We start from the raw sequence: 144,179 nt of genomic DNA, 5'->3' as shown, positions 1-144,179 counted from the left end.
TTTTAGTGTCATTTTCTGTGTTATTCTGTTACTGTTACCATTATATAAAGATTTTTTGAGAGAGAGAATATCTCAAGAAATAAAACAAATTATGCAACAGATGGGACCAAAGACCTAAGATGCTTGATGATTATGCAGGTCACAACAAACAATATCATTTCAAGTTGTTAGTGGTGGTGAGTTATTTACTATCATTGAACAGTTAAACACCCAATGCCAAATGCTTGAATATGTAGCAACCAAGTTGTCCGCTCCCAGCTGCTCCCAACTCAAGCTGCCAGCTGCATTGTCTCATTTTTAAGACCTGCCAAGGAGTATTAATGTGCCACATTAGGCATATAATATTGTTAGTGAGATTAGATGAAGCCTTATTATGGTATTAATCAGGGTGTCGGCTCTTATTTCAGTATTTTGCATGTCACTATTGTCATCTTTAAATTCTAATAAGCTTGAAAAATGAAGGTAGGGGATATTACCAGACTTCCAAGGACTTCATAGCTTTTGGGATTCTTATGTCATTAAAAATTATACTTAGGAACGACGATGCTTGCAATTTCTTTTGCTATGTGCAATACTGTGCTTAAACCACAGCCTTCTCACACTGTTCCCTTGTACTCACAGATCAGCAATAAAAAACTCAAGTTTTACTCACAGTAACCAAATGAATTGGAATTGTTCCCAAAATGTGCCACCAGCAGTGCCAATCCAAACACTCTTCTAAATCCATTGACTGGCCTAGAAGGATGTAACTCTACTTCAGATGGCACTGTCAATGACTCTTTAAAAAAAAAAGGGGTGGGGAGAAAAAAAGAAAACCCCTGTATGTAAGATAAAACGACTAAACTGAGGCTATTGTTACTTTGGTCACATTCTGAAAAGACAAGAGTCACAGGAAAAGACAGTCATGGTAGGAAACATTGAAGGCAGCAGGAAAAGAGGAAGACCTGACATGAGATGGATTGACTCAATAAAGGAAGCCTTCAACATTATACCACACAGACACACACGCACGCACAGTAACAGCTTCTCAACCTGCCTTTTTTTTTAAAAAAATGATCAGATTATTGTGAAAACACCTGAAATCTCCAAAGTTCCCTGTTTCATAGGAAACTGACCTTGAAAAGGCTGTCTTTAACTTCCCACTGTTCAGGGAACAGAGTGCATGAAGCAATGTTTTTCTATTTCTAATGAAAAACATGGGTTTAAATTTATATTGCGAGGGAAAGCAGATGATTGACGTCTTTTTGGAAGGAAAGAAGATGACATGCTGCGTTTAACGCGCCCATTCCTAATAAAATTATAACATTGATTCCACAGAAAAGAAGCAGGAATAATGAAATTTTGTTTCCTCTATCAAAACTGAAACCAACTGGACTTTCCACATGTGACAAATGAACAAATCAGTATGTTCATAATTTATCAGAATAAAACAGGAGTTCAGTGGCACCTTAAAGACTAATGTGTATTCCAGCATGAGCCTTTATGAGTCAGGCTTCGCATCTTCAGATGCTATGGAGAGGAAATCATTTTCCACATTTTTATAAGGAAGATTATAGAAGGGAAGGGGAGAAAGGAGAGGCTTGGGGTTAATCCAATCATAAATCTTTCAGGTATGATTCTCTGTGTGAGAGACTAGAACGAATTAGGTAGTTAAACATAATGAATGATGAGAGAGGTCAGAGGGTCCGGCCTCGCTCTCTCTCTCTCTTGCAGATAACCAAAAGTGTAATTAAGTAAGATAAATAAAAACTCCCTGAGCAAGAAGCAGCATAAGAAAATTAACTGCTATCAGTAAAGGATTATAGTATGATACCGCATGTTATGAACAGCCAATTAAAGTTTCCAAAAAGTGGGCCCTAATAATAATTTAACAGGGCTATTTGAGAGATGCAAAATGTATGCGTGATCCACAACTGATGTCAATGATAGAAAAATTGAACAGGCTCAACAAAATGTAATTAAAGCCAATTGCTGCCTAAGGAGGAACATGCAGACATTCTAAAAATAGCTTATTCTTTTAACTATGGGCGTGATGTAGAAGTTTTTCCCCCTGACAACAGCTGAGAAAGAACAAATGCCTACCTATAAATTATAGAATATCGGGTAGACTGTACATATTGGCCATATGAAAAAATACAGGTGTTTCCGTTCTGTAGACAGCTGGCAAGGAAAACAGCTGCATTACAGGGAATGAAATCCAAACTGGGATCTTATTCCTTTTACCATTATTTTGCTAAGCACTCTATCTTGGAACTTCAGTCTAGATCTTTACTCTCAGTGTGGTAAGAATTGCAGACCTAAAGAGCAAAATCACACAAATCAGGCCTATTCTCCTTGGTCCTTCACCATCCTTTGCTACTTCAGAAAATAGAGCAAGGGCGGGGGTTACTGGAGCTCTGCTTTGCCATTACTAACTCCCCTCAGTCATAGGGTTGTCAACCTCCAGGTACTAGCTAGAGATTTCCTGATATTATAACTGATCTCCAGCTAGGGATGCCAACCTCCAAGTAGTAGCTGGAGATCGCCTGCTATTACAAATGATCACCAGCCGATAAAGATGAGTTCATCTGGAGAAAATGCCGCTTTGGCAATTGGACTCTATGGCATTGAAGTTCCTCCCCTCCCCAAAACCTGCCCTTCTCAGGTTCAACCCCGAAAATCTCCTGCCGGTGGCTAAGAGGGACCTGGCAACCCTATCTCTAGCTGATAGAGATCAGTTCACCTGGAGAAAATGGCTGCAATTGGACTCTTTGGCATTGAAGTCCCTCCCCTCCCCAAACCCCACCCTCCTCAGGCTCCGCCAAAAAAACCTCCTGCCGATGGCAAAGAGGAACCTGGCAACCTCAATCAGCACAAGCTCTTTTGCCACCTAAAGTGTGTGTGGTGTGGACTGTGAAGATCAGGCACACACCCATACTGTTTCTCAAACCATTACTCTCAAGGCATAAGAACATAAGAAAAGTCCTGCTGGATCAGACCCAGGCCCATCAAGTCCAGCAGTCTGTTCACACAGTGGCCAACCAGGTGCCTCTAGGAAGCCCCCAAACAAGACGACCGCAGCAGCAGCATCCTGCCTGTGTTAACAGCACCTAATATAATAGGCATGCTCCTCTGATCCTAGAGAACAGGTATGCAGCATAACTAGTATCCATTTTAACTAGTAGCCATGAATACCCCTTTTCTCCATGAACATGTCCACTCCCCTCTTAAAGCCTTCCAGGTTGGCAGCCATCACCACATTTTGGGGCAGGGAGTTCCACAATTTAACTATGCGTTGTGTGAAAAAATATGACATGTATGTATATAGTTAGGCGATATGCAGGGGGAACTTAGGAGCTTGAGTCCTGAACGAAGGATCCTAAGTCCTGCATGCGCCATTGGCCCAAACCGGCCCGCGCCATTGGCCCTAAGCCGGCACGCGCCATTGGTGACCCGGGGTTGTCTCCCCCCTATCACGGATCGGGGGGAAGTGGCCGCGGGGCATATAAGCAGGGCCGTTGCACTGTGTTCTTTAGTTCTGTTCCTGTTCACAATAAACGCGGTTGCTGTTTGAACTCCGTCTCCGACCTCGTGTGTCCTCCCCACGCGGACTTAACAGTATACTTCCTTTTATCAGTTTTGATTCTCTCACCCTGCAGCTTCAGCAGATGACCCCGTGTTCTAGTATTATGGGAGAGGGAGAAAAGCTTCTCCCTGTCCACTCTCTCCAAACCATGCATACTTTTATAGACCTCTATCATGTCTCCCCTCAGCCGCCTTCTTTCCAACCTAAACAGCCCTAAGCATTTTAACCACTCCTCATAGGAGGAGTGAAGTGGAACCTCTGGTAACTGAATGGGGTGGTAGTCTTATTGGGTGGACCGTTCCTTAATTAATTTGGTTCTGAGCAAGAAGTGTATGTTAGTTTGAAGAAGGCTGTGAAGGTTGCCTTGCTTGCAATTATGTTGCAGTGGTAATGTTCTGCTCTAAATAAAGAGAATATTTTTCACAAGGCAACCTGAGTGCTACCCTAAGAGCAGGAACCATTGCGGCTTGGGAGTCTGAGTGAGTCCCCGCCTCCACCCCTCTAAACCACAAAGGGAAAACGCTACAGTTATGGAGTGAGCACTGGCATGGCTGGATATAGGGGGGCCAAGGGGGGCGCCTGCCCTGAGCAGCCCACAGAGGGGGGCAGTGGCATCAGCAGATTATATAAAGAAAAATGTGTATATAATATATGGTGGGTGTCAATTTGTTCTCCTGCCCCCCTTAAAAAATGTAGAGCTGGCCCTGAGCACTGCTTCTAACACTCCTACCAAAGATTCACTCAATATCTCATTTAGAGAGAATGACCTGATGACCAGTTCACCGAATCTAAACCCTCCATGTATAATGGCCCAATAAATGCACCATGTGGCGGAAGTAACATGAGCCAGCATGACCATCTTGACAGGAACATCCCAGTGGCCATTCTTGTTAGCATGGCAACTGAAAATGCTGACAGAAGAGATGTGATTAGATCACTGGGTCCCAACCAGGGGTCCGCGGACCCTCAGGGGTCCGCGAGAACTAAATTAAGGTCCGCGAAACAAAGTTATAAACCCATAATAAATTAATATTTTCAATTAAAAGTTCTCTATTATAAAAATATATATTCAAATATTATTCTAAGCTTAATGTTTAACTAACAGTTATGATTAAAGTTTATTTTCAAATTCTCGGAATTTTTATTTTGAACCTTGGGGTACCTGCCCCGAACAAAAAAGTCCTAGTGGTCCCTGGTCAAAAAAAGGTTGGGAACCACTGGATTAGATGAATAAAACTTTGTATTATCTTGCCTATTTTCTGTTTATTCATTGGTGATCCATTCATATTTCAAGAAAAATCCAAACTTCTACACTCCTTCCCTCTTCTCCCTTCCCTGCTCTTGTTAAACAGCATGATGAAATGGAAGACAGAAGCGTTCAGCCTAGCTACATGTCCAAATGAAGCTAACTGACGTTTGCTTCTATCCCAGTAGCTGGGATGCTTAACTAGGATTAAAATTCCCTCCTCAATCTCTATGTGCTATGAGAAAGGAGGAGCTAGGAAATGGCAGAGGGAAGGAACGAGCGAAGCTGGCAATTAACAGGTTTGTGTCCATCACGCTTGCGACTGGAACATCTTAGAAGCCGAGAAGCTCATAGAAGCATCAGAGTGACAGTGTGACCACTCTTGCCCTACAAAATAGATTTCACAGGGAAAGAAAAAAAAACTCCCTTCATTATAACATTTTACTAAGCTAGGAGGATCAGGCACAGAATTATTCTCATCAATTAAACATTTTGGCATGTGTCAGAGTAAGTCTAAGGAATAAAAAAAAATGTTTGTTTTCAAAGTTGAAACGTTTAATTGCAGCCAAGAGAATGACATTTGTTGAAAAGCCTCAGTTAAAAACTGTTATGTTATTTCCCCCCCCCCCCCTGTCTTAAGCTCTTGGGTAACATTTCACGTCCCTTATGTGTTTCCTATTATCAAAACTGGTAAATTACTTTTATGCAAGGCTATTTTGGAGTTAAACACAACATATTGTTTTTACAATCTAGCAATTTACAAGCTTTTAAGTGAATGAATTAATGGTGTTTAAGATTAACTCATTACAACTTGAATTGGTTAACAGTGCTTTTGTTCTATGGTGCTGCTAATCATGGCATAAGACATTAAACCAAAATTACTTTCATTTGACTCTGGTAGGTGTCCAAATAATACTTACACAACTTATAGCACTCTTGCAAATGGCAAAAAATGATAAACCGCCCTCTATAGATGAAAGTTTATTCTTTGGTGCTGACATTCGAGGGTGTAGGTACTGCTAAGCACATAATGGTTGTTCTGTTTGCAGACACAGACACAGCTCTGCTGTTTTCTAATTCATGCTCTGCAAAGTATAAATAGCAAAAATCTTGCTCCTTATACCCAAATCGCAGCCTTGCATATTGTGGAAATCTGCAGAAGTTAAGCCAAAATATGGGAAGAACATGTTTTATAATTTTAAAAGGTTTATTTTAAGCCTGGAAACAAGTGTATGTAAAAAAAGTATCTTATCATGTGATGCCACTGAGCATAAATACTTATTTGGAGGAGTTTAAATCTCACTTCACGTGTTCTGGGAATGTGGGAAGTGAAGGATCAATATTGTAAACAGTGTTGCCACTGACTTCACTTTAGGTCAGATTAGGGTTGCCAGGTCCCTCTTCACCACTGGTGGGTTTTTTTGGGGGGTGGAGCCTGAGGAGGGTGGGGTTTGGGGAGGGACTTCAATGCCATAGAGTCCAATTGCCAGAGCAGCATTTTCTCCAGGGAGATCTCCAGCTAGTACCTGGAGGTTGGCAACCCTAGGTCAGATACAGCCCCCTACACGGAGGATTCTCACTGCATGATTGAAAAGTCTGGTTTTTCTATGCACATGGAACTGTACATACATAAAGCAACATAGTAAGAGTGAGAACAACACACACAGTCCTACTTCCCTCCCCCCCATTCACTGAATGTGTGAAAGTGACAATTTCAAAAAAAACCATGTGTATTATTTTGATGTACAGACACTAACACTAACTAATTGCTTAGAGGAGGATATTTGAATGTATGGCATTTTTTATGATCATCAGTTCTGCTCTTTAATTTAATTTAATGATTAATTTAATTGTAGCCATTGATATATATGTAAATATAGCTTGAGTTCTACAGGTATAATTTTGTTCCTGGCTGCCCCAAATTTGAAGATTATAAAAGCACACAAAGGGGAAGTCCCTTCTTGCACATATGGCTTGTCCCATGTGCAGTTCTAGCTTCCTCTGGTAAGCCACACTCTCCTGCTCCTGTTTCAAGTATGTGAAGGCGGCATTCCCCAGTCCAACCTGGGATTGCTCTTTTCTGACATATTAGCAGCTGTTAGGACACTCTTCACATTCCAGGTTCCAAAGTTAAAGGTAAAAAATGTCCTATTTTCAGATTTTTCGAGCATTCATGGTATATTAAAATATGGGTGTACAGAGTACCATATTTCAGTTTTCTGTCTTTTTGGCAATGTTGATATCCTATTAGCAAATTCAGTCAATGAGGCACAAGAATCTTCATATAGATAGAGGACCTTAGATTCCCACTGCTCATACACATATGCTTAATTAATTGGTTGGCAACAAGGCCATTCTCTTAGAAATATTTCAGAAACATACAAAATACAAAGACCTAAAGCTAGTATGGAATTTATAGGAAGGTAAGACTGCCTTTTTTCGACATACCTTCACATGATGTCTGGACTTCATGTAGTTCTTAACATACACCTCCAAAATAACAACCCCGTAGTTATGAGATCATTTGTGTATCTTCAATTAAAAGCAAGTATGTCAAACAGCACTTTCAAAGGCACTTCCTACATCTTGTCCCCAAGGACCTAATCACAGCAATTAGGCAATTCCATCAATCCCTTGGGTAAGGTGGAAATGAAAAAGGTTTGTTTGTCCTTGGCTTGATTAAATTTGTATCTATTTTTTTTTAATCTTGCCCGTGTTCATTTCCTCAGGCAAAAGTACATAAAACTCATTTGATTTATACATAGAGAAAAATCTCCCAGGGTACATTAAAACCCCCACATCCATCTTACCACAATGAGAAGCCTGAGTATGTTCATATCTTGCAATGTATATGAACCCTCTGTAGGCATTCAGAATACTAGACTGGAAACTCCTAGCCTCCTACACTGAAAAGATGCTGGTGGTGAAGGACTCTTTCCTCCCTGATGTAAAAAGTGTATTTCCTCCCTATATAAAAATCAGAAGAAAAAGAGACTGTAGGAGCTTCCACGCTAAGTTAGACCAATCGGCCCTAGAGCACCTGGCTCAACATTTTGTCCCCAGAAGGTCACAAACAAAGGGGGCAACAGCATGGTTGTTTCTAGCATTCTATGTGCCCCAGGATTGCCAACTATGGCTAGGGAAATACCTGGAGATTTGGGGGTGGAGCCTGGGTAGGGTGGAGTTTTGGAAGGGGAAGGACCTCAGTATGGTATAATGCCATGCAATCTACCCTTTAAAGGAGCCATTTTCCCTAGGGGAACTGCTCTCTGTAGTTTGATGATCAGCTGTAGTTCCCAGAGATCTCCAGGGACCACCTGAGGTTGGCAACATTGTTGCTCTTAGAATCCCACATCACCCTCTTAGTGGGAAGAAAGTTGCCTTCCAGCCACTCCTTACCCACATTAATTATCTACTCAACAAAAAAGAAAGTGCTATCTTGAGTATAGAGTGGATGTTGGTGTACGAATAGCCCCAGCGAAAGGGTCAGCCATGCCATCCTGTTTAACAAAATTCAGCACTCCCAGAGGACAGTTTGGGCTTGGAGTTGGTCTTCAGTTGGAAGATGGTGAATCACAGCTGAGAACTGCATTTTTTGGGCTTTTTCTAAGAGGAAAGGATAAAGTCAAAAGGAGAGGGGATGTATATTAGTAAAATTAATGAGTACAGGTTACAGTTAAAGGTGGATCCCTAGCTAGAAAGGTCAGAAGCTATTGATTTAGGGGAAAGGATGCAAAGCAAGTAACACATTCTTCTATTTATACGGGGTAATAACATTTTATTAGGAGCGATGTTTTATAGGATGGTGACGATGGGATGCGATTCATTTGGGACTTGCTCAGCAAAGACACATTTCAAATAAATGGAAGTTAGCCAGAGCACAGTTGCGTTCTTTCATGTTAAGGAGACATATGCCAGAAAAGTCCCTGGTGTGGCATGCCCACAACCTGTATCATCATTTACTGTTCAGGCTGCTTGCAACATCACCACAAACAAAGAAATTCTAGAACATAAGTCTTTAATGAGCAAAGCAGGTGTTCTGAAATTCCATACCATTATATTATGAAACCTTTTCTGGGAACCTATACTTTATGATCTGTAAAACAAGTACACACTAAGTACTGGAAGTGAATGTTGTGAGCAGTCTGTGGATATCAAATCTGTGTCTGCTGTGCACAAATGACTTTACCGTAATTGTAAAGGAGTGAATTTGGTGGACAAAGATGTTTATGTTTTTCCTTGCTCTTGTTAACTGGTTCTGATCCAGCTATAGTGTGGCGCAATATGATTTCCGATCCAATGGATTCACTACACCAAGCTATGTGGCTGCTGTGCCAGCACTAATGCTGTCATATTGGAAATTGCATCCTATGCGCTCATTAAAGCAAAGGAGGAAGTACTACAATAGCCATAGAAACAAAGCCTAACATAGCAACACTGACAGACACCCTCACAGCATCTCACAGCTCTGACACCAATCATAATGTCACTCAGAAACAATGCCCCCGCATTAGTCATGCATGGAAGTCAAGAATCAACACACTGTGGTGGACAAATGAATCCAAGATATCACCACTATGGAACATATATTCCTTTCAGATTCAGGGCTGGCTAACCGAGAGTTCCCTAGATGATAGAAATTTGCCAATAGTTTGGGGGGAAGGATGGAAAGGTGAATGAGGCATGAAATTACACTGCCACCAGCAGTGAAAACTGCCCTCTCAATTTTGCAATGCTGGAAGAAACATACAGGCAATGTTTTCCCCAAGGGGGCAAATAGCAGCTGGGAAGCATATGGGGTTGGGAACTGGCCCAGGGGAAAGGTTACAGTTAAGCAAATCACTCCTGTTGTTACAGCTATTCTGCCTCCATTTTGTGGCCTCAGTCTCTACTTTGGGGTTTGTGACCAGCCCACCTGTCCTCTCGTCTTGGAGAAAGGTTGCCTGTCCTCGTCCAAAGAATTGTTTTCTAGAAAATTTAGGGGCGCGTCAGTGAGATGGTGAGTGCATGTGAGATATATGAAGTTAGACTGGCCAGGAGACAGGAAGGAGCAGACCCCGTTTGCATGACCGAATTTCAGTCTCGGAGTATAATGGCCAGCTAGCTCAAAGCAACAAGCCAGAGACTTGAATCAGTCAGGCACAGTTAGCTCTTAGGTATTATTCTAGGATGTTCTGATTCAGTCAGGACACCATGCCCGGATTGCTCAGTCTTAGTCGAGCCTAACAGAAGAGAACCCCCAGAGATCACAAGACCTGCAATGAAAGGAGGCTTGTAGTGGTGATGCCCTAGGTGTTTTCCACATGGGGAGGGGCTTGTGTGGTTTCTCCTTTGCTGGTGCAGCACAGGGGCAATGGGGCTTTCACGTGGCAGGTTTCCCTACCGTTTCCCTACCCCAATCCCCCCAGCAGTGCTTTCACCTCTTTCCAACCCATGAAAATTAAATTTTGTTGCTATTCTTCCCGTTTAACAAGAGCTGCCTTTGTCATTCTGAGTCATGTTCAGTCTGGGCTCAGCTTTGGAATTGCATCTTCCTACTCTGAGCGTTGACTCACTTGTCATTCCCCGTCTCACTCCATATGCTTAACCTTCTGGACACTTTTCTGGATTGTTACATGAATCGCTGCCTGAATTCTTGTACAACACCCTTTCCAAGTGGCTCCTCCTGGAAATTCTGACCTTTGGATTGGTGTATTTCCTTTCCATTCCTTTCCTTTTCAACTTTTCATTGTCCATCTATCTGTCCACACCCACACCCCCCCACACGTATACTATTGTTATTCAATCCTATACTGCATTCATACAGATTGATCTATTTATCAATGTGGTGCTGAGATTAACGGGAAGATTACAGACTAGGAATGATACTGTCACGTATCAATGCAACATGGTGGAAAAGAAAGTGGTGAGTATAAGAAAAATGTAAGAATATAATTTCCATAAACTTGCATGGATGTATTGTCGAAGGCTTTCACTGTCAGAGTTCATTGGTTCTTGTGGGTTATCCGGGCTGTGTAACTGTGGTCTTGGTATTTTCTTTCCTGATGTTTTGCCAGCAGCTGTGGCAGGCATCTTCAGAGACACTGTCCTTCAGTGTTACTCCTCTGAAGATGCCTGCCACAGCTGTTGGCAAAACGTCAGGAAAGAAAATACCAAGACCACGGTTACACAGCCCAGATAACCCACAAGAGCCATTGCATGGATGTATTTTTACAAACAAGCCTTTCAAGCAATTGTCTCTTTCATGGAGCCTTCTCTTTATTTAATGTTTATATTAGACGTGACATTGACTATTACCTCCTAAAATCTAGGTGGATGTGGCTAAAAATAAAATGGAGGAAATGACTAGCATCTTAAATGCTTCAACTGCTGAATACCTTACTGTCCATTTGGGTAAACCAGGGGAATATGGTTAGGATGTTGATTTACGCAATACTTTAGTGGCAACGTGAGAAGAGACTTAGGCACACAGGCCAAACAATGGCTTGGATTCTTGGCAGCAACAGACCAAGAAAGGGATCTTGGGGTGGTGGTGGATAGCTCAATGAAAATGTCAACCCAGTGTGCGGCTGCTGTAAAAAAGGCAAATTCTATGCTATCCATAATTAGACGAGGAATAGAGAATAAAACTGCTGATATCATATTGCCCTTGTACAAATCTATGGTGAGACCACACTTGGAATACTGTGTACAGTTCTGGTCACCACACCTAAAAAAGGATATTACAGAGCTTGAGAAGGTGCAGAAAAGAGCAACCAAAATGATTAGGGGGCTAGAGCAACTGTCCTATGGAGAGCGGTTAAGATGCTTAGGGCTGTTTAGTTGGAAAGAAGGCAGCTGAGGGGAGACATGATAGAGGTCTATAAAATTATGCATGGTTTGGAGTGGACAGGGAGATGTTTTTCTCCCTCTCCCATAATACTAGAACACGGGGTCATCTGCTAAAGCTGGAGGGTGAGAGATTCAAAACAGATAAAAGGAAGTATTTTTTCACACAACGCATAGTTAAATTGTGGAACTCCCTGCCCCAGGATGTGGTGATGGCTGCCAGCTTGGAGGGCTTTAAGAGGGGAGTGGACATGTTCATGGAGGAGAGGGGTATTCATGGCTGTTAGTTAGAATGGATATTGGTCATGCTGCATACCTATTCTCTCCAGGATCAGAGGAGCATGCCTATTATTTTGGGTGCGGTGAAACACAGGCAGGATGGTGCTGCTGTCTTGTTGTGGCTTCCTAGAGGCACCTGGTTGGCCACTATGTGAACAGACTGCTGGACTTGATGGGCCTTGGTCTGATCCAGCAGGGCCTTTCTTATGTTCTTATCCTATGAGGCATGAGCTACATCAATCGTGACATTCCTGCCTCCCTGTTCTTGCTGCAATCCTCTGTCCCCTCAAAAAAACTCCTTAAATGCTTTAGTACCTCATGATTTAAAGAGACACCCAGAGGAAACTGAAGAGATGGCTTGTCTTTACTGCATTGGTTCCAGCCTTTCAGGAACTTGCAGGACCTCGGTCCATAGGTCATATATATGCACTTAGCTGGATCACCGAGGGGTGGGGGGAAGAGTTTTTAAAGCTCCATCCACCTGTGGCTTGCCCAGGGCTTTCAGCCAAACAGCTACTGGAAAATCAGAAAACCACATGGGAGATGGATCTCTGCAAGGCTGCCTAGATTTTACACCACCAACCAGAAATCTCCTTACCACCAGAGGGTCATCCTCACATGGCCATGGGCATGCAGAGAGCCAGGAAAAACTGCAGGTGGTCACAGAACCTGCAAAAGAGGAAAAAACAGAAATCCCCCTTCCCTGGCTGGAGCACAGTCTGTGTTGGTGAGATCCCACTTCTGACACAAAAACGATGTGTCACTGAAACAAAAATGAAAGTTAGGAAGTTTATTCTAGAAAACAGAACAGAGTGAAACAGAACTGTGGCCAAAGAAAGACCCTTTAGAAGAGGAACTTGTCTTGGCACAGAAATCAGCAATTTGAATAAACCCACATCAAAGGGAGTCAAATACACAGGCATAAAGCATCTAAAGAGTAACATCTAAAGGGTGTAAATTAACAAAAGTATGCCTTGTTTATTGCTCCAGAAGATGACAAGATAAGAGTTGTTTAAAGCCAATTCCCTGGGGTCAGGGTGTCCTACAGGGTGTAAAATGTACAAGGTTTTCTTGGCACCTTTGGGTCTTATCTGCTTTCCTCCCTTCACACCCTTTGACTCTTGTCAATGTACTTTCAGTACATGACCAGTGCGTCCAGAGTTATGGAAACCGTTTATCCTCCTCTAGCTCACAGACTCCATTTATGGATCATTTCAATCCAGTTACCATAATGGACATCAATAGGACCTTGGGATCTGTAAAGGCTACGCTTATACTCTGGACTCTTGTCCATCCTGGTTGCTGAAATCATGGAAGGATCACATTAAAGCATCCCAGTTGTTCATCATAAATCAGTCAATGACTCTCTGGGTGCCTTTCCTTGGTCACTCAAACAAGCTTTCATCCATTCATTACTTTAAAACCAGTGCTAGAGAAGAATTTGTTTGTTTATTTATTTATGAGATTTATATCCCACTTTTCAACCCAATCAGGGCCACCATGATGCAGCTAGTTATTGCCTATTCGCCACTTCTGGGCAAGACAGTAGAGAGAGCAGTTGCAGAACAACTCCAAATCATCTGGGTTTACTCATCTGTTGTAGATCCCTTTCAGTCTGGCTTCAGGCCAGGCTATAGGATGGAGATGGCCCTGGTGGCTTTAGTTGATGATCTCTGTTTGAATATAGATTGTCGACCATGCCATCTTATTGCGGCATTTGGAGGTAGAAGTAGGGGTTAAAGGATACGTTTTGGATTGCTTTAAATCATTCTTTCTGGACTGGACTCCGAGGGTTACTGTTAGAGACCAGTTGTAATCAATGTAGGATTTGTCTGTGGGATTCCTTATCCCCATGCTACTCACTGTGTAAAGCCCTTAGGACAAACCATCCATGACTTTGGAGTAGGTTGTCATCAATTTGCTGATGACACTAAGCTCTATAGTTCGTTGTCCAAATCCCCTGCTGATGATGTGGAAGTCCTGAGCCACTGCTTGATTGCTGTGGTTACATGGCTGAAAATAAACAAGCTAAAACAATCCCAACCAGACAGAGGTGATGTTGGCTGGGAAAGCTGAGGTCTTGAAGAACAAAGCACTTCCTACATTTGACCGGATTCAACTGACACTTCCAGACTCCATTGAAAGCCTAAGGGTTTTACCTGACCCAGCTTTATGACTGGAGAAGCAAGTTTATCCAAGCTGCAAAAAATGCTTTCTTGTTTTATGCTGATGATGCAGGTTTTTTGTCCCGTACAAGAGTTGGATTGCAAAGATCATTGCAATTTTTTTCTGAGTATAGTTTTAGGAAAGGTCTTCCAGTAAATAACCATAAATAAAAGATTATGATCTTTTCTAAGAAGAGGAAACTGCCCTCTTTCCATTGGGTATTAGATGGCATTGATGTTGATCAGGTTAAGGAGTTTGCTTATCTTGGTTTTCTCTTTTCTTATAATCTGAACTGGAACTCCCATCAAAAGGCTGAGAATAAAATCAAACCTAAGGTTGGGGCAATTGTTAATTATTTTTATACCAAAGGTAGAAAATATATCTCTGGAGCTATTCATGTTTTTAATCTAAAAATTATTCCAGTTGTTCTTTTTGGTGCTGCTATTTGGATAAATGCTGTTAATGAGTCTATAGATTGTCCTCTGCTCCAGTTTTTATGGAGGCTGTTAAATGCTCCTTGGTGCATCACTGGTATTGCCCTTCGTTCTGAGTTTGGCCAAATGTCTCTTGAAGTGAGTGCATGGCTGTTTAAGCTACAATTTAGGCTGTTTTTTTTTAGCATTGAGGGATACCTAGTTCTTTGAAACATGACTCGAATAGATCCTCATGGCAAAATTTTTTGATAGAAATGGTCATTGATGGGCATATCATGGAATATGATTAGAGATCTTGGGAAATCAGAGGCTTTCTCTGAAATAAAAACACAAATTAAAGAGATCGATTATGTTAGCACATAGACTCTTGCTCGTCACGTTTGCTCATCTCAGTTCTTTGGAATTCCTCCCCCACGTTGCTTGACTGCTTCTACCTATTTCTTGACAACTCCTTGTTTTTAAGAGCTCCCCCACCCCTTGCTACACTAAAAACTAACCTTTCTATGGTTATGCAAGGTAGATACATGAACTTGCCATATTCAGAAAGGAACTGCCCGTGTTCTTCTGGTTCTATTGATTCTGTAGCACACGTGCTCCTGGAATGTCATTTTTATGAGGATCTAAGATCAAGTTATATTATTCCTCTTCTAACAGATTGGACTAGTATCTCAGTCCTTATATCCCTTAAACAATAGATTTAGAATTATGCTGTTCAAGGTTTATGAATCAAGGAGCTTCTAAGGGAGAAAGGAAAGGAAAGCTTTCTTCCATCTTCATTTAGCCTGGAAGATGGCTCCCTCCCTTGACTCAGCTGGTGTGGCCATATGCATGCATGCCACTGTAACCTCAAGGCCAGAATATTATAATGCAGTCTATATGAGTCTGTTCTTAAAGTAAACTAAGAAACTCCAGTTGGTACAGAACACCACAGCTTGGTTACTACTGGGAGCTGGGCAAAGCATGTGCCTCACACTTATTGAACAATCAGTTAATTAGTTACCAGTCATCAGGTTAAATTCAAGGTACTGTTCATCACCTACAACGCCATTAAAGAGCCACATGCCTCTTCTACTATGCGTCTCAGTGTGAGCTTTGCTTATCTGACCAAAGCCTTCTGAGCCTTCTTTCCCCTGCAAATGGGTAAAATCAGCAATGGTCCATACATTTGCATTCTCTGTTGCAGCTCCCACCTTGTGGAGAGGCTTCTCTAAGGTGTTTTATGCATGGTCGCTTTAACCTCCTTTATTCCCCGTTTCAGCCAGGATCAAATTTTTCAGTATGCACAATATCTCATTCCTTGGAAGCTCAATGCTGTTTCGACGCAAAATGAACCCGGCTTTTCCCATTGCTCTTCTGGCCCGAATTAAACCATCCTGGCTCATTCTGAAGTCACAGAGCATGCATACTGAGCCTTTTAAACTACAGGTTATAATATATTAAGGCATGAAAAGTGGTTCTTCTTAAGCCAAACTATTGTTTAATAAAAATTCTCACCACAGTCCTATGAGGAAAGGTTGAAGGAGCTGGGAATGTTTAGCCTGAAGAGGAGAAGACTGAGAGGGGATATGATACCCATCTTCATGTACCTGAAGGGCTGTCATACAGAGGATGGTGCCAAGTTGTTTTCTGCTGCTCCAGAAGGTCAGACCAGAACCAATGGGTTGAAATTAAATCAAAAGAGTTTCCACCTAGACATTAGGAAGAATTTTCTAATAGTTAGAGTGGTTCCTCGGTGGAACAGGCTTCCTCGGGAGGTGGTAAGCGCTCCTTCCCTGGAGGTTTGTAAGAAGAGGCTAGATGGCCATCTATCAGCAATGCTGATTCTATGACCTTAAGCAGATCATGAGAGGGAGGGCACCTTGGCCATCTTCTGGCATGGAGTATGGGTCACTGGGTGTGTGTGTGGGAGGTAGTTCGATATTTCCTGAATTGTGCAGTGGATTGGACTAGATGACCCTGGTGGTCCCTTCCAACTCTATGATTCTATGATTCATCTGGCTCTCATAGAGATATTTGTAGCTGCAAAGTGGCAGAGATATTTTTCTCAACCTATCATTGCTGGTGTAGGAGTATTCCTTTCACATATTGTATTTCAGTAAGCTTTTATACCAGCTTTGTATTAAAGTACAGAAATTGCATGTACCCCATTTCCTGCATGATTTCTTTGCTAAGAGCTTCATATTGCTGTCGTGTCCAAGTGATTAAAAAAAAAAGCCAGAAGAACAAGGTATAAAATTTTTCATAACGACTTACATGCAACAGGGTTCATTGCATTGCTGGGGCAGGCTCTACCCCAATGTCATGTTTAAATCTTAATATGAAATCCACATTGGCTTCATGCCAGCTAAGCAAAGAGAAAATCCTTTCTGCAAATGACATTCTTGGATCAGCATTTGAATTAGAGAGCGAAAAATACCAGCTTCAATTGCAATAGAAAATGGAAAAGGCATGTGTGATGTAATAGATTTGCTCTGTGGCCTCCCACCCCCAGAAGAGAATCTCATAGCAGGAGAAAGCAGATCATTACAAGTTAGTAGCCAGTCTCTCGCTGGGTACATCTTATGGGAGATAGAATGCTTAGAATTAGGATTGCCAGCCATTGGCATGACATCACTTCCATCAAATACCCATAAAACAATTGTTTTGTACAAATCCTAGAGCATGGTATTGATGTCACTTGAGCTATGTGACATTACTTCTGGGTATTTGCCAGTGGTGCAATGCTACTTTTTAAAAAATTCTCCCTGCTGACCCTAAGCAGGCCAGAGAGCAACAGAGAGTAAGACCTGGTCCCCCCACTTGGAGTAGCAACACAGCTTAATACAGGTTGTGACAGCATCATATAATTTCAGGGGAGTTTAGTTATGTTATTACAGACTTTCTCCCTCTCCTTCCAAGGTAGAATTCTATGGCAGTGGTTTCCCACTTTTTTGATATGGTGACCTACATGTCCAAATTTACTTGATGTTGTGATCCAGTTACAAGAACAGGGGATGAACAACTTAGTAAAACTCACTACTTTGGGTTCAAGAGTTGGGACCCACAGGTTGGAAAAGGCTGCACTGTGGCAGTATAGGTAAGCCTTTATTTTGATGGCCATAGAGAAGCGGGTTCCCTATTGTAGGATAAGGCTCATTTGTCTTTCAAGACACCAAGTCTCTTGAGGCTGGATTTTTAAAAGAACAATCATATTTTATTTATCATCTCAGAACTGTTCAGATGCTTAAGTAGACACAGGCAAGGTAAGCAGGTGACAAAACACATTAATATTATAGCCTGTGCTGAGGCAAATATTTTTTTTCTTGGGTTACAGAGTCAGAAAGCTTTATATACAATTTAACTCACCAGGTCACAGAAACCTTAAGTGAGAGTTCACCACTGAATTATAACTTTTCAGTCAGGAAACATTGGACACAATTTCCGTAAGACTCCCACAGCCTTGACAAACAGTTTCCCGATTTCCTATTTCTGAAGGGTTGACTTGAACCGGATTTGACTCACTTATTCACAGAGGTTCTAGTCAACCCAGGTTGTTCAACCCTCAAGACAACCTTTTTATTTTTTATTTTTTTGCTCTCCGTTGCCTTCCTCTGCAGAATCTTCCTTGGTGGTCTCTCCTCCAAGTACCGACCCTGCTTATCTTCCAAGATCTGATGAGAATGAGCTATGCCATTTTTTTGCTCTCCTCTCCAGAAACCAATGTAACACATCTGCTCAATCCCACAGACAGACCTCAATTGTCAACTGGCTGTACTTCTCCCAACATTGCATCAAATCTCTCAAAGCTGATTTAATGCTGCTGCAGCCTTCAAATCAGCTCAGGCATTCACATGAGATTGGTTATTTGACATCTAGGGGCCAAACACACAGGCCTACACAATTTGTAACCTAACACATTGAATGGAGCCCACTGGCTATTTATCATAGCCTGCCGTGAGCTTGACAATCTTTGGTAATTTGAGCTGAGCGCTAGATTTTGATTTATGGACAATGATACCTAGGAAGAAAAAAACCCAGCTGGTTGTGTTAGCCCCAAATAACAACCAATTGTGTGTTAGCTCCTCCTTCTTTCTCTGTTGCTGATATCACCAGTCCATTTACTAAAGAAATATTGTGTGTGCAAATTACTGTCAAGTTGCAGCCAACTTAGGCCGATCCCAGCAAGGGGCTTTCAAGGCAAGTGAGAAGCAGAGGTGGTTTGCCGTTGCCTTCCTCTGCAGAATCTTCCTTGGTGGTCTCTCCTCCAAGTACCGACCCTGCTTAGCTTCCAAGATCTGATGAGAATGAGCTATGCCATGCCGCCTTCCCTCCCAAAGAAACATTACTTGTATGGAAATCTTGGTTTAAAAAAATCACCCCCACCCATTTCCCCAGTTACTGCCATTTTGGATCATATTTTACATTGTGATGTTGATGATATTACCACTTAAAACGTTCACAAGGTTTATTTCCAAGGTCTTAGAAAGAGTGGCCGGCCACTCTCAGAGTTTGGTCCCAATTCTAAAATACTCCAAGCTATTAGCTTCAAATACATGACATTTTGCACTCTACCATTAATCATAATATCTTGAAACACCCTCATCACTAACACTAAAGATGGCCCCCAAAATATGTTGTCTCCCTTTTTGATTCTGTATATCATGGGTGTTATGGCCTTAGATTCTTTCAAACTGGCCTGCGCATAGCAGCTGTGATGTATCATTCCAGATAGTTAACGGTGATCACTTCTATACAAATAATCCCATAAGCATAAAGTATGAAGCATTCAAAGCACTAAAACAAATCAAAACCCTTGAGAATTTCTAGTACAGAACTGTTGAACAAAGAAAGGTCATCATTTCCTGTCACTCTGAGCCAATTAGGCTGTCAGCTCCGGGAACTACCCGGGCTGGAGTCTGAGGAGGGTGGAGTTTGGAGAGGGGAGTGACTTCAATGTCATAGAGTCCAATTGCCAAGTAGCCATTTTCTCCAGGGAATCTGGTTTCAATCTCTTGGAGATCAGTTGTAATAGCGGGAGATCTCCAGCCACTACCTGAAGGTTGGCAACCCTAGTGACAATCTAAACAATTTCTTCTATATAAAATCAATGAATCATAGAGTTGGAAGGTACCACCAGGGTCATCAAGTCCAACCCCCTGCACAATGCAGTAAATTCACAACTACCTCCCCCCCCCCAGTGACCAGAAGATGGCCAAGATGCCCTGCCTCTCATCATATGCCTAAGGTCACAAAATCAGCATTGCTGACAGATGGCCATCTAACCTCTTCTTAAAAACCTCCAGGGAAGAGAGCTTACCACCTCCTGAGGAGGCCTGTTCCACTGAGGAACCGCTCTAACTATTAGAAAATACTTCCTAATGTCTAGATGGAAACTCTTTTGATTTAATTTCAACCCGTTGGTTCTGGTCTGACCTTCTTGGGCAACAGAAAACAACTCATATCCTCTATGTGACAGCCCCTCAAATACTTGAACATGGTTATCATATCCCCTCTCAGTCTTCTCCTCTTCAGGCTAAACATACCCAGCTCCTTCAACCTTTCCTCATAGGACTTGGTCTCCAGACCCCTCACCATCTTTGTCGCCCTCCTCTGGACACATTCCAGCTTGTCTACATCTTTCTTAAATTGTGGTGTCCAAAACTGAACACAGTACTCTAGGTGAGGTCTAACCAAAGCAGAGTAAAGCGATACCATCACTTGGTGTGATCTGGACACTATACTTCTGTTGATGCAGCCCAAGATCCCATTTGCCTTTTTAGCTACCGCATCACACTGCTTACTCATGTTTAGTGTTCGGTCTACTAAGACCCCAAGATCCTTTTCACATACACTACTGCTCAGACAAGTCTCCCCCATCCTATAATTATTCATTTGATTTTTCCTACCTAAATGCAGAACTTTACATTTGTCTTCGTTGAAGTGCATTTTATTAGTTCTAGCCCACTTCTCCAGCCTGTCAAGATCATCCTGCATCTTGGCTCTGTCTTCTACTGTATTTGCTACCACTCCCAATTTAGTATAATCTACAAATTTAATAAGTATCCCCTCTATTTCTTCATCCAAATAATTTATAAAGATGTTGAACAACACAGGGCCCAGCACAGATCCCCGAGGAACTCCACTAGTCACTTCTCTCCAAGTGGATGAGGAACCATTAACTAGCACTCTTTGGGTACGATCTGTCAACCAGTTGCAGATCCACTAACAATAATAGGATCTAGACCACATTTTCCCAATTTGTCAACTAGAATACTATGTGGAACCTTATCAAAAGCCTTACTGAAATCTAGATAAACTATGTCTACAGAATTCCCCTGATCCAGCAAGGTAGTAACTTTCTCAAAAAAGGAGATAAGATTAGTCTGACATGACTTATTCTTGAGAAACCTGTGCTGGCTCTTAGTGATCAGATCCATCCTTTCTAAATGCTCAAGGAATGACTGGCTGTTACCGCACTAGGAATTCCAAGCAATGTATCAAGAGTTTGGAAATGTTATAAAAAAACATTGCTTTAAAAGGGTTTTTGGATACTACGGCTAAAAAATGGTTGGAAGACGTCTTCACAGCTAAAGGGGCCAAACAAAGTGTGAACAGTATTTTTTATAACAGTTTCAGACCCTTAATACATCGCTGGAAATACATAGAAAGTGCGAACAGTATTTTTTATAACATTTTCAAACTCTTAATACATCGCTGGGAATACCTAGTGCGGTAACAGCCACTGTTTGATGATTTGTTCAAAAACCTTTCCTGGTATAGAAGTCAAGCTGATGGGTCGGTAGTTACCTGGATCCTCCTTTTTCCCCTTCTTGAAGATGGGGACATCATTTGCCCGCCTCCAATCTTCTAGCACCTCACTGGTTTGCAAAGACTTTTCAAAAATAATGGACAGAGGTTCAGAAATTACATCCGCAAGTTCTTTGAGTACCCTTGGGTGCAATTCATCTGGCCCAGAGGACTTTGTTTCATTTAAAGAAACCAGGTGTTTGTGCACTACCCCAATGCCAATTCTAGGCTGCAAATCCCTTCCCTCATCACATGTTCTGTTTATGCCATGTTGAGCACCACTTCCCTCACGAGAAAAGACTGAGGAAAAGTAGGAATTGAGGAGTTCTGCCCTCTCTTCATCTCCTGTTACAATTTCACTTTCCGGTCCACGCAATGGGCTTATCTTGTTCGTATTCTTACTCTTACTCTGTACATAGGAAAAGAACCCTTTTTTGTGTGTTTAGCATCCCTCGCTAGCCTAAGCTCATACTGAGCTTTACCTTTCCTAACACTCTCCCTACAAACACTAGTTATTTGTCTATATTCCTCTTTGGTTAGAAGGCCCTCCTTCCACTTCCTAAATGAGTCTTTTTTGTCGAAGGCTTTCATGGTCAGAGTTCATTGGTTCTTGTAGGTTATCCGGGCTGTGTAACCGTGGTCTTGGTCTTTTCTTTCCTGACGTTTCGCCCGCAGCTGTGGCCGGCATCTTCAGAGGAGTAACACTGAAGGACAGTGTCTCTCAGTGTCAAGTGTGTAGGAAGAGTAATATATAGTCAGAAAGGGGGGGGGTTTGAGGTGAATCATTGTCCTGCAAAAAGTATCAAAGGTAATGTGCTAATCAATTATTAGCACATTACCTTTGATACTTTTTGCAGGACAATAGTTTAAATAGTTAAACTAGTTATGTATAACATCACACATTATGATGAATTGGATCAAGAGGTAATGACTTTAAGGATGGTAGGTTAAACCTTTACCCATTGGAACGTATTGAGTAGTTAAAACAGGTATTTAAAATCGGGAAAAGCCAACATAACAAATTTTTCTATGATTGAAAACCATGTTTCTAAGAAAAGTGACTCGTGGTTGGGGTTTTCCATTTGCTGTACTTTTTCTGATATTTTTTCCATAATCAGGAAGTCTTTAATACGATTCAGCCACATAGCAACTGTGGGAGGATGTTTTCTACATAGCTCGACGCCCCCCCCCCCCATATCTCACATTGTTAATGTTCCTTCCAACAATTTTCACTCCAACTTCATCTAAATCTAATCCTGCTTTCCTTAAAATATATTCTGCATATAGATTGAGCAGACAGGGGGAAAAAATACATTCTTTTCTGACACCTTTGCCAATTGGAAACCATTCTGTTTCTCCATATTCTGTCCTAACAGTAGCCTGTTGTCTCGAGTACAAGTTTTGCATCAAAACAATATGTTGTGTCATACCCATTTCTTTAAAAACCATCCATAGCTTTTCATGAGCCACATGGTCAAAAGCTGTCCTGTAATCTATGAAACGCAAACTGATTTTCTTCTGAAATTCTCTCGTATGCTTGAGTAGCCAACATAAATTTGCAATATGATCTCTAGTGCCTCTTCCTTTTCTGAATCCAGCTTGAACATTTGGCATTTCTTGTTCCATATATATGGTAATAGTCTTTCAGCATCACTTTACTTGTGTGAGAAATTAATGCAATGGTCTGATAGTTACAGCAGTCTTTGACGTCTCCTTTTTTGGGAATTGGAATGTAGGTTGAGCATTCCGGTCTGTGAGCCATTCTTTGTTTTTCATATTTGTTGGCATATACTCGCTAAGATTTTGGTGGACTTTTTTTTTTGCTGTCAAGTCACAGCTGACTTATGGTGACCATTCAGAGGTGGTTTACCATTGCCTGCCTCCACTTCACAATCTAAATGCTAGTCAGGGCCAAACCTGCTTAGCTTCTGAGATCTGATGAAATCAGGCTAGCTCGGGCCTATCCAGGTCTGGTTGATGGACCTACCACACTCTAAAATGTAATACATGAGTTTTCTACCAGTTGCCCTAATTTATTGCAAACTCTATACTTTAAAATCAAATAAAGCAGTCATGAAATCACAACAAAGAAAATACATACAGATTACATATTCAGCCAAAGTCCTGTGCCATTTCCAAGAAGAACCTCTTCCCTCAACATCTGCATGTGTGTTTCGAAGCCATTAGCAATGACATCTTGCTTATAATCTCATGTGCCTGCCCACCCTGAGCCGGGGGATAGGCTGAGTTTCAAACAATATCTGTATATTGAATATAAGCAGGGGCTGGACAGGTCACTGGAGAATGCCACATCAGAATAACATTGCAGTGAATGTTCAAGACACAGAAAGCTTCAGACCAATTTCCTTCATGTCCCATTCTCTGATCTTTGTCCTTCTTTGATGAGGAAAATGACAATATCTTTGCTTTTAACCATCAACCCACCATTGCTCTGTCATTCCTGGTGTTTCATCTGTTTTCATGATTGAGTAAACAAGAAAGAAAATTCTGCACAAAAAACTACATCTTGCAAAAGCATTTGTATTTATTTACTGTCTTGAATGTGAGTCATTCCAAAAGGGCTTGTCCCCATGTACTTAAGCATATACATATACATGTTTACAGGATCATGACCAAGGAGATATCCATATTCCCATTTTAGTTTGCATCTGGTGTCAAGAAATTTGTAGGCCTTTACAGCAGCGTGCTCTGGAAACTCTCCAAGTTCTAAACATATTGTGATGTTAATTACATTTAAAAGCTATTGGTTTTGCAGACTTTTTGGTTGGCTGCCAAGCTGTGTTTCCTGCTGAGCTGTTCAGTGTTCTGTTTTATATCAGTGTATTGGTATTGTCAGCCTTTCTGTCCCAAGTCACAGAATCCCAGGTGTATATCTACCTTGTCTGCAGCCTGCTCAGGGTTACACAAACATTTGAAAGGTTTTAGACGTCCAGTATTACAGACCAGAAGGCCTGGCTATACTCATCTGCATGTACACTGTCCCAGAAGAGTATGTTTCAGTGTTTTAATAGCAGTGGGTTTGGAGCCATGAAGAGCTCACATCAGAATTTTCATCTGTGCCTGAAGAAGTTTATTTGGTAATTTGGCATACTGGAGAATGACATGCATTACCGATGGGTCTCCTATATAACCCTATCAAACCACGCTGGTGCTCCAAGATCGTTGTGCTCAACATCTGTTATTTTAACATGCTTTAAATATGTTTAGTTGATGCCACAGTTTACCAGTGTTATTTTGAATATCAGAGCCCAGAATTTTAAATTCTAATCGAGTGCCTCAGCTCTATTCATGTGCAGAATGTATTCTCATCACTGCTAAGTAAATTTATCTCCTTTTCCTTCATGGTGCCAAAACTCTGAAACTCCCTCCCCAGGGAGATTCTTCTGTCTCCCGCAACTGGTGTCTTCCACCTGTGGGTGTAGACTTTTTTTGTTCTGTTTTCCAACCCCCCTATAACTGTTATTGGCCCTGGACCCTGGTTATGGTGTTACTTGTGTTTATACATTTTAATTGAATAGTTTTATTGAATTATTGTTTCATTGAATTATTATGTTGTTGTTTTTATTAAACTATTGTATATATACACTTTATGTTAAATGTTTTTATTATTGAAATGTTTTAATGTTTGATGTCTGCTGGATCCTATTTGGGTAGAAAGGTAGCATAGAAATGTTTTAAGTAAATAAAATAAATATTCTTCCCTATACAGCTTGAATTACTTAAGGGTCAGGCTTCCCAGATCTAAGGCTATGGATTCTAAGAAGCATTTTAATCGATAAATTGTCATTACTAATGTATCATAAGAATGATTTTAATCCTATCTTCGCCAGCTGTTCGGTGTGTTTTATTACTTCAAGATGCCAATAAAGGTATTGTATTGTATTGTTGATTCAAAAAAGCACTATTAATTTTAGAAAATAACTACTATCTAGACAAAGACTTCTGTCCTGGTGATAGAGCATCTCATATGCACTGTATTTAGTCTTGTGACTATACAGCACACTCGATATATGCTTCCTGGCCTAGGGAAACTTTCTCATCTTTGAACATCTTCCTTCTGTTCTAATAGATGAGAAACTATTTCACATTTTATAGGACCCCTTAACGTAGCTATTAGTAGACCTTTGGACCTGGTTGACTCTTGTTGTCCAATACAGCCAGCATGGTGTGGTGGTTAGAACGCTGGACTAGGATCTGGGAGAGCTGGGTTTGAAACCCCACTCTGCCATGGAAGTTTGCAGAGCAACCTTTGGGTAGTCACATACTCTCAGCCTAATCTAACGGACAGGATCGTTGCTGTGAAGAGAAAATGAAGAAGAATTCTGCAGTAAGCCATTTTGGGTACCCATTGGGGAGAAAAGCAGAGTATAAACGTCTAAATAAATTATCCATGAAATTATGCTCCTGTTGAATCTTGCCTGGTAACACCAATTCAAGTAGTCTGATTCTATGTTTGTTGCAGAGTCCTGTCAGTTGATGCTGGCATCTGCAGCTCCTATGGGTCTCAGACGTCCATGGATGGAAACATACAACATGCACAGCCAATACACATCGCTGTAATTGTAACAGAGGCCCAATCCTAGAATATAGGATCAGGCTGTTTGGAGGTTCAAACAAATATTTCCTCTTCTCCAAAAGACTCATTGGGCTAAAATTCATTAATACATTAGCACTTTCAGAGTGAATCTACCTAGAGTTCCTTCCCTCTCCTTCCCTGTTCTATTTCCAACTTGGCAAATTTCTCCTAACAACACAGTACCTAGCATAGGGTTGCCAGCCTGGCAACCAGTGGGAGACTGGGTAGGGTGGGGAGATGAGGATGGCAGCCATCAGCGATTTTGTGATGAGTTCTCTCTAGGAATCGCCGGTGTTTCCTAGATATAACTGATGTAACTTCCGGGAAAATTGACATTTTAAAAAGTCTTTCTCCTGTCAGCTGCTGGAGTGCCAGTGAGCACAGGGCAACCCCAACCTGGTATTTTAAACAACTATAACAACAACAAAGGTTTGGGCTGGCAAAATTGTTTATGAAGATAAAGGTCTCTGCTGTTCTTAAGCCTACTATTTTCAGCTACAACCTGATGAGAAAGAAAGAAGCTATAGTTCACATATGCCTCCTATCACATTCCCACCCCGGGTCTGTGTATTCTCACATGTGAGTTGCATGTTTGCCTGCATGTAAAATTATTTTTCCTCCTCTTGCCACCGCCCCAAGATGTAAAACCCAGTAACCAGAGCCTTGGGGTACCCTGGTAAGGCTGCCTCTGAGCAAGTACAAAAGGCAGAGCTTCCAATTACTTTAGCTCCCCCATGGGTGCATAACCTTAGCGTGCATGAACAGTCTCAGCTTGTAGGTGGGATTTCAGGCACAGTCTGCTTTCTTAAAAAGAAAAGAAGCTTTATTACTAAAGATTACTACTAGAGCACATACATGGAAATAGCCAGCATAATAGAAGAATACAGAATCTAAGGAAATGAAAAGAAACATATATCTAACTGAGTTACATCATGCCAGTTACCTTCAGATGGAGCAAACACATTCCCCGGTCACGGCATCTGGGCGAAGTGTTTGAACCAAAAACAAAGGAAGATTTCCCCCTTTAACATTTCTGCCTTTTTAGGTGAACTCCCTTCCCATCTAGAGATAGGAAATCCTGCCCCTCATGGGTGCTGCTGTGGTCTCTGCCACTGGGATCTCAGGGCAGGTAGCCTTCATATCTCTCTCCTCATCACATTTTATGATGCCCACCATCAGATCACAGGTGGCCCCAAATGACTGGACCAAAGTTCCTGTTTTTCTGCCTCTCCCCCCATGGGAAAGTAAACAGTTTTCCATGGGTTCAGGAACCTCAATCATAACACCCTCCCCCAGCTTTGTACAGATGGTTCACAGACTAGCTTGCTAAGACTGAGACCATCTTAAAAGCTTCACTCTGCTGACCCATTAAATTAACAACCTCAACATTTAAAACATTTCAATTCCTAAAACACATTTCTACACCATAGAGTATATACTGTAAAGAATATAAACAGTTTGCCATGGGTTCAGGAACCCTGATCATAACACCTCCTACATCATACCACCTCAATTAGTCTTTAGAAATGACCACTAGAGACCTCATCTGGCTTCCACAGCAGCACCTTCTAGCAAGAAATGGGTAGCGGCATTGAGGGGTTTCTTCAATACTCATAACCCAAAACATATACAGTCTACTTAAAACGTGGAGGATATGCTATCTCAGAATAAAACACTTTGCATTGTGTATTTGGATAAGCCTAAGAGAATGTAAAGTTTTTGTGGCTGACAGGAAGCCGTCAGGCTAGGAGGGAGTCCTCCTGTGTATTTGGTTGCTTTTTGAGAATTGATAATTTAGGAATAGCACTGCCTTGGTGTGCTACTTCCATCCTGTAAACTTGTAGAGAAATACAAATAACCACAGTAATCTCATCTCCTAAATAAGATGACACAATAACACAGCCCTGGAACTGCTCCAGGTTAAAGAAGTGGGGAGTACAAAAAAGTTAACTTTATAAAGTGTGCATAAAAAAGGTTCCCAAGTACATTCTGATGTAAACATTTTAAGTCAAGTAATGGTGATTTATGGTCTTACGGAAGCTTTAAAGCCCTGAAATAGTCAATTTGTACCACTAAAAGAAGACAGTAATGAATTTAATCTTGATTTAATGTCCACAGAAGGGACTTAAAAAACTATTACAGGACAGAGAAATCAGGATTCAGTTTTGGGTTTTTTTGGAGACTTTAAAATCCATATATATATATATATATATATATATATATATATATATATATATATATATATATATATATATATATATATATATATATATAATCCATATATATATATAAATAATCCATATATATATATTAAAATCCATATATATAGAGAGAGACTTCCCAACCTCTCGCTGCAAACTCCAGGAATCCCTCTTTCACAAGCTGGCCTTTCTCATGCCTTCCAAAGCAGTCGAGGAGACAAGGGAGAGGGGCTGGTGTGCTTGTCTTGTCCAATCTGAATCTGTGAACAATGCAACATTTCTGTTACATGTTCAGCTGTGAATACTTCTGTTCACATGAGGGGATCAGGGCGGCAATTGTAGAAATGGTGATGGCACAATTGCCCCACACCTACGACCATGATCTAAAGGGTCTGGAATGTGGATTGTGTTCTCAGTAGCAAATATTCCTAATTAGTACAGCAGCCCTGAATTCCATTGCTTTGGTAACCAGTCTTTGGGCTGATTTGACACACCTCACCTCTATGATTTCATTCATCCAGATTTTCAAGCATGGATGTCCTAATGTGAACAAAATCCCCCTATGCCCAAAAGCTGAAATCAAGTTTATTTAATTTGCCCTGTGAAAGATGAGATTGGTTCACACTGCTCCAGGTTTCCTAGTTAATTTAGTATCTTATTTCCTGGTCTAGTATCATCATTGGCTTTGCAAGGGCCTTCTGATTCTTATAACCATGAGCTGGTTGCCAGAGTAATTTTATTATCTGAGGCTGCGTTCACACTAGGCAGGCATAAAAATGCATTGTTTGTATCTGCTGGCAGACAGGCATGGCAGATGGGATGAATACAGGGAAATAGGATATGGCTCTACCTCCCATCTGCAAAGTAGGTGGACAAATACAGTTTTTTTTACATACCATAGTAATTTGTGAAAGCCCCCAGGACTCAGCCATAGGGGTTTTTCATTGAGCATTTTCCATAGTGTTCTGTGGGAAGGAAGTAGAAGCATGTTGATGACATTTGCAGATGACACGGCCATGAGGCATTGTTAATAAAGAAAAGGATTGAGAAGTTAAGTAAGAGGAACTGAATGACCTCATGAAAGACTGAAAAGAAATGTAATAGTACTAAGCATATGTTACACATCTGGACATCATGTTTTATCAGCTAGAGACTTAACAGCTGAAAATCTCATAAGAGGAATGAGATGTTGGGATAGTGGCTGACCACAGGATGCCTATAAGCAAGGCTGTGTGTGTTTTTTTTTAAAGAGTTAAATCCAATTTTGCAAGAAAAGAATGAGGAAGTTTGGGGGGATTCTATAGCTACATAGCTACATTCAAATTGTGGGACAATACAGTTCTGCAAAACTAACAGATGTTATGCAACCAACTTGAGATCTTCCCCCAAAAAGTTAATTTCTTAAAAATATGTGTAGATGAGCTGTGAGATGAGAAATTCAAATTAATTTATACAATATAAACAGAGAAGATACTTATTTGTATTGTATAGTGAACTATATTAAATTGTTTAATGCTGTTAAGATTTTTGTGGGGGTGAGATAATACTGTTATTATCATCGTCATTATTATTGTTGTCATAATGTTATTTCTCTGTTTGAAGCATGTTTTTTTCCTAAAAGCCAAATCAATTTTTAAATTAAAAGCAACTAAATGTGTAAAATTATGCTGTAGAGGAACAGTTTTAATGGTCCATAAATGAGAGGATGCTTTCTCCCTAGATTTCCCCTGCTGGCTCACAGCCCTGTCAGGAAGTTGGGGCAGAAAGCCGCTTCTTGTCTTCCCTCTCTTGCCTCCAGCATTAAGCCACCACCTCAGGGTTTGTAACTCTACCCCTCTTCCTTAGGTCGATTTTTCACGGAGCTTTGCTGCGGTTTGACATCTGATTTGCGTCGGTGCAAATTTTAGATTATTCATGGCAGCTCCAAATTTTTCCGGATTGAGCAATAAAAGCCGTGTTATAACCGCGGCAAGTCAAACCACTTTTGCACCGTTCTTTCCTGTTGCTGCGCAGTTTTTGGCTCGGAGCTCCATGAAAAATTGTTTGCTTCGGTTCATTTGCCCCTGCCCCTGATGTCTCCTTTCCCCTCCCACAAGAACGGCGATTGGCTGGGGGAGTTTCGTGCTTGGTTGAAAACATCGCCCCTTTTGCTGTGATTTGTGCGGCGGCCAGCAGGTGTCGCTTCCTTGCTCAGTCTTCTGACTGCGCTCCAAGGCTTAGGGATTGGTCAGCCTTGAGTTACTATTTTTATTTATTTCCTTTGTTTCAAAAGTCCCGCTTGATTGCTGGCAGATTCAAGCCAATCACATAAAGCCCAGGTCACATGCCCCCAGTTGGTCAATGGCAGATGGGTTTTGCGGCTCTCAGCCATGAATGTGGTTCGTGTTGGAAGAGGCGGACCCATTCATTTTATTACCTCGTAGGCCAGCAGGCTCAGCTTACCTGAATAAACTGTGTTTTTTAGCGATGGAGCCAAAAATCGATGTGTGGAACCCGGCCAGGAAAATGCTGCCGTTCTGGAGGAGGCATTGCAAATTGGGGGTGGGAGGGCAGTTGCAAATTGCATAGGGGGGCATTGCAAATTGCATGGGGGAGGCGTTGCAAGTTGCAATGGGGGGCATTGCAAATTGCAATGGGGGGAGGTGGGGACAGCGGGCCGCCGGGCGTGCTTACTCGGAAGTTAGCCCTACAGGGTGTGACGGGGGCTGGGCTCCACCGCCCTTGGCTGGCTGGTGCAACCAGGGCAAGTTCGGTGCAGGCCAGGGAAGTGTGTGGGCGCGCGGGGCTGGCTGCTTATGGGCGTGTTTTACTCACAGGGAAGTCTATGGGGAGGGTGTCTTGGAGCTGGGGTGGGGGGCAGGCTGGGTAGGCAAAGTTGGGAGCTGAGGCCGGATGAGGCGTTAGGGCAGCGCGGAAGGAGAAAGGAACTTTTTGCGAAGTGGGTGGGGACTCGGCGGCAGGGAGCCGGAGCGTGGCAGCGGGCGGAGGTGAGCTGGAAGGGCCGCATGGAGCCGCTGTGGATTTCCCCACTGGGGGGAGGTGAGGTTTTTTGGGGTTGGGGGGGCACCAGGCATGCGATGCTGGAGTGATGGAGGTCAATGCAAAAGGGGGATGTCTGCAAAGGGGGGTTTTGAGGGGTGTTTTTTGTCCGGTGGGGTCCAGGAGAAGTTGAGGAGGAGTTGAGGAGGAGCTGAGGTGGCATGCGAAGGGAGATCTTCCAGCGCAATCTTGCGCAGTGCCATCCTGAACTCAGTGCAAAAGTGGGGGGGATTTGGCAGTTTGGAGGGGTGACTATTTGGCCGGGGGGTCCAGGAGGGTCGCCGCCGCCCCCCATGGGGAGTTGAGGAGCCGTGCGAAGGGAGATCTTCCAAGGCAACCCTGTGCAATGCCATCCTGAACTCAGTGCAAAAGGGGGGATTTGGGGGGCGTCTTTTATGCTGAGGGGGGTCCAGGAGGGTCACCACCACCCCCGGGGAGTTGAGGAAGCACGCAAAAGGGAGATCTTCCGGTGTAATCCCATGCAGTGCCATCCTGAGGTAGCTTTCCTGGGGAGTAAGCACCACTGACCAGACTGGAGCAGGATTCCGAGGAGACCTGTGTAGGATCGCATTGCTACTCCTGTCTAAGGCTCAGTGGGCTAAGGATGAGGGTGACTCTAGATAGCATTGTGCTATTTGGGTGCAAGGAGAAGTTGTAGGGGAGCTTCTGTGTGAGGAAGGTTGGGTGAGGGGCGATTTGAAGTGCCAGAGGGATCCAGGGGTGCTTGGAAGGCAAAACCATTTTGGATCGCCAGAGCCAGATCCCTCCTCATGAGATGCAAAGGAGGCGCCGATCCAGAGAAGAATCCTTTTATACTGAGAAGTTGGAAGCCGTGGCTCAGTTTGTAGAGCATCTGCTTGGCATGCAGAAGGTCCCAGGGTCAATCCCCAGCATCCCCAGTTAAAGGGACCAGGCAAGTAGGTGATGTGAAAGACCTTCTCTGCCTGAGACCCTGGAGGGCTGCTGCTGGTCTGAGTAGACAATACTGACTTTGATGGACCGAGGGTATGACTCAGTATAAGGCAGCTTCGTGTGTGGAATGGGGTGGGGGGTGGGGAGAGCAGAAAAGGACGGCTTAAGCTGCGTGGGAAGGAGATCGCGGGACGGGAGGCTCGAGGGGTGGCGCCGATCCAAGCTGGGCAAAGTTTGGAGGGCTTTGCAAAGAGTTCCCCCCCCACCCGGGAAAGGGAAACTGCTTACCTCTGTCCCCTTGTCCTTCCCCTTCCATTCCGCTCGTGACTCACAGCCCCAACTCCGCCCAACTCCGCCCACTTTGCCCATGATGCTGCTTCGCTCCATCTGGCCTCTAGATGTAGCTCCCTCACTGGTGATGTGACAACACTCTCCCGGAAGTGCACGGGCACTGACTTGAAAATTGTCGCTTCCCCACCCCCCAATTGCCTACTTTGGCATGGTCATTCTGTTGGTAATAGCAGTCAGTGGGTGCACGTTTACAGGTGGTTGTATGTTGCTGCCACCCACAACGTCCACTTACTCCATTAGGGGTGATTCCAATGGTGCAGCCTTGCCAGCCTCTCTCCTCTTGCTGTACAAATTGTAAGCAAAAAGGAAAACAGCAGTGCAGAACTACAATTAAAAACTCAGTTTTATTGATATTTGTGTGTGTTTGGGGTGGTAGTGGATAGCAGAATGAAGATGACAAACCACTGTGCGGCTGCTGTAGAAAAGGCAAAATCAAAGCTGGCCAAAATTAGACAAGGAGAACAGATTGAAACTGCTGGATTCTTACTGCCACTGTACATATGTATGGTGAGACCACACTTGGAATACTGTGTGCAGTTCTGGTCTCCACACCTTAAAAAGGGGATTACAGGGCTTGAGAAGGTGCAGAAAAAAGCAGTCAAAATAATTAGAGGACCAGAGCAACTGTCCAAGGTGGAGCGTTTAGTACGCTGAGGTCTGTGTAGCTTTGAAAGAAGGAGGCTAAGGGGAGATATGACAGAGGACTGGATATTTCTGTATTGCGTACAGAGAGTAGGCTGGGAGTAGTTGTTCTCCCTCTCACATAACAGTACAACACGGGGTCATCTGCTAAAGCTGGAGACAGAGAGATTCTAAACAGATAAAAGGAAATATGTTTTCACACAACACATAGTTAAATTGTGGAACACCCTGCCCCAGGATGTAGTGAAGACTGCAAGCTTGGAGGGGTTGAAGAGCGGGACTGGAAATATTCATGGAGGACATGGGGTATTCATGGTTGTTAGTTAGAATGACTGGTAGTCATGCTGCATACCTACCCTCTCTGGTATCAGAGGAGCATGCCTATTATTTTGGGTGCGGTGGAACATAGGCAGGATGGTGCTGCTGCACTCGTCTTGTTTGTGGCTTCCTAGAGGCACCTGTTTGCCCACTGTGGAAGCCGAATGCTGGACATGATGGGCCTTGGTCTGATCCAGCGGTGGCTTTATTATGTTGATATTGAATGCCCCAATTTGCATTATCTGTGCAATTTTGGAATGCAAACACACAATTTTCACTGGCTCATCCCCGTCCATATGCTTACCCCCCCCCCCATGAACTGCTTACGCTGACTCATGGATATTGTAGTTCAAAAATTACTGCCCAGAGAAAGATAAGAAAGATACCTGACTGTAATAGAATGGGAATGTGTACCTATTTTCTGGGGCCTGACCAAGCTGGGACCTTATTGATCATGCCCCTCTTTGTTGATTGGATAAGGCAAGACTTTGATTTTACGATTGTACACAATAAATGGAGAGACAAAACAGTTGCTGATCACCTCTCCCGCCTGTATGTGGTTTCTGATGTTAACAGAGGTTTGGATGTCTAACCTAATTTTGTTTTCTGTCTCTGACTGTCTATTTGTGTATGAAGCCATGAATGTAACTGCAGCCACAACACCAAACCAAATCATATGTGTTTAAGAGAACTGTTTTATATCCAAATTCAGAGTTGTTTGAGGGTACTTGACTATGATAGATTAGCCCTTTCTTAGGATGATACACAGCTCACATCTGTAGTTTAATATTCACCGAGGTGACAGACGTAAATGAAAAACAACCTTGGTTTCCTTTTGCTACCAAAGATTTGTTCAGGCTGCAGCCTAACAAACATAGGGCTCAATACAGAAAACAAGCCCCCTAGCAAGCTCACTTTGGTGTAATGTTACCTTGTGTTTGCAGCATGTGGGAACTAGGACGGAAGCTCAGTCACAGCTGCCTTCCAGGCAACATCCTTTTCCCTAATTGGGGGCCATAAACACCCATTTGTTTCCAAGGTGACAAATCTGCGGAGGCGCCATCATGACTTGCTTTTGCATTTGATGCAGAGATGCAAAATCATCCCTGGGGGAAAAAAAGGGCCCTTCATGGAGACTTACCCTCGCGCACTAAAGTGGGTCTGCCGGCTGCTTCCCAGACCTCATTCAGGAAAACATAATGGGGCAGCCTCCGCGCTCCACGGACGGCACCCCCCTTGTGAATTGCCACTGTATACATGTTTGACTGCAGTTGGCATTCTGCACCCCCACCCTAGTGCCCATGGTCGCTTGGTCCAATGCAGCGAAATTACTCTGAAATTTATTAAGTTTGACCAGACCCAAGAAGGAATAATTTCTGTGAACAGCGAGGGAAGTGTTCGTATAGACCTCCTATGGCAATGATGGCCAACCTTTTAGAGACCGAGTGCCCAAACTGCAACCCAAAACCCACTTATTTATCGCCAAGTGCCAATACGGCTATTTAACCTGAATACTGAGAATTTTCACATATTTTGCGTTAAAAGAAAAACACAATAACAGAGCTTTCAATGATACAGGCAACTTTTTATTGAAAGGTAAAAGTTTGCATTTGGCATGCATCTCTCCAGGCATATAAAAACCAACTCTTCTTCTTCTGTAACTAGCCACTTTAGCACTCAATGCAAGAATATAAAACTGCACCCCCCTACGGTGTTGTGGTGTGGCCCATTAGCTTCACAAAAGGCATCCTTCCTCCTGTAGGATCTAAATTCTGCATCAGGCAAAACTGAACCCTGGGAAATGGAATCCCACTGATTAGAAATATGATTCTCTCTTCCACCTGCCCCAACCTAGGTTTCTAGGTTCTCTGTCAAGGCACAAGGCAGTATAACAAGATGTGATAATGAGTGATGTTAAATTACTCCTAACAACATTTTCTTTCAGCATTATTTTGTTTGTGCCACCCATCTTCCCAGGAACTTAAAACAACTCACACAGGGTTCCCATGAGGAATCCCATTGAAACTCTACTAAAAACCAGACGCCCTGAGCTTCAGCAGCTGAACAGCATAATGTGACCATTTTAGCTTAATCTGCCCTGATCTTCACTGTTTCCTGTTAAACCAGAAAATACAAGTCCTCCAGGCATTGGTCAGGACTGCCTCTGTGCATTATTGTGATCTCCCTAATAACAAGGATAATATGATCTGTATGCCTTGGGGAGATGGGAGAAGGGATGTGTTATGAAGTTTGCACAATAAAACATTGTGTGCATGGCAAGGGGGCCCCTCTAGCTATTTCTACATTACAAAAATCCCTGAATGCTCAGCAGTTACATTAGGTATTCTGCAGGTTCACGTTCACTCAACATAACTGTAGAAATTATAAAACACCAACATTATTGACTAAGGGCTGAAACTACAAGGGAGGTAACAGAACAAACCGTACAGTCAGACGTTAGTGTGGCCTGTAGGGTCATGCAAAAAAAAAAAATCAGTAAATTTCAGGTTCGGGTTTATTGGGCCCGCTTTTTTCCAGTAAACCCAGAATAAGCTGAATATCCATACCGGTAAAGGTATTTCAGCTTTATTTCTGGGTTTACCAAAAAATTTGGGTTCATTATAGTCTGTGGGGATTTTTTCGAAGCATTTTGTGGGGGCATTTTTGGAGTTAGAGTAATTAAATTTGCAACATAGCTGCAAGGGACTCTCCTTAGATGGATACCAAAGTTTGGTGAACATTGGGACAGGGGGTCCAATTTTATGGGCCTGCAAAGGGGTCACCCCCATCCTCCAGGCATTTGCAAGCCAACGGTTTTCAGGTTCAGAAGTTCAGCGTTGCCAAGAACTGACGGAAAGAGCCTATTGGCAGGCTGGCGCCCCAAAGTCTGGGGGCTGCCTTAGTTTCTGGGGTGCATAGCATGATGTTCATGCAAATTAGCTTCCAAACAGAGGGAAAAAGCTTAAATACAAGACAAATAAGGCATGGAAAACATTTATTTTGGTGGCAAATGACATCCTGTGAACAGTCTTTTATTACAGTCATCAAAAATCTGAATTCAAGAGATGGTTACGGTGTAGGGAAGCGAAGCCACTATTCGGGCGACCTTCTTTTTGAAAGCAGGTTTTTATTGGGGGGTGGATATCAGAGCAAGCCGAAGTCTCACCTATGGGGGGCTGTTCTGAAGGAGACTACTCATCCACATGGGTGAGGAAGTCTCCTTTGGAAGCCTGGTGGTGTGAGCAGCTGTCGAAGCCGGTGCTTTTTAGTTGGAGCGTACATCCCTCCAGATAGGATTGGGTGAGTCCCATCTTTTAAATGACCCTTATGCAGACTAATCTTAATCCAGATTAACCCACTGAATGGTGATGGTTGGTCAGACCAAGTTGGCTCTGATTACATCTCCTACCTCAAAAGGGCCCAAACTATGGGGCCCTAACAAAACCAGTCAAAGATAGAAAAATGGGGGAAAGCCCAGAGCTGTGCATCTGAGCAAAGGTGAATAGTCGAAACCCGAAAAAGCCAAATATCTTCTCGGCTTTTTCAGGAATCACTTATTCGGCTTTGGGCAGATTCCCAGTTTTGGTATTCAGTCTACCTGTATGTCCAACAGATAAAGCAATATTGCTTCCAAATGTGCCACAAATAAGACAATGGTTAAGAAGAGTATTTTCATAAACCATTGCTCACTGCAGAATTTATCCTAGCCTAGCCACTGGGCTAGGAGCCCCGTGGTTCAGAGTGGTAAAGCTGCAGTACTGCAGTCGAAGCTCTGCTCACGACCTGATTTTGATCCCAGCGGAAGTTGGTTTCAGGTAGCCGGCTCAAGGTTGACTCAGCCTTCCGTCCTTCCGAGGTCGGTGAAATGAGTACCCAGCTTGCTGGGGGTAAAGGGAAGATGACTGGGGAAGGCACTGGCAAACCACCCCGCAAAAACAAAGTCTGCCTAGAAAACGTCGGGATGTGACGTCGCCCCATGGGTCAGGAATGACCCGGTGCTTGCACAGGGGACCTTTACCTTTACCTTTTAGCCACTGGGCTAGTTGTTCACTTACAGAGCTTTTCTTTAAAAAAAATGTGGGGGAACTTTAAAAATGTGATTTATACCCTGATTTTTGTAACGGTCCATCCCTTGAGGACTCTATTATCCTGTTTCCTTCTCAGTTTACTGATTATGAAGACAAGGCCTAAGGCACAGATTATGAGATGTTCCTGCATACAGGGTCTGCCCCCCCCCCATGTGTATTTCAGTAATATCCACCTGCCCTCCACTTTCTTGTGCTTTCATTGTCTGATAAATCATGCATGGGGACTACAGCAGATCGACCTTTGGGTAGGAGCCATACTGATTATCCTTTGAAGTTATACCATACTACATACTATGAATTTGCTCTTGACTTTTTGGCTTCCAAATTAACCAATGGAAGGTCATTTATGACTGATGAAGATTCATACATTGAAACAGGAACTTAGCTGGCATCCAGTCTGTTGTGCTTTCTCCAGCTTGTTAACCTTTTTATAGAATTGCTGCATTGAAGCTATATTTGAGATCTGTAATCAAATTGTTATTTGCTATATTAGGCTTGCAAATCCGTTTGATACTATTTCTAATTGTTGACATTTTGACTTGTGCACATATTATGGCATAATCTTGTACTTTTGTAATCACAATAACCATTTTCTATAATTTCTATTATATTTTGTAATTTTGAATTATATATATACCTTCTTATATTTCTGATGTTTTTATAATTATTTTTTAGGCATCTGGTACTTTGTATCGCCTTGTTTTTGTGAATGGATGAGAGGCGCCATCCCAGAAACAAGCCAGTGTAATGCAGAGGTCAGAGTATCAAACTTACATCTGGGAGACCAAGGTTTGAGTCTCCACTCTGCCATGGAAGCTTGCTGGGCAACTGTTCAGTAGCGACGCACAGTCTAGCCTACCTATTTTCTGGTCTATGACTGTGACGGGGAATTTATTGAAGGTCCCAAGGAGGATTGCCCAATGATGCACTCCAAACAAAACAGAGCCATTAAAGTAATCCTTTATTAAAAGCTCGAGCTGAGAAGTTCACCTGCTCACTTTACCCTTCTTTATTCCCCGTTTCAGCCAGGATCAAAGCAACTTGGGTTGGGGAAAACTGTATGCATTGGCTTGAATGATCAGGGAATAAACTGAGTGCAAATCGGGGGCATGAATACAGGAAAGCAGTCTCCCAAGTTCAAATCAAGTCCCACCCCTTTAATTGCTGGCCTGTGATTGGCTCACCTCGCGAGAGAACATTTCCTTCCCCCCAGACCCAACTGCTGCATAAAAAAGCATTTTAAGAACAAAAACCAAAAAATGGAGCCATTTGAAAGAAGGGGGGGGGCGAAATCCAAGCCTTATTTTAAATAAGCCTTTCTTTCTCTCAGAAAGAGCTCCAGGGAAGCAGGAAGCAATTGAATCCCTGACTCTTCGTGATTGGCTGTGAGAGATGCCAATCTTCACTGCTTCCCCTGTATAGCTATCAGCAAACAGAACAGAAGAGGGGTTTGGGAAGGGGGCGGGAAAGCTCAATGCGAGGCAAGCGTTCTGCACGCTCTTTGGATCGGGTTCCAGCCAGGAAAGACCGTTCGACTCCAACAAGAAGAGGAATGGGAAAAGCCGAGTTCGTTTAAGGTTGAAACGGGGTTGAGCTGAAAAGGAATGAGGCAACGGGCATTTTCAAAAACTTGATCCTGGCTGAAACAGGGAATGAAGGAGGCTAAACCGACCATGCATAAGTGACCATAAGCAAGAATTGACGCATTCAGGCAGCTTAGAAATTGTATCCAGCTTCATGTAGCTTCAGGGAGGGTAACTCAAAATTCTCCTCTGTACCATCTTATCAACGCCTAAGGATGGAGGCCTTGTTTTCTTTGACACTAGCCCTTTTAGAATAGCAAAGCCAGAACAAAAACTTCTCAGGGTACAAAGGCCCATTTTCAACCAGAGAAACCTAGCAGACAATAAAGATGGCTCCGCTCATGCCAAGTTAAAAATCACCCACAACTACAATAAATTTATTAGTATTATGAGCCTACCTCACAGCTCTGCTTTTGGGAAAATCGAACAGAGGAGACAATGATGCTGTAAGCCACTTTGGAGTGTGTCTAATTAAAAAAAAATGATATTAGATAGATATAAGGTAACAAAGTTAATATATTAGGTAGATATAAGGTAACAAATGTGAGACCACACTTGGAATACTGTGTACAGTTCTGGTCACCACACCTAAAAAAGGATATTACAGAGCTTGAGAAGGTGCAGAAAAGAGCAACCAAGATGATTAGGGGACTAGAGCAACTGTCCTATGGGGAGCGGTTAGGACGCTTAGGGCTATTTAGCTTGGAAAGAAGGCGGCTAAGAGGAGACATGATAGAGGTCTATAAAATTATGCATGGTTTGGAGAGAGTGGACAGGGAGACGTTTTTCTCCCTCTCCCATAATACTAGAACATGGGGTCATCTGCTAAAGCTGGAGGGCGAGAGATTCAAAACAGATAAAAGGAAGTATTTTTTCACACAACGCATAGTTAAATTGTGGAACTCCCTGCCCCAGGATGTGGAGATGGCTGCCAGCTTGGAGGGGAGTGGACATATTCATTTAAGAGGGGAGTGGACATATTCATGGAGGAGAGGGGTATTCATGGCTGTTAGTTAGAATGGATACTAGTCATGCTGCATACCTACCCTCTCTGGTATCAGAGGAGCATGCATATTATTTTGGATGCGGTGGAACACAGGCAGGATGGTGCTGCTGCACTCGTCTTGTTAGTGGCTTCCTAGAAGCACCTGGTTGGCCACTGTGTGAACAGATTGCTGGACTTGATGGACCTTGGTCTGATCCAGCAGGGCCTTTCTTATGTTCTTATGTTCTTAAAGTTATTGCAATAAGGGTTTGAGTCTGCTGTCAATGCTCAAGATGCTTGCTCTGAATCAGCCACCTCAGTCTAGATTGACGAGTGGGTGGAATTGTTACTACAACGGCAGTCCTTATTTCTCAGTATCTCAGGCCATTCAAGGGTCATTGTGTGTTTGAAAGGGAATTCTTCTCAGCCATGCATACCAGAGATAACAATTATGCTCTGCTATGCATATGTGATCTTGCAGGAAAGGGTTTGCTAGGGGATCTTTCCCTTTTCTCTCTCACACATACACTTTCAGCTCACTCCAGCATTTAGATTACTTCTGTGTAAATAAAAATTTGAAGTGTGTTGGGAAGGTTTTCTTTTTAAGTCCCAATGACAGATTGGGGACCAAACCCCTGTAAGTCCCACCACTTGCCTATTGAAGTGATTTAGAAAAAAAAGAAAGAGAGAGCCAGCGTGGTATAGTGGTTAAGAGCTGCGGACTCTAATCTGAAGAACTGGGTTCAATTCCCCACTTCTCCACATGAAGCCTGCTGCGTGACCTTGGGCCCGTCACATTTCTTTCAGAGTCCTCTCAGCCCACGCAGAGGCAGGCTATGGCAAATTATCTCTGAACGTCTCTTGCCTTGAAAATCCTACAGGGTCACCATAAGTCAGCTGTGACTTGACGACACACACACACACAAAGTGTAATACAAGGGTAAATTATTTTTCAGATGAAATTGAAGATGCATCCACCCCATCATTAACCACTGCTGCAGGCAAAGGCAGTATGCGCTCCTTGGGTTCCCCCCTCTGTTAATTCCTCCCCGTCTTTCCTGTGTCCAATAATATATATTGCCAGGGAGGACAACTAGGGATCTCAGCACTCCTTAACAGTTATGAGTCAGGGATAGCTCTGTATAGCTATCCCAGGTGTGTTTGTAGGGGAAAAACTACAGTCACCTGGCATGCAACTGCCAGCGTGGTGTAGTGGTTAAGAGTGGTGGTTTGGAGCAGTGGAACCGGGTTTGATTCCCCTCTCCTCCACATGAGCGGCAGAGGCTAATCTGGTGAACTGGATTTGTTTCCCCACTCCTACACTCAAAGCCAGCTGGGTGACCTTGAGCAAGTCACATTCTCTCAGCCCCACCCACCTCACAGGGTGTCTGTTGTGGGGAGGGGAAGGGAAGGTGATTGATTGTAAGCCGGTTTGAGTCTCCCTTAAGTGGTAGAGAAAGTCAGCATATAAAAACCAACTCTTCTTCTTCTAGTTATATACAGTAGCAGCAATTTGGCATTTCTGCAGCAAATTCAGCACTCCTAGGAGGTTCATGTATGTCTGGATGTGAACCCCCACCCAGATTCAGCTGCAACTTCCAACTGACCCCACCAACCTTAACTGGCCCAGAGCCACTGATGTGGGACCCAGGACCAGCCCCAACAGGCATCTTGAGCCCGGACTCAGCCGCTTTGACACTGCTGGGAGGAACTGCTCCAGGCCCAGAGCCGCTGCTGCCCTGCAAACCCAGGCTGGCCACACTGTGCCTAACACCGCCAGCATCTCCAGCTACTGAGCTGCCACTGCCTTTGAAGCTGGGGCTGAGCTAGGGCCCCACGCCATTGCAGGATCCAGCACCACCAAAGTCAGCGAGGAATGACCTGAGAGGGAGCTGGAGAGCCCAGCCAAGCCTCTGAGCCCCAGCAACAGTGTTGGGCTTCCCTGGCCAGCTGATGATGTCACCAGCTGGCTCCAAGGAGATCATATCAGCCTCTACAAGTAAAACTAAAGAATCCCCATGGGCCCTGCCAGGCTCCCCAGTGGCTGCAAATCTTGAGCAACTGGCCCCAGGACTGGGGAGAGGGAAAGGGCCCACCCAGGATGTGCCAGGCCAAGACTTAAAGGAGGACAGGTGGGATCAGGACTACTAATGGGAACTGGGGCAGGCACACTGATGGGACCAATGATTGGTCCAGGTAGGCCCAAGAGGGGGATGTCCAGGGATTTGGGGGAGGGAATAAAAGGAAGGCACTGCTGCACTTCTCAGCTAGCAGGATCTATAGGATGCAATGGGGTTCCTGCCCCATTTATATGTTCTAGCCCCATACACTTCCCACTGATTGCAGAGTGCTGACCTGGCAACCCTATTTTGTGGGCCCTGGGTGGCAGAGTATAACTGGGATACCTCCCCCTTTGGTACAGTCACTTTCTCCTATAACCACACCCTTCCATTTGCACCCTCCCCTGTGCTTGATCTTTTCTTAACCACACCCTTTCCCATTTTAATTTGATTACTCTGGTAAAGAGGAGAAAATAAAAGGGCCGCATGAGTCACTAAGAGATTAAGAAAACAAGGCCAAGGCTGATGGTGCAAAATAAAGTAAAAATATGTTTTATTACTCAGTTAAAATTCCGAAAAAGAGTGCTAGATCAGTAGCCCTTCTTCAGGGGAATCTTTTAGTCTTGCAGTGATTCTTCAAAAGGAGTACTTTTGAAGTATCACTGCAAGACTAACAAATCCCCCTGAAGAAGCCTATTGGTGAAACACATAGGAAATTTTAGAATTAATTGAGTAATGAAATATATTTTAACTTTATTTTGCACCATTGGCCTTGGCCTTTATTTTATGTCCAGTAAAGCTAAATCATACAAAATTTTGCTTTCTTGGTCACATGAAAGCAACATTAAAAATCATGGCCCTGTGGATGCAGCTATACTGTAAGTGCTTGGCTTTCAGTGGGAAAGTGTTTCAGCATATTATACTGTGCAAAAAGAGCTCATGTTGTTTCCTAGGTCAGTTGGGTCCCACAGTCTGCGAAACGCAGTATGTTTAAAATTCCACTGAAACAATCCAAGACCCTTAAAAAAGAGCCTTTTGTTCCCTCATCACTCCCCTTTTGATTCGTAACTTAGATTCATAAGACATTTACAACTGAGAAATACTTTCCAGTTCTCTTTATGAAAAAGTTGGCTATTACTTTCCATTGTAATCACTCCTGCTATTCCAACCCATTAGGCTTTACATTACTGTTCCCAGCTGTACCAGCAGCAAAACCTTACATCCCTGTATCGTTCTGGGAAATCTTCTGGGGAAGAAGGCGGGAGGAATCAAGGCTTGGTGTGAATTGTTGCTATGGAGCTTAATTGGTTTATTACCTCTTGTTTTATGGCCTCTGGTCTGCAGCAATCTGAAACCTGAATCTCTGCCCTTTACTTTGTTTGCGCAGTATTCCCCATTACTATGTATGAGTGTGAAAGTTAGGCAACGAAGAAAGCTGACAGGAGGAAAGTTGATTCCCTTGAAATGTGGTGTAGGAGGAGAGTTTTACGGATACCATGGACCACCCATAAGACAAATCAGTGGGTTCTAGATCAAATCAAACCTGAAAAGCGAAAATGGCTAAACTGAGGCTATCGTACTTTGTTCACATTATGAGAGGCCAAAAATCACTGGAAAAGACAATAATGTTAAGAAAAAATTAAAGCAGGAACAAAAAAAGAGAGAAGAACCCAACATGAGATAGATTGATGCAGTCAAAAGAAGCCTTGGCCCTCCGTTTGCAGGACCCGAGCAAGGCTGTTAACGATAGGATGTTTTGGAGGTAATTAATTCATAGGGTCATCATACGTTGGAATCAACTTGACACACAAACAAGGTGTCTCTGGACTTTTATTTGATAAAAGAAACACAATTATTTCATAGCTGGTGGCCCCTGGGATGCCCTCAGACTTTGGAATCTGCTCCACCTTGCCCACTGTGATGCTGATTCTGATCTAACCATGCTCCGAGTATTTGCCTTCCTCCAGCCTGGGGCACCTTCCTCCAGTGGAAGAGACACGGGTCAATTTGGAGGGAGGCTCCTTAGATGGAAGGAAGGCTTCAAACTATAGCCCAAAAGAAAGGTGGGGGAGAAACTTTTAAACAAACAAGCAAACAAGCTTTGGTCAGTGGAGTTGTAGGATAGGTGTAGGATCCACTCCACTATTCAAACGTTTACTGCGATGTTTTATTATAGTTACAGGGTACTCGAATCTAGAGTAGTTCCAGACTAGGTTTTACCTATGGCTCTGGATAAAATGGATCTAGGCAAGCTGCTATGAGGGCTCTGTGTTTCTTTCATTGTTTCATATTGTTTATTCTGAATAAAGTTATACTCTGTTTACTTAAGGAGACTTTCCACATATTCTTGAGTGACTGCACCATATACAGGGCATGTTGATTCATATGATTATATGATTTTTAAAAATATGAAGAAGCCACCATATAATTAGAGGGACATTTTGGGATGAACATTATTGCAAATGCCTTGGTGTACACTGAGATTTTGATACCCTATTTCCTGACAGCCAGGAATTGCTGAGCAAGACAGTTACACTACCTCCATCAACTATGTCACAGTCTACTGACAATAATAAAATGGCTTGATGTCTCTACAGAATATGTGTGGAAAATGTTTATGTGAGTCAGACTAAGGTTTGTGTGCTATAGAGAATGGAAGAGATGCATAACAGTACCGTCGTGGAATGGGCTCAGGAAATAGTCAGGTGAGATCTGCACTTGAACATCCTTTTCTCCACCATCAGTGATGGCTACAGAGGAGGACAACTGGAAGTACTGCAGATGAATGTGGATTATACATACTTAAGTATACAAGTAGTGATTTTGTACAGTTTTGGGTTGATGAACTGACCTCTGCATGTTCTCTGTAATTGAGCCCTGACATCACAGCAATCATTTGACAATGCCAGTGACAAAATATGAAGTACTTTATTATCTTGCAACTCTATAAAAAAAAAAGGTAAAGGTCCCCTGTGCAAGCACCGGGTCATTCCTGACCCATGGGGTGACGTCACATCCCGACGTTTACTAGGCAGACTTTGTTTACGGGGTGGTTTGCCAGTGCTTTCCCCAGTCATTTTCCCTTTACCCCCAGCAAGCTGGGTACTCATTTTACCGACCTTGGAAGGATGGAAGACTGAGTCAACCTTGAGCCGGCTACCTGAACCCGACTTCCGTCGGGATCAAACTCAGGTTGTGAGCAGAGCTTGGACTGCAGTACTGCAGCTTACCACTCTGCGCCACTGGTGCCACAAATTGAGGTGGCAAGGAAATTTTCTCAACTGCTTTCCCAATATTGCCACATCATGTATATTACATGAAGGTGTGGAATATCTGAATAAAGGACCCTCCTGACACACAAGCATGTCAGGCTGGTCTGAGAGTTTGCCATTTTGTGGCAAAGTTTATTTAAACTTCAACTAATATCCGTATTCTAACGTCCACTCCAATAATAAATATACAATAATCAGATCTATGTTATGTAACTTTTCAACTCTTATTTGAATCTGGCATAATCCCTCATTTCGTAAACATATTTTATCATACATATCTATCAATTGAAGGCAATAGGCTTAGAATAGTGTAACTGTATTTAGGATTGCTCTGTAAGTTGTATATGAATCGTGTGGTTACATTTTTCCTTGGTTTACTTCTTGAGGTGTTAGAGAATATAAATACACAACTCAGTTCGGAGGGGACTGACTTCATTAGTACATAAATTCGGAGAATTGTTGGGGCAGAATGGTCCACAAATTTTGTCCTAGTTTACTAGGCAGACATTAAGTTTCCACCAGTCTTTCCTCTTGCCTTAATGGCATCTGCAGAGTCCTCAGGGGAGAACTGGAAATCTTGTCTCATTTTCACTGGGGCTTGAAGAAGTAAGAGTCCCAGCCAAACAGGATGAGAGATCCCTGGGGTTTCTTTATCTCGGTGCAAATCCTAGCGCGAAGTGAGAGAAGAATGCTCCAATTTGCTAAGAACTTCAGGATGAGGAGGAGATTTTTGTGCTGGACATGGCAGGAGGTGCAGTTGCCATTGGAAATCGGGATATTTCTGAAGCCCTATAATGGAAAGTTAATTAAAGGCTCCTATTGTGCCTTCTTTTCATGATCTGAGGACCTCTTTGGCCAGTGCTTTCTCAGTTGTGGCTCCTATTTTATGGAATGGACTGCTTGAAAAGGTCCACAGAGCACCATATGATTTTTTGCAAGTTATATAAAGCAGCCCTTATCCAGAGGGCAATGAGAGACTGATGTTTGTATATTGTCTGAGCTGCTTTTTCTTTGGTTAGGCAGTTGAAAGTAGAAGTAGTAGTAGTAGTAGTAGTAGTAGTAGTAGTAGTAGTAGTAGTAATAATAATAATAATAATAATAATAATTTATTAATACGGTCACTGACCAGCAAAAACAAACAAGCAGTTGAAAGTTGTTTATGATTATAGAATTGCTCTTATTGGTATATTTTAGGCAGCATGGCATCCGTAACTGGTTATTGTAATTGATTGTATTTTAATTGATTTTGTAAACTGCTTTGAAGGATTAGATAAAACATTTAAAAACAAGCAAAACAATTCCAAAGTGTGATGGCCATGGATTTGCTACATGTTCTCTGTCCTGAAAACAAATGCCTTCCTTTCCTTTTATCCCTTAGAAGCTCCTTGATCAATTGATCTTGAGCAGCATATATCTAGTGTTGGAGGGATATAAGGACTGAAACAAATCTTGCCACTGACAATGTAGCCTTGGGGTCTCTATCGCTTAGTAAAAAAGGCATTATGTCAGTCACAGAGGCATTGGATTTGTATATTAAAAGGGGGGAAATATAGTGCGATCGAAGTTCCTTGTAAAAGCGGCATGAAAACAAATGCTATGAATGTAGCAAAGGTGTGTTCAGAGCACTTCTACCATTTAGGCGGCCTGTCTGTCAGAATGGAACGAGCTGTACTGAGGCACTGATCCTTATTGAGCTACATCTCTAAGGGCTGTTACAGACCATGGATTCTGTGACCCTGAGTCAGACCACATATTCAGGGTGGAGAAGGGGGCTAATGTGGGAATGTCTACCATTTCACTTGGACATGGAACGTAGCTGAAAACCTTCAGTACAGGAAGAACCACTTCAGTTAGCTCTTTTCTGCATATTGTTGCTCCTATTAATAGGCTGACCATTCACACTGACAGATGAAATTACTCTCAGCAACAGCCATATTTAAATGCATTCGCACTGACCCAGCAGTTCATGCCAGTGAACACAGTAAGTCTTTTGGTGCTCTGAAGTGCCTGTTGCCATCTGAGAGTACATTATTGTGTGTGTGTGTGTGTGGGGGGAAGCCACTGATTCTCACAAGTCTCGCTTTCCTAAATGGTACTGGGGCTGTCCACCCTATGGATTGGGATGTCGCTGTCGGATAATATTTGTATAATTTGACGGTTTTCTGTTGTTGTGTGTGTGTTCACATAGTAAGTCATTTTGAGTCCACACTGAGTGAGGAAAAGTGGATTACAGCATGCAAATAAACACATACGTATCAGAGAAGTTTCACACATCCCGTTACATCATCTCAGCCTTTTCCCATTCAGCAACAGGTGACCTGGGTCAGCATACAGTCAGGATGTATTAAAATGGATTGTTGAGATGGGGATCATAGTCTTGCAAGTCTGCCCTGACACAGCACATCACACCATGTACCACAGAAGGCAGGAGTCCTGCTCAGCTGCTAATGAACTAGATTGTATGCACCCAGAGCTGACTAATCAAAGAATGGTGATGGTGATAGTGCCACTGGTGGGGTCCCTTGGCCCCTGCATGTATTGGCCCTAGATCACCCTCTCTGTGTTGGGAACTATGGATCTGGTCATCCCTGCTGCTGTGTCTCAAGCTACAGAACAACCAGGCAGCCATGTGCCACAACATATGAACCTGGTGAGCAGGCATGTACCTGGGTCAACATCTTCCTGTTCAAGTGCCAGAGATGCTGTAGCAGCAGGGAATGTTGAGTCACCAGCTGTCCAGGAATGCAATATATTGATACAAAGCCAATATGTTGATACGAAGATCAAAAACGTATAGTCTTCTGAGGCACCCAGCATCACTCCATCAGCTCCAATGAATGATTTACAGCCTTTCAATGGCATTCAACACTGTGTGGCCTGGCAGGGAAGGGTGTAGTGTTTGGGGCTTGCTAGCTTGCCATACTAGGAAATGCTTAGGGATGCCAGGTCCCTCTTCACCACCAGCAGGAGGTTTTTGGGGCAGAGCCTGAGAAGGGCAGGGTTTGGGGAGGGACTTCAATGTCATAGAGTCCAATTGCCAAAGCGGCCATTTTCTCCAGGTGAACTCATCTCTATTGGCTGGAGATCAGTTGTAATAGCAGATCTCCTGCTAGTACCTGGAAGTTAGTTTATATAAGCTACTGAAGTGAAAACATGTACAATATTGTACTCAACAAGGTAACCACACAACAAACTAACAATCAATATGTACAATATATACAGCAAGGAGCCACAATAATTTTCCAAGAGTCTCAACAGAGTAACAGTAGCAATCCAGTTTCTGTGTACAAATTTCATAAGAAGCCACAGTCTTCCATAGGATACGGCCGTTTCAGATTCACAACAATATGGAATCCTTCTTCAGTCCTTCAAATGTTGCTTCCAAAAAGTGTGCTGTCATACACAAACTTGATACCATCCCACGTAGGGTAAGCATAAATCAGGTTACAGAAAGATGTCAGCAAAGTACATCACATAATGCTGCATTCAATATTGGATTCCATATTGTTGTGAATCTGAAACGGCCGTATCCTATGGAAGACTGGCTTCTTATGAAATTTTGTACACAGAAACTGGATTGCTACTGTTACTCTGTTGAGACTCTTGGAAAATTATTGTGGCTCCTTGCTGTATATATTGTACATATTGATTGTTAGTTTGTTGTGTGGTTACCTTGTTGAGTACAATATTGTACATGTTTTCACTTCAGTAGCTTATATAAATTGCACCTTTTTGTACATGACTGTTGCCCCTGTACTGTTTTCCTAACCTAATTGGTATTAGTATAGAGGTGCTTTTTTCTTCTCCAGTACCTGGAAGTTGGCAGCCCTAGAATCCAAGGGGGACTGTTATATAGATTAAAGGAGGATAATTACAGAGGGACGTGGGGAAGATATATAGATCGCAAACTGGTACTGCTTGATCTCCCACCATTAGTTTTTAACAACTTAAACTTTGCTGAAGCACTTAAACTAGTAAGGTCAAGGGTGAGAAACCTTGAGTGTGTTAGCACCACATTTCATGCTAGGCGTGTATGTTCTACTCTTGCACTGGGGATTCCCCCGCCTGAGACCATGCCCTCCTATGTGAGCCTGCTGACAATCCCAGGCCATAGACGTGCCTTTATGCTTGCCAGACTAAATGCTTATCCAACTGCAGAATTTTCAGGTCGTTTTGCGAAAATTCCCTATTTTGACCGAGTTTGTGAATGTAAATCTGGAGATAGTGGGACTCTACACCATCTTTTATTGTTTTGTCAACACTGGTCAGCTCCTAGGTTGCATTGGATTACTCCGATATTGTCTAAATATAAACTTCCTTTAGAGTCCTGGACGATATCCCACATAATGGGAGATATTCACCCTGACATAACTAGTTCTGTTGCAAGATTTTTGGCAGAGGTGATGTCGCTTAAACGTCAAAATAAAATAAGCTCATAGGCTGCAAGATGAATGTTGGATATCCCAGTTCTATGAGGCTGGTTCAGGGGGAATGCATTGATTGTTATGGTATTAGTGATGATATGTTTAGTAATTACATTTACTGTGTTTTAACTTTAACTATATGTTGGGTATTGTAAATTTATTATTTGGTGTTGTTCTATTTATGTATTATGTACTATTGTTATGGTTAAGCTCAAGAGCTTTGGTCAAAGGAGCTAGTAAATAAATGGAAAATGGGCAGCCCTAGAAATGCTGGAGTTCAGCATCTCAACAAGAGCAGTTTCACTTTCCAGTTCAATTCTGTTTCAGCTCTTGCTAGTAGCTAGTTCAGTTAAAGTTTCCTCCTAATGTTTCTTTGTGGTTAAAATAAAATTCCTATTAGTAATGTACTTTCTGTGTGGCCTCCTCTTTATGATACTTAACACACAACTCCAATTGGATTGGTGCAATTTATTTCAATATGCTTAAGTATGCCTCACTATTGCAGCTAAAGGCCACCAATAAATTCCAAGGTTTATTCCAGACAATCAAATCTGGAAGATCATTTTTTCTGGACCCTATATTATATTGTTCCATTCCTTTAGTATGCCATCAATTGAAAATTCTCAAGAGATTTTTCCCCATTTCCAGCTGTAATATTCTTTGATAATGCCTGGGAGAAAGGGAAGATAAGTTGCTCCCACTCTAAAGATTACAGGAAACCAGATGATGAGTGTGAGAGACTGAATAGCTTGGTTGCTAGGTTATGGATTGTTCTATTATGACAACAATGAACATGAATACTGGTGCTGTGCATTAATACAGCAGCTTAGCGCAATCTGAAAAAAATTGTATTTCTACCATTTCATAGAATCTATTTTAGGATAATCCATCAAATATGGACTTATCAGTTCTAGTAAAGATTTTCAATAGCCAACAATAGTCATGCTATGCAAAAATACATAGGAACAACTTCAATTTCTGTTCATTTCCCACTGACAAGAACATGAGCACATAAGAAGAACCCTGCTGGATCAGCTCAGTGGTCCATTGAGTCCAGCATCATATCTCACACAGTGGCCAACCAGCTATTCCATGGGCTGCCAAGCCCCCCCTTTTTCCACTGCCACTCAGAATGGCAGTGGGAGAAAAATCAACAACAAAAAATGGCCATTAGCCTGACAGCCTGACATCACTTTGGAGAACCCAGAAGTGGTACCAGTCCTCTCTAGGTATCACCTGAACCTCTATGGTTTAGAGTTTCCAGCAATTCCTAGAGAGAACTAACGTCACTTCTGGGTTTTCCCTGGAAGTGACATAACAACATCACCCCAGGTGACTCCCATGTCCCTCCATCTCTCTCTGGTTTCCAGATCATGCTTGGCAACCGTAGCTACTCTGGAGGACCATCAACAGAGTGTAGAGGCTGAGGGCTTGCCCTGATTTTGCCTCCTGGCATTGGTATCCAGGGGTTTATTGCCTCTGAATGTGGAGGTGCCCTTTAGTCACCATGGGCAGACCTATTCTCCACACATTTGTCTAACCTTTGAAAGCTATCTATGTCTGTGGCTGAGAGCCAGTGTGGTGTAGTGGTTAAAGTGTCAGCCCAGTGTTACTCCTCTGAAGATGCCAGCCACAGCTGCTGGCGAAACGTCAGGAAAGAAAATACCAAGACCACGGTCACACAGCCCGGATAACCTACAAGAACCAATGAACTCTGACCGTGAAAGCCTTCGACAATATTTTGCCAGCCTAGGATTTAGGAAATCCAGGTTTGAATTCCTACTCTATCATGGAAACTTACTGGGTGACCTTGGGCCAGTCACACACTCTCAGCCTTGACCCTGGCAAGTATTTGTATGGGACACCTCCAAGGAATACCAGGAGCATGACGACAAGGCAGGCAATGACAAACATCTCTGAACATTTCTTGCCTTGAAAACCCTATGAGGTTGCCATATGTCAGCTGTGACTTGATGGCAATAAAAAAAATGCCTGTGGCCATCACTACATCCTATGGCCATAAAATCTACATTTGAATTACTCAAGTAAAAAAGTATTTACTTTTAACTGTCCTAAGTCTGCTGCCTATCAGGTTCATTGGATGCCCCTGAATGCTATCATTTGAATCTAACTAAGGAGAAATAACAACAATAAGCTGGAACAGTAAGAAGACAGAGGTATCTGCTGCTAATGAAAGGGGTGAGGGTAAAAAAAACACAACCCAAAGCAAGCGGCAAATACACAGAACAACGTCACCCCAGGTGACCCCCATGTCCCTCCATCTCTCTCTGGTTGCCAGATCATGCTTGGCAACCCTAGCTACTCTGGAGGACCATCAACACAGTGTAGAGGCTGAGGCCTTGCCCTGATTTTGCCTCAGATGTGACAGATAACCAATGTTGCATCTCAAGGCCATTTCTTATTAGAATAGAAGCTCTATTAAATCCCACAGCATGCAGCTGAGGAGTAGCCATGGGCTGAAAAATATTCTGCAATTCTACATTCTAATGCATAGGGATATATGAAGGGGGGGAAACCCATCTGGCATATCTCTTTCTCTGAATTTTCCATGTGCCTTGTCCATATCTGCAAATCCCACATAGTACTATGATAAAATGGCAGGAAAAGGAACATGTCCTAAACTTGACAATAAAACAGCAACACTGCATGACAGAATGTGTACATCAGATTCCTGTATTTCCACATTTGGGTCCCATCCAGATTGCAAGCAAGCTAACTTTTCTATAAATATAACTTAAGAGACAACAATTCCTGCTGTCCCGGCATGTTGCTATGTAAACCACTAAGGAATGGCCTCCAGCACAGTAGCTTGCTCTAAATATTGTCTGCTTCTTTGGGAAGCTTTTCAAAACCCTCAGAGCTTCTTGTGATTGATGCTTCGAGCAAATTTCCTGTGCTCCATTGTTACTCTCCTTTCTACCCACATATTTTTCGAAGCGTGATAGCTGTGGCAGATTCAGTGAAGAGAAGACAAATTCTTTTAATGTCACTTGCTTACTTGGAGGAGGAAAAACAGAAATTCAGTGCTTTGCAGAGAAATAAAGGTATGATACACTTTCTTGCTTCTCATGCCTATTTTTGTGACTTGTCTTCCTCTTGTTTTACAGTCATGGTCATAAGATTCAAAGCTAGTAGGTTAGGCTGAGGAAGAGTGACTGGACACGCACAGAGCTCCATGAAGTACTGGCTCTCATACATGCTAACTCAAGTTTATTTTATGCATATTTACTCAGAAATGGATCCCACTGAGTTCATTTTAGTCTACTCACAACTTAATAGGCACAGTAATTGGCTGATCTCTTCTGTGGAAACAAGTTGGCAAGCAAACCACAGATGTGTGAATATCATACAGCCATTAGAAAGCCCAAATTACCATGTGTAATAACTTAATAAAGAGTCAAACAATTACTGAACACATGAACCAGCCATATACTGAATGGTCCCTTGGTCCATCAAAGTCAGTATTGTCTCCTCAGACCAGCACCAGCTCTCCAGGGTCTCCGGCAGAGGTCTTTCACATCACTTACTTGCCTAGTCCCTTTAACTGGAGATGCCGGGGATTGAAGCTGGGACCTTCTGCATGCCAAGCAGATGCTCTACTGAGCCATGGCCCTTCCCCTTATTATTCCTTAACATTGCATATAACTTATATTATAAAAGTGAAGTCGGCCAAATCTGAGGATACTTAAAACCAGTGACTGGAGCAGTGAACAGGCAAGACGGATCATTCTACAAAAACTAAAAAGAGAACCAGGGTTTGCAGGAAAAAATGTGAAATCTAAAAAATATACATGGTTTTTAAAAAAAAAAAAACACCAAAATGACAAAAAGAGCACCTGTAGCTTTAAACAAAGGATTCCCTCAGTAGCTGTTGCTAGGCAACCACAGCATCCCAGGCTTCAGTTTCTGTGAGTAAAAGGCAGGGGAAGGGAGCAGGGCCCTTTCCAGGTCCATTTTGGCCCTTGAGCAAGGACTTATTGGGGCCAGGCCTAGGGTTGCCAGCTCCAGGTTGGGAAATTCCTGGATATGTTGTAGTAAAGTCTAAGGAGGGCAGGGTTTGGGAAGAGGTCTCAATAGGGTATAATGCCACCCTTCAAAGTTGCTCTTCATCCCCCACCTCCCCTGCTAGGCAGCATCCCCCACCTCCCATAGCAACCACTGAGATAACCTTGGAAGATGGAGCTCAACAGGTGGGCATTTGGCCCCTCTGGGAGCAAGAAGCATATGAGATAGGATATGGCAGCTGCAATGGTGAGGGAGCACTTTGCTGAGCCCTGTGAGATGGATGGGGGCACCCCCTTGGGGGCCCATAGAATTGGAACCCCTGACCCAATCTTCTTGAAACTTGGGGGTTCTTCTGTGGACAGGCACTTGCAGCTCTGCTGCAAATTTGGTGCCTCTAGCTTAAAAAAATATGTTCCCCCAGACCCCCAGATAACTTCCCATAGGGTATAATGGAGCCAAATACCGTCAGATTCCTGGCTAAAACCCAAATCTGAATACCATACCCATATTGGAATTCGGGAACATTGGCAATACCAATATTTTTTGGCTCCAATGTACCCAAGTACAAAAAAATACTGATTTTTAAAATGTACATCCCTAAACCCCCGTGGCGCAGAGTGGTAAGCTGCAGTACTGCAGTCAAAAGCTCTGCTCACAACCTGAGTTCGATCCCGACAGAAGTCGGTTTCAGGTATCCGGCTCAAGGTTGACTCAGCCTTCCATCCTTCCGAGGTCGGTAAAATGAGTACCCAGCTTGCTGGGGGTAAAGGGAAGATGACTGGGGAAGGCACTGGCAAACCACCCCGTAAATAAAGTCTGCCTAGTAAACGTCAGGATGTGACGTCACCCCATGGGTCAGGAATGACGCAGTGCTTGCACAGTAAATACCTTTACAGTAAATACTGACGTAATATTTTGATATTCTTTTCTTTTCCTGGGTCTTTGCTAGTATTTTCTATTGAGTGTATTTTTCACCTTTCACCAGATCAGGGCCTGTATTGGTTAGGAAGAAATACTTTTGAGCTGTAACATATGGAAATAAAGATCAACAGAATGAACAGAGGATGATTTCCTAACTGCCTAACAGAAAAAGAACACAAAAGCTGCAAACCTAAGAACACTTTTCTGGGAGTAGGTCCCACTGAATAAAATGAGACGTCTGAGTAGTTTATCTTAGGATTGCTCCCAAAGACACTGTTTAAAATGTTTGTGGTAGGAAAAGTCAAAATCTCTCATTGGCTATTTTAACTATTTTGCCACTTCATCACAAGTCAAAATCTGGATAAAGAATGTTGAAATCCAAAATGATCTGGACTGATTTTCCCCATGTCTAGATGTTTTCCAGATGGTCAAGAAAACTATTTGTTGGATCTGAGAGGTGTCTATACTTTTAGGAGCTTTTCGGGCTCTCAGATTTCAGTCAAAACCCCCGCCATGAGGCTGGAAATGCATCTGCAGCTCTATAGAAATTAAGGACCCTTCTTATATTTGATGGAATGCAATTTTAAAAATTCAGTTAAAGAAGAGTTATTGACCCCTCTGCTTAATGGAACTCCATTCTTGGTAGTTATACAAGTTGTTTCCTGCTATGGGCTAACACTAAACTTACTAAGAGGAAGGTGGCACTTTTGTGCTTTTGAAAGCAAAGTACTCAAGTTCTTTCGGGAAAGTAATTGAGGCTGCCAGCCTCCAGGTGGTGGCTGGAGATCTCCTGGGATTGCAACTAATCCCCAGGCAACAGAGATCCGTTCTCCTGAGGAAAATGGCAGCTTTGGAAGGTGGAGTCTATGGCATTATAGTCTGCTGAAGTCCCTCCCCTCCCCGAACCCCATCCTCTCTGGAATCCACCCCCAAAATCTCCAGGAATTTCCCAACCCGGAGCTGGCAACCCTAGAAGTAATGGTGTTCTTTGTGCAGACAATACATTATAATGGTTACTATAAAAGGTGGCCGGCATGGTCAAAGTTTTAGCTTTGTAAAGTTACTGAAACAATAAAATCTTTAGGCTTGACTCCTATGAACAAGTTCCACATGAGCTAATCTCTGCCGTGGACCACATGTTCTCCTGCACCGACACTTCAACTTGCACATGATCAGTGGTTTTCATTGAGCCCTTGCGCAAACAGAAGTGTGAGCACAAGAGGGGGTGCGCTCTGCGGCAGAGACTATCTAGTGCACACCCAACTTGTTCATAGGAACGAAGCCTAGATATTTACAAGTCTTTGTGCTGTATCAAATGCATTGCGTTACCACCTCTGGATTTGCGACAGATGGAAAATGTAGCACAACAAAGATTAGTGCTTTGTATCCACTTTCTTGTTACACCCAATGTTCATGCAAACATGTTCAGATTAAAAGTTTGTATTAAACATGAAGGTGAATGGTGTTTGTTCACTTCCTTGCTGCTAAATAGTATTTATCCGCATTTCCCACCAGAGGTCTATAAACCACCATTATTAATGATGGTAGCATGTAACCAGATGTAAAGCGTATCTTCTTTTAGCCTTCAGTAGGGTGGAACCAGTCACACACCTGCAGACTTCAAGTGCTTGCATGTTTTTTAAAAATAACCTTCCAGAATTATAATTTTACAGCAAAAAATGAATGGTACATATAAATAGTTCTGGAATCAGATTGATGGTATGAGTAATAGTGTACAGCCTAGTATTCAAGTTAATAAAACCGATTTGAGTTCACTACAGGTGTAAGAAAGCTCAGATTCCACAGGGTTCTGTGCCTCTTACCGGACAAGCTGCCCCACTGTGATCAGAAGTATTATATGCTGAGAAATGCAACGTAAAGCTCGCACAGCCAGTTCCCATCATTCTACATCACTTTGTCATGACCCTTGAGCTGTCATGTTCAGAACGTGTCCAAGAAACAGATGGCAGAGGCAACTGGTCTGGTCTTTGACCTCCCGTCCTCAGCAAAGAACTTTGATTTGAAAGGAAGCAGGAAAGGGAACTGGTTTAGGAAGGGAGTGGGAAGCAGGCAACATGTGAAGAGCGGCAGGCACTGAAACAAGGAAGGAACAGAACGATCACGTGTTAGGCTTAGAAAAATGGCATAGGCTTTTAAAGCCCCGAATAGGGGCAGTTTGGCTAGAATCAGTGTAGCACCCTTTCTAAAAACATGGATATAATTTAGGGATCTTGGTTTTCTTTTTGAGCCTCACCAAAAACACACACAATCCAAAAGTGCTAAAAGCCGGGCAATCAAGGGCTGGCTGGGTGTCAGCTTGCACGCCCACTGATCTTGCATTTCAAATGTCCCCTGCGCCACAGAACAATTGGCACATGCAGATTTTATTCTCCCAGGGCCCAATCAAGATGGGCACTCGACCATGGTGAGTGGGCGATTTATATCACACCAGTGAAGTGGCAGCTTGAGGCGGCGAACTGGTTGTGTGAAATGGCTCCCTGGGAGGTTCTGGCAATTTGGACAGCAAGCACCACGAGCCGGCTCCCCACCCTACATCAATTGGCGGTGGTATCAATGGCCTGAACCACATCGGAGGCGATAGCACACAGATGGCTTGCTATGCAGTCAGAGTTTTACGTGGCTGTGTACATGGCAGGTTGCCTGAGCAAATTGGGCTAGCAGTTCCCTTAATATAGAGCAGAAAGAGGGGCTGGAGACATATGTTTGCCTTTGGGAGAAGGTTCTTTATATAAACTGTTTATAAAAAGAACCATTAATTTTGTTTCAGTTAGTCTGGCATGGGCTAGAGAAGGAGGGCTGATGTATAGGCTCTTGAGAAATATATAAGGAGTAGTGCAGCAGCCCTTAGAAAATAGCTGGTACAGGAAGGCGAATATATTACTACACTTACCTATGTAATATTTGCATTTGATAATAAAAAAGTAAGATCCGCAATGACCGTTTCTTTATGATACTTACATATATTTATGTGGTCAAAAAAATACAGCTCTTTTGTGCTTTCCTCAATGTTTCATTGCCCCTCCCCCCCAAACAAAAACCTGCGTTGATAGTTCAAATTAAGCATGCCATCATTTCATTGAAACAAGGTATTTTTGATTTACATTTTTGATCCATCAAACTGCAGTGTTTGAAACAGTTAAGTTTAAAATGCAATTTGGATGGTTCAAGGATGGTAGGGGCTGCTAGAATGAAAAAGTTACCAAAATTACCCAGTGGCTGGACCGCTGGGCTTTCAGAGCACGGAATCGCTAGATGGGGGCCTTTTTTAGTGGCGTCTGGCACTTCCTTATGAGGGTCAAGGCAAATTCAGCAGAGAAATCTCAAGCCTCTAAAAACTGGCTGATGGCTAAGAATCTTAGCCATCCCATTATTTTTATTTTACATTTTGCATTAACACAGGAAAAAATAAAGCATATAATTCAATATTATCCCAAATTACCATTCCAGTGTGCTATAAATTAAATCATTTATTTTTAAAAAACACAAGTTTTTACTCTCCCACTGTGTTGGTCTAGCTAGCAACATCACCGTCTAGACACATTTAAACCAGACTTTTACCAACAGTGCTGTTTCTAATCCTATTTTATATTGCTGCTAAACTTGCCTTGATGCCTGGAAGGCTAAAAATATGATTCTGACAAGTGGTCTTTCTTTCTTTCTTTTTTTCTTTCTAGTAAGGAATTTGAAACCTCTCCGAACTTGTAGGTCCATGCCAATGTGGATGTTCATTTGACTCAAGCATGATACAGAGTCCAAGCAGCACAGCCTGCTCCCTTAAAGGCCTGCCACTCAGCAGATGAACTTATGTCTCAACTGTACGAAGTCAGACTACAAGTAAGGGCTTTTATGATGAAACATTCTCCCTCCCCCCAAAGAAAATTCCTAGTTATAGAAAACTAGCATGATAAGTCTAGGCTAGCATCCTTCTCTCTGGATGGAGGAACATTTAATTATGTGAGTTCCCACTTGCAATATGAAGTGGTACAGTCCAGACATAGCATTATCGCTTCATCTGGTATTTATGTGAACTCTGGTGACAGAATCTGCAGATTTGGGTATTATTGCCAATTACACATGCTAGTTATGGAAATGCAAATGTACATAAACCGAAACATTACATTTGATGCTGGTACTGGCCAAAAGCTCCACCAACTTTGAAGCAAGTGTTCTCATGCCAGTTTCTAATATATCATTACAGCTACTGGATGGGGTTGCTCCCATCTTGGATATGCTCATACAGTGGGGCATGTGGCCCACTGATTTCCAAAGATTTCAAGATGGCTGTAGCTAAAGAGCTGCTGATGCTCTTGCCATGCTCCACTTTCTTCCATTGCTAGTCTTGAAGAAATATTTAGAGGTGAGCTAAGATTTGGTCTGTGTTTTCTGAACAAAAGCATCACAGTGGAAAAAACTGTCATATCATGGCCTTTCCTAATGAAGGCATCAAATGATTTAAAAAGCATAATTTTATATCAAGAATCGAATGAAATAATTTTTCTTAATGCTGCATTAACATCTACTTATTATGTATGCTAACAAAAAAGGAAGTCATGTGTCGTTAGTGATAATCATCCACTGTGCCAGACTAATGTTAATAAATCTCAATGACAGAAGCCATGTGCCAGCAGAGTAGAGATAAACCATAGAACAAGCTTTGGTTAAAACCCTGAAAAGTCATAGCAAATGATTTGCACAAAAAAAGCCTATTTTATTATTCATATACTTCTTTTACTATGAAATAGAAAGAGCCGCAGAGTACATAACATGTTTTCCTTCTGCGAAAGATAATCTTCACAGTTTGTAGCACTACCGAATTTTTGATACCAACTGCATTAATGAACCTGCCATTTGCAAATGGCACTGGAGCTTGCAGATGTGTCCATCTGATAGCTCCTCTTAATGCACTGTAGTTTCTCAGCAACACTTTCAAGTATGTCCAATGGCTAAAACAGAGGTTATACACTTTCCCCAAAGACAGTTCCACAGAAATGGTTCAACCATACAAATAAGAGATGATCAAGTTTTTGTTGTTGTTGTTGTTGTCTTTACAGTGTAGCATCTAGAAATCTGGACTATTGTTTTAAGTACCCATGGCTAGTTTTAGGATGAGAAGAGTGTGAGCACAGATTTCTTTATAGCCAAACAGGTTTTGAGATGATAATGTTGTCTCGTTACAGAAATATTTCTTATCAAATGAACATTTTATTTAGAGAAAATATAGATTGTTAGGTAGCTGCCTTTATTATCAGTGTATTGTTCTGAATGTCTATCTTTCATGCTTTTATGTTTCTTCTTCATCCTGGACATGAATTAGGAAAACATGTCTGCCTGAGAAACGTAAATAAACTCATGGTCCTTTCTTATTATTCCTCTCTTTGAGTAATGTGATCAGTGCCCGTGTAACTGAAGCAGAGAAGATAACTATTCAACAATAAGTCCATCTGTCATGGTTTTGGAAACCAAAGGACCACATTAAGAAATTCTATTTTCAGTGTTCAAGTTGATCTTTTAGGCAGAACGTCCTTTTGTTGGCAAGTGCGTAAGCAAAAGACTGTTGGCAAAATGTGTAAGATTACAGCAAAAAAGGATGTACATAGAAAGATCAGAGAGGTCTTTAAAACCCAGTAAGTCTTCACATTCAAACAGTTGTCCTTCCCTCACGTTTCAAAGGCCCGCTGAAATATGTGGCTCTGTGACTTTTTAAACTGAATGTGATAAGAATATACAGAGAGAACCTCCTGATTCCAAGCTTTAACGACTTTTATGGAAAAAGCAAGCCTCAGAAATCAGTGCTACTTAGCATTAGGCTTTTGGAATGGTTACTTCAACACTGGCCATTTATGGGGTCCATTATGTTGAATGAAATTTGTGTTGGGCTCATTTGCTGCAACTGAGGCATTCTTGCTTCCAAAGTTTTCTCAGTGGGTGATCCTACTGACTGGTTCCTTTTCCGCATCATCTGTCCAATACCCATCATTGGGAATCGGCCTCTGCTTTTCACACAGTTAGGGCTCCCCAGGGGATTAGAGGTGTTATTTAGTTGGGTTGGAGACACAGCTTCCTCTCTAAAAGAACTGGTCTTTTCATCATATGTGAAAGATAGTTGAGTGGGGTGAACTGGACTTTTAGTAGGACTGGGAGAAGTGCCTCCAGGCTGGAAGAGTGGAGACAATGTCCTTTCACTGGAGCTTCTGCGACCAAAATTTACTGGTGAGCTTAGCATCCGATACTGGTGAGTGGGAGACAGTTGGTCTATCTGGTCCTCTCTCTCACCAGTTTCAAAAGAATGTACAATGTTCAGAATTAAAGGAGAATCCAAATTCTGATTCCCAGGGCTTGAAGGCTCTTGTTGAGGGGAATCTTGTCGCTTTGAGAGCCTTGGAGTTCTTGGGATAGGCTGTTGAATTTCCAAGTATTCCAAAGAATAAGAGGTGACACAACCTGTCTTGGCTGTTGCTGATTCATGGAAAGGGCTCAGACCACCCGGGGAATCTACAAAACAGTACAAAAAACAAATCAGAGAAAACCTTATGTGAGATAATTTAAGTGTTTTAGATGCAAGGTTAAAACATAGCTAATTAAACAATTGAAAGCTTTCCTGTGCTAAGAAACCATGCAATGGTTTCAGGCTTTGGGACAGTAAAAGCCAAACCCTAACAAACAGGAATATTTCTTCAATTTGTTAAACGTAGGATTAATTCCAAATGTGTCTTTGCCCATCTGTGCCTACATCCTCACTGGATATATTATATGAAACACAAATCTATTATTTCCTATAATCATTACTAAAGTTTATTTTTCTGTCCAAGTTGTCATATACTTTCCCTAAATCTCTTAATCCGCCTTTGAGCCACATGAAGCAGGTTTATACTGATTCATATCTTTGGTCCAACCAGATCAGTTCTGCACTCAGACCTATGGCAGTTCTCCAGGGTCTTTCAAATCACCTACTACCTGATTCCTTTAGCTGGAGATGGTGGGGTCTGAACCTGGGATCTTCTGCATATGTTCTGCATACGTCGACCTATTCTTCCTGCTAATCTTCTGATATTTTTATTTATTCTTATTTAATTGATTATTAAAATTATAACGTACCTTTCCCCACCAAACTCATGCACAGGGTTCCTAGGAAGTCTCTCATCCAAGTATTAACCCGAACCATGCCTGCTCAGCTTCAGCAAACTTGTTGGCTCATGTGCTTGCTACCCATGCCCTGGATCTAAGATTCAAATCTTGTGTCCATTTTTCCACACATAGGAAAAATGAATGACTATTAAATCAATTTAAATCTGTGAGATGTCCTATATTGTGTAATGGTCTTTGTTCTATAACATTCAAGCAAATATATACCACATTAACTGAACAGAGATTACTCCTTCACATACCTTTTTCTGGAGCACTGCCCTGGGAAGCTCTGCGATCACTCAACAGAGCCTTGGCATTTTGTATCTGTGCCATAAGGCTAGATGAAGGCTCTTTGTAGGAAGAAGGGTTTTTGTCAGATTTCTTCAGGAATGGGTGAAGATGCTCTTCTTTTGTTTCTTGCTCTTTGACCTTTTTGTCCTTCAAATTACAACACACATACAAAGAAAAAAGTGGGTTTTATTAGAAGCGCTTTCAGGAAGTTTTAAAATGGCAGAAATAAACACTGCTTTGTTATATTCAAATATAGCAAATACATTCTGTATGAATCATATGCAAGGAATATCTCAGCAATATTATAATGATTTGACTGCCTGTGTAACTATTCAAATAAGGGCCCATTCCTGAAAAATGGGCCCAAAGCCCTTAGGAGGCCGACTACAGCCTCCGCCAGCGCAGGGACCCACACCACTGGCGCCCGGAAGGCGCACGCCGGCGTGAGTGGCTCCAGCACTGGTGTGCAGGGCCGGGCGCCGCTCCCCGACTGCCGCCGCCTCTTCCTGGCCTCTGACCACCGGCACAGGCTGTGGCGGCGAGCCAGGAGGCGTTTCGGCGCCCCAGGAGGCTTTCCCGGTGTGTTCCGGCGCCGGCCGCAGGGCGGGGCCGACATTAGTCAGCCTCCCGAGCACTTTCGGCTCAGGAATGCCCCTTTTAATTTTGGTGAAGATACCCTATGAGGGTTGCACAGGTTTTTGGCGCTGGGCAGAGGTTTCAGAAGTGCCGAAACCTCTTTAGGAGGCAACGCCGCCAGTTTGCCTCCTAAGCCCGGAGCGGGCATTCCTTTCAGGAATGCGCTTTAATTCTTTACCAAATAAACAATTCTACAGAATTGTTTGTTGATGTGCTTCTATTGAAGTAGCAAAAATCCTTCCATAAAAATTTATACCCAAGGAAGATTTCCCAGGTACAGCTGAGCGGATACGCCAAATCTGTCCATTAAAGACACACAGCAATGTTTGGAAACAGGAGTCGAGGCAGGGGTTGCAAGGAGAATACAGGCACTAGCTGTGACCTTCGGGAGAATGCAGTGTGCCACACAGCAAATGTTAAAAACTAACCATTACTACATGGTATCCAAATAATTACATTATGTTTTAGTATTTGTCCAATACCTAAATAAACGATTAAACCAGACTACAATGGTGCATGCATAGGATAGTGTGTTGGATCCAGCGCAGAATTTCTGCTTGTGTTAGAGCTCTTGCACAAGCAGAAATGCAAGAAGGCTCTAGTAACCACTTGCACTAAGTCAAGTGTTATATCTCCAATTGCATTTGCACTTGCATAAGCTCGTGTACAACCAATTTGCAAGTGCCAGGAAGTGAACTTAAGTAGCTTCTTCATTCTCAAAATGGCTCCCAGAGGTACAAGATGGGAGAGGGAGGAGACTATTTCACAAGAAATTGCATGTATATGTAATTGTGTATATGAGCAAACTAGGATGGGAATGGTAGGTGCTGCACAAGATCTTGTAGCATCCCTTTTGCAAGTGGAACTAAAAAGGTGTTTTTCCATTTGCACATCACTGTATCAATTCAATGTATCTAGATTTTTGAAAGTTCTAAGTAAGGGCATTGGTGCAGGAGCACAAAGAGGGTTTACTGCCTCTAAGGACACCTGACCACTGCACAATAACACCTGTGCTGATATGTAGAAGGGTAGGGACATGGGAGATAAATGAACAGTGGGAGGCAGATCTTGGGAGTGAAATTAATTGTAAAAGAGAAAATATTTTCAATACAAGATGGTGCAGAGGAATAGCGTATGTTTGAATATTTCATAAAAACTTAAGATCTCTGTTGGGTTATCTTATGAGAACTGGCCAAGTTGACTCACATTTAGCTCTGATCATTGAGAGAAAGATGCTAGTCTTTACTGGTCAGCAACCCCTAGGAATTGATCCAGTCTTTCAGACTACAAGATATTCATTTCTACTACAACAGTTTCATCAGAACAATACCCCCCCCCCAAAAAAGTACTGTGTATTATGAACAGTCAAATAGTGTATGTAGCACATACACCATGGTCCCTGTACAATCTTTATTGTCTATTCCCATTATACAGACAGGTATCAACCTTACCAAGGCCACTTAAACAATCTTAAACAAGCCAAGATGCTTAAAATAATCCAACACTATGTACCAGAGAGAATTTTCTGTTGCATTTTTTTAGATTAATAAAATTAGACTGAAGAATTTTCAGTAAGGTACAGCAGGACCCCAGGAGATGTCTGCCTGAATCTCCATGGTAACACTGATGCACTTTCATGTATCCTTTACGTTCAGAATAGCTTTTTACAAGTGGATCTCTGCAGCTGCAAGCTAGATTGAAAGTGATGTTTTGTCTGACTGCAATTGCTGAAGAACATCGAGATGTCACTGCCTTAGTCGCATGTCAATATCAAATGAAAGAATCTGACTATCCCATAGAGGTCCTAAAAGTATGCCTCCAGCACCTGCTGGCTTCAGATGCAGGCGTACATTTTATCTAAAGTTCGGCACTAAGGCAGGACCTGATAAAGAATGCAATTAGAACTATTATTGATCACAGTGGTTCTATCTTTGTACCAGCAAAATATCTTAAATCATCCATATTCCTATTAATTAAGCATTTTGTTTTGATGTTACATCTGGCTTGCAACATATCTTGCCTACGTTAACAATGAATACACATGAAAACCTCTAGATATTTCAGATATATAATAATATCTAACTGGCCAGGCAGCCAAAAGAAACATTGCAATTGACCACATTATCACAACAGCAATATTGTGAAATGAATTCTTTCTGCCAGTGCTACAGGTTTTAATATAGCTGTGACTGTCAAGTTAACTTTGCATCAGTGAAACTGCAGGAGCAGATGGGTCTAATAATGAACAAAGAGAGAGAGGAGGGTGCCTGCACTTCAGGATTGGTGGCAGAGGGAAACTATGCCCTTACCCTGTTGCTAAACAACACAGAAACTCAGTTTGACTTCAACAGCATATCTATCGGGTTCTTTCAAGTAGCTACCAAAGCATCTGAGTGTTTCTCACAGTTAATGTCTTTCTCATACTACCTCTATGGGACTGAAAAAGGGGGAATATCCCTCTTAAACCAATAGGAAACTCTGGCCAAGATTTAGATTAATAAATTCATTATGCCAGTTTATACTTAATGCAAATAGTGAAACATCCGAATAATTTTGAGCCCTTTGGCTGTGGAGGGCGGGTTATACATTAAATAAATAATAATAATAATTTGTTGCCTGGTTTACAATCCTTTCCTTAGGATATATCTACACTACCACTTCGAAGTGTACTTGTACATCAGGTGCAGCTCTGAGCTGGATCCAAGCCTGAGGATCTGCATGAAAGTGCTAAATGATTGATTGGGTGAAAATACTCCCTTAGTTTGCACAGCCCTGTTGGACCCCAGGTGTCTTCGTATGTTTCCTGCTTTCCCTCTTCCTACTCCTGTTCACTTGAAATTAAACCAAAAGAGTTTCCATCTAGACATTAGGAAGAATTTTCTAACAGAGAGGTTCCTCAGTGGAACAGGCTTCCTCGGGAGGTGGCAAGTGCTCCTTCCCTGGAGGTTTTTAAGCAGAGGCTAGATGGCCATCTGTCAGCAATGCTGATTCTATGACCTTAGGCAGTTCATGAGAGGGAGGGCATCTTGGCCATATTCTGGCATGGAGTATGGGTCACTGGGTGTGTGTGGGGGAGGTAGTTGTGAATTTCCTGCATTGTGCAGAGGGTTGGGCTAGATGATCCTGGTGGTCCCTTCCAACTCTATGATTCTATGTATACCCCAGAACTGTACATAAGCTCTTCATCGGCTCAGTAAGTGTGAGAAAGGAGTTACTGCAGGACCTTTTTCCACCTGAAGTACTGGTCTAAAAAGCTCCTACTACAGGAGAGTGTGTATGTTCCTTTACAAACTAGTCATTTTTTTTTTGTTTCCTCATTCATAAAAAGAGAATATGCCCTTATTACCAGAGCAATCATTATATTTCCCCTGAAAGACGGATGTGACTCTTGCAGCTTCATATAAATTATTTCTGTGCTATGAGAGGAAGACCTGAGTTTAGTGGTGCCGGGGTTAATGTCTATGTTCATGGAGATACTGAGTGCCATTTCATACACTACAATATCCTACCCATAGATTAGCCTCTGTGAAGGAAAACTGCATGAAGACTGAAATGTGGAAAGATCGTAGGTCAATGGTAGAATGCACAATTTCCATAACAATGTTAGATTCTTAGCATCTCTGGGGATTTGAGATAGCTGGGCTGGAAGAGCACACTGCCTGGGCCCTTAAGCACCTGCTCAGGGCCAATCAGAATAGACAGCACTGGGGTAGACAGTTGGGCTAGAAGGAAGATTCAAATACATATTTAATGTATGAAGTGGAAGGTGATTTTTTTCCCCTTCAATGCTGATTACGTAAGCCAGTTTATGAAATAAATGGGGGTACAGGGATTCTGGTGAGGTTCACTCACTCTGCACTTAATGTGTGTGTCAAGTCCCAGCTGACTTACAGCAACCCCAGCAAGGGGCCTTCAAGACAAGTGAGAAGCAGGGGTGGTTTGCCATTGCCTTCCTCTGCAAAGTCTTCCTTGGTGGTTTCCCATCCCATCCTAGTACCGACCTTGCTTAACTGTCCAGTCCTGTGCAGACTAGAGATTTAAAATAGGTGATATGGAATTAATAATTTTAGTGCCTCTGGGCTGACTGCACATTACAGAGACCTCATGGCTGCAATGAGTATTTTGAATTACAAACGTGCTGGGAGTTCTGTGGTTCTCAGGCAGGTATTCAGGGAGAAGGGGCTTCAGCCTACCCTCAGTGCCATTTTCTTGACCTGAGATGACCCTGGAAAGCTACTATTTGCTCCACTGGGAAACAATGGCTATACATAAGCTTACTAACAGAGCAAATGGGACATTTCATATTGGGGAAATTGGGCAGGGCATGGATGGGGCTGAATGTGTGTCGTAGTCCTGATCCTAATCTGACCTGCCAATGTCTGGGAATTCTCAGTGCCACCATGATCCAAATCCCTTGCGGCTGACACAAATATAATTTGTAAATCAGCACTTTTAGGTACTCAAAAGAGGACAAGAACCTTGAACAATAGATCACTTAACCCAGCAAACTGGCAGTGGGTCTTTTCAGTGCTTTAGGTTCAGAGGTGGATTCTTCCAGCCATGGTATTAATACTGAGACCTTTTAACTGCATTCAATATCAGGTTAATTTAGCTGTTATGATATACAATAGAAGCCCCGTGGCGCAGAGTGGTAAGCTGCAGTACTGCAGTCCAAGCTCTGCTCATGACCTGAGTTCGATCCTTGCCATCAGGTATAACCAGGGCTGGTGCTTTGACACATTTTCGGGTGAGCCATTTGAAACTCTCCCCCCCCCCCCCGCCAGCCATTATTTAAAGTCTTTGGAGCATGGAATGCTTTTTGTATTTTGTCAAATCCAAACATTTATCAGTTTTAATAACAATCAATGGATACACCCAAATTTTACCTAGCTCCAAAGAAGTATAACTGGAGGTTTACCTCATAGGAATCTTTATTTGATTTGTATTTTTCTATCTGACATAGTTGGTTCACGTACACATTATCAGGAATATCTGCCTTCTGGAAAGATAAAAAAATAAATGTGAGATTTATATGGGAAAATCACAACACAACTGAGTTAAAATAGTCACTGAAAAGGATCAAATTATGGCTTCCATATTATATAGGTGAACTGCTTTGCCAGTTTAGGCCAATAAATATTATACATATTTCCCTTCAGAAATTATTGCTGATAAATCACACAATATAATAATATTTCCCCCCAAATAAAACTGTATCTTGAGAAACTGTATAATGGGTGTTGTCATTCTCTAAATAAACCCCCTTCAAAAAAAGAGAAACTAATTATATGCAAAAAAATGGAAAAAGAAACATGGAATATGGCACCTTAAAATCATTCAAATAGACAATTTCCTTGATGTTTAAAATTGCAAGGCCACCTAAGGAACAGAGAGTTTACAAAAAAACTTCCTCATTCATTTTAGCTCTAACTGTATTAAAAAAAAAACATCCAGAATTTTCTAGACTAAGGTAGTTTACACACAAAGAAGTGCTTGTGTTGTTTCCCCACTGCTGGCGAGGCTGCAGATAGAGCACAGCGCCCATGCGGCTTCCACATGGCAGGTTCCCCTGCAGTTTCCCATCTCTGGTCCTCCAACAACGGCCACCCCTCTCCCCACAGCTACTGGAGCTTTTGCAATTAAAAAAATCGGAACTAGAATATTGTTATATTGACACATCGTTGTAACAAGTTACAGGTTCTCTGAATTCTCCGCTTCTAGCCCCTCCTATGAGAAGATATGGCTAGAGACTTACTTTTTAAAAAGTGAAAGATGAGAATTCAGAGAAACTGTTACGCCAGTTGTTACAGTGGCATATTGCTATAGCAACATTCTAGTGCTATAGCACTATAGCACTATAAAAAAAATAAAAAGTCCTCCCCGCTCCCCAAGGCAGGGAGAGGAAATGGCTGCTGTGAGGACAAGGTCAGTGAAAATGGCTGCCATGTAGGTGGGAAAATGGATGCCATGTAGGTGGGAAAAATCCAAATTCTCTCACCCCAGCAGCCATCTGGCCAATCTTTCTGAAAACTTTGGAGCAAAGCAAGTCTGAGAAAGATTGGAGAAAAGTCATTGGAATGCCAGGAAGTGAATGAATGCACTACAATGCTGTGGAGAAAAGAGTAAAAAAAATGCTTTCCAAGAGCATTGAATCCGGGGCAGATAACCCATGCCGAAATGGCCTAAAGCTTTGAAGCAGAATTCATTCCAAATATTTTTTGTCTAGCTTTAATGCACAAATGCTAGTTGTTCTGTCTTCCCAACAAAAACTGGGAGAAGAGAGGAAATTATTCTCTATTTATGGAATCTTCCTACTACGCAAGAAGACAAAGGTTGTGTACTTTAAAAGTATGTCACAGGGAACAACTACAATCCCTGTTTCTTTAATCTGGCAGTCTTCGGGTTGAAATAGTGACTGAGTGATTCACTATGAGTAAGATCATTAATGAGGACATGTTAACATAAAGTGACTTGTGAATTCACTCTACACTTATATCAGGCAAGTTGTGCACATGATGAGTAGCTAAGAGGGCAGTCACTCTGCTGTGAGCATGGTGACCTAGTTTCTGACACACCAAAATGGTTTTATGATTGGTCCTCAGTTCTGAACTAGCAGCTACTCATAAGAATTGTGAGGATTTAAATTGAACGTTTCTTTGGGCTATTTCAAGCAAGAGAAAAAGTCAAAGGAATGAATCTTATTTCAACAGGCTTGCACTGGAGTCAAAACTTGATTACATTAATTGATCAGAGATCTTTTGATCAACTAAAAATGTTGCCATTCAAAAATGTTAATTTATTTTCAATGTAAAGACTTGCAAAAATTTTAATTGACATGTGCCATTTCAGAAGAAGCATTTTTCCATGTCTCTCTCATAAATGAGACATTGCAACTTCTGACATGTCATATGCATGCAGCATCTAAAAACAGTGTATCTTTTATTACTGTTTTATTTATATGCAGATTTATATAGCTTTAATCAATTTGTTGATCTAATCAATAAATTGACTGATCAATTAAAACTTATACCATGACTGTTGGTTCATAGTCCTTCATGAAGGATACAACAACCTAACTTCATAAAGCGGTCATTATGCAAGGAAAAGTCCTGTTATAGCATCATCAGAGGAATTGTTTAACTACAGGTAATCCAGCATCTGTCCCAGTATGGAACTTACCCAGATGCCATAGGAAATCTATGGAGGAAATGAATGCAAAGAATGGAGCCTATATCCAGGAAGGTAAACAAGTAATAAAAGATTTGTGACATGATTTATGGTGTGAGGTCATTGCTGAGAAATGCTTTGTTTAAATGGCTTAAATTGCAGGGAAAGGGGGAAGCAAAGGTCAAGAAATGCCACAGAAGTTTTACTTTTCAAATCCACTTTAAAAATAATAAACATTAAAAATCACCAGGTTACTTCAAAGATTGTTTTACAGATCACATTATTTTATCTCCCCCCGCTTTTTTACGTCTGCCACTCAATGATAGCTTTATGTTAGGACTGAATATCACAAGTTTAGTTTCCGAATGATAAATTGTAATCTATGCCCATTCACTTGGAAGTTTCTCTGTGAACTGAGTGGAACTACTTTCAAGTAAACCCAAACACAATCAGTCTAAAAAGCCCTTTAGCACAAATGAGTATTCTTTCTGGCTTCAGAAACTTTAATTTTTCCCTAGCACAAAATCTATATCAAATATTCTTATCTCTCAAAACATCATCAGTAGGTCAGCCAACAGTTAAAGATTTCTTGACAATAATTCCATTGGATTGATAGTGGTTAAGAGGGGTGGCTAGGAGCAGTGAACTCTAATCTGGAGAACCAGGTTTAATTCCCCACTCCTCCACATGAGCGGCAGACTCTAATCTGGTCACCTGGGTTGGTTTCCCCACTCCTCCACATGAAGCCAGCTGGATGACCTTGGGCTAGCCACAGTTCTCTTAGAGCTCTCTCAGCCCCGCCTACCTCACAGGGTGTCTGTTGTGGAGAGGGGAAGGGAAGGTGATTGTAGGCTTGTTTGATTCTTCCTAAGTGGTAGAGAAAGTCAGCATATAAAAACCAACTCTTCTTCTTCTTCTGTTAGTGGAACTGGAGATGGGATTTTCACTGATTCTCCCCTTTCACTGCAGACTCCATATTGTACCCCACACTGTTCCTGCGATTCCACTGAACTTAAAGAGCAACATTTCATGGAATGAGGTGGATGTAGTGGGAATGCGGAGTTCTGATATGGTAGTAAGCAATTCCAGAACACTTTTTTAGTGTTAGTGAAGCTGTTCTCTGTGCCAGTAATCATCACTGTCTTGGATGAGAAGCAGATCTGGTCCTTTTCCTGTCCGTGCTCCAGATTTCAACCTTTTTGTTTTGTTGTACAAAATTTAGTAGGAGTCACTAAAAACTAAGCCAGCCTCCATTCCTATAGTCCTATCCTGGGTTCTGTTGTTGGTCATGCTGGAATATGGGAGAATGTGGGGGTAAGTGGATGCAGAAAGCCAGACAGGGAGTTACCGGATACCAGAATAATGTCCAGATCTCAATGTTAGTGATTGTCAATATTTCAATGTGGATTAATTATAATAACGATGATGTATTTTTGTATTCAGGTTTTGATCATGTCCAATGCCATACTTACTCTCAGGCCTGCCAAATACTGTTCCAACTTCTTATTAAGCAAGACATAGATGGTAAGCGTGTGGCAAGCTCGGTTAGAAAGGATAGTATTGATCACATCGCTGTTCTTATAGCCCAGCTTTTCAGTCATGTAGAGCAGTACACTTTGGCTGATATCTTCTAAGTGGATTCTACAAAAAGAGAAACGGGAACAAACTAACGTTGCTATTTTTAAAGCTCAGGAGGTTACTTCTACAGGGGATAGTGCTGTAGTCTATTGCAATGTTTATTGCATTATCACCTCCCTTTGTATTCCCCTTTCTTCACTGATGGCATGTCATGCCTTAGATAGTTTTCTGTTGTATTGTTTTCTAGTTCTGTAATTCTAGTTCTACTGCATTGTTTAATGGAGGTCTTTACAGTCTGACTGAATTACCTTTAATATGCCGTAACCCGGTTTAAATCAGTGAGAAAGGCAGGCTATAAATGAAGTTAGTAACAACAATACTAATTTGCCCTCCTGTAATAAAAAAGTGTGTGTGTGTGTGTGTGTGTATAAAAATAACCAGGTCTATGACCTTGTGAAGCTGCATAATATCTAAACGAAATAGACAAATGATACTGGCTCATATTATGGCACCAATATTGTTGGCATTTTGACTCTACATACTGTCAGTTTGGTCAAATAATGAGTGAAAATACATAAACATGCACTGGAAACATGCACAGTCATAACACAGACATACATGAGCTAATTTCTTTTTTGAGTTGGTGAGCATTTGTAAGCAAACGTCTTTACTACTTAACTGTAAAGCCTGAGCTGTGAAGGTGCAGAGTACAACTCCTAAAACAGCTTTTAGACATCATCACTATACCATAGATTATGGATCCATTCCACTAACGGCAGCACTTCTTTCCAAGAGCCTTCTGTTGATACAAAAGGCTCTTTCCACTGGCAGTGCCTATCGCGTTGATGCAAGGTTTATTGTGCTGGGGATGGGCACTGTCATTATTAGTTGAATGGATCTGTAGGATCCAACCCATTGCATTCAAGAAGATCTTCAAAAGGTTCAGCAATGCTATCTAATGCTATACTGTCAAAAGAGGCCAGTGCTTCTGTTCAATATCATTTCCAGGGCTTTATTCTCAAAAACTTATTAAATATGCTGCATTTTTATTACATATATTGCATATGAAAGGCATTTGCATTTGTTCAAAATATATGGGTGTGATCCAAGTGCTCCATTGTTTTCAGCAGAGACTTAAACAATTCAAACAGTATGGTATTAACCATCTGCCAAATTCTTTCAGTGAAAGCAATGGGACATAAAAGTGCTTGACTGTCACTGGAACCATGTACTGCCTCTATAAATCTTAACTACCATATATATTGTCCTTCTCATCATTATATTAACCTCTCTCTCTCTCGCTCTCTCTCTCTCTCTCTCTCTCTCTCTCTCGGGATGATTTCTAAAATTGCTTATAGACTTCATGTATGCACTACTAACGTTTTTGGGTAGTAAAAGTATAGCCAATTGTTTTTTGAAGCATAACATTAAAATGCCAGTAATTAATTCCCTTCAGAAAAATGAGAGTAAGTCAATTAGTGGCCGTAAGCTTAAAAAAAGCCATATGGAATTAACTGAAAGAAAATATTTCTTAACCCCTATTCTTTGTTCCTCATATTTTTTTCAGCTGTATCTCTACTCTGCCAGTAAGGCCAATACAACCACCAAGTAAAAGTGTATACCATGTATATAGATCACAATGGGTTAGTCTGCCTGTAGCAGCAGAAAAGAGCAAGAGTTCAGTAGCACCTTAAAGACTCACAAAATTTCTGGCAAGGTATGAGCTTTCGTGAGTCACAGCTCACTTCTTCAGTGTATACCATGATTGTTCAGTTACATGAAAGTAACATAACATGAATAATTTCTTGGTGATTGTGCAGTCTTCTTGGGGACATGCTCTTCATGGTCTTTGTTCATTTTCTCTCAAATTATAGATGTTATACAATGTTATAGGATGTTGACAAGTTGGAGCGTGTCCAGAGGAGAGCGACCAGAATGGTCAAAGGTCTGGAATCTATGCCCTATGAGGAAAGACTTAAGGAGTTGGGTTTGTTTAGTCTGGAGAAGAGAAGGTTAAGGGGTGACATGATAGCCATGTTTAAATATTTGAAGGGATGCCATGTTAATGAGGGAACTAGCTTGTTCTCTGTTGCTTCAGAGACTAGAACACGGAGTAATGGATTTAAACTAATAGAAAAGCGATTCCACCTCAACATTAGGAAGAACTTTCTGACAGTGAGGGTAGTTAGACAGTGGAATGCCCTGCCTCGGGGAGGTGGGGGTGGAGTTCCCGTCTTTGGAGGTCTTTAAGCAGAGGTTGGATGGCCAACTGTCGGGAGTGCTTTGATTGTGGGATCCTGCATGGCAGGGGGTTGGACTGGATGGCCCTTGTGGTCTCTTCCAACCTTGTGTGATTTTGTGACATGTCATTCAGGCACAAATTGTATTTTTTCTTTGCTTGACAATATCTTTCAAGAACATCAGAAGGATTTCAGACTTTTGGATAATTCAAAATCAGTTCAAGCCAATGCATGTGAGTGTCATTGGAACTGTTTTCCTCCCCCTTTGGTTCTTGCTTTTCTCCTGAGTTTGCTTCACTGACATAAATGGACTGTCTGCCTATAGATTCTGTCAGAGGGTAGCTGTATTGGTCTGTAGTAAAACAACTAGATTTGAGTCTTAAAAAAGGTAAAGGTCCCTGTGCAAGCACCGGGTCATTCCTGACCCATGGGGTGACATCACATCCCGACGTTTCCTAGGCAGACTGCGTTTGCGGGGTGGTTTGCCAGTGCCTTCCCCAGTCATCTTCCCTTTACCCCCAGCAAGCTGGGTACTCATTTTACCGACCTCGGAAGGATGGACGGCTGAGTCAACCTTGAGCCGGCTACCTGAAACCGACTTCCGTCGGGATCAAACGCAGGTCGTGAGCAGAGCTTGGACTGCAGTACTGCCGGTTACCACTCTGCACCACGGGGCTCATAAGATTGGAGTCTAATAGCACCTTAAAGACCAGCAAGCTTTTCTGGGTATAAGCTTTTGAGAGTCAAGGCTCCCTTTTTCAGATAGTGCTACTTGTCTCTAAGGTGCTTCTGAACTCGAATTCTTTTAGATCATTTTAAAAATTCTGATGGGGTATCAGGGTTGAGTCTGCACTGGTTTCATTTTTTTTGGGTGGGAGTCCAGGTTTGACAGAGAGTGGGCACTGGGAGCAGTCATATTTCAAATAAATTGTACTTTTATGAAGATAAAAACTATAGCTTCTTTTTGGCTCCACACAGAGACGACAGTGATCTAGTTTGTAGGGTGAAGTGTAATTTAATTTATCCAGTTAGCACTGGGAGTGTCCAAAATCACTGCTTGATAGTTTACATGAATAAGCAGCTCTGTGGGTATAGAAAGAGAATTCAGATCTTCAGCAGATGTGTTGGAGGACATGAAAACCAAGTGTGGGTTGTTGACACTTTTTGCCACACATTTTTTCCTTCTGTGAGTTCATCCAAAGAAACAGACATGTGCAATCATCACATGTGATTTATCTATACATATCTTTCATTGTTTCGCAATTTGCATGGGGGGAGGGTTAGGAAATTCAGAACATTTGAAGTGCTCCAAAGATTAAGCAGCAGAACAGTAATGCTTTGAAGGTGATTCATTGCATCCTCCTCCCTCATCTACTGAAGCGGTCACTTTTTCTTCTTCTGCAAGTTCATTTACCCACCACTTTCGTGGCTAGAAGCCAGCTCCTAATTTCCTTATAATCACAATAATGTTGATATCCATCAAGTAAAAACTGAACTAGAGGCTTAGGAAAGGTACCAGCCTCCTCTGCTGTATTAATATGCATCCATGTGTTACATAACCCTCATTACCATAGTAACTAGCACCTCATAATTACTGAAGGTTTTTATCCTCACAAAACCCTCGCTGAGGTTGGGAAATATCATCCCACACATTAACGGGGCCAGGACAAAGGCACAGAGAAAGCAATGCAACTTCCCAAAGGCTTTGCCAGAGATCTTGGTCTGATACAGGAATTGATCCCGCAATCCTAGGGCCAGCTCTAGTATACTAACCATAAGATAAGTTTTCTTCTTGTTCTATATGAAATAAAATGAAGGAGAACATGAAATTAAACAACAACAAAAGGGGGGGGGAGAAACTGAACCAGAAAAGTACAGGGAGCCTCAAAGTTTGAGCTGGAAACTATAAAATCTAAATCAAAATAATAATTTTATTATATAGTGTACACATATAAGTTTGTTAAAAAACACAGGGCCTGGGATACAGGCTACAAATAAAAAAATATCAGTATAAACTGTTCCAAAGATTTCAAACAAAACTGATGATACACTCATTATAAATGACCAATTCAGGACCATATGTGTTTCGGACTACTGGGCCTTCATCAGTGGTCATAAATACAAAACATGATTATTAAAAACAAATCCGGAAATACACCCTATAAGGTATTTTTATCTGAAAATAGAAAACCTTAAGAGGAGGGATAAAAAAAGAGAGCCTAATTAATATGACCAATATTATCAGTATAACAAGAAATGTTTGAAAAATCATTAAATATAAGACCGTATATACCTTATATCTTGAGTGGCCTAATGTTAACTATTAACACAAACCAGGAGAAATTGAAATGACAGCTGGTGTACCAAAGTGGCTAGGAGTATGAGCTTACTCAAGCCTTTTCTCTCATTTCAGCAAGCTATACTAACTTCTGTGGAATTTTATTCCATTAGCAGAGCTACCTTACCTGGTACAGCCTGTATTTTGTACTTTACCTGTTTGGATAAGTGACACTGTTTAATGGCTTGCCATTTTCATTAAGCCATCGATTTGCTAAAGCTTGCTGGATGTTCGGCCTCTTTGCGGGATCTGGCTCTAGCAGAGATCGCAGGAAGTTTATAGCTGCTGCAAAGACATTGAGGAAAAACAGAACAAGTGTTATATATATTTGTAACTGAATTCAGCCGCTGAGTAATAATGGGAAAAATAACCTTAACAAAGATGTTTTAACCCAGAAATATACTACTTATTATGTGTGCGTGGGTGATGCACGAGGTGGGAGACAGAGTTCCAACATAACCGTTTATTTACATGCTTAAGTGACCTCAACTGTAACTGTAGAACGCTAGTGGAACTCTAAATGTGTATTACTGAGCTGCACTGGCGGCCCGCTCCTAAGTTTTCAGGAGGCTGGCAAAGGCCCACGCCAGCGCAAGGACCCACAGCGCCGGCATCTGGGAGGCGCACAGCGGTGTTTGTAGCCCCAGCGCCGGTGTACAGGGCCGGACGCCAGTCTCCGGTTACTGGCACGGCAGTGCTGGGCCCAGACGCCGGTGGATCCTGCCGCTGGCGTCCGGCAAAGGCCGCATCGTCGTCCCGGGAGGCGTTCCCAGGGCGCAACGGTGTCCCGGGAGGCGTTCCCGAGGTGTAACGGTGTCCCAGGAGGCGTTCCTGGGGCGTTATGATGCTGGCCAGGGGGCGGGGGCGCCGTTAGACAGCCTCCTGAGCCATTTCGGCTTGGGAATGCCCCCTTTCGGCTTGGGAATGCCCCCTTTCGGCTTGGGAATGTCCCCTATGAGGGTTGCACGTTTTTTTTGCGACAGGCGGAGGTTTCCAGTCAGGAATGCACTGTGACTCTAAGGCACAATGCCCTAGCTTATATGCACAACCCAACCACCCAGAGCCACATCCCCCAAGTCCGCAATTGGCAGGTAGTAGTCCATTGTCCAATGGGAGCACAGGAGCAAGCCAGGTCCGTAATTGGGCGGCTTAAGATCATTGTCCAATAGAAACACACAGGCGAGGAGCCTTTTATTTATGACATGGAGAAGCATTCTGATGTGGATGCAGACTGGAGTGTCTGCAGCCTCTTGAAGGGAACCCTGTTCACATGGATGGAGAAGACAGCTTAATGACTTGTGCTCGTGTTCCATGAAGGGAGTGGGCGGCCACTGCAGGCATATGGAAGCCTCCATACCAAACACGTTGATGGGGGCAAGGGCATCTCTCTCACACACACCCCTTAAATAGGAGAGAAAAATAATAACTTGTATGTAGTGTAAAATAAGCTTTATGTACTTCCAGAAAGAAATCAATATAGAGTACTACTTCATATAATTTGAACTCTCAGCCTCTCTCTCAAAATACAGGATGCAATGCACTTATGACTGAAGTAAAAAAAAAAAAAAGCCGCTTACAGCAATTGTAAAATTCTCAATGGCTATGCTCAGATATAATGACAAACCGAAGTATGTTTTTTACAAGAATGAGTTTTGGAAGTCCCTGGGATTTTAAGGATGAATTAGGATACTCTGCAAAAATAAGTTTAATGGCTACAAATTCCACGCATCTGGAACAAATCATAGCCAACTGAATGAACCCACTGAATATTGAAAAGATGTAACAAAACATCTGATTCATTATTCATAATTTATAAAATATTTATACTGCACATTACCGTTTTTGGCAATTTTCAACCCACCAGAACCCTCTGAAGTAAATCACTGTATACTGATACAAATGGAGGACCATGAGGAACTCAGAGGGGAAATTCCACTCCCTTCTGCCCCCCCCCACTGCCCACAGCCTCCCCCACTACTGTTGCTGCCTCCTTCCTCCCTGCAGTTCTCACTGCTGCTGCCATTTTGGCAATGTTTATCGGAGCTGTTAGTCAACCCCCCAAAATGGTGGCTAAGATGTTGCAACATGTTTTTCCCCTGTAAATTGTAAGAGTTAAAAAACCCTCACTTCTGGGATTTTGCTGCAAACCTAGGATAGAGACATACCAGCCTGCCTAATGAGTCTGTGGATGGGTCCATGGTGGATGACATGTGTTGAGAGATAGATGGGGGACTGTGACCCTGTTAATTCTCTTCGTGTGGCTTTTGATACCATTGATCATGGTATTCTTCTGGACTGCCTATCCGGGCTGGGATGGGGAGGTACCGTTTTGTGGTGGTTCCAATCCTATCTCGAGGGTAGGTTTCAGATGGTGGGCGGGGGGGACTGCGGCTCCACCTTTGGGCCTCTGCAGTTCCTCAAGATTACTTCTTGTCCCCCATGCTTTTTAACATCTATATGAAGCCACTGGGAAAGGTCACCAATATGCAGATGGCACTCAGCTCTATCTCACCATTCCAGTAGATCCCAGGGAGCCTGTGGAAACTGTGAGCAAGTGCCTGGAGGCAGTTTTAGGATAAAAGAAGGCTAACAAAGTGAAAAGTAACTCTGACAGAACAGAGGTGCTATAGGTGGAAGGGTTGACCCAGGAAACTGGATATGCCCAGTTCTGAATGGGGTTGTACTTCCCCTAAAGGAGCAAGTTCATAGGTTGGGGGTGCCCCTGGACCCAGGCCTCCTGTTGGATAAACAGGTGGAAGTGGTGGCAAGGGTGAACCAGCTGCAAACCTTTCTGTGGGGAAATGTTGCCACTGTACTTTGTGAATGCTCTGGTAACATCTGGATTTTATTACTGCACTGCACTGTATGTGAGGCTGCCCTTGAAGACTGTCTGGAAGCTATACTTGGTGCAGAATACTGCAGCCAGAACATTGACTGGGGGCCATATCCATCAACACTGGCTCCCAATTTGCTTCCAACTCCAATTCAAGCTTCCGGGTCCCATTCAAGGTGCCTTTAAAGCTCTATATGGCTTTGGGCCAGCATACCTTAAGGACCACCTTCTCCCATATGAACCATCCTGTCATATGAACCACTCTGGTCATCTTTGGAGGTGCCGCTTTGGGTGCCCCTGCCATCTAAGGCTAGATGGGTCACAACCCAAGAAAGCAACTTCTCGGTCATGGTGCCCACATTTTGGAACTATCAAGAAATTGTGAGCTTTTACTACAGTCATTTATTTTATAGAATGATAGAATCACAGAGTTGGAAGAGGCCATATAGGCCATCTAGCCCAACTCATGCTCAATGCAGGATCAGCCTAAAGCATCGCTGAGAGCTGTTCATCCAGCCACTGCTTGAAGATTGCCAGTGAGGAGGAGCTCAACACCTCCCTAGGCAGCCGATTGCGTTGCTGAACTACTCTTACTATAAATCCCCCCGCCCAATCTCCAGCCGGTACCTTTCCACCTGTAATTTATACCCATATTGCGAGTCCTATCTTCTGCTGCCAACAGGAACAGCAGTTGCCCTCCTCTAAGTGACAGCCTTTCAAATACTTATGTCTGCTCTCTTAAATCATGAGTCTTCCTTCAATAATTTAAAAGAGAAATGCAAAACCCAGTCTTAAAAGGATAGTATACTGAAAAGTTAGAAGGCTTGCCCGTTTCAAAGAGAAAGACTCGCATTTCACTTGCACAAGAACAGCCACGTGCTAGTGTCTGAGTGGCCTATCTGGTCCATTCACTGGTGACCAGAGGAAACCTTCTGACAGAGTGCCAAAAAAATCTGGATGAATGCCACACAAGTGCTTGGGAAACGTGACCACAACAATCTTTTCCTTCTGCTATAAAACACAGTAATGAAAATAAAAATGGCAGATTTCATATATATCTACACTATATCTGCACCTCTTCTGTAGGAAGAGCAGTTTACAAGGAAATGATGCAACAGTCTGGACATGATGTCATCTTCTGTTACTAAAAGAAAAGATCAATTTGCCTTTAAAAGGCTGTCATCTGTGGTTGCATTGATGTGTAATCCACTCACAGGTGTGCCAATGTACTCCTCTGGCTGTACTCAGATCAGACAATGATGTCAAACACTTTCCACATGGTCAGAAAAAGGAAGCGTGCTCATGTTCCATAGCAGAACAGGACACAAGGAAGAGAAAGGCTTTTTAATCCTATAAATCAGGATTGGATGTTGCCAGTGCAGTACGGAATATGAGAGACTTTTATAGCATGGCAACTGTGCTAAACATCCAGCTGGGATTTTATTTCTGTTGATCGGGGCCTGGATATTGTCCAGTTTAAGACAAGAATGATGTCGATTAGACCCTTGGAGGCAAGGGCTCACAAATAATTGGTGGCCCAGATCAGGGCAGAAAGATAAGGCATAAATTTTGTAAATAAATAAATAAATAACACAAGGAACATATGTGTACCTTGATTTCTTTTCCCCTTTCCTCCCCCTGCCCCACAAAGGAACTCTTAGTTCCTCTCCCCTGTGATTATTTTGGTAATGGGAGGGGGGATCACTCACTACTTAAAATATTGGGGGTGGCGGCGGCTAATGGAATAGTGCTCAAAGAAAAGAATACCATGAGGCAACTCCCTAGGCAGTGAAAGGATCATTTTTTGGGGGGGATAGAAGTCGACTGTGGACAAGTGACATATTTCCTTGACAGCTTGAAGCCAATGCTTGTGCAAATGTGGGAGGTATATCTCTACCCTCCCCACTCCTGCTGGCACAGTGGATGTCCACATGCACATTTAACACTTTCCTAATCGAAGGACTGGTATTTGAAAGGGGGAAACAACACTGCGATTAACTTGACAGAACATCACTCCTTTCCCCATCGCATATTCTAACAAACAATTCAGTTTATAATACTGCCCAACAGTTTCACCAGGTATCAAATTTGAACTAACGGAAGGGAGGAAAGTCTCTTGGAAGCTGATATTTTAAGGGGTGACCTAAAGTTATTATTTTTTTTAGTGTATCATAAATGCAGGTGGGGGCTTGCACACCTGAATGCTCCCCCACGTCAAAAAAACTGCACGTGGAAAGCTCGTATATCATGTAGCTGAGTTCTGATCTGGTCTTCTTTGATACACTAGTGTTCTACATGCTGGAAATTTTCTTTATGGGGGTGGGGAAGCATTCAGATCCTTATTCTTCTATCTGCATTCTGAGGAATCTATTTTTTTCTCTCTAGGCATCTATCTTGTTTCTGAGGGATGCTTCACATGAGATGATGTTGTGTGCGTGAATGACACCTGAGGACGGAGCTGCTGAGAGTCTGCAGTGTTCCCCCCAAAGGTTCCTTCTAGGACTCTTCATGTCAGACCTACCCAGACGTCTTGTGTAAATAAACTGGAAACCCCAGAATGACAAACCCCATAGTTTTCTCCTCCTAGATCAGCTTTTTTGGCAACCCTTTTAGGAGTGTAAAATATACACAAACTGCTTCAAATGTAAAACAAATATACATGCATTTTGGGGCATTTGAAAGAGGCCCTGAAGCAATCTTGGTTATTTATCATGTTATTTTAACGGGATGTACCAAAAGGCAGTCTGTATACAACTTCAGACAATGTGCATATGTTTTTTGTTTCCAGCATCCTACTTCTGTACAAAAACTGTCTCATATAAATCAGCCTTATATAGGTTCTAAACCCCCACAATGTTTCTTAACTGTCATACGTCACAGAATCTGTTCAAGTTAACTTTCTCTTCCCTTTCCTGGGTCAGTTTCATGACAGCTGGAAACACTTGTTCTATGCTAAACATGGAACAGATGTGCTATCCACCTCCTGAAGCCATTCTGGCAAAATGTGGAACCACTGTTCAGAGCCAATTGAGTAGCCAGCATGTGTTTATTAAGGCGTAAGTGTTTTAAGATGTAACCACATCATTCCAGATTCCAGAACGGTTTCCTGTCATATGTGCAAAATAACTAAAGGTCATCTCCAGAGTTACAGTTTTTCATTTTTCTCTCCTGTGAGCATAACCATGATGAGGGAAGAAAAATACCACTAGTTTTGACAGGCTTAGGTCTATACAGATGTGGATATAAATCCAGCCTATGGGTGATTCCACATTAGCCGTCGGAACTGCCATTACTTGTTCACTCCGTTTGAACAGACAATTCTGATGACGCCGCTCTGGCAATCCTTTACATCACAGGGTTTTTCTGTGCTCCTTTTCTTTTTTAAAAGAACTGACTTGCGGTGATCTTTTTGGACACTTGAATAAACACATGTTGCCCACAGGGATTGATTTTTATGATTCAAAGCTCTATTAAGTACCGCATGGAGCTTCCATTTCAATTCTGCTTATAGCTGAATGGAGAAGGGATCCTACAGCAGCTGAAAAAAGGTCCAGGCGTGGAAACCTACCCCACAGTTGGGGTTTTATTAAGGAAATGTTCTGCTGCTACAGGCCACAGTCCTGTCAATAAAACTGTAGTATGGCGAGTGACCATGACCAGTTTCGTTTCTGAAAACTTCTTTTCCCCAAGAGTTCTTTCACGAATCTCCCCCTGCCACCTCAATGTAACAGATCTTCACGCTAAAGTCCAGGACAAAGGTACAAATGCCATACACATCAATCTTAAAAATGAACTATGTTGGCCATTGCTCCCATCAGGGATGTGAATGAGTGGGTAAAATGATATTTAAATGTAGAAATGTTTTTGAGAATAAGGCACTGTGTAAATAATAGAACAACAAAACATTTACTACTTTGAGTAGAAAATATGTCTCACAAGTGAATCCTGCTTTGACAGTGGTCTTGCCCATGCATATAGTGTACTCAAAGCTAATATGGCTGCAGAATGGATCACAAATCCAAAGGGCAGATGAACACCTAGTTTCCAAAAAAAGTGTATGCCTTTTTGTAGAGCCTTGTTGATTGCTCCAAGATTTTGTAACACATCTATTTCTTACTCCCACTATTCTTCTGTTTCTATTTCATATTTTTAACGGATTTCTCCCCCCACCCTAGTATTTACCTTTATTTGCTACACTTGCTATAGTTTCTATCTTTCAGAGGAAACCTCCTCTTGACCTTATCTTCTCCTCTAACAGTGCATTCCTGAGGTTGGGGGTCGATTCCTCTTAGGAGGAGGTGTAACCTCACTGCCAGCGTAAGTGCGTGTAATCACAGCAGCACAAGATGCACTTACGCTGGCGGCGAGGGCAGTTCTGTCATCGGCTGAGCGCCGCGGAGCTGTGCGCCGCTCCTCCGCCAGCGCAGTCTCCCCATGGCACAGACCACAGCAGAGACTTGCAGCGCCGGTGTGGGGGAGCATTCCCGGGGAGTTCCTGGGGCAGACTGGGGAGAGGAGCCGCTGGCAGGCAGCTTCCTGTACTCTTTCGCCCCATTACGCTGGTGCCAAGAACAGCGTTGCTGTGCCTGCTTTTTATCAGGCGCAGCCTTGCTGTTCTCTATGGGGCTAAAGGCCCCGTTTAACAAAAAAAAAGCAGTGAAAAGTTGTTTTTTCGGCGTACGGGGAACGCTTTAGGAGGCGGCTTGCCTGCGCCTTCTCCCCACCGTTCCCGTACACCGAATCTCGGGAATGCACGGTAATTATTGTCCTATTTCTCTTTTACTTTGAAAATTCTTAATGTCCCTTGGCACTGAAGCTTTGGATGAGTCCAGTGTGTCCCGGGAGAGGCCCCCACCCCCATCTCCCGGGCCTGGGCTCCGCCCCCTCACTCACTGACGGTCCATCCAGGGCCGCTCCAACAATGCTTTCTTTTTCTCCAGCGGCCCTGGGAGCCGGCAGGAAAGGAGGAAGTCTGACTGCTGCAGCCACGGGAACAGCGCGCCCTCGGACCGCCGCAAACGGGGCGTTGGCGGTAGCGGACCGCGCCGCTCCCCAGCTGATGTGCGGGCGGGCTAGGGCAGGGAGCAGGCGCGGACCTCGCCCGGCGTCTCGTGGCTGGGAGGTGGAGTCTGCCAGCCCTTATATGGACTTCCAGGGGGAGGGATGGGGCGGAGTTTGGGAGGAGCTTCTCTGGCCTGGAGGGTTTATAAGGCCAGAGAAGTCTGACTGCCGGGGAGGAGAGAAGCCAGAGGCTGCCTGCAAGGTGTGTCCTGCGGCAACCTGGCGACGTCTGAGGGAGAGTCGAGCGCTGACTCCCCCTCGGACTGGTCTGAGGCGGAAGAGACTGTCTCATATACAACATTAATTCCTCTTTTTCTCTTATTTTTAATTATGTTTTAATAGAAACTTGGCATTTTCAGCTTTTAAGTACTGTTAAATATAATTATTTTTTCTTCTCACTCAGTCATCAATTTATTCTAATTCTTTCCCAGCCAAACTATTGTAATTGTCTTCCCTCTGGTTTACTTTCCTTTCAGCTTCACCTTCTCAATTATTAATTCTGCTTTTAATTTGGAGTTTCTCCCCCCTGTATCTTGTTTTATTTATGTTTCTCCTTTGTTGATATCTTCACTGACATTGTTCCTTAGTGGATCAAGTTTAAGTTAATACTTTGTTTTCATAAATTTCTTCACTTTTGCTTCTTTCTTATCTCTTCATTTACTTTATCATTATCACTCTGCCAACAGTCTGCTCTTGGCAAAGCCTCAAATTTATTCCGTCTGTTTAACTTCTCTGTACTCTCTCTTGCACTCCTCATTTTCTTTGTAACTCCCTGCTTCCTGTCATCCACACATCTTTCTCCTTACAAGTATCTGAAAAAGTGTTTGAAAACATCTCATTTCCCAAGCCTGTAATCTAATCTCTGCTGTCCTTTACCCCTTTGAGCCTCTTCCCTTTTCCTGATGGTGTTGGCCTTGTAGACCGTAAGCCTGCAGACAAGAGCCCCGTGGCGCAGAGTGGCAAGCTGCAGTCCAAGCTCTGCTCACAACCTGAGTTCGATCCCAACGGAAGTTGGTTTCAGGCAGCAGGCTCAAGGTTGACTCAGCCTTCCATCCTTCCGAGGTTGGTAAAATGAGTACCTGGCTTGCTGGGGGTAAAGGGAAGATGACTGGGGAAGGCACTGGCAAACCACCCCGTAAACAAAGTGTAAAACGTTGGGATGTGACATCACCCCATGGGTCAGGAATGACCTGGTGCTTGCACAGGGGACCTTTACCTTTTTTTTATATATATAACATAACAAGCAGTGGACCTGTGAGGACTTGCAGGCGGGGGGGGGGAGAATCGTATTTCCCACTCTACCGCTATTTCTTCTTTCCCTTCCCTGAAAGCCTCCACAGCCTCTCCCATTTACCAGCCTCCATCTCTCCTTCCCACTCATCAGCAAGTTTATCTTTATATCTACAACCCATCTTCAGTTTCCCCTCCTTCCTTACCCCTGGCAGCCTCTCCCTGGGAAAAGTCTGGCTGAGTTGTGCAGTGCTGGCCATCGGATTAGGCCCTGTTGCATGGCGGGGAACCTGCAAAGTATTCCAAGGGTTTCCCCATATTCTTCTCCCCACACTACTTCCCCATATTCTTCTCCCCACACTACTTCCTCCTTCCTTCCTCCTGGCAGCCCCCATATACTCACCTTTCCTCGCTTCATTTTCTCCTTTCCATGTGCCTACCGAACTACAATTCATTTGCCCCCCATCAGCTATTTTTTAAACTAAACTTACAATTATACACTCTGACACCCAAGACTGATCGGGGGGATTCTTATGCTTCCCACTGGGAGAAACTTGTAGAGCAATGACTTCAGATTCTCAATCAGCCATCAGACAGGAAGCTATGAGCATGATTAAGAAACGTTTATTGATGTACAATGACAACAGTACAATCTGTAGAGCACAATGTGTTTGTTCTACCCGATTTGTCAGTATCTTTTTATCTCGCCAGCTTCCTGACTACTTTTCACATTGGACTGTTCCTTGGTATAAGCACGCCTTTATGTTGGCACACCTAAATGACTTACCATCTAGATGACTTACCATCTGTCGAACTCAATTATTATGAGGACTGGATATGACATAAATGTCACTTGGTTGGGCGGGTCATGCCTTGCCAGCCCAGATTGAGAGTGGTGGGGTGGCTGCCTCAACTGGCCCAATAAGAGCTCTCAAGGGGCCTTCGGGCCTTATGTTTGACACCCTGATATAGAGTCTTGCAAGGGATGTGTATTAAGATTCCCTGCTCTGATTAGAGTATGTGACTGTGATGCAGGTACTGTAGATACTCTTATCACATGACTTTTGAATGCAACTATCTTATTGAGGTTAGAAATCTTTTAATTGTTCCTTTATTCCAAAATATAGATTAGGCAGAGACATTACTTGTTTTATTAGAAGGTAATAGTAGATCTATCAGTCTTTCAATTGAGAAAATTTATGACCTTGAAATTAATTTTTGCCGACGTGGTCTACTTTTTAAATATTTTAGTAGCCTGCTTAAAACTAATAAGTTAAGCTGTAGGAGGTCGAGGGAGAGAGAGAGAGAGAGAGAAATTTTTACACTGTATTTCTCCACAACGTGGACCCAAAGCAGCTGACATAATTCTCTTCCACTTTATCTTTGTAACAGTCCTGTGAGGTGGGCCAGGTTGAATGTGTGTGACTGGCCCAAGGACACCCAGCAAGATTTTATGGAGGAGTAGGAATTTGAACCTGGGACTTCCAGATACTAGTCTGAAACTCTAACCACTACACTGGCTGTCACGTTGTGGCCACTGTTGAACAGTAGTGAGCAACCTGGCATGAGAGAGTCATGGAAGACCCAGTGATTGCTGCCGGCCCTCGCCCTGACAAGTCCCCACTCATAAGTCAAGACAACTCTGGAAAGGGCTCATGCCTTCCCCCCCTTGCCTTTTACTGACAGAAGGCTTCACCTGGCAATACTGTTGTGGTCGCCAAGTAACAGCCACAGAGGGCATTTGCTTTTTAAACAGTGTGCCATTCTCCCCGGAGAATCAATTAATCAAAAGGTTTTCCTAGAGATGATCACAATCGTCTAATGCTGCAAGTGAAACTTCTGAAGTACAGTGCAGAATTCTGGTGGTCTACTGATATAAAGACCAAAAGTCCAGAGATACATTAAACCTCTGTTTGTCAAAACAAACTACTTTCATTGTATTGGGCTTCAATTGTATTTTTCTGGATGAAAATTAACTCTTTCTGGCCCCAATGTTGTTCTTGATAAAAAAAAAATACCCCTACCAAAACAAATACTGAAACTTTCTGTTTAACTTCATTCGGCCACTGAAATGCAAATATTTGAAGTATTCCGTTGACCGAATGACCAGTTTCAATAGTTGTCATAAACAACAGAGTCAATTTAGTTTGAAACTACTTAAGTTAAAGTAAACAATAAATGATTCATTAAGGAACAGATTTATAACTATATAGCTCCAAACATCCAATGCCCAACTGGCCAAACAAGCCACCACAAATAACTCTTATGTATTATTTCAGAGGCGTTCACATTACAGTATGTGCTTACCTCCTACTGAAACTAAACATAGAATGGGATACTATGACTTCCATATACAAAAGGCTATTTTTTTTCTAAAGCCTGCAAGAATTTGCCAGTAATTTCAATAGAAATCAAAGCCTGAAGTTCTAGTATGGCATATAGCAGTTAACATACTCCTGTATATATAATCCCTGGAATGTTGAATATGTTTTAATCAACATAAATGGCAACTTCTGGGAAGTCTCCTGGATCCCAGCTCTCTTGTGAAGTTCTACTACAAGGACTTTCCCCGAGAAAATGTTCCTCATGCAGGTACTGCTGAATATGAATAAACAGCACCAAACTCCAAAACGGAGCCTTTGTTTAATTCTCCAGGGCCAAAAAAGATAGAAACTAAAGTTTAGAAATGTGCAAGTGGAGAAGATTTGACAAGAATAGCCACTAACCCAAAGCTGGATGGTTCCACAAATCTCAGTGGAACACATGAAAGACAGACTAATATTTTTGTAAATTCCAGTTAGGTCAATAGAATTTACTCCTGCACAGCTCAACTTTGAGGAAGTCTGCATATAATTTGATTTTTTAAAACACTACAAACTCCTAACAATTTTACATTGTGAAGTAGCAAGTGTGTAAATACTCGTCACAGCATGTTCAGTCAGCAGATCCAGTAAAGGTGTGCCCAAAGCTGTTGCCTAAAGGAAACTAAAGGGCTGGTCCACAAAATTAATGGTGAAGGTTGTATGGACTAAAAATGTAACAGTATTTAAGTGATATATTATTTACCTGTGGAGAGCTGAGTGGGGAGGGGATTCATTTCTTTGTCGACCATTTTCTGGTATAAAGCTCTCAAACTGAATGGTTCCACGGTAAATGGCAGTGTTCCAGTCAGCATTGCATACATATTCACACCACTGGAAAAGAGGAGTAGTGGGGAAAAAACTGAAACATGCAGAGATATTCCACCAGAAGTTCCACTGGTCAATGACCACATAAATGAGTCATTGAGGTCCATCATAAATCAGTCACTAACTCAGGGCACATTCCCTTGCCATTCAAAAAGGCAGTCATCCAACTCCAACTTAAAAAATCATCCCTACAGAAAAGTGATGTGGCCAGTAATCACTCTGTTCCTAATTTGCCCTTTCTGGAGAGGGGCCATGGCTCAGTGGAAGAGCATCTGCTTGGCATACAGGAAATCCCAGGTTCAATCTCCAATTAGAAGGATCAGGTAGTAGGTAATGTGAAACATCTCTGTCTGCCTGAGACCCTGGAGAGCTGTTACCAGTCTTAGTAGACAATACTGACTCTGATGGACCAATGATTTAATTCAGTATAAGGCAGCTTCATGTGAGGGAGGGAGCAGTGGTGGCCTTCTTGCACTCTTGACTCTTTTCAGTCTGGCTTCAGGTCAGGCTAATTTATACCCTACCTTTCTCCCCAATGGCATCAGCAAATGGCTTACATTGTTCTCCAGAGGCAGAGAACAGAGATGGCACAGGTGGCTTTATGATCTCAATCTGAATACAGACAAAAGTCATGCCTGTTTGTTACTCCTACTGGATTTACTTGCTGCCTTTGTTACTGTAGACCATGCTATCTCGTTAATTTGAACACTTTTCTGCTTATTTATCTCAACACATTGTGAGAAACGTACTTTGAAAACCAGATTCTATTTGGCTGGCCAAACACAGAAAAATTACGGTGGAGGGCTGTGGATCAGTAGAGCACCCATTCTGGTAGCAGAGCACCCATTTTGCCTGCAGAATGTCCCAGGTTTAATCCCCAGCATTTCCAATTAAAAGGATCTCAGGAAGCTGGTGCTGGGAGAGACATTTCTCAGCCTGGATGTCTGGAAAACTGCTGCAAGACGAAGCAGACAATACTGGGCTAGATGGATTGATGGTGCAGTTCGGTATAAGGCAGATTTATATGAATCCACCTTGGGAGCAAAGACTGGCTTTAGATGCTACATAATGCAAAGGAGTGAAAAAAGAGATTTGCACTTTCTGTCCAAATTATCTAACATGGATGCTGGTGAAAGACATGGTTCTCAGTTTAAAGAGGTGTTGACATCTCTTGGCTGCACTTATGTGTACAGAGGTTGCCTCGGGTATTGACTCTCACACTGTACAGCTTCCATGCGCTCAGCAGTGAAAAACAGAAGGACCAAATCAGTACGTTATAAGGTATAGCCTCTACTATAGAGGAAAATGCCATACATTAAACAGTATATTTTTCTTAAATTTATTGATGCAGGTTAAAGGACATATAGAAGAACAGTGGCATTCCCTTGGTCTGAATTAATGGCACAGTAAGAGCTCCTTAATTCTGCAGCTCCAGCTTGCTGTGGATGGATGACCCTATATAGGAGAAACCAATTAAGGAGCCGTATGACAGTTCTGCTTTGGGTTTTCTCTCCAGCATTGATGGGCTCCAGCAATTAAACAAAAATAACCCTCTCAAAAGTAGCTGCTTGCAAAAAGAAACATCCAAAAACCGAGGGATAAAACTCATCGCTGCTCTAACCCAACTGATATCAATGGAATGAATTCAAATAGTACAGGGCAGCCCGAAAATTCTCTGAAACACATCCAACAATTCTACTTCATTATCTGGTGGCACACTAAATTCTTATGACTCACATTGTACAGTCACTGAAAAACTCATGTCACTTCCTTCAAAAGGAAATCATTTTCTAAGTTTCTTCAGCTAACATTTCTCTTGCTTTCATCACAGTGCACTGAATACAGAGTCCTTGTTTGCTTCCATACTATCCATTAACTCTGAGATTACCATAGTTTGTTTACTCCATTTTTTAGTGAATACAGGCAACATTGTTGGCAACCCATTGCATATCAGAATCCCCCCCATCTTTTGTAGATCTGACTTATGGCAATCCAAAAAAATATGGAGAGTAGTAGAAGAGTTGTTTTTATATCTCACTTTTCTCTACCTTAAGTAGTCTCAAAGCAGCTTACAATCACAGTCCCTTCCTCTCCCCACAACAGGCATTTTGTGAGGTCGGTGGGGCTGAGAACTTTCTGAGAGAACTGTGACTGGCCCAAGGTCACCCAGCAGGCTTCATGTGGAGGAGTATGGAATCAAACCTGGTTTTTCAGATTAGAGTCCACCGCTCTTAACCACTACACCATGCTGGTGTACAACTGCAGCTCCAGGCTGTCCAGTGCGAACAGTCAAAGTGCTATTGAGGTTTTTAAGGGTTATAGTTCCTTTAATTTTTCCTTCTTGTCCTCCACTTCAAGCATAAGTGATCACTGCTTGTTTTCTCGAAAGACTAGTCACAGTATCCATGAATGACTCAATAGTTAATTATCAGTACTTCATGGATGAAGGAATTAAGTACTGCTTTTCACTTTACAGCCAAAGCTACTCTCATTAATATATAGAATTTTTATTATTGTTATAGCACTATTACAAAATTGCAATAATTAAACATAAAAAATAAATCAACAGGACTATAAAGTGATATCACTTTGTAGTCCTGTTGATTTATTTTTTATGTTTAATTATTCCAATTTTGTAATAGTGCTATAACAATAATAAAAAATTCTATATAGTAATGAGAGTAGCTTTGGCTGTAAAGTGAAAAGCAGTACTTAATTCCTTCATCCATGAAGTACTGATACTTAACCCTGTCCCCCAGCAAACCTGCCAATTAACTATTCATACTGGAAAGCTGTAGAACCCAAGAAATAGTTGCAGAGGATGTAAACAAAGGAGCAACAGGAAAATTGCAGAGAGAAATTTAGCCTTTTCTGAACTGGTGTTGCTTTCAAAGAGCAAGTAGCACTACCCTGCCTTTGGGGATGGGCATTGTGCAATTTTCAAGAAGAATTCAGAGCTCTATTAAGTCCTGACTGAGCACAGCAACACAGAAGCACGCTTTGGTAACCTTTGCTCCCTCTCTCAGAATCAACCTTAGCCTGCAGTTTGAGAATTTTAATAGTCAAAATAAACTGTAAACAATAGATTGCAATCACTCTAAAGAATGGACTTATCATCTGAGCTTGGAAGACTCTTAGCAAGTATAACAACACTAACAATTACAATCACTAGCACTATACTCCCTTTTCCAAAGTGGGATGCTCTTCTTTAGCAACAATTCCAATTAGAACTTCATGCTATTGCTAACATAAAGGTCAAAAGACAGAGGAGGGGGAAAAATCCAAACAAGTAGGTTTTTCAAAGTCAGACACTCACATGGACCAAACATCTATTTTGGGACCATATTTTTTCCTTGCGAGAAGCTCTGGTGCTGCGTAGGCTGGACTGCCACATTGCGTGCTGAAAGGATCAGAGTAACCCAAGATACTTGCGCAGTTGCTCAAGCCAAAGTCTGTGGGGGGAAAAAACCCACCTTTAAACATTGCAATAGAACAACAAAACCCTCCAAATATCTTGTCGAAGGCTTTCACGGTCAGAGTTCATTGGTTCTTGTAGGTTATCCGGGCTGTGTAACCGTGGTCTTGGAATTTTCTTTCCTGACGTTTCACCAGCAACTGTGGCAGGCATCTTCAGAGTAGTAACACTGTCCTTCAGTGTTACTACTCTGAAGATGCCTGCCACAGTTGCTGGCGAAACGTCAGGAAAGAAAATTCCAAGACCACGGTTACACAGCCCGGATAACCTACAAGAACCTCCAAATATCTGTTTTCCGCAATCTGACTTCTCCATTTAAAGAGGCTGCTTTCATTTAAGGTTGTTAATTGACCCTTTTAAAAAATGTACAATGACACATGCGGATCCAAGAGAAATTTAATTTTCAATTAATTTAGACAGGAAATTGGAGTAATGCCTAAAAACAAAGATTATAATGTAAGCTCAAGCGTCTAAGTCAACATATAGAATAACCTTCTGCTTGGCTAGTGAGAAAAGGAAGAACAGGAAGAACAGATGATATGCATTCTAGATTTAATCCTGCTGACTTCTTAGTATGTGAAGCTGCCCCAGAGAAGTTAACATATACCTCCCCTGCTATGACATACTGCCTCTTCATCAGGCCACTGTCCTTCTGTTGGAAGCACAGCACTATCCCTCCCCTAGGAGCAGCTATCAGTGCATTCTTCCCCAAGAATCTGATATACAGGAAATACCTGGAAAAAGTAAGAGCAGAGCCATGCATAGGGCCCTGAGGAAGAATCAGGTGACAGATACTCCCAAGGGAGTACTGATTACCTTGCCTTTGTGTAAAGGCATGCTGGATGGCCCTTGCCTGGTTGTGTAATAACAGCCTACTGAGAAGATGACCTGGTGGGGTAAGGAAGGGCCATACTAGCTGTTATGAAAAGGATCTGACCAATATTCTACACAAATGAACCAGGCAGATGGCATGCACACGGGCATAACATTAAGGTATCAATTAACTTTCACAGTTGTTAACATAAAACTTTTAAAAACAAAATTAAAATTTACAGTAGTATATATGATAAAAACTCTCTAGATGCTAAAATGATGGTGTCAAATTAAGGAAGTATGGGATAACGTCCCTGTTAACCTCCTAGCTGTGAAATGGAATTATTACTTAGCACATTTTCATGTGTTTGTTTGTAGCATATATCAATTCATATTGCAGTCTGGCATCAAAGCACAGCAATAGCCCTTAAATGTGATTTTCTTTGAGTGTGCTACTCTACCCATGGTGCAGAGGGACAACCTGCAGTACTGCAGTCCAAGCTCTGCTCACAACCTGAGTTTGATCCCGACAGAAGTCGGTTTCAGGTAGCTGGCTCAAGGTTGACTCAGCCTTCTATCCTGCCAAGGTCAGTAAAATGAGTACCCAGCTTGCTGGGGGTAAAGGGAAGATGACTGGGGAAGACAACGGCAAACCACCCTGTAAACATAGTCTGCCTAGTAAACATTGTGATATGACATTACCACATGGGTCAGTACTGCCCCAGTGCTTGCACAAGGGAGTATCTTTACCTTTACCTTCTGCATTTCCATATGTTTATTTGTAGCATATATCAAGCCATATTGCAGCCTGGCATCAAAGCACAGCAATAACCCTAAAATGTGCTCTTCTTTGAGTATGCTACTCCACCCACTTCTGGAGATGGTGAAACCAGGAAGGATCCATCAGAAATAAGTATGGGATAGATACATGCCCCCACATAATCCATTATGGCATCACCACATGAAGTGAATGGTTTAGGTAGGACACCAAAAATGGAATCAGATGTGATCAGAAACTCCATGCAAGCAAATTCATGCCACACTTCAAGAGAGCGTGAAGGAGCCCCCTAAGTCATATGACACCAATACTTAACGTGATGCTCCCTATCAGGGTTGTTACAGTGGCACATGCCACAAATAAGGATGGAGTGATGCAACCCTTATGCAGACAGGCACTGCTTTACTGAATTCAATGGCACTGAATTTAAATAGGCCAGAGTAGGTAATCCAGAATTGTCTGTTGAGTCTTGTAATAATTTTAAGGATTCTTAAATGCCTCAAGTCCATTCTCTTATATTAAAAAGTTAAAGCTATAGCCTAATTATTGCATTAAAAAAAATGAAATGATCCCTCTTATTTAAAAGTTCCAGTTTGTTAGCCAAGGGTATTAAATAGCCCAGTTCAACTTGAGACACATAAATGAATACAATCTGCTGCATTCATTATTATCACAGTTGCGGATAAGATTGTTTCATTGTTACAAGACAGATCTAAACTTCTTTCCATACCGCATACTACAAAGTGACTTTTCTTATGCAAATTGAACAGTTCTGAATTTAGCATCTAGTTTTACTTGTGGATATATGCTTTCTGCCAGTGTCTGTATTTTGATGTTAGCTTTACGTTCTGTTAAGTGATCAAGCATCTAATAATAAGATATTACAGGAATTCTTTTAAACCCACCTGCAGTTGTTAGCAGAACTTTACAAACCATCTGCTCTTAGCTGCTAAACTAAGCTAACCAGTGATTGTTGATGAATGATTCATGATAATTCTTCAATATAATCTTGACTCACCTTTTCTCATATACACTCACGTTTTCCCAAGGTTAGTAAGTTCAATGAAAAACTAAACAATTAAAGGTCAAAGTAATTATTTTAAATAATATTTTAAATCCCTTAAATATTCTACACCCTTTTAACATCCAGAAGAATATACCAGCTTTGTGTAGTATGCCTCATTCACTGATTTGCTGGCCTAATTTTAGGTAAAACTTTTGCTACCTCTGAGGAAATGAAGCCCCTTTCTTGAAGTAATAGTTATCTGGCTTCCACTTTGCATTCAGACTTGATGCTGCAGAAAACGTGTAGGCACAAAATTAACTTTAAGCAGATGTTCTCTTCTAAGGGAATATTTTCCTTGCAATGCCCACAGTTAGCATTAATGGGAGTTATTAACAGATAGTGAAAGGAGATGAGTAATCTACCATGTATGCAGAATGTGGACAAATGACGATCTGAATGTCATGAATAACGGCTGCTATAGAATCAAGGGGCCATTGACAATTTTAATAAAATATTTCTCAATCAATCTTTAATTCTGATTTTGCAGCAGAGTAACCTTATCATACAGAGAACAGTATTTTGCTTCTTGCTGCGTGATCTAAGAATCCCCGTTGAAAGCAGCAAAGGCAGAAGCCTCTGGAAACAGAAGCCCTTAAACCTATATGAGAGAACAATCCAAATAAGAAAATGGTAAGATCTAGAATTCCTGCTTTTGCCTAGCTGCTAACAAGGGTTGTGTAAGAAAAAGGCAATAAGGATCAGAACTGTGACTTATTTCTCAAGAGACATGAAGAAGTCTTGTGTTTTGCAATAGGGTCACATTGGCTTGGATTATACATGTTAATATTTATCTACTCTGAATAATACTATGCTTCTGGAAGGAGCCCAAATAATGTATTTGTCTATGGAAAAAGTGGTGAGGGTATACATTTGATACACTATCTATTCACAGGAACAGAAAAACGACTGTCCGCCATACCAGTTAAACTTTCAACATATAAATTAAAAATGGCTATTTCCCCCGTCATATGCTGCATTATGCATAGTTTTCAATAGAATTAAAGCAAATGGCCTTTGTTACTCCAATTTTACATGGCAGAAGGTCTTACTGAAGTCAGCAGTCTTGTTTCCATTTGGGTTTATTATTTGTTGGTATTTACTGAAACATTTTCTCCTAAGAAGAAGCCCGCTAAGAAGATTCCTCTAAGAGGATCTTCATTTTGCTTGCTAAATTTTCTAAGAGGTATCATTACATTAACACATGGGAGTGTTTTTGAATTTTCAATGATACCATAGAACCATCAGTTAGTAGAATGGCTATAAAATGTCATACCAATAAGCTTGATATTGTTGTCTTCATCTAGCAAGAGATTTTCTATCTTCAAGTCTCTAAAACATAAAAAACACAGTTAATGAGAATGAGAAACAATTAAGTTTTTGACATTTTCTTTATTTATTTACATTATTTATAGTCTGCCTTTCTCACAAGGACTCAAGGCAGATTACACACAGTGAGTCAATACAATCAACAAATTGGGACACTCAATAACCAATGTAGTAGGTTTTTAGAAGTCTGGAACCACCAGGAAGAACGGAAGCATAGCATAAGTATTAACATGACACATGAAGTGGTACAGAAATAACATAACAGGACCCTACTTACAATAAGTTATACACAGCCTTATAGACCACAATCCCAATCATTTATCCAAGGGGCAGCCCAATCCAAAGGGGGGTGGGTGATAGGTAGCCAATGGCTGGGAATGGCAGAGCTGGGCCGCCTCCTAAGAGGCTTCCCGGCTGGTAAAAACAGGCAAAAATGCCGGGAAAATCAAATACCCGTGAAACTCCTCCATGGAGTTTCATGGAGCTACGCCCGCTATTGTGCTGGCGCAGCTCTCCTGCATTGCAAAGGGGCGTTCTCAGGCCGAAAGGGGTTTGGAATGCCCCGGGAAGGCCCCTCTGGTCACAGGCATGGAGTCTTACACCAGGAGAACCCTGCTGGGGAGGCTCAGACAGGGTCTTATGCGGCTCCGGACCCCTCTTAGGATTGCTCTGAAGTTTTAAAGAGTTTCATTAACTGGATTAATGGTATGGCTGATCCCCCCCCCCCACATGAAAACGTGGTTGGTATAATACGGTTGATCATTGTAAACAGTCACATTGTCCAGTAAGAGCAGCTCTACACATTATGTCCATTATATATGGACTGAACTACAACGTAACTGACTGGGACCAAATCTTTACTTAATTGATTTATTACAGGTCACTTTTCTGGAGTTCAAAGCAGGTTGATAATTTTTAAAAATACATCAAAGTACAATAAACAAACATCACAAACAATGTAACCCAGATCTTTCAAACTTCTCACACTGGTATCTCCTATTCTTGGTTACATTTGAAGAAAAGGCCACCGCCAGAGAAATGTGGAGGTCTCCTTGTTAAAAACGATTACCTACTTCTGTTAATCCCTGTATTAGATGGATAAAATTAATTGTTCTCTAACAGGGATCTGTCAACTAGACCAATAGTAATCACCCAAATTTCTGCAGCCCACAAAGCACGTAGTGAATACTAGTGAATTATGTTAAAAGGCAATAGCAGGTAATTTGAAGCATGAGACAGGAATCTCTAGAAAGCCATAGATGGTAGTTTAAGATAGTATACGTTCCTTTTGGGACCATTTTTAGTCAAGTCTGTGTATGTGCTCTGGATACTATCAGTCCAAGAGCTCAAGTCTAACGAGGGTACAGATTTGGCCCTTTTCTGTTGTTGGCCCCAAACAGTATGACTTTCTCCTAGAAACTTTCTCCTAGAGCTTGACATAAATAAAATCAAGCAAAACACATTTCAGTTCTGACAAGTCTTGGGGTAGTTTTTAGGCAGTTTTCTCAGGTTCATTACCTATCCTTTCCTTCCTTTTATCCCTTAGAAGCTCCTTGATCAATTGATCTTGAGCAGCATATATCTAGTGTTGGAGGGATATAAGGACTGAAACAAATCTTGCCACTGACAATGTAGCCTTGGGGTCCCTATCACTTAGTAAAAAAGGCATTATGTCAGTCACAGAGGCATTGGATTTGTATATTAAAAGGGGGGAGATATAGTGCGATCGAAGTTCCTCGTAAAAACTGCATTGCAAAAGGGCATGGGCTAATGAGTCAATAGAGCCAGAAGAGCAAGGGCAGATCCTGTCTGAGTATGGTATATTCAGAATTCTGCCCTGCATTACATTACCTATCAGTATCATCCTAAGCAGTATCATTCTAAGCAGAAATTGCTTAGGATTGTGCATAAAGAGGCAGTAATCGATAATATTATTTAGTAGTTCTTAAATTTTTTTTAGAGATATGTATGTGTATAGTCTGTACAGTAAAGTACTCTGAGATCTAGTTGGGGAGTGGGTTGTGGAAGGGAAATGGTCTATAGGACAAAAGGAGTGATAATAATGTTCTTTCCCAGTTCACACAAAGCATATGGTTGTGTTGTCCAAGAGGTGGCAGGGGGTTATCCATGAAGCAGTTTCCCTGCCTATGCCATACTAAAATGAATAGAGGCTCTGCAGAACTACTGTGCTCACATGCTTCAGTGACAGTATCATAATTTGTAGTGTTTGGGATGAAATGATAATCCAATCCCTTTAAATATCTCAATAACCTTTATTTTTAATGAAATCCTATGCAGTGTTACTCCAGTCTAAATCAATTGCACTGCTAATCAACTCTGGACAATTTTTATAAAGTCAAAACAGTTTTAATGTTTATGTGTATAAACACCCCTCCCACACACACACACACAAAGATGAATCCAAATAATGTTCATTGGATCCAATCCTCCACTTAAACAGACATCAGGCATACTAAATCCTGTTATAACCATATGTAAATGGAAAGAGGGGAAAACATGGATCATCACCTTCAGGGTAAAATTTAGACTATTTGCAACCTTGTGCAGTGAAAGTGGATTCCTAAGTCATCTATATGAAAGCAAAACTAGCTTTGCATTTCAAAGGGAAGTAATATTCTCTGAACTTCAGATTTCTGACATGAATATCACACCAGCAGTCAGACTCCTTGCATTTAAAACAAGTTTAATGAATGATAAAAGAGATCATGCATACCAAGAAATAAAATTTTATATATCTCAAATAACTATATTAGAAGATGCTATTATAACCTTTCATAAGTTTTGGATACCAAGAAATAAAATCTAATATATCTCTAACTATATTAGAGGATGCTATTATAACCTTGCTGCCCCATGGCGCAGAGTAGTAAGCTGCAGTAGGTAAGGTAAAGGTCCCCTGCGCAAGCACCGCGTCATTCCTGATCCATGGGGTGACGTCACATCCGGACGTTTCCAAGGCAGACTTTGTTTGTGGGGTGGTTTGCCAGTGCAGTACTGCAGTCAAAAGCTCTGCTCACGACCTGAGTTCGATCCTACGGAAGTTGGTTTCAGGTAGCCGGCTCAAGGTTGACTCAGCCTTCCATCCTTCCGAGGTCGGTAAAATGAGTACTCAGCTTGCTGGGGGTAAAGGGAAGATGACTGGGGAAGGCAATAGCAAACCACCTCGCAAAACAAAAGTCTGCCTAGGAAATGTCGGGATGTGACGTCACCCCATGGGTCAGGAATGCACAGGGGACCTTTACCTTTTTTTTTATTATAACCTTTCATATGCTTTGTTAGTGTTTTATTATTATTTCCATAGCACCTGCAATGTACAACATAACTTTCCAGTAATTATCTTTGATATCCTAACCAACCAAGGATGTGTTTGTATGTTACCTCGGGAAGCATAAGGACTCCCATAAAAGCCTCTTCCTATGCAGGCCCAGCTCAAGCTATTTATAGTGCAGTCCTAAAGACTCTTTGCTGGGAGTAAGCCCATTGAGCAGGCTTGAGTAAGATTCTGCTTACGATGGAACTTTTAAGTGACCCAAAGAAAAAACTACCTTCTTGTAGCACAGAATCATAGAATCACAGAGTTGGAAGGGACCACCAGGGTCATCTAGTCCAACCCCCTGCACAATGCAGGAAATTAACAACTACCTACTCCCACATCCCCAGTGATCCCAACCCTCCCCCCGCCATGCAGGATCCCACAATCAAAGCACTCCTGACAGATGGCCATCTAGCCTCTGCTTAAGACCTCCAAAGACGGGGACTCCACCACCCTCTGAGGCAGCATAGTTTGGATGGTCACTGCAAGATCCAGGGGCTTTTCAGTGGCTGCTCCTATTTTAGGGATCAGCTTTCCTGAAGATGTTAGGAAGGCTTCTACTATGCTGAGATTCTGCAGCGTTGCAAAGCAGAATTATTTGGGAGGGCTTTTGACATTGCATACTGCATATGCATATGTTTGTTAGTCGGTAGGGATTTTAATTGTATATTTTTAAATTATCATTCTAACCCAAATTAAGTCTTAGATAAAGGCAGGCTAAAAAAAAAAAAAAAAAAGGCCGTCGTTGCCCTCCCTGCAACCGTTTCATTTCTCTGTTCCATGCTGCAACCAGGAACACCAGGGAGCTCTCTCCAACTCCAGATCTTTGGAACGACAGTTTGGGGCAGGGGGGAAATGATAATTGTGTTCCTTCATTAATTTGTTTATTTGATATACTTCTAATCCACCTGTTTGTAATCCGTATACAAGATTACTTCTGACAATAATTTAAAAGATAATGTGCTTATTTAAGACAACACGCTAAAAATAAATCAGACCATATTCCTAAAACCACAGTCGCCGCAATAAAAGTAATAAAAGGCCTAAAACCACAATAGCAGTAATGGGATAATACTAAACCTGGAGGGAAATAAAAGACCATACAATTTATACAAGGCTGGGCAACAAAGGGCTGGACAAAGCAAGATTTTAAAAATCCACAAACAATTCCATAACATAATCAACCAAAGGCTGAGGAAAAAGAAACCTATTCCCAGTGGCTGCCCCTTTTCTCTGTTCTATGCACGCAAATAATCCTGGGCTCCCTGGAATACTATTTGCCTTGTATTCTCTACTGGGTGGATCTGGCCCGGTTCCTATGCATTCTAGATCTGTACAGAAACATACACTGTATAGTTTCCTGTCTCTTAAATAGGGTTGCCAGCTCTGGATTAGGAAATGGGGAGGGCCTTCAATGGGGTATAATGCCATAGAGTCCACCTTCCAAAGTGGTCATTTTCTCTAGGGAAACTGATCTCTGTCACCTGGAGATCTGTTGTAATAGCAGGAGATCTCCAGCCACCACCTGGAGGTTAGGAATCAAAAAACTGTACTTGTGTAAAGCTCAAATAAAGCACATATATAATCCCCATTTCAGAGCCTCTTAGACAGAATGGCAAAGTAGACGTCTCTCTCCAATTTTGGTGATACAAGCATGTGGTACTACTTGAAGCTTGATGAAAACTCTGAAATGGGGATTATACCGGAAGCCCATTGCGACTGAAAATGTTCCGTGCTTTATTGTGCAACTGAAAATGCTTCGCGCTTTATTGTAAATTACCTTATTTGGACTGTTAACTTCTGTGCACCTTATCAGCCTTGTATATATACACTTACCTGTTTGTATTCGATATTACACCTTGCTCTGGACCTATATCTTCTGGATATATTTTACATGAGGTTTTCCTCAGAATACAATTGTTTGCATTGTTGTATATGTGCTTTATTTGAGCCTTACACAAGTACAGTTTTTTGATTCCTGAACTCCTATTTTGTACTTGTAAGCCCTATTTTGATTACTAACCACCTGGAGTTTGGCAACCCTGCTTTTAGATTGGTGGTGTTCTTGATAATGAACTCCAAGTGGTGATATGCCTCTAGTTCCACTATAAAAGAAACTGTGGAGGAAAAACAGATATGCATAGAGCTGTGTTTGCTGCTGGTACAGTATTAAACTCCTTTCTTTGACATTCTGACAGTAATTGCACTGAATGGGATTGAATTTGGTTGAAATTACTTTAAAAGGGTTGTTCAGAATTTCCTGTGGGATGCTCCTGCTAGCTCCAATGAAAACTCTCATTGTCTTTGTTGTCCTTACTCCCTTTGGAGGCTTAATATTCATCCTGTTTTTGACAGCATGAAGGTCTGTTTAAAATACCTTCTAAAAAGAGAATGTTTTACCAGATAGTGCCATTTAGGACTGCTTTCTTCTTACAGGAAGAGGTAATCATTGCTATCAAATTCAGATCTGAGCTTGTTTCTTTTAGAGTTTTAAAAACCAACGAGCCACATTCCAAAGTTGACAGGCCTTCTCAAAACCATTACAATCCATCCTACATTGCTGGCATCAGAAATGCTTACAAGGGCAGGTATTTTGGCAATGAAAGTATGTGTTCTTAAAACTGGGGATCTCTGCATTTGTTGTTACAAAAATCATTAAGTTAAGGGGGGAGAATAAGCCTTGCTTCTATGACTCTTACTAGAACACAATAAATATAGACATTGGTAGCCTTCATTCCATAATCAACATGAGGACCCAAAGTATGTAGGAAATTCATTGACTCCACCTCACTGCTTTCCTTTACAAAACTGGTCTCATTTCCCTCATAGTCCCACCTTGAGCCATGGCTGGGAAAGACAGGAGACTCCCCAGTCCAGCTGTCCAGTCACTTGCTCTCCTCATCACTACTATGGCTCCAGAACAGGGACAGCTCCTCCAGAATTGATGCTATAGCCAACACTCCATCCCAGGACCTTCCAACCCACCTTCCAGTCAGGTAAGTCTCTGTTGGGAGTCTTGGGACTGACTCCTTTGCCAGCTCCTCATACTACAATCTTGTGATGTATTTTTGCAAGATCTCATCTGGAATTTCTTGTAATGTTTGCATACACAATAGACTTCATTTATCTGGTATGGCTTTTTAAAAATATCCCCATTTTGTTGCCCTGCAAACCTTGGGGTTTCTCTATGATTGTTGAAAAATCTCCCCTTTCTGTATGTAGCCCCATTGTGTGGCTCTTTTGGTCCACGCTCTGGAACCAAGTTCAGAATTAGATATATGGGGGGGGGGTAGATACAGTATATGACTTAGATATATGACAAGGTGTTTCACCTTGCCCAAGGGTAGCTGCAGAGGTAGGTCTACGTCCACCTTTGCAGCCATCCTCAGAGGTTAAAGAGCACTGGCTGGGACAGACCCAGAAGCATTTGCTTTCTAACTTTGCAGCGTAGCAGGGATCCCCACCATCCTTCTTGAGACTGCTAGCATCTTGGGACTTCTGACACAGTGTGGTGGATGCAACCACAAAATGGCTGCCACAAGAGGCAGAGCCAACCACAAAGTGTCAGAGAGTGAGGTTATGCATAACTCTAATAGTTAGGGTTGCCAAGTGCCCGGTGGTGGAGGGTAAACTACCGCCAATCCACCGGACTGCCCGTCGACGAGCTGAGGGCCGGTGGGAACTCCATGCACGTGCACACGTGTGACGCACCTACATCAATTCAGGGTTTACCCTGAAGCGACATGGACGCTCTAGCAAATTCAGCTGGCCCTCAGCTTCCACAGAGTTTCAGCCGAGATTGAAAGAGCGTCCCCATCACTTCCAAGTAAACCGGAAGTGATGTAGGCGTGTTGGTGCGCAGGCACGCGGGCGCATCAAGCCAGGCGCGCGCGCACCCTGCGCGCCCCAGAAAACCTTTCGCCGATTGACCGACGGGACCTGGTAAGCCTACTAATAGTAGTTCTCCAAGATTTCAGACAGAAGCTCTGCTCCAGGATGCCTTTTAAAATGAACGTATTCTTTAAAATATTTTCTTGTATACACACAAATTATCTTCAGATGCAGTGAAGATCCTTGTCTGTGGCATTTTTTAAAATATCTCCACAGTGAATCAGATCTCCAGTGGCTAATCTAAAACCATGCTGGGCAAAAGCTCCACCTGGCATATGGTCCCTCCGCACATCTCCTCCCTGGCTGGCCAATCAGTTTCTGGCCTGGCCTGACCAGGGAGTGGGGCTCCAGCAGGCAGACCTTGGGGAAAGAGTCTCCTCTCTGGTCCACCTAGCTGGGATATAATAAGGACAGTGCATATTTAGCCTTCCGCTTTCCCCACCCAGCCCTTCCCTTGGTTCTGTCTTGTACGCAGGTTTACTTAGGTGATGGGCTGTTCTTTTTTCTGCTGAACGATATTGCATTAAATAGAGTTGCACTGTACTAAATGAATCACAGAGTTACTTAGATAAATTATTATGGACTGTGGTCTATACCAGTGTTTCCCAACCTGTGGGTTGGGACCCAAAAGTGGGTTGCGAAGCCTCGGAAAGAGGGTTGTGGGTCAGCCTTCCATAATGGGCACCCCTGCCCTTTCCATTGTTCTCTTCTGTAATCTGGAAACCAAGATCTGACTTTGGAAACAATTATCCTCCATGTCATACATTAGTTGGTATTTTTCTTCACTGCGTACACATGTTGATCAAATCAAACATGTCTGGATGGTTACTAGAGCAAGTTTCTAAGAATCTTAGAGGTGATTAGAGGGAGTAATGGAGAAAGAAAGGGTGGTCAAAGCCTGGAATGTAATCTCCATATACAAAGGCTGTGTATGTCGGAATGCCACTTGCTTGGGGTTCATAGTGAGGTTTTGTGCTGTGTTTGTTAGTTTCTCAAAACAATCTGGTTAGTCAGTGAAAATGGAATGCTGAACTAGATGGGTACCAAGGTCATAGTTTGCCGAGGGCGCCAAAAATCTTTGGGCCAGTCAAGGATGGGTCATCACACCAAGTAAATTCGGATCTGTGGGTCACCGTACCAAAAACGTTGGGAACCGCTGACCTGTACTGCCGTATTTAGCTTACTGAAACTAGAATCCTACTATGTAATTTTCGTATCATTTAATATATCATGTGAAGACTTAGGCTTTGCTTCAGTCCTGTTTTTAGATTTCTGATAGGATTAGGGTTATAGAACCTATTATATTGTTTATTGAATACCCCATTCTGTTGATTGTATTGACTAATTCTGTGTAATCTGCCTCAAATCCAAGTGAAAAAGGTTGACATTTTTTTTAAAAAATTAAAAATGTTTGCACTGCCATAGCTGCATGCTGGCAGTATCATCATTGGTTGTTGAGACTGAAATTGCTGTGACCATTTCAGCTCCAACACTATATCTGTTGTATTTAGTCTGTTCATCTCGCCTTCTCCCCCCCCCCCCCCGCTTTTGATGCTAGGTTTGCAATTGAGGTTTACGGTACAAGGTCGCTCACAAGGCAAAGGAGGTTGCATTTTCAGACCAGAATTTGAAATTGACAGGAAGTCAATTAATAATAAAAACTATTTAGCAGAAGAACTGGAAAACAGTGACTCATTGGATTCCTCGTAGCTCAATCTCTTACATTTTCATGACAGAGCAATATTTGTCGCGCTGCGCCTGGGGCGGGGTCGCCACGAAGGTCGCTGGCCTGGAGGATGTTGGGGCTGAGACAATCTCTTCTGCCTCAGACCAGTCCGAGGGGGAGTCAGAGCTTGACTCTCCCTCAGGCGTCGCCAGGTTCCCGCAGGACACACCTTGCGGTCAGCCACTGGCTTCTATCCTCTCCGGCAGGCAGACTTCTCTGGCCTTACATACCCTCCAGGCCAGAGAAGTCCCTCCCCAGTACCGCCCCTATCCCTCCCCCCGGAAGTCCATATAAGGACTGGGAGGCCTCACCTCCCAGCCATGAGATGCTAGGCGAGGACTGCACCTGTTCCCCGCCCGCGCTCGCCCTCCCCGCAGCTGGGGCGCAGGAAGGCCGGATATAGCCGAAGCTCCGCCCGCGCCCTTTCCGTGGCCCCCTCCCTCCTTGGACGGTGGCCCTCAGCGGCCTGGGGCTGGCAGCTGCCTCGGCGGCCCCCGGCTCCTCCGGCAGCTGCATCGGGGAGGGTGTCTTGGCAGGCCAAGGCTCTCCCGGCCACAGTGTCTGGGCGGGTGTGTTGGCGGGCCCCGGCTCTTCCGGACGTGTCGGGGCTGGCGCGGCAGCGGTCCGCGGCCTCCGCAGCGGCTTTGGCCAGGGCAGCAGGGTGGCGTCTGGCGGCTCCCACATCGCCTCTGAACTGGCTCTCTCCCCTCTTGCCGGCTCGGCGGGCTGCTGAGGGGAGAGAAGATCCCGGTGATGCCACCCCCCCGGGACGACCGGTGAGTGCGGGGCTGGCCTCCGGCCCGGGAAGGGGGTTTGGGGGCCCCTCCCAGGACAATATTTTCTCACCTTACTGAATTTGGTACCATAAAGCCTTAAAATTGTCCAATAACCAGAATTCATTAGGATAGACAATTTTCATTTTTATCATTCATGTTGATTACATGAAACACCATCCCCTTACTGCCCACAATAATTATTTATCTATTTTGAGGCAAATGATTTGCGATTCTACTTCTATATAAACAATATTCATGGCAAGTTTGGTCGGTATATTTTTGTCGAGAGGGGAAGGTTATATTCTAACTAACCATCAGTATGCATCATGCACCCAGCTGTGTTAAAGAAGCTCAGTGATCAGAAGAACATGCTGTGAAAGGTACAGAAACCAGAAATTCTAGCCCACATTAGATCTCTAATGATCATGCTTTGTTTATCATAAAAAGAGTGTGAACACCTACAGATCACAGATGAGGTATCAGTGCTGTTATTTTTAGAGTGCATTTAAAAATAACTCAAGGTAAAAATGAACTGTGTTTTTCTAAAATTTAGATTTAGCAATCCTTTTTTTAGAAGCCATTATAATGTAAAAGAATAACAAACAGCATGAATTAATGTAGTAACTGTACACTTTTATGGCATATCTATTCTTGGTTGGATAACGTGGCACGTAACCAAAGCATAAGAGGCAGTTCTAGAAAAGACAGTTATTGTTTATTTATATTTAGAGAACATATTTCCACCACAAAAGCCCTGAAAGTGGCTTATAGCTATTCATTAAAACAGTAATATTATAAAATTTATAAAAAGCCGTGACCACCACAGTACAAATTCTTTAAACCAGGTCATCAAGAATTTAATAGCATCTCAACAAAAGTAAAATCAACCAGTAGCAGTGTACAGGAAAAATCATTGTGTTGAGATGATCGTCACTGGCCTCTCATGTTCTGACTCAACGCTTTACTTCCTGTTCAGCAAAATACTTAGTTTTCCATTACATTGAAATGAGCAAACCAAGACTGCAAACCACCTTCAAACCAAAGTTCCCTATTCCGATCGGAGGCAACTTCAAATCATAGTTTGCTGGTCAGAACGCAATAGCATGCTATTAAATTATTGTGCGATCACTTCACCATATTCTCAGCTTGCAACTCCACTGACATTTTCCATGCCACCACTCAATTGATCTCCAGCCATTCTGCGGTGGATTTAAACGTAGGTTTGGTGGTAGTGGAAAGTGCCGTCAAGTCACAGCTGACTTATGGTGAGTGACCCCATAGGGTTTGCAAGGCAAGAGACGTTGGGAGGTGGTTTGCCATTGCCTGCCTGTGTGTGGGCTGAGAGGGTTCGGAGAGAACTGTGACTGGCCCAAGGTCATCCGGCAGGCGGAGGAGTGCCAGATTAGAGTCCGCCATTCTTAACCACGACACCACGCTGGCTCTCTAAATTTAGGTTTAACTGTGGCCAAATCTACATCTTAAGTTTAACAAGTGATCTCAACAGGGACTGACAGCGGGATGACAGCTAAGAGTTCCTGGTGGAAACTCAATCTAAAGAGCTGCAGGGGCCTGATTCAGATTAGGACTGCAGCATGGGGCAAGGAGGGGCTCCAGCCTCCCCATGTGCCATTATCTGGACCCAAACTGGGAAAGGTTATTTGCCCTTTAGGGGGCTTGCATGGGCTGCCTCCCAAAGGTCAAAGAAAGCCTCCCCCACCACTTTTTCAGATAGGGAAAATGGTGCAAGAGGAAGGCTGGAGATTCTGTTTCCCCATTCTCTGCTCTTGATCCAAAACGGGTCCCTGTGGTGCTTTAGAACTGAGTGGGAACTCAAAGCTGCCGTATGGCTGCAAGTTCCTGTGATGATTACATGTTAAATGTAATGTGTAGTTTGGAATTGAGTGGCAAACTGCTACTGAAGCCAATTGTTTGATTATTTAATCATGGGGCTGGATGCTGCACAGATCCACTCAAAATTTAAATTGGGGGAGGGCTCAAAGCTCAGTGGTACAGCACATGCCTAAGGTCTCAAGTTTAATTCCCAGCATCTTTATTTAAAAGATCTCAGGTAGCAGGTGCTGGGAAAGACCATTTTCTGTCTGTGATCCTGGAGAGCCTCTGCTAGAGGCCATTTATGCAGGGCTGTTTCCCTGCAGTCACCCCCACCGACTGCTTCAGGGCTTTCCACGGTTTTTGCCCACGTTTTCCAGATTCTGGCTAAAACAGCATCTGGAAAACACAGGCCTAATGCATGGAAACATGCCGGGAGAGCGAGGCGACTTCTGACGGTAAGGCAAGGCATGCATAATCAAAAGGAAGCCCTGAAGCAGTTGGCAGGGTGGCCGTGAGGGAAGCAGCCCTGCATAAATGGCCAGAGTAGACAATACTGAACTTGATAGACCAATGGTCTAGTTCCCTGGCATGCTTAAATTTCCACCATCCCTGACACATGAACATGCTTTTATTATTCATGCATTCCCATCTACAACCCTGCCTCCCCCACATAAACTATAGCTGGTGGACACCAAGGATGGGTATGTATATAAGTGAGTGTTTAAAAAATATGTGTATGTATGTAAGTGATAATAAGCACATCTGTTTATTAGATTCACAACTGATTCATACATCTATGCAGCAATTATATTTCCCTGAGTATGCCATAACAACATAAGAGGTGTGCTGCTGGATCAGACTAGTGGTTCACCTAGTCCAGCATCTTTTTTCCCATGATGGTTCATCAATTGCCCTGGAAGGAGAATAAACAGGGCACAGAGACCAAGACCTCCCCTATGTTGCCTCTTAGCACTGGTATTGAAGAGGTTTACTTTTTCTGGACATGTAAGTTTCCTTTGAGAACCCCGTGGTGCAGAATGATAAGCTGCAGTACTACAGTCCAAACTCTGCTCATGACCTGAGTTCGATCCCAACGGAAGTTGGTTTCAGGTAGCCGGCTCAAGATTGACTCAGCCTTCCATCCTTCCAAAGTACCCAGCTTGCTGGGGGTAAAGGGAAGATGACTGGGGAAGGTACTGGCAAACCACCCTGTAAACAAAGTCTGCCTAGTAAATGTCGGGATGTGACGTCACCCCATGGGTCAGGAATGACCCGGTGCTTGCACAGGGGACCTTTACCTTTTTAAGCTTCCTTTAGTCATTATACTAGCAGGTATTGATAGACCTATCCTACATCAGTCTGACTAATCCCTTAAAGTCATCTATGCTAGTGACCATCACTATATCCAGTGGCAATGAATTCCACAATTGAACTAGTCATTGACGTTCTTAAGTGCGTCTATCGACTCTATTGCCCCTAAGTTTAGTATTATGGGGAAGAAAGAGAAAGACCTCTGTATCCTACTTTCCCAACCCCATGCATAATTTTCTAAATCTCTATCATGGTTCCACCTTGTCTTTTCTCAAAACTGAAAAATCCTAGTCTAGTTAGCCATAGGAAAGGTGCTCCAAACCCTTCATCATCTTGGTTACCCTCCTTTGTACAAATATTTTAGCTCTGCAATATCCTTTTTGAGATACAGTGACCAGAATTGCATGGAGTATTCAAAATGAGGTCGCACCACAGTTGTACACAAGGGCATTACAATATAGGCGATTTTGTTTTCAGTCCCTTTCCTAATATTGCAAGCATGGAGTCCGCCTTTTTTACTGCTGCCACTGATCGGCCACAACAGTGCACCACCCACAAGTCCTTCCGCATGACACTGGGCAGCTGGGAGCACGGGTGTCAGACCACTTCAAGCAAACTGATGGAGAAAGACATGTAGACAGGTGGCAGGGGGAGTGTGTATGGGAGAGTCAGTGGAGAGTGAGAGCCAGCATGGTGTAGTGGTTAAGAGCGGTGGACTCTGATCTAGAGAACCAGGTCTGATTCCCCACTCCTCCACATGAGCAGCGGAGGCTAATCTGGTGAACTGGACTCATTTCCCCACTCTTCCACACGAAGCCAGCTGGGTTACCTTGGGCTAGTCACACTCTCTCAGCCCCACCTACCTCACAGGGTCTGTTATGGGGAAGGGAAGGGAAGGTGATTGCAAGCCGGTTTGATTCTTCCTTAAGTGGTAGAGAAAGTTGGCATATAAAAACCAACTCTTCTTCTTCTTCAGTGGGCCCCACCAGAAGCCCGGGACCCTGGCAACTGCCCCACCTCAGAAGATGCTGATGCTAGCTCTATAAATATGTATTTAATATTAGTAGTTATATCTTATACTATTGTATTGTGAGTGTTTGGTGGGATGGTGCACAGGCCATTCAGTAGTTATGTTGCTCTTCTGAAAACTGCACATGGGGCTCTCCACAAGCCACAGAGTGACGACCTCTGCTTTAATGAATGTTTAGTGACCCATATTGGTCCTGGGTGGCTCCTCAATACATTCCCTTAAATTCCATCCAGTAACAAAGGAATTTCTACATTCAGCTGAATTAGCCTTTTAACTCATTATAAATTAGCGGAGAAAATATTTAAGTATAGGATTTTTTACATTACCTGTGAACCACCCCGGCACGATGTAGATGTTCAACTGCTAGAATTAGCTGCCAGATGTATTTGCGTGCTTCATGCTCTTCTAGTCTTTTTTTCTCATAGATCTTGTGCATTAAGTTGCCTCCAGTGCATAGCTCCATGACAAGGTAGTAACTGTTTTCAGTTTCCAAGATATCTAGCAGCTGAGCAATGTTAGGATGCCGGATCATTTGTTGGATCTGTCCCTCTCGCCTCAGATTCTTGGTGACATAGGTATCCTTTTTGGCTCTTTTCTTGTCAATAACTTTCACAGCCACCTGATGAGAAAGTCATACATAATAATATATTAAAAACTAATAAAACAATAAACTTTTTTCAATAACATCAAAAATTTGAACCAAAGTGCAACATGGGCCTTGTTGTTCCTGTCGCAGTCACCCCTGACTACTTTGGGGCTTCGTTTTAATTATGCAGGTATTTTCCAACCTTCAGAAGCTGCCTTGCTCTCCCCTCGCGTTTCTCCCACATTTTCAGGGTACTGTTTTACCCCTAGTTTAAAGACTACCTCAATCCCAAATCGAAAGTTGGTCCTGTGCATATTTGTCACTTTGGGTTTTTCTCCCCTCGCCCATTCTCGCTTCTCCCTCCCATGTGTCGGTCCCCCCCATCCAACCCCTCCCCATGAAGCCATTTTCGAGTGCACCAGTGAGAGAAAATATGAGGCGGCTTATTTGGTCAATTTCATACCAAATGTGAGTCAGTTTCAGATAGAACAGTTGAGAGAACACTGAAATAATAATAAAAAACAACATATGTGGCTGCTTTTAGTCAGTTTCACAGCGAGTGTGGGTCAGTTTCAGTTCTCAGCAGGATGGAAGAGAACTGGGGTGATCTGCCACCCTCCCCTGATACGCATCGTCTTATGTGAAAACCTTGTTTTTTCTTTGCAAGTGCAAGACTACCAATGGAACGATGAATGTCACAAATGACTGCGCAAGTGTTTTTATGTTCTTATGACCCCTGCATTGAGTTATGCAGAAACAAATTGGTTGTGGGGGGGTTGTCCGGAGCGTTCCCTTCTTTGGCTGTAAAATAGCCACTCGGTTCAGATCAAATGAAAGAATCCCACTGCAGGGCTGGCGGAGGCTGGTAATGTATTTCAAAAAAACACATCACAGCCAATTACAAAGCAGCATTTTCAGGGGGGAGGGACTTAGGGGGTTCAGAAGTTCCACATTTTTGCTGGGGTTGCTTAATTGATCACAAGGTACTCCTGGAATTTCTTCGGGGCAAAAAGCATAGTGTTTTGAGAATTCAACTGCAAATACTGTGTAGCTAGAGAGCAGCAGATCCAGCGGAAACAGACCATTCATAAAAGGCCTTAAGCACCTTAGCAGCATAAATAGAAACATTAGTTAAAATTAATTCAGTAACAGTTGACAAGGCTATCCAAACAACAAAGGAACAGAGCAAAAACATAAAACCTGGTATATCAACAGAATGCTTAGGTAAATAAGAAGTTTTCATCTGAAACCAGAAACTTAAAGATGTACATGCCAGCCATAACCAAGGTGCCAGCTTGTCTACATTTATTAACATGGTTTCAACTGCAGCATCACCCTGCATTGAGTACAATTTCCCATGTAAAACTGCTAAGATGACCACAAACATTCATTTGGACAAGTAAGTGGCCTTCAAAATCCCCCTCCAGGGTATAGTAGATAGAAAATAACTAAATAAATTGCTGATGTGGAAGACGTATAGTGCCATCCCAAACAGAGAGTTACACCCTTCTAAGAGCCAAACTACACATTGTTTTTGCTGCAAGCAGTAAAATCAGGGCAATAACTCCCCCTTCCCGGCACGGTTTTTGTACAGGAAAACAGCTGGGGTGGAGCAGGAGCTCTTCCTTCCCCTGCAGAGCCATTCCAACCCTGCTTGGGCTCTTCTCTCTCTCTTATTGGAAGCCTTTCCCCGCAGCTGCTATGTGGCTGCAGGGAACATAAGTTTGGTCTGGGGAACCCAGAACCAACTCTTTAAAAACAGTAACATTTAGTCTGGCCCTAAGCCAGCTGACTTCAATCAACTTAGAATGGTATAACTCTGCATGGCATGCCACTGCGACAGTGCCATCCAATGCAGTATTACTCCAGTCTTACACAGGAATGTTAATGGCATCTTGTGTTCCTGGTGTCTCTAGTTTCTTATACCTATGTCTGAGTGATTATCCTTTCTAGGCCCAGCAGGAAAAGATGCTCCTGAAAACACCTGCAAAATTGAGATGTAGGCAGTTATTTCAATTGATTTTTTAAGTCACCAGTGCTTGCAAGGCAGCTGCATGATCAGGGCCAGCTCAAGGATTTTTGGCTCCCTAGGCTGCAAAGCCACTGCCTGCCCTCCTCTCCACCTTCCCCTTAACTTGGGGAGGGGAGCCTACTGCCCACTTTCCTTGTCCCCCCCTTGTACCTTGGAGAGGCAGGATGGGAGCCTGCCACCTGGTCTCCTCACATCCCATGCCCTCAAAGCCCAAACAAGCTAGATTGACAATTTTTAAAAATCCAGTGTAAATATCTCTGTTGCAATTGTATGGAATCCACCATCACATGGTCATAATACCCTGTTACCAGTGTCTGTCAACTACAACAGACAAGCCTTTTATACTTTTTTCTTTTGTATCTCACTGCTCTGATGGAGAAAGTAGACCCAAAAGTAACATTGCTACTAATTAATTTGATTACACGATTCTATGAAGGCAAAGAAACAACTGATGCAAGGGAAATAACACTTTAATAAGTTTCATAACCCCAAAGCGTTTCGCGTAAAGCTTCTTCAGGGGGAATCTATCTATGCGTTGGGGTTACAAAACCTATTAAAATGTCATTTCCCTTGCATCAATTGTTTCTTTGCCTTCGTTTTGCTTTGGTGCCCCCCTTTCTTCACTATTCTATGGCAATGGTGAAGACAAGTCTGTAGGAGGAGAGGCTGTCTTATTTATACTGTTTTTTCCTTTAATCCTGCTCTCCGTAAATACCCAAAGTGATGGAAACCTCCTTGTATTTTTTATTCCAAACTCCCATTTTACTTTCAATAAATAATTCAAGACATTTGCAAAATATCCTGCTGGTGGGAAACAAAACTTTGGCTCCCTCAATTAAGCCGAGAAAAAGCTTTTAAAAAAGAAAAGGCAAGTTCAATCTAAAGCCAAATTTCAGTGGCACACAAAATTACTGAAAGCAGCAGAGCCAAAGGCTTTTTGTAATGCCTGGTTTTCTACACTGTATGTGTCAATTCCTCTGTAGCTTTTCCTGAAAAGTCTTTTATTCTTGTCCTCAGAAAGAATAAAATATATAACTAGCAACTTCTTTTACAAATATCTTGATAATATTTGCCAGTAGCACGATATTTTCCCAGGTGGGAAATCCAGATCTGAATATTACAGAATATTAGTTTTCCACCGCCAATGCCACATAGTGGGACACAATGTACTCCATCCTGCTGTACCACCAGATTGCTCCAACACCACTCCTGCTGTGGTAAATACTTGAACGTAGCTGGATACAAGTGACTTCCTCGGCTCCCACCTAGAGGCTGGTAGGCTTCACTATTTTGTGACTACTTTGGGTAGACACCAGTCTTGCAGCCCTCTTTTTAGTATCAATGGGAACGTCTGTATAGCAAGTAGTAGGAGAAACTTACTGTAGGTTGGATAAGAAGCCAGGGACAGGAACTATTTGGGAGTATTCAGTCCCTTCCTGCAGCCATCTGATAAAAGACTTCTAATACCACAAAGAACACTATACAAGAGTTCCCCTCCCATCTAGTCTCTGCAAGTCCCTTCTCTTACTGAAACATGGAGGTGGTGATACTTCTTCCAAGGTCCCTGGAATTATTTTTACAAGCAGCCATGGCTCATGGACTGAAGTCAGCAGACGTTCGTGAGATGGAGAAGTAAACAGCTGCCATTGCTGAGCAGAGACCAAAAAGAAAGACCACATAGCCTTAACAAGGAGGCTAGGTAATGGCAGCTGTGGACAGCAGTGTTCAGCACAGGCTACTGACAGTATCAATAAACATAACAGAATATTGCAGTGTGCTTGCCATTCCATTGAGTGACGGATGTAACAGTGCTCCAGGGAACTGCATATGAAGAGGGTTTGCAATATGCCAATATCTTGCTCCGCTTGGTTTATGTAGTAGAAGATGCAGAAAGGTACCCGAGTCAGTGGAGAGAGGAAAGGGGGCTGTGCCCTACAACAACTATAAGGGATATTATACACTGCCTCTCCTAGTATGAACCACCAGTAAGAACTCAGGCATTCACCCAGGTCTGCCAATGCGTTATTTTCTGACCATGTCCCACTTTTACAGAATGGCCAACCAGAGGATGCTTGTCAAGCCACCATTCCAATAGCTTTAGAAGACTATGTAAGACCATCTCGTGTTAGAAGGTTTTTGTGGATATTGTATTATTGGTTATCTTTATAAATATATTTTCGGGAACACTTTGTCAAATTGGGCCTCCCATTGATTTAAATAGTTATTTTAATTAATTTAATTAGTTAAGCAATTAATACTTAATTGTTGTTACTTTGTAGGCCATCTTGAGCTTTTAGAAAGATTGGATATATTTTTGTAAATAAAATTAATAATATCAAGAACGAATTTTATAGAAGTGCGCATTAGCATGTGTGTCATACTGCCTGATACATATTTTTGTGAAACACGGTACAATGCACAATAATTACAAGGAACTAGTAAGTTATTATGCATGGTCAAGTGACTCAAATGTCCAGTCCCCTCCCCTAAGGGCTTTTTAAATAAAAATTAGCTGTCTCAAGGAGACTTCAAAGAATGAGCAAATTTCATGATTTCTTTCTACAGTTAAGGAAGATGTTAATAATCAGAATTTATCAGACTCAACAATTTATGCTGAGTGAATGAATCCAGCATACTGGATTATGGAGACAGAATTCAAAGGAGGTTTTTCCCCCCCAGCGTTTGGCATCATGACTTGATTTTACAAATAATCATAAATTATCGCTTTTTCAGGCCTATCAGACTTTCCTTTCAATAAATGTGCCATTTCAAGTCTGTCACAGCCTAATGATCATATTAACTGTGGATAGATTATATACCTTTCTCATTTTTGTTTGGTAAAAATTGACAAGGTATAGTTTCACAGAGCACATACCCATTAAGTCTATGGCAGTTCTAAACAACGTAAGTTTTATGTTTCTGATTCATTTCCCCCTTTTCTGACATGATAAATAGAATAAAAGATGCTAAAAGTCAAATGATGCTTTTTTTTAAAAACGGATAATGAACAACCAATATAAGCAAAGCACACTCAGCTTTGTAACAGCAACCCCCTGGAGGCTGGGGGCAGAGGGCAAGGGACCAAGTCTAAGGTCAGATTCCTCAGATGCTCTTTTCCCATATATCTGATCCTGCAACAGCTGAAGTACCTATGCAACTTCACATACATTCTCAAGCATTTTAAGGTTATGTCATTATGGAAGAATTTTCCCAATAGTTCATCTTTATCCATTCCACAAATTTTCCATCAAAATCATGACATGTCATCAAAATCACAGTCTTTCCTGAATCAAAACACCTACATAGGAACTCTCTGAAGACCTGAATCACTGTTGCTGTTTCAATTTGACTGTAAAAAACTACAAGCACATACATGATTATTGCTATACGGAAGATTTCAAATTGTACATCTAATAATAATATTAATTTTTTATTTATAGTCCACCCTTCCCCAGCAACGCCGGGCTCAGGGCAACTAACATAATTAAAATACATTCAACCATACAACATTATTACGTCTACGAAATTAGTCTCTTGTAAATGGGAATTTAGGCAGCATGCAGTCGGTCAGCCACAGCCTATGCCACTACGGCTGCAACAGAGTCAAGCCAAAATATTGTTCCCGCTCTGCAAGTAGCTCAGCCCCCCCCCCCCATAACACGACTACCAAATTCTATTAGCACCAATGCTGTTGGACCATACACCGCTAATGAGGGACACAGTGCTGGGCAAAGAGACGGTACAATAGGAGTATGACTCAGAAACTCATCCACCTGAGCATTCAGAAACAATGCCAACTACCACCTATACTCCATGATAATATTTAGCAGTAACTTTCTATGATCTGATGATGAGAGCATATCTGAATAGGATGTCCCTGTAGCTTCATCAGCACAAGCCACTTAATGTGTCACTGCAGTTCCATGTATTTACAGCATCAGAGTATCGAGCTATCTAATTAATCCATAATGATCTTTTTAGAATACACATAGAACTTGCATTGATCATAAAGCAAGGGCCTCTTGTGTCATTTCCAGAGAATATTTTCGTTGCATGGATACAGAGTCCAAATGTCTTCTTATGCACTTCTGCTACAGGTATATTGCCCTGTTTTTTGCCCATAAAGGATCCACTAGAAAAATATATATTTTTCTTCCACATAGCACATCAACTGTTATTGTGATGGATGTAATGAATGTGGTTGTATCTCCTGAATATTGCCATGATGATAAGATGGAAGATTATCACAACTTCTCACTCACCTACTTGTGCCATTTTGTGACTTTTTATACCTCTGAGGATGAGTGCTCCCCTCTTGCATCATACTAGCAATGAAGTGTCTCTGAATACTGAGCACTTCCCAACCCCTCTCTAAGTGCTCATCTACCCCCTCCTTTTGCTTCAAGAAGAAACAACAGTAAAGCTGTCCCATAATCAGGCCTCCCCTCCCCAAATCTTTCTGTGTAGACTGTGTGGTCCCTTCCAACTCTATGATTCTATTAGTAGGGGTCACTGGGGGTTTGGGGGGGGAGGTAGTTGTGAATTTCCTGCATTGTGCAGGGGGTTGGACTAGATGTCACTGGTGGTCCCTTCCAACTCTATGATTCTAAAAACTGTATACTCTTACAAAAGCTGGAGTAATGAAAAACTGTATACTCTTACAAAAGCGGGAGTAACACACACTCACTGATTGCCAGAGTAGGTCCTAAAGAAGCAACCCCCAACCCATCTGTCCCATTACAATCACTGGAAAGCAAGTGAGTGGAGGTTTATAGTTAAAAGCTAAGGTATTCAGATTTAAATATTTAAAGATAGACGGTTCAAGTATTAGACGGTGTCAGATTAATTAGGTGTTTATTCTTACTGCTTGTTCTTGTAATTAAAAATACAGAAGTGAGGCATACACCAGAACATTCCAAGTCAGCTTCCAAAGCCTTAAAAACCTAGATTTGTATAAGGATTTTCCAAACCAAATCCAGCACTTGAAATTAATTAACACTCTCACTGTATAAATAAAAAGGAAAATCCTTCAATGCAAGTTGCCAGATTGTGGACTGTCCCCACACAGCTTTAACTACTTTGTTTATAAGAAAAGTGGCATTCAAAGGAATTATTTTACTGCATCTCGATAACATTCCTTGCTTTATAAGCCAAATTTGATAAGAAACTTAAATATCACCAATTTTTTAATTTCAGGAGCAGTTCCACTGAAATGGCCGCAATTTAAGCAACTCACACATTTAAAGTTATGACCAGTTCCTATGACCGAACAAGTGAGGTATGAATGTGCATTAGGAACATAAGGAAGTGTTTGCTGTATCACAACAAAGGACAATCTAATTCAGCACTTTGCTTCAACAGGGGCAAATCAGATACTCTCACAAAGTTTACAAGCAGTGCACAATAATAAACTACCTTGTTTTCCCTTTCTTCCTGAGGCCTTAACAAGTTATCTTTTCGTGTGATGTTTGTGTATTTTTCTTGAGACAATACCTGTGGCTGGGGGTAATTATCACATTTTCGAGTTACTCAAATCTCAGTACTCTGATGCTAGGAAAATCCAGTTGTCTCTTAGCTAGTGCATCCCTTTCAACTGTGAAAGCGCCACGGAATGCAGTTAGGCAAGCATTATGGACACACAGCGCCTATGAAATTGTGAGCGACTCCACTCCACTCTCATGGCCATGTGATTTTGTGAATGCTTATGCTCCTTAGGAGGCTAAGCATGCATCCACTAGAGCGCACGAGTGCAGGAGTTGCTTCAATACCTTAAAAAATAAATTAAAAAAAGAACTGCCAAGCAGTAGCAAGCCTCTCCCTCCACGCTGTGCTGTCCTTTTCTCCCCCTCCCAAAGGCTAGGTCCTTATCATTACATTACAAGAGACCTTTAATACACGGCTAACTCCACTCCACTAAGGTGAGTTTGTATCTCACACAAGTCTTCACACACGCCCTTGAACCTGTGAAAGTAAACAAGAGTGGTGTGGTGTGGTGCCCTGATCTGCATAGCCCTAGGCTTGCCTGATCTCGTCAGATTGGCAAACTACCTCCAACGTCTCCTGTCTTGAAAACCCTACAGGGTCGCTGTAAGTCAGGTGTGACTAGATGGCACAAAAGAGTAGTTTTGTGCAACTGTTTTCTAAAAGGTTTGCTTTGACATCTTTCACAGGGTCAGATCAAGAGTACTTCAGTTCAGTTCAAATTTAGTTTCAAATAAATGGGCATATAATTAAAGAAAACAAGATAAACAGTATATAAACAACCCATGTGAGTTCGCATTCTATAAACAATAATATAATGGTCAACCACATGAACATTCACCAAATTTTGCCTTGCTAGTCCTAAGTGCCATGGGGGGGGGGGCATGGCAGACTGGGTCCACGAGACAGGGAATGGCTCCCTGAGAGACGGGATGGTCGTTCCTGCCTTGAAGTGGGCAGCGGTCATCCAGTCCTAAAGAAAACTGCTCTGTACCCAAGAGAATTGAATAACTACCGTGTGGTCTCAAATGTAGCATTCATAAGCAAGGTAATTGAACAAGTGGTAGCTGGCCAACTTCAGGGATTCCTGAATGAAGCAGTTTGTTTAGATCCATTCCAATGTGGTTTCAGGCCTGGTTATGGGATTGAAATGGCTTTGGTTTCCCTGGTGGATGAAATGTGCCAGGAGTGCGATCCTGTTCATTCTCCTGGCCCTCTTGGTGGCTTTCAATACCACTGATCATGGTATTCTTTTGGATAGCCTTTTGGGACTGGGAGGACTACCTCGAGTGTAGGTTTCAGAGTATGGGGAACTGCTGCTCTGGATCTTGACCTATGGGGTTCCCCAAGGTTCTGTCTTTTCAGCATCTATGTAAAGCTAATGAGGGAGCTCATCCAGAGATTTGGGCTGAGTTGCCACCAATATGCAAATAACACTCAGCTCTATCTTGCGTTATCAGCAGATCCCAGGGAGGCTGTGGAAACTGTGAATTGGCGCCCAGAAGAAGTTTTGGAATGGATGAGGGATAACAAACTGAAGCTTCATCCCAACAGAATGACGGTGCTACTCGTGTGGGGAGGGTCTGAGCCAGAAAATGGGTTGTCCCCTGTTCTGGATGATCTTGCCACTGTGGTGCATGCTCTGGTAACATCTAGATTAATTACTGCAATGAGGTCCATGTGGAGCTGCCCCTGAAGACAGTCTGGAAGCTACAGCTGGTACAGAATGCTGTGGCCAGCGTTGAGTGGAGTGGGTCATAGGGACCATATTACTCGCCTTGTTCCATCTGCGCTGGCTTCCAATTCGATTCCATGCTCAATTCAAGGTGTTGATATGACCTTTAAAGACCTTTAAACAGGGTGTCTGTTGTGGGGAGGGGAAGGGAAGGTGATTGTAAGCCGGTTTGAGTCTCCCTTAAGTGGTAGAGAAAGTCGGCATATAAAAACCAACTCTTCTTCTTCTTCTCTGTATCGCCTGGGACCAACATACTTTAAGGTCCAGCTCCTCCCATATGAACCTACCCATACACTCTAGTTGTCTTTGGAGGCCCTGCTTTGGAGGCCCCCACCATATGAAGCTAGATGGGTGGCAACCTGAAAAAGGGCTTTCTTGGTCATGACACCAAAATTTTGGAACTTCCTCCCCAGGGAGATTACTCTGTCTCCCTATATCGGTGTCTTTCACCAGCAAGTGAAGACTTTTTTGTTTCTTATGGCATACCCCCAATAATGGTTACTGACCTGCTTCTAGTGTTGTTTGTTCATGTGTTTTTAATTGAATTGTTTTATAATTTTAACTGTTTAATTTTGTAAATGTTTTAATGTTTCTTATGTTTGCTGCTCCAAAATGGCATTAGTGTGCTTGGATCAGACATGAGGATGCTATAACATCTACTTTGGTTCTTATTTTGCACTGTTTAACGGATGACTCGTTTGCAGTTTGCTGGAAGCAGAATTGCAACAAGGGTTCCTTCCGTAAAGGTCCTGCTCTCCCTACGTTTTACTTTAGTCCTTTTTATTTTTCGCCTAATTAATTAGTTTCTGTTCTCTCCTAGCTGTTTTATGAATTATTAATTATCAGTTGGGAGGGGCATAAATACTGTGTTTGTTTGTTTGTTTTACTTTGTGGCAACCTAAAATCCCTGCTCATTTTTTTATTTTATCGCCCAAAATTGCTGTGCTACTAACTAGAAAACAAGTTCTTAACAGCTCCCCACTCTTCACAAAAGCTGACAATCAACCACTTATTCATGAGTGCTATGAAAGAAATAGCCAGGCCAGCCAGCAGAGATCAGGAAGCAATTAATTCAGCTGGAAGGAGAAGGATGACACTTAATGGAACAGTAGCTTGGGAAGCCTCAACAGTATCCTGACTCTTCAGGCAAGACTTTCTGGCACGACAATTGTATTTTAATTTTTTTTAATAAGATCTACATAAAACTTATGTAGTACCCAGCTTGCTGTGGGTAAAGGGAAGATGACTGGGGAAGGCACTGGCAAACCACCCCGCAAACGCAGTCTGCCTTGGAAACGTCGGGATGTCACCCCATGGGTCAGGAATGACCCGGTGCTTGCACAGGGGACCTTTACCTTTTTAAAACTTATCTGGGGGGAAATCCACAAAAAATCTGGGAATGCAACAGGCTAATTACAATGCCGGTTGGACTGCCTATAAAAATGAATGCACAAATCATGATAATTCCAGACAGACAGCTAATCAGGTAAAATCGGGCAGCCCATTCCTGAAGGGGGGGGGGCAGTTAGGCAGTGGCTGGGAGCAGTGCAGCCACACCACCTCCACAGAGGCTCCCAGGCCACTGAAAATAATAAAAGGCTTTTTAAAACCTTTAAAAAGTAAAAAAAAACCTATTAAAAAGAGCAAGGCTACACCACCATAAAAGGTGGCCTAGCCATGCCACAGCTCAAGGGGGGTGTTCCCAGGTCCAAAGGGGTTAGGAAGCTGCCTAAAGGCAGCTGCACCCCAGGAATGCCCCCCCCCCAAGCCAACGTATACTTTCCCTTCTAAGAATTCCCTGCCGGCGTGGCTGCGTTGGTGGTGGGGGCCGGTGCAGCTCCATGGCTCCCCACCGCCGGCATGTTTGTACCCAGGATGGCATAAGTGCCCATTATCCTGGGATAAATGGGCACTTACACCGACACGGGGTCACGGCAGCTCCTAAGGAGCTCCCCCCACTTCAGGATTGCAGCCTTAGTTTCCTTTTGCTGACTTATACTAAATGCCCTAGGAAACCATGGGTTACAAGTGCCATAAAACAAAAGTGGTTTTTGTTGTTGTTGTTGTTATGTCTGGTCCTTTTCAGTTTTAAGAACAACATGGAACACATATAGGCCAAATAGACTAAATGCCACAACACCGATGGACCATATCCTATATAGATGTTTCTAATGAATTATAATTTGCCTCTTTAATTCTGAAAATGCATTCTGTCGCACATGAGAAGGATGAGGCTTCTTAGATTACATGTGGCAAAATAAAAGCAGAGTATGGGTGCCTAATAATGATGATGGTACTTTAACAGTCATCCCAACATAAAAGTCCTCTTTACGGATCTTCTGAACAGACTTGTAGATCTGCAAGACATGTTACATTTAAGTGTTCCCATTTCAGATATGGTGATGAAATATACAATTAGATATTCCAAAGATGCTGAGTGACTCATTGTTCTTTACAATTTTGCTACAGCAAAAGTAAACCATGCCAGTATAGTAATATTGCTCTACTGACACCCATGGGAGTTCAATGTTCATATCAGCTGTGCTGAATTATGACTCAAGGGGCATAATATTTCAACCTCAACATTCTTCCTTTCACTCCTGTTTGCCATTCCTTGTTGTGAACAGTTCTGCTCTTTGCATCTGTAATCCAGATACTCCAAAAGTCAGCCCTGCAATTATTTGCCTATATGTGGCTAGTATGCCATACCGAGTTGTAGGCTGTATCACTCTGCACAAATAGAGCTAGCAAGAGACACAGCGCATCTATAGGCATGGAAGTCTGGGTCCCTCCCTTGCAACTGCGTTCTCCAAAGGCTAGGGCTGCCCGCCCCCAACAAAAAAGTGCAACCGCCCGGCTGGACTGCCCTGCCTCTCTTCACTGAAGCAGCAAGTGGCTAGTGGAGGAGCCTTTGGAAGAATGGGAAGCAGAGGAAAGGCGTACAAGAGGCATGGAGGCCACTGGGTCAGAAGAGCATCCACTTGTTTGGCTTCCGGATGGTAAAACCGGGAAAATAACCTTTCCACCTGTCGGTTCTGTCGGGTTTTTTCCTTTGGAGAACTTGTCAGGTTTGTCTCCCCTGAAGGGCTGTGGTTGGGAGGGGTGACTGAATCTGTTGAAGCAGCAAAAGAACCCTCTCTGAGAGAACCAGTGTGGGCACCTCTGATCCTGTCTAAACCTAGATAAGGTATGGTAGGATAGAAAGGACTGAAAGTATTGGCCATAGTGGAAGTCCTTTCTATGGGACTTAAGGAGCGCCCTATTTTTATCCTTAATTTCAGAAAGCATCTTATCCAACCTCTCTCCAAACAATTTTCCACCCTTAAAGGGATGTGCCATTAGGATGGTCTTGGACCTGTAGTCAGCTGACCATGGCCTTATCTATAGAGCCCTGCAGATGGCAGTATTAGAGGCCACCGATCTAGCTGCGAAAATCACCACATCTAGAGAAGCATCTGCCATGAAGGAGGATGCCTTTAACACTCGAGACAGGCCTTCAGCTATTTTTTTTATCTGTGGTAGGGAGAAGCTGAGCGAGCTTCTTGATCCAAGCATTCAAGGCCCTAGCCATGAGTGCTATAGTGGTATTAGCCTGAATAGATAGTGCCGCCGCCTCATGCACCTTCCTGGAAAGGAACTCCATTTTCCTATCCAGTTGATCTTTAATGAAGCCTACTCCATCCTCAGACAGAAAGTCAGAGGATTGTAGGGCAGTAATTGGAGCATCCACCACGGGTAGCTCCAGCATTTCCATTCCGTATGAAGCCATTTTGTATAGTTTCTTGGCATTGCCGGAGAACTGTTTGTTGTGGAGGGGTTTGTCCCATTCCACTCTAATAACTTTTTCAAAGTGTTCCAGTAAGGGAACCTTAATAGTCTGGGCATCACATTGGGGAAAACATTCCTTCGAGGCTTTGCACCTGGATTTAGGTTTAGATTCCTCCAAAACTTCAGCTTCATCGGATAGGTCTAAGGCAAACAGAGCCTTGGCCAAAAGAGCCTGAAAATCGTCAGACCAGAACAGCCTGGGCTGCTGTTCCTGTATAACCATAGTTCTTCATCTGAAACAAACTCTCCCTCTTCCTTATCATCAGCCCCAGAAGCCCGACCCACAGAGGAGCAGTCATCTCTATTGAACTGCTCTTGGGTATTTGGCACAGCTTTCATAGCAGCTTTAGTGAGCCACTGCCTAGAGGGGGTGCGTTGGCTGCCACAGGGCTCCTCCTGAAGGGGGTCTGAGATAGCTGAAGAAACAGGGGAAGACCCCATGCTATGTGGGCGCTATGTGGGCACCCCTGAGAAAATGGCTGGAAATATCCCTGAGGTGGGTAACTCTGCTGGAAAGGGAGAATGAGAGCCTGCAGCCTCTGAAAATGCTTTTCAAAGGCGCTATCTATCATAGCATTCACTTGTTCAAAAGTAGGGGTCTTGGGGGGGTTTCCTCTGAGGGGGGTACTTTACCCTCTGCAGGCTTCAGGGAGTCCATATTCGTTGGCGCAGCAGAGGATCTGGCAGGAACCTTAGAGGTCGAAGTGGAGCTCTGCTTAAACTGGCGCTTGTGACTGCCGCCTTTCCCCCCGCCATTTGTCTAGATTTTCTTAGACGTAATTCTGGCTGAGTTGGAGGGCAGCGAAGCCTTGCCAGACTCCCTTTCCAATAGTCTGCCAGGGTGGCTAGCGGCGAGAGCTGGTTTTAGGGCCAATTCTTGATCTGCATCAGAAAGGAGCTCGATCTCCTCCGATGCAGCTTCCCCGGTAGCCATTTTGTTTGCCACGGCTCAGCTGTTTCTTCCACGGCTCAGCGTTTAGTCGGCAGAGCCGGGAGCTTAAAACCTCACACATTCGAACAGGAATGAGAGGGAGGGAAGGGGGGAACACTGAGATAAGAAAAAGAGAGGGGAAAGGATCCTAACCTAATTTCCCTATCTGACCTAGGTCGCAGCTATGGCTGGACGCGCTCTCCCCAGCAAAGGCAGGAGAAGAACTGGAAGTGGAGGCATTCCTCACCGAGGAGACAAGAAGTTGTTAGTTAAGTCCTGCCTTCCCTAGCAATGGGCGAGAAATACCCAAAGATCAAGATGCCCTTCCTTCAGAGTGGGAATGGGGAGAAAAACTCGAAGTTAAGGCTATGCACAGAAACTGCATTGATTTGCAACAATTTGGGCTTGGAGCAGACTTTAAATTCATGGCAAAACAGCATCCTGAAACCCCGTGAAAAGCATGAGGCAGAAGCGAAGTGACTTCTGCAGGTAAGAAAAATCATGCATAACTCCAGCGAAGTCCTGAAGCAGTCCGGCAGAGAATGTGAGGCAAAGTACCCATGCATAAATGGCCAATAAGTAGTCATCATATATGTATCATTTTGCCTGCTGAAAAATCTGGAAATTTACAGTTTAAAAACATTAACATGAATTAGTTCAAATTCAGGCTAGAATTGCAGTCAACAAACTTTGACTAGTAAGTATTAGTTATTCCAAAAGGATGATACTGGTAGGGCAGCATAATTTAAAATAGACGTGAACTTATGATTCTACAAAGGAAAGAACTTGAAAACCACATATTACACAACAAATACCGCACATCAGCAACATGGTATTTATTTTATCAAATCCTTTTGAAATTCCACGGTATGTGTTATGTCATGATATGTTAATAAGCATTAAGTCTTCATCTCTTGCATACTTAGTGATGCATTTTGAAATAACCCTGCAAGAAAGATACAATATAGCATTTTTCTCGGGTGCAATACCAAAAAGCAATTTAAAAAATCAACTGTCTTTTGACTTGCTCTAAAACATTCTTGCATATACTTCTCACTCATTATTCTCCACCACAAGCTTCTGGCTTTCAGGCACTCTTCAGGATGCAATCACACAAACAAAAGATGCTTTTGTTATGGCCTACTGGGGAACTTAAAAGCTACCCATTTTCTCAAAGGGTCCTTTCCAACTGACTAGCCTACTATATACAAAATTGAACAAGATCTCTCTGGAAAGAGGCACCAGTTCCCAGATTAGTCATGTTTTCAGTTCTAATTCCTGGCTGCTTGTGTGGTGAATAAGAATTGCCCAGAGGTGAAAAGGTAGAGATTTCTGTATATATTGGAAAGGGATTTTTTTTTTTTTGGTCTCTTTTAAACCATCTATGCAACACATCAGTCAAAATGTAGGCAGGCAGGTTAGTAGAAAGTGTTTGAGGTCTCATTTCCACATCTGGATTAATGATCTTTGCAGATTTATTTACATGTCTGGATTAAATCTATAGGAGCCAAAGAACTAGGCCGAGCACTTCCATATGCTCAGCAGGGGTTTGTGGAGTCCTCCAATCATGGTTCCACTGTCACTGAACAAGCTGGCCCAAACTTGCAGATGATACTAAATTGGGAGGGGTAGCAAATACAGTAGAAGACAGAGCCAAGATGCTGGAGGATCTTGACAGGCTGGAGAAATGGGCTAGAACTAATAAAATGCACTTCAACAAAGACAAATGTAAAGTTCTGCATTTAGGTAAGAAAAATCAAATGCATAATTATAGGATGGGGGAGACTTGTTTGAGCAGTAGTGTGTATGAAAAGGATCTTGGGGTCTTAGTAGACCAAACACTGAACATGAGTCAGCAGTGTGATGCTGTAAGTAAAAAGGCAAATGCAGTCTTGGGCTGCATCAACAGAAGTATAGTGTCCAGATCACGCGAAGTGATGGTATCGCTTTACTCTGCTCTGATTAGACCTCAACTAGAGTACTGTGTTCAGTTTTGGGCACCACAATTTAAGAAAGATGTAGACAAGCTGGAACATGTCCAGAGAGGGCAACAAAGATGGTGAGGGGTCTGGAGACCAAGTCCTATGAGGAAAGGTTGAAGGAGCTGGGTATGTTTAGCCTGAAGAGGAGAAGACTGAGAGGGGATATGATAACCATGTTCAAGTACTTGAAGCGCTGTCATAGAGAGGAGGGTGCCGAGTTGTTTTCTGTTGCTCAAGAAGGTTGGACCAGAACCAACGGGTTAAATTAAATCAAAAGAGTTTCCGTCTAGACATTAGGAAGAATTTTCTAACAGTTAGAGCAGTTCCTCAGTGGAACAGGCTTCCTCGGGAGGTGATAAGCTCTCCTTCCCTGGAGGTTTTTAAGAAGCGGTTAGATGGCCATTTGTCAGCAATGCTGATTCTGTGACCTTAGGCAGATGATGAGAGGGGGGGCATCTTGGCCATCTTCTGGTCACTGGAGGTGTGTGTGGGGGGGAGATAGTTGTGAATTTCCTGCATTGTGCAGGGGGTTGGACTTGATGACCCTGGTGGTCCCTTCCAACTCTATGATTCTAAACCTCACTGAAGGAACCTCAGATTCAGCTATGAATGTCACCATGGACGGAAAGAAAAAAAATGGGATTGCCGTAGTTCAAGTGCAGCAGCCTTTGGGCAGGCAGGATGAAGCTCCCTGCATCCTGGTCACAGAAGGGGCATTTTCCCCCTAATCCACATAGTTGTAGCTTTTGGTTTATTGGACTATCTCTTTCTGCTCCTTAGTTAGAGTAGCAAACCTCAAGTATTTCACAACGTATCTTTACAAATAGAGAGCAACAAGAGATGAGGTTATATTTTTTTCAGTTAACAATGAAACTACAGATAAAAGAGGACTGAAAGGAAGCTTCATAGAGGTATCACAATTTCTTAGTGCATTTCGAAGGTCTTTCGTTTATTTTCCCAAACAGGAAAGCTCCATCATAACACTAAACGTGAGTAACATGAACTTGGTCAGGTGATTAGGGTTCACCATCTATGAGCTCAAGTCCTTCCCAGGGCTTGCAGCCAGTATCATTTTCCATTCCAGTTGCCTGCAGGGTAGGCAAGGAAACACTGTCTTGCTCCACTGGCTGTATCATGTGGCTTTGAAAAAGAAAACTGAAAAGCAAGACTTGTATGGCAAAGAAAATCTTACTCACTTCTTTAAAAGTGTTTGTGTATAGGCTGTGCCTTGGAGAGAATTACAATAGGAAAACAGAATGGATGAGATTATTAACTGAGCGAGGAGAGAGCATTATCATTTAGGGTTTTAATGACTGTAATTCTGCCACCCAAATTAGTTAGTGCGTTTATTGTATCATAGTCTGGACATCACCATATCTACAAAATAATTTGTCACTGAAATCTTACCAGCCTTTATATTATATTATAGTGAGCCCTATGGCGCAGAGTGGTAAACTGCAGTACTGCAGTCAAAAGCTCTGCTCACGACCTGAGTTCGATCCCGACGGGAGTCAGTTTCCGGTAGCCGGCTCAAGGTTGACTCAGCCTTCCATCCTTCCGAGGTCGGTAAAATGAGTACCCAGCTTGCTGGGGGTAAAGGGAAGATGACTGGGGAAGGCACTGGCAAACCACCCTGTAAACACAGTCTGCCTAGTAAACGTCGGGATGTGACGTCACCCCATCGGTCAGGAATGACCCGGTGCTTGGATAGGGGACTACCTTTACCTTTTACCTGTCCAGGATATTGAATAGGCATTACTGATTGAGTGGGAGCCAAATACCATTGAAAATAGGGTTGCCACACTAAAAAAGAACAAGGTTGAACCCACTGTGACTTCTCATCCACCCTTATCCCATGCCTGCAGTTGGTGCAAAATTATAGCCCTAATAACCACAGGTGAAATAACTTGTGGAGGAAGACAGTGGAACATGTAACAGCTGCTTTTTAAGGCAGTGGACCAATTGAATTGCCTTATAAAAAACCACAGTGCATAGGACTGTAGAAACCTGAGAGATGGCAGGTACAGCAGAATACGAGAGGTTTGGTGAAGATTACATCTTTGCCAACATTTTTACTCTAACTTGAGGCAATCTTGCTGTGAATAAGAGAAAAGACATCTTCATTCCTGCAAATGTACTCTTCCAAAATCTCTTATTTAAAAGTAAATGGTTGTTGATTCGTTTTTTCACTGCTTTGGATCTATTCTACTTCTCCTGTGACGACTACTTCTAGGAGTGAATCTCATTTAGGTTCTATGTAGGCCAGACACAGAATTGGCAATGCTACACCTGCAGAAAAGATTTAGAACTGTATTGCTCCTTGTCTGCATATTTCAATTGTTCACAAGCAGTTCAAAAGGCAAGGCCAGGCATGATATTCAAAAGAAAACATGTCTGCTTACTGTAGTGTGCAGGGTTAAAAAAAATTATATGAAATGATCCATCACTGACAGATGACAGATCCAACAAGACCTACTACACAGCTGTTTTACGAAATGCTTGCTTCATTCAATATGAACCGGTTGAAGGTTAACAGGAATCTCCAGCTTTCCGTGGAGGGCTTGTTCTTCCCACACAAACCACCCCTGCATTTTCCAGGTTCTAAAAAAAACACAGTGCAGCATCTGTTTGCTTTGTAAATATAGTCTAAAAACAGAGCTTTCTACAAAAAGAACCACTTCTAATATTAGTAATTTTATCTACATGGTATACAAACCTGGTATCTTTAGCAGCTACTTTGCACTAACTACCAGGTACTGTAATTCAAAACAGCTGATTTCATAGGACAGCTAAGAATGGGAAGCTTTTTTAACTCTGCGGTAACACTAATGAAATGAACCACTGGACTTTTGAGTAGGTTGAAATCAAAGCACTCAAACTTTGTGATTACAAGACTTCCTTGCAATAAAGAGAAATGACGTGGTTTCAATATCTATCTATAGACTCTTGCAGAATCATTCTGTAACCTTGGAAGCCAATGCTGCAAACTCAAAGTACTTCTACTAATCCTGTCCGCCAATAGCATTTAACAGGTTTTCACATATTTAAAACTGTTTTTCCACACAGCAATTTCCCCCTGCATGGGACACAGGAAGCCCCCAATTTAAATGGGGGTTTCCACACCGCATCTTGCCCATTCTGACTCACAACTCATGGGCCTCCCAAGACTCTCCCCTTTAAATTCGCTCAAAGGAAACCCTCCTTTAATCCAATTCAAAAGAAGAACTGTGAGCAGCCTGCAAGCAGAATTTTCACGTGGATGTTCCACCGGCAGTGATGACCAGTGAAAACACCAATCCCATCTCTGCAACAGCAGATCTTCAGCACTTCCCAGATTCCACCTATCACTCACAGCCACAGGTGAGAACAGTATCCAAGTAGTATGCAGTTTACTCCCCACTACAATGGCAACCACTGATATCCTCTACAAAATGTCTGGGCCAAACTCAGGCTAAACCTGGAGTGCTATATTGGATTACACAATCGCACCTCAAAATAGTATGGGCCATTATATTCTTGCACAAGTTTATCCAGAGTGGTGTAGAGGTTAGGAGCGGTGGACTCTAATCTGGAGAACCAGATTTGATTCCCCACTCCCCCACATGAAGCCTGCTGGGTGACCTTAGGCTAGTCGCAAATGCTCTCAGCCCCACCTACCTCACAAAGTGTCTGTTGTGGGGAGGGGAAGGGAAGGTGATTGTAAGCCGATTTGAGACTCCTTAAAAGGTAGAGAAAATCGGGGTATAAAAACCATCTCTTCATCGTCTTCTTCTATTAACAACAGAACAGCAGCGAAACTCCTCCATGACCCTTAAAAGGTAAAGGTCCCCTGTGCAAGCACCGGGACATTCCTGACCCATGGGGTGACGTCACATCCCAATGTTTACTAGGCAGACTTTATTTACAGGGTGGTTTGCCAGTGCCTTCCTCAGTCATCTTTCATTTACCCCCTGCTCTGCTAGGCTGATACCTGCACACATAGTATATGAAAGACATATACTAACCAGTATTACAACTAGAACCAATGTGACCAGATGTTTGAGTAACTGGTAATAGATTTTACAACCTATACACATGCCTGATTGAGTTTGAACTGGTTCTCGTAGGTTATCCGGGCTGTGTAACCGTGGTCTTGGTATTTTCTTTCCTGACGTTTCGCCAGCAGCTGTGGCAGGCATCTTCAGAGGAGTAACACTGAAGGACAGTGTCTCTCAGTGTCAAGTGTGTAGGAAGAGTAATATATAGTCAGAAAGGGGTTGGGTTTGAGCTGAATCATTGTCCTGCAAAAAGTATCAAAGGTAATGTGCTAACCATTGTCCTGTAAGTATCAAGATAATGTGCTAATGAGGGTGTGGTATGTTAATATGGAACCATTGTATCCTGAAGTGATCTGTTAATGTGTGAAATCCAAAGCTAATCTGCATGGCTATTGTGGACTGTAGTCTTTGTTAGTCTGGAGGTTTTCAAGACAGGAAGCCAAGCCTTATTCATTCTTAAACTCTCTTCTGTTAAAGTTGTGCTGATGTTTATGAATTTCAATGGCTTCTCTGTGCAATCTGACAAAATAGTTAGTAGAATTGTCCAGTCTTTCAGTGTCTTGGAATAAGACCCTGTGTCCTGTTTGTGTCAGTCCATGTTCAGCCACTGCTGATTTCTCAGGTTGGCCCAGTCTGCAGTATCTTTCATGTTCTTTTATCCTTGTTTGTATGCTGCATTTTGTTGTCCCAATGTAAACTTGTCCACAGCTGCAAGGTATACGATATACTCCTGCAGAGGTGAGGGGGTCTCTTTTGTCTTTGGCTGATCGTAGCATTTGTTGTATTTTCTTGGTGGGTTTAAACACTGTTTGTAGGTTATGTTTTTTCAAAAGTTTCTCCATCCTATCAGTGACTCCTTTAATAAATGGCAATAATACCTTTCCTATGGGAGACTGTTTTTCCTGAGTTTTCTGATTTTTGTTTGGTTTAATGGCCCTTCTGATTTCATTCTTGGAATAGCCATTTGCTAGCAGTGGGTGATTTAGATGATTAGTTTCTTCCTTGAGAAACTGTGGTTCACAGATCCGTCTTGCATGGTCCATTAATGTTTTGATTATTCCTCTTTTCTGTCGGGGGTGGTGGTTGGAGTTTTTGTGTAAGTAGCGATCTGTGTGAGTTGGTTTCCGGTAGACCTTGTGACCTAACTGAAAGTTTGTTTTACGGATGACAAGGGTATCAAGAAATGGGAGTTTACCCTCAATTTCCTTTTCCATGGTAAACTGAATGTTTGAATGGATATTATTAAGATGGTTTAGAAAGTCCATTAATTTTTCTTCACCATGGCTCCAAATAGTAAAAGTGTCATCTACGAACTTGAACCAGACTGTAGGTTTGTAAGGTGCCGATTCTAATGCTGTCTTTTCAAAATATTCCATGTAAATGTTTGCTATTACTGGACTGAGTGGACTTCCCATAGCTACTCCATCAATCTGTTCGTAAAATTCTTTATCCCATAGGAAATAACTTGTTGTCAAACAGTGGTGAAATAAGGCTGTTATATCTTCTGGAAAAATCTGGTTAATCAATGAGATTGTGTCTTTTACTGGAACCTTGGTAAAGAGGGATACAACATCAAAACTGACTAATATATCCTGTGGATTGAGTCTCAACGGACTGATTTTGTTGATGAAGTGAGTTGAGTCTTTGATGTAAGAAGTGGTTTTTCCAATGTGGTCCTGTAGGAGGGTGGTCAAATATCTAGCTAATTCATATGTTGGGGAACCAATGGCGCTCACGATGGGTCGGAGTGGGATGGCATCCTTATGAATTTTAGGTAGTCCATTTAATCGTGGTGGTTGTGCTTCTGTCTTGCATAGTTTTCTGTGTGTGTCCGGATGAAGAGTGGAATTCTTGATCAGTATGCTGGTTTTCCTGGTAATTTTGAAACGTCAGGAAAGAAAATACCAAGACCACGGTTACACAGCCCGGATAACCTACGAGAACCAATGAACTCTGACCGTGAAAGCCTTCGACAATATTTTGGGTTTGAACTGTTTGTGTGTGTATGTATGTATGTATGTATGTATGTATGTATGTATTTATTTATTTATTTCTGTAAATGTGTGCAGGCTTAACATGGGTTTTAATTAACCACTGATGAAGGCCCAATAGGCCAAAACGCGTTTGGTATGTGGTTACAGAGATCAACCCTAGGAAATGCCATTGTGCTATTTCAATGTTTTTAAATATTTTAACCTTTACTTAGTGTTTCTAATAAATTATATTTATGTGTGTGTGTGTGTGTGTGTGTGTGTGTGTGTGTCTATATCTATATATATATTTCTACCCAACCTTGGGTACCCAGCTTCTGTTTTCAGGTTGGGTCTTATTCCCCTCTTTTTTCCCCCCCACTATTGTACTCAGAGGATTTAAGCCTGTATTAACTCCAGCATCCTGCTGCACATCTCATTTCAACTGTACGCTCACGTCTGAAACACAGATGGTGCAGTTTTGGGAGGAAAGAAAAATGTTGCTTTTTAAAATAGGTTCTGCATATCTTTTAACCTAGCTCTTCTGCTAGTGCCATGGAAACCTAATGGAACTGCTACTTGCCACCTCTGCCCACCCGGAAAGAAAATATAAAGCTTAATAAGCTGTTCTAAAACTTATGATTTTAACTCTACCAGTTTACACTGTTTCACCATAATTATAATGATAATTATGTAAAAACTCACTTGACATTCTAGTTTTGACTAACATCCTCAAGCCCAACTGCATTTATCTTGACTATGGAAGTGACAGGAGAATGATATCAAACATGAAATAATACAAGTGGCCAGGAATGAAAAGCTAACCTAGATAATTATATAGTGCTGATAATGCTTGTACTTCATACAAGATACAAGCCAAAATCTTTGTTTCATTTATTGAATCCCAATTCCATTGGAAACTCAGATTTGATTCAAGGCAGACGAACCATCCTATATATTTTAGAACCCATATTAAATCTAAAAATCATGTATGAAGGAAACACTTGAGTTTGGCAGTCATTCTGTATTGTCTAGACCAGAAAATGAACAGAATATACCAACACTGCCTCATTAATCTACGAATGCCTCATTTAGAATACAAATGTTAAGCGTCCTTCAGGTTCTTTGATCCACATTATCAAAAGCCCTTAGCTACTTCATATATAGCTGCAGCCATTCGAAATGTCCAGCTTGGTAGATTTTGGCTCCTCCTTGACCCTGAAATAATGTTCTCACTCTTTTTTTTTTCCTGGCAGGGCTTTTTTCTTGTGCCTCTAGCAGCTGCAGGACGAATTTAATTTGACAGAATCAGCTCTCCCCTTCAGTTCTCCTCCATGCTTTGGGGAATAATGTTATCTGCTGTATGACAGGCACACATCCAAGATGCAGGAGCTCTCTCAGTAAAAGATGGTTACCCCAGCCTCTGCTTGGACCATCAACCCTACTTGGTACCCTCAGGGGGTACTTTATTAAACTATCTAATACGTTTTCTCAAATTGGGTGATATTGGACTCCATGAGCATTCCAAAGAATAAGTGTTGCAAACTCTGTTCCATTTGTTTTAGGATTTATTCTGGGCATAAAGCCATTGATTCATATGTTATTCTTCTGAAAGCTGAAAACTGCCAGTTAGCTAAAAAAGTGAGAAAATGCATGCTTGCAGATTTACACAAAACCCTAAAAGCAAACTCTACAGTGTCAAAATGTCCTAAACAATGGTCTAAAGTTAAAATCCACAACAAAACCACTGCAATTGTTAAAAGTCCCATTCCCTAAGTTACCGTGCATGAATAGAAGAGTTTGACAACTCTTGGACACACACCTTAATGTGGTGAGGAAGTTCGCATGTGTCAGCAAAGCTGAAAGCGATACTGCAAATGTAAGGAGTTTAGAATGTCAAGAGGCTAAACCCAAGGCAGAATGGTCACAGCTGAGACACCAGGCTAAGATGCGTCCACCCCCTTCAGCAATCTACGGCCACATCAGCAGAAGAGAACTGACTGTTCCAATGGTGAGGGACACAGAGGAATCCTTGAAGGGTAGCTTCTGGGCAGCAGCAGTAGTGGAAGGTGACATTGGTGGAGTATCTATCATAGACAACGGCTGTGACACTTCAGCTTACCCTGGTTAGTACTGCGCAGAAGAAGGCACTGGTAAACCACTTCTGATCATCTCACTCTCTGAAAATCTTATGATGAGGCAATCCAAAATGAAAAAAATATTAAAGCCAAAAGACATTCAAGCGTTGATATGAATGGGACAATGTCCAAAACTGTTCAACACATATAATAGGAACATGGAATGTGAGAATAATAGGAACATGGAATATGAGAAGCATGGATCAAGGTAAACTCAAAATTGTAAAATGAGAAACGGAATGTTTAAACATTGCAGTCCTGGGAGTGAGTAAACTAAAGTGGACTGGATTAGGACACTTTCAGTCAAAAAATTACAAGGTGTTTTACTCGGGAAATGACAGACATAAATGAAACGGAGTTGCTCTAAAGTCAAGGCAAGATGTAGCACACGCAGTCGAGGCTATAATGCAAAGTCTGACAGAACAATATCAATCAGACTTCATGGAAAACCATCATTCAAGTTTATGCCCTAACTACAGATGCTGATAAAAAAATTGAAAGCTTTTATGCAAGTGTCCAGAAAGAAACTGATCACACACCTAAACAAGATGTGCCGATAATCACAGCTGATTGGATAATCATAGCTTATTGGAATGCAAAAGTAGAATCAAACATTGTCATAAAATTTGGGCTAGGAGCAAGAAATGAAGCAGAACAGCTACTAATAGAATCCTGTGAAGACAACAAGTTATTCATTGCAAACACATGTTTCAGGTAACCAAACACATGTTTCAGGTAACCAAACAAACAGTTGTATACATGGACATCACCAAATGGCCAATGTAGAAATCAAATAGATTACATAATTGGAAGCAGAAGATGGAGAAGCTCTATTCTCTCTGCTAAAACAAGATCAGGAGCTGATTGTGGTACAGATTATTAATATCAAAACTGTTAATATCAAAAATTAGGCTGAAGTTGACAAAAAACTCCACAACATTCATAGTGCCAAACTACAATCTGAACAGCATTCCTGAAGAGTTTAAAGATCACATAAAGAACAGACTTGCATCATTAAGTTCAAGTGAACATGAAGAACTATGGGTTGAGACCTATCATTTCAAGGAAGAATGAGCAAAGACTATTTCTGTAGTCAAAAGAAATTAAAAGCCTCAATGGATGACTGACAAAACTCTTTAGATTGCTAAAGGTAGACAAGAAGCAAAAGTAAAAGTTGACAGAAATAGAATCAGAAGTCTAAATGCAGTGATCCTTTGACTGGCATGTAGAGAAAAAGAGAACTATGATAACAACCTGTGTAAAGAAACAAAAGAGAACAACAAAAAAGGAAGAACAAGAGATCTGTTCCACAAGACCCACGGAATCAAAGGGAAATTTAAAGCAAGATTAGGCATGCTGAAAGATCAACATGGAACAGAACAAAATAGAGAAAAGATGTGAACAATACACTGAAGAATTTTACAGAACAGATGAAAAGATTAGATTCCTTCCAAGAAGAATCTTCTGAAGAAGAATTTGCAATTTTAGAAAGTGACATGAAAGCTGCACTCAAAGCATTTGGGAGAAACAAATCACCATGAATAGATGGGATATCAATAGAGCTATTTCAAGCCACAGAAATGGAGTCCATCAAAATCTTAACAAGAATATGCCAACAAATATGGAAAACAAAACAATGCTCCACAGACTAGAAATGCTCGATTTACATTCTAATTCAGAAAAAAGGAGATGTCAAAGACTGCAGCAACTAACGGAGCGTCACATTAATTTCTCATGCAGGTAGTGATGCTCAAAATCTTACAAGCAAAAAATGTTACCATATATGAAATGAGAAATGCCAGATGTTCAAGTGGGATTCATTAAAGGAAGAGGCACTAGAGATCATACTGCAAATTTATGCTGGTTACTGAAACATACGGGAGAATTTCAGAAGAAAATCAGCTTTTGTTTTATAGAGTACAGCAAAGCTTTTGAATGTGTTGATCATGAAAAGCTGTGGTTGGTTTTAAAAAATAGGTGTGACACAGCATCTGATTGTTTTGATGTGCAACCTGCACTCTTGGCAAGAAGCTACTGTTGGGAAAGAAAATGGAGAAAGGGAATGGTTCCCAATTGGCAAAGGTGTCAGACAAGGATGTATTTTATCTCCCTATCTCTTCAATCTATATGTACAACACATCATAAGAAAAAATGGATTAGATTTAGATGAAGAATTGGTGGAAGGAACATTAACTATTTGAGATAATGCTGATGGCCCCATATTAGTGGCAGAAAAAAATTAGGAACTGAAACAACCACTGATGAAGGTTGAAGCAGAAAGTGCCAAAGCAAGATGACAGTTGATCACCAAGAAAACAAAAGTAATGACTACTGAGGAATTACACAACTTTAAGGCTGATGATGAAGAAATTGAAATTTCTGCCGCAGCATAAGTGCCACTTACGCCATCCAAATGGGCACGAATGCCGCCACAGGGCCACTTACGTTGGCACCGGGGGGGGGCATGCAGCCTTGTGTGAGGCAGAGGCGCTGGTGCAGCCTTGGTGGAGGTGTTTCTCCAACACAATTTAATGATAAAGAACAAAACAAAACAAAAAACCCCAACTTACATACCTAACTGGAAAATGATTTTGTAAAATGTTTCAGACTAGTCATCTTCAAACCACTTATTTCATCATTATCCATTAATGGCCCAGGGTATGTTATCCCAGGGTAAATGGCATAAGCGCTGCTATTTGTGAAACATGAAAGTGAAAAGAACCCTTCATAAGTATTCCTGAATTTTATACCTTAGTTTCCATGTCAAAACCTAAACAGCATCTTGTTTTAACAGTATCAAGAACCTCTAAACACAATAGTCAGTTTCCAGTTGTCAAACAATAAATGCTTGAAATTATTAGTTGTCGTGTTATTTTGCCATTACATGTTGAAACAGAATAGCAAAAAGCACAGGAGATTACCAGAAATAAGTAATCCTTACTGTACACAGGGCATGCTCAGTACAGTACAAACATAATACACTTCCCAAATGATAAAAGATTAGGTTTTTAAAATGCAATTGTTGCCCTTTTGTAACAAAGAATCCACAGTCTCTAATATATTGTGTTTCTATTCTATTGCATTTCCTCAGTGCTAAATGTAATACAGTTTGTAGCCTGGGCAATACAATTCCCCACCACCACCACCACTGGATCTTAGGGAGAGAACCAGTGAAGCTTGGAAATATGCCTTGAAAGCCTAGAGTTCAAATCCCTATTCAGCCATGTTTTAAAAAACCAAAACCTCCAAGCCTTACTGAGTGACCTTGGTCCAGTCGGTCTCTCTTAGGATATCATATCTCAACCATTCATGAACTGCTTGGGAAAGGTAGGATAAAAATGTATAGACATGCATGATGAATAGGGTTATAGGGTGAATGTATATATTTAGAATCATAGAACCATAGAGTTGGAAGGGACCACCAGGGTCATCTAGTCCAACCTCCTACACAATGCAGGAAATTCTGAACTACCTCCCTCCCACATCCCCAGTGACCCCTACTCCATCCCCAGAAGATGGCCAAGATGCCCTCCCTCTCATCATCTGCTTAAGGTCATAGAATCAGCATTGCTGACAGATGGCCATCTAACCTCTTCTTAAAAACCTCCAGGGAAGGAGAGCTTACCACCTCCCGAGGAAGCCTGTTGCACTGAGGAACCACTCTAACTGTTAGAAAATTCTTCCTAATGTCTAGACGGAAACTCTTTTGATTTAATTTCAACCCGTTGGTTCTGGTCCGACCTTCTGGGGGAACAGAAAATTTAATGTGCCGTGGTGACACAAGGCCTCTTTCTTGGAGTTCTTTTTCCCCCCTTTGATGACTGTATGATCCTGGTGTATTAGCTTTGGGGTTTTTTTTAATTCAAATAAGAGCAAGCCTACCCTCTTTTCCAACCTGTGGCACAAGCGGGGCAGGGGCGTTTTTGTCGGCTGCAGCCCATATCCAGTACAGGCAGGGCTGGTGCTACCATCAGGTGAACTAGGCGGCTGCCTAGGACACAGACCTCAGAGGGGTGCAAAACTGGCCTGAGAGGCGCAGTACTAAGAATATTAGTTTCTTGGGGTGGGGGGAATGCAACTGACAATTTATATTTTAAGGTAAGTACCACAACAGTGCTATGGAATATAATTAATTACAACGTCTTATATAAAGTTTTGTGCTTTTATTTTTTTTTCTACAAGACATCTGTTTTTGAAAATTGGTTAGCGACAGGGGGGTGGCGCAAGAAGTTAGCCTCGCCTAGGGCTCAAAAATGACTGGCACCCGCCCTGAGCAGGGCCGGATTTAGGTTTGATGAGTCCCTAAGCTATTGAAGGTAATAGGGCCCTTTATATGTCCAGCTGTCCTTTGTCAACAACAAATTGTCGCTGTTTTTTTTGTGTTGAATATATGCTATAGGGTAATTTATGGACCTAATAGGTATTGTTGTGGTAAACGGGGTTCGGGGAGGGGGGAGAGAGACCCGAATCGTTATTTCAAGAAAACAGTTTATTCTGGCAGCTGCGACCCAGAGGTCGTAATGGGCAAAAATCTCTGAGTCCCGCTTGTACTTAGGGAGAGATATTTATCCAAATTCAAGATATGACAACCCATCAACATTCAGGGTAAAGCTGATAGCATTACAGACATAGAGGCGGCAGTATAGTAACAGTTTCATCCAGTTCTTGTTATGGTTTACTGTAACCCTCCGTGACTTTTGCCCCAGTTACAGCACTACAGACACACAGAGATATCCTGCCCATCGTCAAGCTATTCCCTTGCTGTCCTAATACATTTACAGAAAGGAAAAGAGATTATTACAAATTGCTAAATCAGTGGAACTTCCAAAGTCAGGGGAAGTCTACCTTGCTGTCACAGTATCTAAAGCCATATGCACATAAAAAATATGTATTTTATCAAAGTAATTGTTGAACTGAAATACAATTAAGAAGAAGTATATTAATAGTGAAATAATTATTAAGCTCGAACTTAAAATGATAACACTGTTGCTGCATGCAGGTTTTATTTCATTTGTTTTTTATTTTATATTTTGAAAATGTACATCCAGGTTTTGTTTTTCCTTCAAAAATTTTTGGGGGGCCCAAGAGAGTGGGGCCCTAAGCTATAGCTTGTTTAGCTTACACGTAAATCCGGCACCGGCCCCCTAAGCACAGGTGCAAGGGGAACGAAAGGGGTTGGCGTCATGCAGGGAGGACTTGTCCCACGCGCGGGGAAACTAGCAAACAGCGCCCCCTGTGGGCGAACTGCTGGAGGTTCTTTGGGAGGAGAAACGGGGAGCAGCAGCTGGGGGTGCAGAGTGAGGAGGGGGATCACTGGCGGGACAAAGGACAAAGCTGCAGGACAAAGCTGCAGGCAGCTGAGAATCAAGGAATTACCCTGGAGAGTCCACCTCCCCAGAAAGGCAGCGGCCGGATGGGGCCGCTGCAGGGAAGCAGCCCCACTCACACGTGGCCATTTCTGCAGGGGAGGTTTTGCCTTGGATTTGCCGCTCTTTAGATGCAGATTTCCCCTAGGGCTGGGTTTAGGTTTGATGAAGCCCTAAGCTATTGAAGGTAATGGGGCCCTTTATATGTCCAGCTGTCCTTTGTCAACAACAAATTGTCGCTGGTTTTTTGTGTTGAATATATGCTATAGGGTAATTTATGGACCTAATAGGTATCTAAAGCCATCTGCACATAACAAAGTATGTATTTTATCAAAGCAATTGTTGAACTGAAATACACGTAAGAATATACTATTCTCAAGCTCTAACTGTAAATAATGTACAGTTATTAAGCTCTAACTGTAAACGAATTTTTATTCACAACAAACTTAATAACTCAAACACATTGGCATTTGGCAAAAACAAAAGCTTTTTATCTTATATTTTGGAAATGTACATCCAGGTTTTTTTCCCCTTTCAATTTTTTTTTGGGGGGGGCCAAGAGAGCGGGGCCCTAAGCTATAGCTTGTTGAGCTTAGACGTCAATCCGGCGCTGATTCCCCCCCTTCCAAATGCTCCAAACGGAATGCTCTCTATCCTGAATTGCATGTGCTGAAATGCCTTCCTCTGCAAAATTATTAGAAATGCAAGACTCTAGACCAGGGGTTCCCAAAGTGGGCATTACCACCCCCTGGGGGGTAGTGGGGTTGCCGAGGGGGGGCACTAAGAGGCAAGGGGGCAGCAGGGGGGGCACTAGCGGGACTCTTCAGCTGTGTCGTTCGCTAATTTACAATAGTCAAAAAGGGCAAGCGTCCAGTAGCACCTTAAAGACTAACAAGTATATTTTCTGGTAGGGTAGGAGCTTTCGTGAGCTACAGCTCACGAAAGCTCCTACCCTACCAGAAAATATTCTTGTTAGTCTTTAAGGTGCTACTGGACTCTTGCCCTTTTTGACTACTGCAAACAGACTAACACGGCTACCCACTGTAATTTACAATAGATCAAGCTATAGATCAAGCTATAATTTACAATAGATCAAGCTATAGATCAAGCTATAATTTACAATAGATCAAGCTATAGATCAAGCTATAATTTGCAATAGATCAAGCTATAATTTGCAATAGATCAAGCTATAGATCAAGCTATAATTTGCAATAGATCAAGCTCTGGCACCACGCTGGCAAACTGGGGGGCAATTTCGCCTGGCCTTGGCCGCTCTCGAGCCGCGCATCTCCCCCCCCCCCCCCGCGCGAAGGCTCCGCACTCCGCAACGAAGCCGGGGCGGAGGTCTGAGAGCGCGGGCGGCGGAAAGGTGCACGGCGGCCGAGCCCAGCGCAGAGGGCGCAGGGGAAGGGGGGGCGGCGGCGGGTACCTTTTCTCCGGTCGCGACGTGCATCCCCTCGCGCACCTTGGCGAAGGAGCCCTCGCCCAGCTTCCTGCCGATCAGGTAGTTGCCGACGCGCTTGATGTGCTGGAAGCCGCGGAGCCGCTCCCGGCACGCCGCCGCGTCCAGCCAGGCCGCCGGGGAGGCCCCCTCGGGGCCCGGGGCGGCGGGCGGGGAGGGCTCGCCGTCGCCCAAACCCGCCGACGGGGGCTCGGCCAGCAGCCCGTCGCCGGCCGCCGCCGGCATCCCGCCGCTGCTGCTGCTGGTGGTGGTGCTAGTGCTGCTGCAGCGCCTGCCTCTCCTTGGCGCGCCTCCTGCAAAGGCGGCCTCGACCCTGCCGTCTGCAGCAGCAGCGGCAGCCGCGAGTCCAGGCGGGCAGCCTGCCTCTCAAGGCAGCCGGGCCGTGGGGAAAGGGGCCCCGGGGCTCCTCGCGGGAGACCTAGCGCGCGCCCCTCGACGGCCGGCCGCCAGGCTGCGCGCGCCGCCCGCCTGCCTCGCCTGCCCCGCGCGCCAGCTGTCCATCACGTCTCTCCTCCCTCCTCGGACCGGCCCCTGGCGCCGCCGCTGCACGCTCCCCCCGCCCCATGCTGCGGGGAGGGGGCGGGGAGGCTCTCTCTCTCTCTCGGGCGGGATTTGCAGCCCTTTCATCCGAGCTCCCCCTTGGGGGGGACAAGATGCGGTGAAAGCTCCACCCCAGCCGGGATCCTTTGGGGAATCCGGGGCGCGTTCCCTTTTCGCCTTTTCCACCCCTTTTTTTTCTTTTCCCAACTGCTTAGTGCAGGGCTACCGGTGGAAACAAAGCGCGTCGACATGCTTTCCTTCTTCCCTTTTCTCCCTTAGAAGCTCCTGGGTCCATTGATCTTGAGCAGCATCTAGCTAGGGTTGGAGGGATGTAAGGATTGGAACAAATCTTGCCGCTGACAATGTAGCCTTGGGGCCCCTGTGTGTGTGTGTTATTGAATGAATGAATGAAACCTTTAATGGCATAAGTAATATTACAATTGGTGTTATTGTGTGTGTGTGTGTGTGTGTGTGTGTGTGTGTGTGTGTGTGTGTGTTAAGTGCCGTCAAGTCGCTTCCGACTCATTTATTCATGGAAGGTTTTGCATTGGCTTTGTCACTCTCTAGATGCACATTTTCCCCCATCTGAATTCTCAAAACTCTGCACGGCAGCTTATTGTTGAGTTCTGAGAATATGGATAGGGGAAAAGTGCATCTAAAGAGTGGCGAATCCAATGCAAAACCTTCCATGAATAAATGGCCATGGCGACCCTATGAATCGATGTCCTCCAAAATGTCCTCTCTTTGATAACCTAGTTTAGATCTTGCAAATTGAAGGCTGTGGCTTCCTTTATTAAGTCAGTCCATCACTTGTTGGGTCTTCCTCTTTTCCTGGGTCTTCCTCTTTTACTATCGCTTAGTAAAAAAGGCATTATGTCAGTCACAGAGGCATTGGATTTGTAAATTAAAAGGGGGGAAATATAGTGCGATCAAAGTTATGCTTTCGTACTGGAGAGTTTTCAAGAAGACACCCTAAATTCAGGAAGAAGTGGCATTTCCCTTTCTTTCTCTATAATTAGGGCTCTCTTGCAGTGACAGGCGCTCTGCGTGACTCCTTTTCCCTGCAAAGCTTGGGGTTGTTTTTTTTTTCATGATCTCTTTTATTCTTCCTGGATAATGTTTTTTTAATGTTGCTTTCCCCCACCTTTCCTGCTTGAAAGCACTTCAGTTGGCTTTCTCTCCTCTGCTGGTGAAATGTGCTCCAGAGCTGAGATCGTGCCAGCCCTGCCTGTAAAGAACAAATACTCCCCCCACCCTTCTTGGTGTTAAAAAAATCCAGACTGAAAGTGTAATTATCCTGCGGGGGGGGGGGGGGCTCTACCTTGAATTGTGAATTATTGTTTATTTACAGCTGGAAGCCTCCATTTTATGTCCTCAACATCATGGGTTTATCAGTTCCCCCAATGCATCTTTCCAGATCATTAATGCTGTACTTTAAAACCCAACACTGTTCCCTAAATTAAAACAACTGATACAAATAAAACTACTGGCAAGATGAACAGATGTGAAATGGAGTCAGAATGATTCCACGTTAAGCAAACTCATGAAGAATATCAATGATCAGAAGGGTCAATCTACCCACTTATATGTACCTTAAGGCTGATTCAAACAGTACTGATGCTGCATGGAAACTGGAAATGCTTCCGTTTGTAGTGGCCTCGCAGAGGTTACGTAACATTTTCTCAGCATGAAATGTACATGAAATGGGTGTATGAATGCAAGGGGGAAAAACACCAACCCAACAACATCAAAAACATTCCTGCAAATACAGCCCTTGATAAAGTAGTTAGTAGGTGGGGCAATGAAATATACCTTTGAGATCTTCAACAAAGCCCAGTCTAATGGGACATCCTCCTGAGAAGGCTTGGCACATGTGGATTAGAAGGGACTCACACGAGAGGGATCATAAAGGCTCCTTTTTATCCCTGAAGGAGATCAATTAACTTCTGAAAGAGATGCTTCTCAATAGGGTGCCATTCAATGGCTTTAGTCACGACACCAGGGGTTTATCCTATGCCACTTCATTAATGCCTGGTAACAGTAACTATGTGAGCAGGGCAAATCATGGGGGTTCTTCTCACTTAAGGTTCACTTTCCCTCCTAGCCTGGCAACCCACAGGAAAGATCCAAGTTATTGTCCTCACCCAATGGTTGCTTGCTTCATTCATACACACATGGAGGTATGGCACCACCAGAAGTGCCTCTCCATCTATCCATCTATCTAACAAAATTTATATCCTGCCTTTCTGCCCTTACAAGAGCCACCAAGGCAGCTAACAATTGAAAACATACATGATAAAA

At 42.6% G+C, this 144,179-nt stretch overlaps 1 protein-coding gene across 1 annotated transcript; it reads right to left on the bottom strand.

Annotated features, from left to right (window-relative positions):
- Positions 1-60,552: 60,552 nt before the first annotated feature.
- HUNK (hormonally up-regulated Neu-associated kinase) lies at positions 60,553-141,563 on the bottom strand. Its single transcript, XM_056858329.1, has 10 exons — positions 141,306-141,563; positions 110,117-110,409; positions 95,837-95,892; positions 91,748-91,883; positions 88,310-88,437; positions 76,275-76,404; positions 71,436-71,604; positions 67,715-67,795; positions 62,130-62,307; positions 60,553-61,236 (listed from the first exon to the last, which is right to left on the bottom strand). The coding sequence occupies exons 1-10, from the start codon at positions 141,561-141,563 to the stop codon at positions 60,569-60,571; spliced, it is 2,097 nt and encodes a 698-aa protein (XP_056714307.1). The 3' UTR covers positions 60,553-60,568.
- Positions 141,564-144,179: the final 2,616 nt, after the last annotated feature.

This window comes from Euleptes europaea, chromosome 12 (genome assembly GCF_029931775.1).
Source record: "Euleptes europaea isolate rEulEur1 chromosome 12, rEulEur1.hap1, whole genome shotgun sequence".
Classification (NCBI taxonomy): domain Eukaryota; kingdom Metazoa; phylum Chordata; class Lepidosauria; order Squamata; family Sphaerodactylidae; genus Euleptes; species Euleptes europaea.
This window is presented reverse-complemented; position numbering and strand designations above follow the sequence as displayed.

What these genes read in the sequence shown, in the direction of transcription:
- HUNK (XM_056858329.1), bottom strand. Translation starts at nt 141,563, where the DNA reads ATGCCGGCGGCGGCCGGCGACGGGCTGCTGGCCGAGCCCCCGTCGGCG. An exon ending in AAAATAGATGTTTGGTCCAT is followed by an intron (nt 88,438 to 91,747) that starts GTGAGTGTCTGA and finishes CCTCTTTTCCAG; the next exon opens with TGGTGTGAATATGTATGCAA. An exon ending in AGTGTCACTTATCCAAACAG is followed by an intron (nt 71,605 to 76,274) that starts GTAAAGTACAAA and finishes CTCTTTTTGTAG; the next exon opens with AATCCACTTAGAAGATATCA.